This window comes from Hakea prostrata, chromosome 7 (genome assembly GCF_041222555.1).
Source record: "Hakea prostrata isolate BN-2017 chromosome 7, UWA_Hpros_2, whole genome shotgun sequence".
NCBI classification, from domain to species: Eukaryota; Viridiplantae; Streptophyta; class Magnoliopsida; order Proteales; family Proteaceae; genus Hakea; species Hakea prostrata.
Genome location: NC_142606.1, coordinates 7,151,477 through 7,260,519, shown reverse-complemented (window position 1 = coordinate 7,260,519; position 109,043 = coordinate 7,151,477). Strand labels below are relative to the sequence as shown.

At 37.6% G+C, this 109,043-nt stretch overlaps 9 protein-coding genes and 2 pseudogenes across 13 annotated transcripts in view; 4 read left to right on the top strand and 7 right to left on the bottom strand.

Moving 5' to 3' along the window:
• The first annotated feature begins 1,771 nt into the window (after positions 1-1,771).
• Positions 1,772-19,598, top strand: RFC3 (replication factor C subunit 3). The gene is made up of 10 exons (XM_089163769.1): positions 1,772-2,087; positions 2,175-2,391; positions 6,460-6,539; positions 6,633-6,792; positions 8,486-8,567; positions 14,888-15,017; positions 15,261-15,324; positions 15,426-15,494; positions 19,072-19,185; positions 19,290-19,598. The coding sequence occupies exons 1-9, from the start codon at positions 1,913-1,915 to the stop codon at positions 19,166-19,168; spliced, it is 1,074 nt and encodes a 357-aa protein (XP_089019895.1). The 5' UTR covers positions 1,772-1,912; the 3' UTR covers positions 19,169-19,185; positions 19,290-19,598.
• A 2,011-nt stretch (positions 19,599-21,609) lies between these two features.
• On the top strand, positions 21,610-65,336 carry LOC149009354 (P-loop containing nucleoside triphosphate hydrolases superfamily protein). Its single transcript, XM_089160749.1, has 26 exons — positions 21,610-22,105; positions 22,205-22,302; positions 24,435-24,524; positions 26,343-26,395; positions 27,225-27,290; positions 27,392-27,445; positions 28,540-28,599; positions 30,582-30,660; positions 31,954-32,021; positions 32,896-32,958; positions 33,159-33,263; positions 37,403-37,507; positions 37,657-37,764; positions 37,848-38,003; positions 39,265-39,447; positions 39,668-39,838; positions 45,907-46,143; positions 49,362-49,502; positions 49,595-49,720; positions 58,779-58,829; positions 58,947-58,994; positions 59,083-59,373; positions 59,498-60,235; positions 60,659-60,748; positions 63,869-63,938; positions 65,138-65,336. Exons 1-25 carry the CDS (start codon positions 21,837-21,839, stop codon positions 63,887-63,889), a joined length of 3,471 nt encoding a protein of 1,156 aa, XP_089016875.1. The 5' UTR covers positions 21,610-21,836; the 3' UTR covers positions 63,890-63,938; positions 65,138-65,336.
• A 102-nt stretch (positions 65,337-65,438) lies between these two features.
• On the bottom strand, positions 65,439-68,465 carry LOC149009353 (aspartic proteinase Asp1-like). Of its 3 annotated transcripts, XM_089160754.1 has the most exons (10): positions 68,186-68,465; positions 67,812-68,071; positions 67,228-67,345; positions 66,907-67,127; positions 66,557-66,790; positions 66,276-66,414; positions 65,998-66,183; positions 65,838-65,910; positions 65,668-65,755; positions 65,439-65,528 (listed from the first exon to the last, which is right to left on the bottom strand). In XM_089160754.1, exons 2-10 carry the CDS (start codon positions 67,973-67,975, stop codon positions 65,468-65,470), a joined length of 1,284 nt encoding a protein of 427 aa, XP_089016880.1. In that variant the 5' UTR covers positions 67,976-68,071; positions 68,186-68,465; the 3' UTR covers positions 65,439-65,467. The 3 variants fall into 3 exon arrangements, with proteins under 3 accessions (XP_089016880.1, XP_089016879.1, XP_089016881.1); XM_089160753.1 differs by having other exon boundaries at positions 67,812-68,465; XM_089160755.1 differs by having other exon boundaries at positions 65,444-65,528; positions 65,630-65,755; positions 67,812-68,465.
• Positions 68,466-72,123: 3,658 nt separating this feature from the next.
• LOC149009352 (7-deoxyloganetin glucosyltransferase-like) lies at positions 72,124-74,187 on the top strand (annotated as a pseudogene). Its single transcript, XR_016174331.1, has 2 exons — positions 72,124-72,822; positions 72,914-74,187. The product of XR_016174331.1 is annotated as a 7-deoxyloganetin glucosyltransferase-like (transcript).
• A 217-nt stretch (positions 74,188-74,404) lies between these two features.
• Positions 74,405-76,306, bottom strand: LOC149009351 (7-deoxyloganetin glucosyltransferase-like). 2 transcript variants are annotated; one of them, XM_089160750.1, is made up of 2 exons: positions 75,628-76,306; positions 74,405-75,369 (listed from the first exon to the last, which is right to left on the bottom strand). In XM_089160750.1, the coding sequence occupies exons 1-2, from the start codon at positions 76,142-76,144 to the stop codon at positions 74,411-74,413; spliced, it is 1,476 nt and encodes a 491-aa protein (XP_089016876.1). In that variant the 5' UTR covers positions 76,145-76,306; the 3' UTR covers positions 74,405-74,410. The 2 variants fall into 2 exon arrangements, with proteins under 2 accessions (XP_089016876.1, XP_089016877.1); XM_089160751.1 differs by having other exon boundaries at positions 74,405-75,363.
• A 2,136-nt stretch (positions 76,307-78,442) lies between these two features.
• On the bottom strand, positions 78,443-80,332 carry LOC149009350 (7-deoxyloganetin glucosyltransferase-like). Its single transcript, XM_089162969.1, has 2 exons — positions 79,767-80,332; positions 78,443-79,547 (listed from the first exon to the last, which is right to left on the bottom strand). Exons 1-2 carry the CDS (start codon positions 80,296-80,298, stop codon positions 78,622-78,624), a joined length of 1,458 nt encoding a protein of 485 aa, XP_089019095.1. The 5' UTR covers positions 80,299-80,332; the 3' UTR covers positions 78,443-78,621.
• A 3,428-nt stretch (positions 80,333-83,760) lies between these two features.
• Positions 83,761-85,718, bottom strand: LOC149009349 (7-deoxyloganetin glucosyltransferase-like). The gene is made up of 2 exons (XM_089162971.1): positions 85,086-85,718; positions 83,761-84,864 (listed from the first exon to the last, which is right to left on the bottom strand). Exons 1-2 carry the CDS (start codon positions 85,603-85,605, stop codon positions 83,939-83,941), a joined length of 1,446 nt encoding a protein of 481 aa, XP_089019097.1. The 5' UTR covers positions 85,606-85,718; the 3' UTR covers positions 83,761-83,938.
• Positions 85,719-89,047: 3,329 nt separating this feature from the next.
• On the bottom strand, positions 89,048-91,132 carry LOC149009348 (7-deoxyloganetin glucosyltransferase pseudogene; annotated as a pseudogene).
• Positions 91,133-91,891: 759 nt separating this feature from the next.
• Positions 91,892-93,294, top strand: LOC149009347 (uncharacterized). Its single transcript, XM_089161097.1, has 3 exons — positions 91,892-92,089; positions 92,230-92,741; positions 92,847-93,294. Exons 1-3 carry the CDS (start codon positions 91,892-91,894, stop codon positions 93,292-93,294), a joined length of 1,158 nt encoding a protein of 385 aa, XP_089017223.1.
• Positions 93,295-94,824: 1,530 nt separating this feature from the next.
• ALDH3H1 (aldehyde dehydrogenase 3H1) lies at positions 94,825-101,645 on the bottom strand. The gene is made up of 10 exons (XM_089162038.1): positions 101,256-101,645; positions 99,513-99,581; positions 99,303-99,399; positions 97,799-98,005; positions 96,932-97,047; positions 96,702-96,806; positions 96,443-96,615; positions 95,877-95,967; positions 95,630-95,779; positions 94,825-95,242 (listed from the first exon to the last, which is right to left on the bottom strand). The coding sequence occupies exons 1-10, from the start codon at positions 101,481-101,483 to the stop codon at positions 95,003-95,005; spliced, it is 1,476 nt and encodes a 491-aa protein (XP_089018164.1). The 5' UTR covers positions 101,484-101,645; the 3' UTR covers positions 94,825-95,002.
• Positions 101,646-107,976: 6,331 nt separating this feature from the next.
• LOC149009345 (large ribosomal subunit protein P2B-like) overlaps positions 107,977-109,043 on the bottom strand; it is a 3,322-nt gene continuing 2,255 nt past the window's right edge. The window contains exons 4-5 of the mRNA XM_089163610.1: positions 108,693-108,928; positions 107,977-108,263 (exon numbers count right to left, since the gene is read on the bottom strand). Of these exons, the coding sequence (XP_089019736.1) occupies positions 108,237-108,263; positions 108,693-108,928 (263 nt within the window). The 3' untranslated portion in view covers positions 107,977-108,236. The remainder of the gene's footprint in view (positions 108,264-108,692; positions 108,929-109,043) is intronic.

Here is a 109,043-nt window from a genome sequence, read left to right as displayed (position 1 = left end):
TGGACCATCCATTCCATTTCTTTGTAGATGTGTAACATGTGTCTTAACATCACATTAAATGGTTAAAATCCATTTATAAATCGCATCAAAGAGTTAATTGATGTAATTTATCAAGTTAATTGATGTAATTTATAAATAGATTTTAACCATTTAATGTGATGTTGTGACACATGTCACACATCTTCAAGGAAATAATGGTCTATTTCCTTGTTAGAAATGGACTAGATATGAGTCCAACTTATGCACGTGTTGTTCATTATGAATGATCCAATTTTATTTATTTATTTAGGTTCATCGAAGCTATTATTGTACATTCATCTCGATTACATTCTCGAATTGCTTTTATGTATAATTTAAATAAATCATCAAGAAAATATACCCATTATCTCATCACTAAGAAGTGATGATCATTGTCAACTGAATAACTTGGAACTATTATATATACTATTAGGAGAGTTGAACCTATTATCTCATCACTCTGAGAGATGATGGTTATAACCAACAATTCAAGACTATTACGGGGAGTCGAGCCCATGATTTCTTCACTAAGATGTGCAAATCATTACCAAAAAAATCCTTTGATGATAAAAATTAAAATATATTTTGGTGGATAAATGGAGAAATTGCTTGGGTCATGCGCATTAAATGCACATAACCGTCAAGCTGAGATTTTGAACCGTCAAATCCAAAATCTCGGTTGAAATTGAATCTCAATTGTTAAATTTTAATGGTCAAAATTTTGATCTGACAGCCCGTGGTGTTTGGCTTGACGGTACCCAAGCAAAGTCCGATAAATAGCAGGGTTGGAAGAGTGGTAAGATCTAAGGGTGTCAATTATGTACCGAAATTGTTAAACCGTACCGAACCGCGCCATCAAAAACCACATTGTACTGTTCAAAATTGGTACGGTACGTACCGAAACCAAATTTCTTCGGTACAGTTTCGGTTTTAGGTACTCATATCGTTGGTATGTACCGAAACCGTACCGAATTGGTACTCTACCAAATTAAGAGATATAAAATTTAATTTTACAATTAAAACACTTTACCTTTATCATATTCTTAATTCTCTATTTCAATTTTTCATTTCATCATTTACTCATCTTCTTAGATTTACTTGTTTTATCTTTATTAATTAAATTTATTTGTTTTATCTCTATAAATTTCAAAATTTTATTGATTGGTTTATCACAATTTCATCAAGATCTTATTTAAATAGTGTCATAAGTTCATTTGTACCAAAATTGTACTGCACTAGATACCGTATTTAAACCATTTTCCAATACCGATTTAATACCGAAACCGTACCGAACCATTTTTTTAAAATACCGAAACCGTACCATACCGTTTAAATTCGGTACGGTATGGTTTTGGTTTTCGGTATTCAAAGTTTGTACTGAAACCGTACCAATTGACACCCTACTAAGATCCATACTTCTTAGTGGAGAGGTCATGGGTTCGACCCTTGCGGACGACAAGCATCCCCCTGAGGATGTAATCAAGGTGCGCGCAAACTGGCTTTGATGAATCTTAGGTACCCAAAAAAAAAAAAAAAGTCCGATAAATAGCCAATGGAGGGGTAGTAGATGGTTAGAAACCTGACTTCTCAGTGGAGAAGTCGTGGTATATATAAAAGTGTCTTTGTTCCAAAAAATAAAAAAATAAAAAAAATCCCGATAAATAGGGCCAATGGGAATACAGATTAGAGCATCAACTTGAAATGATCATTTTATCCCTAGTGAACTGCGCGGTGGGCATGAGAAATCCTTTGCCGTTACAAATTTATGTCTTGAATCGCATGCGGTGGTATTTACAGAACTAACCAGTGTTTCCCGCCAGAATGCAGCATTTTCATCGCTGAGAAGTGAGAACGATTCGGGCGCTCGAAGGGCAGAACTCAGTGTTAGGGAGAGATGGCGGAGACGATAGCACCTATGGATATCGATGGCGCCGATGGGTCACCGAAGCCCGACAAGGGCAAGAACGTCGTCGTCGCCTCATCGAACGGCAAAGCCACACCGTGGGTCGAGAAGTACCGCCCTCAATCCCTAGCAGACGTTGCCGCTCACAGAGACATCGTTGACACGAGTAAGTACCTTCAGATACTCTCCTTTACCCTAGGGTTTTCTTCACTTATATTCATTTGAAGTGGTTTCGACTTGGTTTTCGCTAAAGTCGACAGGCTTACGAACGAGAACAGATTGCCGCATCTTCTGCTTTACGGTCCTCCCGGAACCGGCAAGACGTCAACGATTCTTGCTGTTGCTCGGAAGCTTTATGGATCACAGTTCCACAATATGATATTGGAGCTGAATGCGTCCGATGACAGGGGTATCGACGTCGTAAGACAGCAGATTCAAGATTTCGCCAGTACTCAGAGCTTTTCCCTTAGGTAATCGCTCATTTTACGCTTTAAAAATGTTACTGGGTGAGCAATGATACTTTAAAAGAATTTACTCGCATTACAAATGTGTTAGCTTCGAAAAAACTGAGACATTCTTGTTTATTATTAAAAAAAACCTAGTTATTATTGTTGTCAACCTTTGAAGCACCTTATCTCTTTTTAATATTACTAGTTCCAGTAGTAGTGCTTATGCACGATAACTAGAATTTTTTTTCGTTCACAATATGGGAGAATGTGATATACTCTAATGTCCCTTAGGTTTGAAGTTAGAAGTTATAATCTTCCACCAAAAGGATCCGGGAAGCTCAGGCTTGGGGGAAGTTATGAGATCAGCCTGCTGTATCATTGTAAGGATTTATTCAGGTCCCATAGGTTTTGGGAAACTTGAAGAGCAGAACTTACCTTCCATCTGGTGGTTTGGATTGGAGGTTGATGCCCGAAGGAGTGGTCATCACAGCAAAAGGAGACTCAATGGATATCAATGCTTAGTTTGCTTTAATGAAGATGGCCACATTTAATGTAGTCTTATATTGGTGGAGACCAACTAGGCACCAATATTCTGGATTTGGGATGCGTTCAGCTCGGATAGGTCAAACTAGGGTTAGGGTCTGGTAGAACTTAGGATTTGAGTGTAGGGTTTCATCAAGCAAGTTCAGGAAAATCCAACCTTGTCAAGTGAGTGTACGGAACTCTAACACTGAAGGTCTGGTGGTGTCTTGTTGGTGGAATGTTGTAGAGACTGAAGTAATAACAAATTAAGGTTTGGTTTATGGGTTTTGTGAAAGATGAAGATGAAGGAATCTAGGGTTTCTAATGGTCAAATGGGACGCAGCCTGGACTGACTTCTCCTAGTGCTATGATGGTGCTTTAATCCAAATATGGTAGTATTCTAATGGTTGAAATGTTCAAAGTTTTAGGCTCTGTGGATGATTTACAAAGATGGAGGAAAATCTAGGGTTTGTGCTTTAGAGGATTGGAGGAAGAAGAATTGAGTTGGGGATGATGAGTCTACTTATTGTTCTTGAAGATCTTCTTGAACAGCAGCCTGAATGGTTGAAGATGTCCTTTGGAGGGTGAAACGAAACGAAAAATATTCAGATTTGAGATAGCATTACTCAACTACACCAAAACTCCTAGAGAAAAACTTATATTATATATTCAGAGCATCTACAACTAAGGTTCTAGAAATATCATTCCTATGTACCAACTGTTTGGCAACCATCGTCCATATGGTTGGCCCATTTGGGCTGTACCTCTTATGGCACAAGGAGCCATGACACGTGTGACCAATGTATCATGACTATACTGAACACCTAATTTCTTCATGACTTACCTTTGACCCAATGTGAAGTTGGATTTGATGGGTTGTTCTCATGAGAGAGGGGGGGCTAATGTAGCAACATGTTGGCAATTTCAATATGCTTTCGTGATAAGATACCTTATATAAAAAATCTCAATGATATGTCAGGAGAATAATGCCAACACCAATATGTAGGACAATATGGTTTTTGGTATGGGGATAGACCATAGTTGTCACGACGACGAGGCGATGCGAGGCGGTTTTTGCTAGTTGGGGCGATGAGTCGACGATGCGCACTCCAAGACGCTTTTGAGGCGGTCAAGGCGTTTTAAGTGAAATTTTTACTTTTTAGTGTACATCTCATACACTAATTCATTATAAACATAGCTTATATATAATAAAAAATAAAAAAAAACTAATATTAGCCATTTAGCCTACCTCAAGTCATCCAACATACTACAAAACCACACATAGTAGGTCCTAAATAAATTTCAAGTATCAAACTATCATTAACAAGAATTAAGATACGATAAAATGTAACTAAATAGTAAACACATAGATGCATGAGCAAAACAAATAAACACTAGACAACATACCTTCATTAAATGTCACCAACACTAGATGAAACAGAGATGGAACAAATTCAACGAATAAGAATCGTTACAAATAAAATAAAAAAAATGCGGAGAACTTCTAGATAGCAGCTCTGAACTATGCAATCAGGTGCAATTTGCAAGTCATAGACTCACAAAAATGGTGAACAAAGCTACGGATGACATATAACTAGTTTAACTATATAAGTATATAACATAGCTACAACGTAGGGAAAAAAAAAATTTTTCGGCGACTTACCATCACCTGAGATGGTGACCAGAGTGACCGGAAGCTACTGCAACTTGGTCGCTGACTCGTTGCAAGGCTGCAATCGCAACAGTTGCAAAATGGATTTAGGAAAAAAATTAATGATCAGTTGCAGAAGGGGGGAAGAGAGCATTCCGACGACTTACCGTCGCCTGAGATGGTGACCAGAGTGACCGGAAGCTGCTACAACTTGGTCACTGACTTGCTGCAAGCTTGCAACTGAGATACAGTGGAGTTTTGGTTGATGAAAAACAAAAATCAGAGTCCAACTGAGAAGAGGGTTCTGGGGTTTGTCTTGTTTTACTCAAGCTCTAGAGAAATAACGAAGCAGGGCCGTAGTAAGCATCAGCTTCAAGCTACATAAATTGGGTCGATTTGATTTAGACTTCAGGAGCTTGCTGGGATGATGAGATGAGCATGTCAAGGTTCATCAAGCGTGTTACAGTTGGAGATGGAGCTGTAGGGAAGACCTGGCTGTCGCCGGTGTCACTGGTGGTTGGTGTCGGAGTCGGAGATGAAGAGAATAGCAGAGACCAGAGAGGTTAGGGGTTGAGTATGCTCGAATGCTCGATTCGATTGAGTATGCTCGAATGCTCGATTCGATCGAGTATCTCGTTTTTTCATTTTAAAAAAAAATTAATTTAATGTTACAATGATAATATGTAACACCTATATAACAATTCACCCCTTAGATTCTTTCCGATTGGAATCTACTTTTCAAATGATTTTTTACCTTTGATCTGGAATAAAATAAATTACAATTTTTAAAATTTAAAAAGTTGGTCGCCTAGTGTAATATTGCGTCCGAGTCGTCTAAGGCGACGACTTGGAAACGCCTCAAAGCCGAGTCGAGTGCCTTATTGAGTAAGCCTGAGGCGACACTCGCCTCAGGCCCTTCATTTCCGCCTGGACGCCAAGGTGTCGCCTAGGCGACGCCTTGACAACTATGGGATAGACCCAGGTACATTGAATTGATCTGGAATCCTAAATGTTAAGATTTTTAGGTACTAGGGTTTCAGCTTTTGTAGAAAATTATGGTGGGGAATGGAAGCTTATCCCTCTGGAAAGTGACGAGACTGAATGAGAAAATGAAGATATTACATTGGCTGTCAAACTTGGTTTCTAAGCATCATACAATTGAAATTCAAAACTAAGAAACAGTGTTAATGGCAAAATTTTCCATTCATAATCTGATGATAATCAAACCCATTCGAAAACTTCCAAAGAAGAAATCTGAAATAAAAGTATTCTAGAATTCCTAGTCATCTGGAAGCTGGTATAAGCTCTTTCCTGTTTAGGAGACTGGACTTGTCCTAATTAATCTAGTCCAAATTTATATTAAATGAATGGTCCAAAGTGATTAATTCATGTATGAGGAAAATGAGAAGCCTTATATTAGATGGTTATAGATATTATCCAAAATTGTAGAGCTTGAGGAGATATTCAGTTGACAAGTCAGTTTCATTGATGGATGTGTATGTTTGAGAAAATGTGCAGTTCATTAAATTGTGAAAGAGAATCGTTTAGGTGAGTATGAATCACCAGCTGTTGGTGACAAGACTGGTCAAACTTATCTACAGATGATTTCCCCCTCCCCCCTTTCCTGTAGATATATTAGTAGCCACCTGGTGAACTAAAAATGAAGTCTCTTTCACTTTTATAGTATCATCATAGGGTATGATATATTAATTATACACCTGTGTTCCTGCTTCTGAAATAACTGCACACAAAATGTTGCAAATGGTTGGTTTGATGCCATGACTATGCACCACCTGAAATAAAGTTTTTATGCAAGTCCTCAATTTTACCTGCTTAGTTTGTTGGTTGACAATATGTGAGAGGTCTCTAGTAGTTGTTGATGTATTTAGTTAATTTGATTACACTTTTTTATTCAGTGGAAAGCCATTTATTAAGTTGGTTCTACTGGACGAGGCAGATGCCATGACAAAGGATGCACAATTTGCCTTGCGTAGAGGTCTACCCCTTTAACTTCATGTTTTTCTTCCTAATACAAGTCCTTTGTTTGTTCTTTACATACTTATGTGTACTCATGTATTTTGTACTGTAGTGATTGAAAAATACACCAGGAACACCAGATTTTCCCTTATCTGTAATCATGTCAACAAAATTATTCCAGCCCTACAGTCCAGGTGCACCCGTTTCCGGTTTGCTCCCCTCGATGCTTCATATGTCAGGGAACGTCTTAAATATGTGATGGAAGCTGAAAGGTATGTTCAATAGTTTGTCATGAATAATAATTCTTGTGTTTAATTCATTTGGTAATAGACTTAGCTTGCAGAGTACTTTCAGATTTGTAGTTCTTTCTTTCTTCTTCTTCGTCGTATTTTTTTGGGTGGGTTGATGTCCCAAAATTTGTTGACTTTTTAGCTTATAAGTTCATTGTTATATAGCATCACGTGAGTGGTGGTAATTTGAAAATCACTACAAGAATCTGAATGGTAGAAATCATTTTGATGTAGCCTTTGGATGGGAAGGATCAACTAGGGGTCCATTACATATGATCTTGTATGAAACAGCTAAGTTTGAATAGGTCAGAAAAGAGTGTGGGGCCCTGTTGAGGGCCAGGGTCAGTACTTATGGTGGATATATCTCAAGTTGGTCTAGAGGAAAATGTATATTGAAAATTTGGGGGGTAAAAAATATACGGATATACCCTAAAATCGTGGACCATATAGGCCTGGCCAGAACCTAGATTTCAAAACACTAAACTATAAAATTCAGTTCTGAAATTTCAATTCCAGCAAGATGTAAGGCTTGAAACCCTAAAACCCTAGACCTATAGGCCTGGCCAGAACCTATTCTAACCCTAACCTAACCCTAGCTCCTGTCTACTGTTGCAAGAGCCCTATACCAAAGGTACTTTCAGCCCTAGAAGACTGTTGATTCTCAGGGAAGAGGATCCTGGAGTGTGCTTGGTTCTAGGGCAATATTCAATCAATTAAACCCTAGATCCTGGTTCACATCAGCCATCCTACTTGCTTCTACTTCTTGTTCAATTATTTCAAGGAATAAGTTGTTCAAAATCAGTCTTCTTGGTTGCCTTCACAAGTTTGATATATTTGGAGAGCAAGGACCAATGTTTTGACCTTCTCCAGTTGTTTTTATTGCAACTCCTCTCTGGTTGCTGAAGTCTCAGCTATTCATTACGTTTTCTTCAATCTTCCAGTACTGGTGGCCAGAAGATTGTTGACTGTCTAGATTTGATCTACCACACCAACTCAAAACCATTTCTTACCTGGAGATTGAAGCTATATGCCAGGATATCTTGTGCTTGAAAATCTCCTTTGTCTCTTCTGTTTTCTGTTGATATCTTGTGCTTGAAATTCTCCTGTCTCTTCTATTTTCTGTTATGTTCCAAGGTTCTCGATTGCAGTGGTGGATTGGTTGTCCTTGTTGGCCCTTTTGGTTGAGCTCTTGACTGTTTGGCCGTTGACCAGTCCTTGGCCTTTGGAGCTTTGTGAATCAGATACCAATGCTTATAATATCTCTTCTTCTTAATGAATTCACCTCTTATCAGTGAGTGGAAAAATAAAAATTGTTCGGTTATTGGAAACCTGGAGCATACATGTTGGGTAGCCTGCTTTTTAGCAATGGTGCTGGAGCCATTGAAAGGCACATGCATGGATCGTCTTGTAGCATTCTCCTCTTTACTCCAACACAAAAGGGTCTCTGTCGGTCACCATGACAGATGCAGATGGCTAATAGAACTGCCTACCTGCAACTTCTTGTTGTAACCTGGCTGTGTTCCTCATTCTTCCCTTATTCTTTTTTGCTTTATTGGGTAGGGGTGGGGGTCTTACTAAATTTTTTATTTTTTTATTTTTCATTGTTTCCGTGTATGTTTGTTGGCTTCTCTGTTTCGGGGTTGGATCTTATATTATCTTCTGTGTCTTGAACTAGGCTTGATGTGACTGAGGATGGCTTAGCTGCCCTTGTACGGTTGAGCAATGGTGACATGAGAAAAGCTTTGAACATCTTGCAGGTTCCGGTTTCTTTATTTTGTTGGTGTTTTGTTTTTTCAACGTTGTTGTTTGTGTTCTCATCTGGTTAATTAGCACAGTTGCAACAACTGCTTTTTTCTATTATTATTATTTTTTCTTTTCAAACAAACTTGCTTTTAAGTTTTCTCCTTGCTATCTCCAAATTTTTTTTTGTTGTCTGCCATGAAAGTTGCTTTTTCAAAAGGTGCAGCAAGCTGGACTTGTAACAGTTTTAGGAAAAAATGGTTTGAGTAAAGGACTAGTTTATCTTTCTCAAAGAGGAGCGAAAAATGGAAGTGGTAGGGTTGGTTTATCCCTAGAAGGAAACAAATGTATTAAGAAGAGCCAAAATGGTGTGTTTTGTGAGTGTGTTGCAAATTTGTCTTTCAACTGCTGTCTCATCTCCATTCTTCATTATATTTTTAAACTAAGGGTGATATAATAATTAAAATGTTCAAAATATACAATAAAGATTTGCTGATTTGCATGAAGTACAGAAACTTGAAATTTGGGATGAAATGTTAAATCCTTTGTGGTTGAGTATAGTACACATACATGTAAAGGATGATATAATTAATGCAGCCTTGTAATGGTGTCCAAGCTAGGTAGCAACAATCCAGATCCTGCAAAACAGAACCAGTTCTTGTAATTCAGCCAAGGCTGTAGACCTTATGTGGAGTTTTTTTTTTTGGGTTGGGGGTGGGGGGAAGCGATGTATTTGGGATGTGGATTAGGGGTAGACTTGGAAAAGTATATGCTAGGACTCACTGCGATTTGCGAGTGTTTGGAGAACTAAAAGTTTTGAGTTTATTGGAGAACTTAGGAGTCTTAAGGTCAATGGCCTTCTAGGGTTCAGACAGGATTGAGGTTTGGATTGACTTATTGGTTTTGGTTGCTGAGGGTTAGGTTTCCTCCAAAAGTCAATGAACTCTAGTGGTGGGAAGTGGGGTTTTTAGTAGGACAGCTCTTTGGGGAAGATGAAGTAATGGCTGTCAGAGTAAAGCGGGAGAATGGGTCCCAGATCTAATGGTGGTTTCCTGCTTAAGGACTCTCCTATGGAATGCTTGCTTGGCCAACACAAGTGAGAACTGCGTATCAGTGTTCTAGGTCCCACACCTGATGCGTTAACGGAGTCCAACTTCCGGTCAGATTACTCTTGATGTAAACCCAAAATCTAGTGTTTAGTAATTGTTATAAACCCGAAATAAGGTTTATCCTTGGGGATCTTATTCACGTGAACCATTATAAATTCTAGGGTTTCAATACCCTATGGCTGTAGGGTTAGGCTGAATAGGGTGGTTCTAGGGTTGGGAATAGAGTCTATAGGGTTTGGGTAGGGCTAAGGTTCTAGGGTTTGATGATTTCCAGATCTGAACCTTACTGTGAATTGAAATTCAGAACTGAATCTCAGATTTAGAGTTTAGGACATTAAGGGTTTATTCAAAACTAGGGTTTCTGGTATACTTGGGTTTATGGGGAATGGCTAGGGGGCTAGGGCTAGGGATAAAGGCCAAGCTGGGTTTGGGGAGGATGATACTAAAAGGAATTAGGGTTTGGATGAAGGGTTTAGAAGTTAGGAGTGAAAGAGGATTAGGGTTTCTATAGTTTGGTGAAAAAGATGAAGTTTGGATTTCCTAGGTTTTAACTTTTAAATGAAGGGAAGGGGATGTAATTTGGATAAAAAGGTAAGGAGAATGGAGAGGTATTGGATTCCTAACAAGGGTGGAAGTTAGATGAATGATTTGGGAGATCTCCGGTTATAGGTTTGGGAAAAGGGTAGGGAAAATGCAGGTTTAGGTTTTCTGGAAAATCCAATGCTGCGTCAAGAGAGAAGAGAAAAGGGGGGGGGGGGGGAGAAGAAACAGAAATAGAGGGAGGGCTGTCATGAGGGAAGGGGCTGGGTTTAGTGAATTAGAGTTTTGGGGATTTTTACTTTTCGGGGGGGGGAGGGGAAGGTTGGTGCAATGGTGGGGAAGAAGAAGAGATGATAGGGCAGGGATAGGGGACTGTATGAACTTACTTGTGGTTGACTGAGGTTGAAGAAATCTCAGCAAACAGCAATGCACTAGCAGCCACAGGCTTCCTCCATGGAACCCTGCGACTCCCCCAAGTTCTCCTCAAACTCAATTTTATTTATCAAATACAATCTGCCTTCTTTACAAGCTAATGGCTTTATTTGTAGCTTTACATGAGTACTAACACTAGGACTCAGAATAAGGTGATTCAAACTTGGACTCTCATTCTAACAAGGACCATCATTGTCAAGGCAGCAAGGCGACCAAAGTGGTTGGGGCTTTGCCTAGGTGATTAGGCGGCAATAAGATGACCAAAGCAGTTGGGTCAAAAATTTTTAATACAACTACTTTCTATAATGAGCTAAACAAACATTCAATAATCTCATTCATCCAAAAAAAATAAAAATTTAATGATTCATTAGACTTATCCGTGTTGTCCTCCAATCCTCCTACCTTTACTGGTGTGGTATTTTCTCCCTTCCCAAATCCATCATCCACTCTTTGGAGTCTTTATTCTGTGCCTTCCTCTGGAAAGGACATGAAGTTTCCCGTTTCCTGCACCTTATCTGTTGGAAGGACATTTGCCGTCCAAAATCTGAAGGAGGTCTTGGAATTCGCCGTATTCGTGACATGAATTTGGCCTGTCTCATGAAACTCATCTGGAAGATTGCCTCCAAGCATGACTCTATTTGGGTTTCTTGGGTCTATTCCTATCTCCTTAAGTCTGATTCTCTCTAGACTGTCCCGCCCCCCTCTAACCCCTCATGGATCTGAAGGAAGCTTCTTCTCCTCCGTGGTCGTGCTTTGTATCTGCTATTTCTGTCCACGTTTCCACTGGCTCCACTACTTCCTTTTGGCTCGATCCCTGGCATCCAATGGGTATATTGTTCTCCCTCCTTGGCCCTAGAACTGTTTATGATACCCGCATCCCTAAATCCACTCCCCTCTCGACCTTTATCTCTGTTGGCTCTTGGTCTCCTTGCCCACACCCAGGTCTCACATAGGTTTGGAATCCCTCTCCCCCTTTCATCCACCGATGCCGATTGCATCACTTGGCTTCACCCTTCTACCACTTCCTTCACCACTGCCTCAGCTTGGAATCTCTTTCGAACCCCATCCCCCCGTCCTTTGGACCCCCCTTGTTTGGTTCAAAGGTCATATCCCCCTCCACTCCCTCACCCTTTGGAGAGCCCTCAATCTTGCTCTCCCTACCCAAGCATTTCTCATTAGCCGTCATATACCTGCTAACCCCAATTGTACCCTATGTTGGAATAATTCAGAGGACCTTGACCACCTTTTTTTTTTTTTTTTTTTTTTTTTGTTGCCCACTTTCCCGCTTAGTTTGGACCCTTGCTATGGCTTCCATTTGGCCCAGATCACGACATTCTCTTGGTTTTGCCTGAGATTGGAATTGGATCCTGCGCTGTTTTGCCAAGAACTCTATATGCGACCTAGTGAGTAAGCTTGTCTTTGCCGCCACTGTCCATCATCTTTGGTGGGAGCGTAACTTGCGAAGATGGACTTCCAAATCCAGATCTCGAGATAGAATTTGGAATGCCATCTATTTTGACGTTTCTTCTAGACTGTTATCTATCCCCCACCCCCCTGTTGTTGACTCTCCAAGAAATAGGTTTATTGTTAGTTCTTGGAGTCTCACTTCTTCTTTTCAGCCCCTCTGATTGGGCTTTCCCTTTGAACATGTGCTTTCAGTTATTTATTTTATTATTCATCCAAAAAAAAAAAAAAGTATTAAATTTATATATCACTTTGTAGAACAAATTTTGATTTAAAAAAAAATAGGGATAATTACTGTTATCCCCATGTATTATAGCTTTATTACTAAAAAAATCATGCTCTTTTATGAAATTACTGTTGCCCCCCTTAGTTCTAACAGTGTTAAAAGACCGGTAAGGTTGAATGTTTAATGTCTATTTTGCCCTTTATAATTAAGAAAGCCAAAGCTAATATTATCCTCATTTAGAAAAAAATTCATTTGAAATAATTTTACATGTGTATTTTTATCATTTTGGGTTCAAAAAAAAGAAGAAGCACTCTATTGGTAGTAGGAACTTCTTAAAATTGTTAGTGTCAAATTAGACAATAAATAAATAACAATCTATTGGAAGTAGAAACTTCTTAAAATTGATAACATTAAACTGGAAAGTAAATAACAAAATTAAAAATAACATTAAAAATTAGGATTTACTATTTTTTTGTTACCGAATTGAAAAGTACATATATAAATTTGAAATTGAGTTTCCTTTTCTTTTTCTCTTTCTTTTGACTAGAAAAGAAGATTCTTTAATTAGGTTTTAGTTTTCCCTAATTATTGAGGATAATAATGTAATTACAATATAAAGTGTAAATAAGTAATATAAAACTGTAGGGTTAATTTGGGATTTTTAAATAAATAAAATATGCCATGTCATTGTTATCATTTAACTAACGGAGCTTAACAGTAGTGGGCAATGGTAATTACAATCAAAGTTGAAGGTTGAATTACTAATTTCAAAAAGTATAGGGGATAAAGTAGTAATTAAGCTATAGTACAGGGGGCAATAGTAATTATCCCAAAAAAATATTATGTGCAAAATGTAAAAAAAGGCTGCTCTAATGTCTAGGCGGCAATAAGGCGACAAAAGAGTAGTGCCTAAGCAAAAAAACAGTAAAAAAACTGCATGTCAATTAAACGGTTCAAAACAAAGCGATTAAAAACCGCCTTGCCGCCTAGGCAGACGCTTTGACAATCATGACAAGGACTCTGTCATGACTCATCCTAGGATAATCCAAATTACAAAACAAGAGTAGATCTAGCCTCCTTTGTAGAAATTGGACTGCAACTAAGGGAATCTCTTTCTAATTGAGACTCCTAACTTAGCTGGGTCTCTTCAATAACTAAACCAAAGCAAAAGTAAAGCTGGAATCCTACTAAGCTATTGGCTCCCAGAAACTCTAATTTGACAACTAACTAGAACAATGTAAAATTACCAAAATACCCATGTTTATGCACATTCCTCGATAGAGTGTGGGGCCGCCACCCCAGGCCCTGTTTTAGCCCTTAGAGTGGCCTTGAATCTGGTTCACATCAACTTTCCTAGAGAGGAAGCGGTAGAATGGTGCGTGTCAAATGCATGAGAAATTACCTTACAATAATTACTAACAGATTTTGTAGCAATGGCAATAAGGGTCAAATCCACAGAGAATGGTCAATTAATCCAAGTTAAATGTGCTGAAGACAAGAAGGGGAGGGTTTGTTAAAAAATAACTAGTGAAATAATTGAAATAGATCAAAATAAAAAAGCAATCAGGTAAGAATTTTAGTTCTTTGTTCAGTTTCTACCTTCTCTCGAATAGCAAAATTAATTTGTAATGCGATTCCTACTCTCATCTGAAATTATTAACCATAGGTAACAATAAGCTCTATTATCCCAATTTTTCGTAGTGTATCTAATCAAAATAAGCTTAATGTAACAATAAGCTCTATTTTACCAACAGGCTGATCCAACCAACTAGCACAAAAGACTTAAGGTATGACCTAAAAGAACTAAGTGTTAAAGGCTTAAAATAAGACCTAAAAGAATTAAGTATGGGAAGTTTTTTTACTCAGCCCATGTACGCTTGTTTTAGGTCCTTGAATTTGGCCGATTAAAAAGTAAACCCAACTAATGAGTGGCCAACCCATTCGTATACCAGTGCTAGGTTTTTTCCTGCCAGATCTGTGTAAATAATAGGTTGAAAACCCAAAAGATTATGAAGTGAAACATTTTTCAAACTAAAATTGGCTGTAACGGTATTTGCACATGCTTAGACACATGCATGGATGATTGTGTTACTCAACTAGCATGTAATTCATAAAATTCCATGTTTTCATGATTGTATCACTATTACTTTCACTGAAACAGTTCTGTAAAGATATTCCATGCTCTCACTGATTTTGTTTCACCAATAAAATCATTTTTCTTAACAACCAAAGAAAAAGATTTGTTATTTTTTCTCAGACAGACTTAGCACCCAAAAAAAAAAAAACAATTGGGTTTATGCGGTTGCCATCACATCATGTCTATGCATCTGATGTGAAATTACTAGTGGTGTATTCAACTTTCTTCCTGTCAAAATTCTCATATCATTGTCAATGTCTCAGGAAAAGAAAAGTTGAGATGCTTAGCATGATCTATTCCCTACTGTTTAGGAAATCCTTTAGCAAGTAAAAGTGTTACGATGCAACAACTCCATTTTTTCTGCTGGCTTATTTCATTGTGCGTGAATTCTTGGAAACATGTTCTAATTCATTTTGTTGATGCATGCAGTCAACACATATGGCTTCTCAGCATATAACGGAAGAAGCAGTTTACCTTTGCACTGGAAATCCAATGCCGAAAGACATTGAGCAGATATGCTACTGGCTTCTAAATGAATCATTTACCACAAGTTTTAATCGTATCCAACAACTTTAGTGCGTACCTTGTTTTTGTGTTTGGAACAAGAGTAAAGTGTTTCTGAGCCTCAGGCATTTCCTATGCCGTATAAAATTGTTCACTTTTTTTCCTGAAAAAAATGAAGAAAAAATTACTTGTGAGAAGGCATAGAAAATGGCATATGTTCAGAGATCCCTTTCTCTTGGGATAATTATCGGATATGATAAAAAATGTGGTTTCTTTTGTTCCCTTAGCTTTTCTTAAGGGATATCTGAAATCAAGACAAGGAAAGGGTTGGCCTTGGTTGACATTGTAAGAGAGGTCACTGTGTAAGTAATATGTGGTTTAGCTTGACACTAACTTATTTCTTTTTATTTACTGAGAGGACTTACTTTTGCTTTATAGTAATGTTGTATATATGTGTTCACAGGTTCATTTTCAGAATCAAAATGCCATCAGACGTCCGAGCCCATTTGATTAGTGACTTGGCTGATATTGAGTACGTTTCTATCTTGCTGCTCATCTACATAACTTACCTGGTTCATAATGTTACATACAATGATAGGGACGACATTATTGTTGCTAATCTTGGTGGTGCGACTTAAGAAGAGGATAGGTGACACCTACAACAAGAGAAATATATTGATAATGAGGAAGAAATGAAACTAGAGCAACTCCTCCTATTCAAAGTTGAAACTGCGAAACCCCTGACGAGACCACCAAAACCCCAAAATTTCGCCGACATTTTGGCGAAATTTGGGAACGTTTCAGTGGAAGTTTCGCCCCCTAATTTCGGGGGGTATTTGAGGTCATTTTTGGTGTCTAGCCTAATTTGAGGCTAATAAACACACTATGAGTGTTATTTTGGCCTAAAACCTAACCTAAAGTGGTGTCCTTGATCCGCACATGCCCGATTATATGTGAGAGGAACTAGAAGTTTGGAACATGAATTTAAATGAATGTAAATATGCAAATGGTGCAAGAGAATTAGAGAATGCAAAGATCTTTATTAAATTGCAAGAGGAAGACGACTAAAATTCTTTATACAATTAACTATACTAGTAGTCAAGTATATATCATGTACAACAAGTACAACTATACAGGTGTACAATATGAAAGAATAATAACCTAAGCTATGCTGTTAATGTGCTATGGTGGCTCCACCTGCATCATCTTAATACCAGGTATTGTTCCTCGGTGGATCCATCCCCTCTTTGGGGACCAATTGTGTCGCTATTATGAATTCCTCCAATAGATTACATAGTCATCCCATGCTCTGCTGATGGTTGTCAAGGTAGTCACAAAACTACAACTTTCTAGCCCGTGTCATCCATAAGTGCAAGACAAGTCCGATCAAGAGGGAAATGATAATAGGGATACGGAAGAGGCTCTACTGGGTGTGGTGGGGCTGGTCATATGGTGGTGGTAGGCCCCATCCAAAGGACTCCATAATTTCGAATATCTTGAGGCTGAGCCCGTCACTGAAGCCGCCATTGGATACTGATACTATAATGTCCATGACCGGGAGGGACACCATAAGGCCCATAACCATAAGCCCCATAAGTAGACGTGGAGCCTCTAGAGTCATTCAAGCTCATGGATCTATCACCATGCCCATGGTGTGAACTCCTGGAAGACATACTTGTACCATCATGTCCATGAGCGGGAGGGACATCATAAGGTCCACAAGCCCCATAAGTAGATGTGGAGCCTACAAACTCATACAAGCTCATGGTTTCCGTCGCTCTTACCAAGCTGTCTGCCATATCTACAAGACTGTACCATTCGTACGGTTGGGTGTCATCACCATAACGATATCTATGCTGCTTCCCCTAGTCCTTCCCCTTCTGGCTGTGGGTCGTAGTACGACCACTAGCCCTCACCACCATAATCTTGATCTTGGGTGGCATGAGTGAAGCATCTATGTCTCTGGTAATGGTACAAATAAACGCTTTTGAAGTCCTCCACCATAACCATTGTCATCATCCCCATCACCTCCTGTCTGATGATCCTCATCATCACCATCATCATCATCAGTGCCTAGAATCAACCCTGTGTGCTTAGGGTCCCGTATTGCCTCATCAAGTGCTCTATCCACTCTCCTCTTCTCCTCTTTCTTCTTCCCTGTCCCTCTCTCTATCTTCCTGACTCCCTTCACTACGTCTGCATTGGCCTCAATGCATGTGGCCACATCCTTTGAACTCCTAGTGATGTATGCCTTGAACTTGGTGATGCCACTTGAACTTAACTTCTTACCACAGAAATTGCATTGTATTTTGTTGTTTCCATCAATGGCCACACAATACTGCATATTTTCTTTCTTTTTCCCTCGAATGACCATCTAAGGGGTTTTTTTATTTTTATAACTAATAAATTTCGGGGGCTTAAATTTGGTATATTACCTGTTTTAGGCCTTGTAGACAGGACAATACTATTAGATATATGTCTAAATTAGACATTGATTTTTGATATTAGGTTGTAACTGCTGTGAGGAATTAGAAGTCTAAAATACCATATTCGGCACATATCTTAGTCATAGAAAGTTATCAAATCATTTATTTCATGTGAAAGGATGTGCTTGGAAGCAGGGACGGACCCATGGATTCAATAGTGGGGGGGGGTGAAGAATGAAAACCAGATAACCTTCTTGTTGGGGAAGAACTAATGGTTTTTTACCACACATTTTGTGGGCCCTTATAAGACCCATTGAGGGTCCCACCTCTAAATTATTTTATTATATTAAGGAATAGGCCCACATATTTTGTAAGGAGCACACATATTTGAAAAAACAAAAGTTAAATTATTGATAATGATTTTTTTTCCGACAAAATATAGGTAAATTAAAGCAACAATACAAAAAAAAAATTATATACTCATGACTTCAACCCTAAAAAGTTAGATGCAAGCCCAAATTTTCTTTGGCAGGAGATGTAAATCAAAATTTTTTTTTATTTTTTTAAAGAGATGCAAACCAGTGATAGTTAGTTACCTTACTAACTATAAACATTTTATTCACAAATCACAATACAAAATTAAATAACAAAAATTGCAGAAGAAATAAAGAAACAAAGAATATAAAATCAAATAAAAAAAAATAACAAAAAAAGGAGAAAGAGAGAAACGATAAATAAATTGAAAAAGAGAAAGAGTACCTAATTGTGGAGTATATTTTTTTCCAAATTTTCTTAACCCACGCTTATAGAAAAGGAAGAGAATAAATAGGAAGAAAAGGAGAGAGGAGAGAGGAGAGAGGAGAGAGGAAAGAGGAGATGGGAGAGAATAAATAGGGATTGAGTAGTTAACTTTAATTAGTAATGAAATTTTGAATACCTAATAAGAATTTTTTTCCAAAAATTTCCTTAACCCATGATTTATAGAGAGAGAAGAGAATAAATAGAAAGAAAAGATGAGAGAGAAGAGATGAGAGAATAAAGAGAAGGTAGTTTTTAATTAGGAATGACATTTATACCCATTAGTTTACCTTTGAAAATTGTTCTCAATATTTTGGGGGGGGGCAAATAGTGACATTTCACATGTGAGAAGAGAAAAAACTGGAAAAATTACGGAAATTTATATAAAAACTGTATAAAAAAAAAGAAAATAGTATTATTTTTATAACATCCGGGGGCCGGCCCCTTCATAGTTCCGCCCCTGCTTGGAAGTAGGTTTGATTGGATGTAAGCTAGATGTAGTAGTAATCATCTGCAAGGGGCAATTCTGACAAATTTTATGATCAACATTGAGTAAAATATTGAAGAGCTGAACAGCAGTAAAATGCAGAAACTTGAGCTAGTAGGTTTTGAAGTATCTCGTCTCTATCGAGTTCTGACTTCTGAGTTCTTTTATGTGTCAAGGTGGTTGGAATCTAGTTGAACCAAGTTGAGTTCTTGGGTTGATTGAGATATCATGCGAGTTGGGTAGTTCTTTAATTTGTCATTGATCTTGTCTCGCCTTTCAAATTCGCGAGATATTTCAATCTATGGGTGTATCTCATTTTTTGTTTTAGGGTTAATCTTAATGTGACTATTTGAAGAAAGTTGAATATCCAAGACTGTCTTGTTGGTTCGTGTGAGCAGGTACAGGTTGAGTTTTGGGTGTAATGACAAGTTGCAGCTTGGATCACTTATTGCCTCTTGTACACGCACACGGTCTTCTATGGTTGCCGCAGCATGATTATGTTTTCTATCTGGGTATGTTGCTTATGTTCATTCTGTTACTTTGCATGTGAATTGCAGTTGCCTAAGCTATAAGCAAGTAGCCAGGGTCTCATTTTTTGTCATTTGTCTGGTTTCAGCCTTAAGACTGCCAGATGTTGTTGGCCGGCCCAGCTCAGAAATACAAAGGTTTAAACTTATACTTTTCTGCATTTATGCTTGTTAGTTGAGCTTGTGCAAAACATAATACTTGTCCTTCTGCGTTGCTACATGGGCATTTGACTGTCCGCAGTTGTCTATTTGGTTTTTTCTGTATACAGTGCAAAGCTATGTATCACAGTTTGGGATACAAGAATGATAAGAGTATTGGTTCCTTCTTTTCTGTTTTATTGTTGTTTTATTGAACTATATAACATAACATAATTTTGCGTGGAGTTTTGAGGGCTCTGGATAGGGAATTTTCTTGCTAGTGACCATTACGGTGCAGTCATATCTCTGGCATGGATGCTAGGTAAGTGTCTATGATCTACAAGAATCCCGTCCCCTCCGTGGGGATTGGGGTTTGAGCACCGCCTGCAATTTTGTTGCTGTTGATGCCTGTCACCCTGCTGGGGCTTCCTTCTTGGGCTAGCGTCTCTAACAGGTGGTGCGAATTTGGTTCTTAGGTTTGTCACATCTGGTGCATGTTATTTATGAGAGAAGTGCACGAGCCGCTCCAAATGAATCGTTAGGGGATGATATTGTCATAAAAGGGACCTCTTTATTCTTGGATCGTAAGGGAGACTGGCCCGTTTGTATGAAACTGCACGCGGAGAATGCGGGGAGTCCTCACAGTTTTTCCAGAAAAAATTTACCCAAAAAAGAATTGTTTACTGAAAATGGGAAAGGGAATCCTCTCTTTTTTGCCATAATAAAAAGGGAAATTGGAAGAGAGAATGCGACTGTGTGTACATCCGTGCCCAGACATAAACTGCTTTGAACTTGCAAAAAAATACCTCAAAATAAGAGTCTGGATCAGCTACCCATCGGGGTAGCACTCTGTGCTCCTAGACGGCTTTATCACCATAAATACAGGGGACCCAGGGGTTGGGTGATGAGAATTTTTTAATATATATGATTATTTTTACCTGTGGGTCCCACTGAATTTGTGGTAGTAAAGCAGTTGGCGAGCACATAGTGCTCCCCTAACGGGGTGATGATCCGGATTCCAAAATAATATGAGTAAACTATAGACATTTAAAAACTAAATTATGATCCAAAATTGGGAAGGTGGTGGCTAAATGGCTGAGGTACAGCCAACTGTCTTAAAAGTCTTACCATTAAATTTTGTAGAATTAAATCTGGTTCGTCTATCATAAATGGTTAGATTTAATTCAATATATTTAATGGTATGATATATTTACTTAGCCGTTTAGATATATTTATGCCTTCAAGGTTTTATAATTCTTAAATTGTCTTTAATCTCTCAGGACTTTATAATGTTGACCTTTGTAAAATAAAATCTTAAGCTATTTTTTCTTCTTTCTTTTCTTCCTCATCTTCTATTTTTCATCTTATTTTATAAGATATAGATTAATACAACTAAAGTTATACTTTTGGTTTTCTTTAATCAACTAATAATTCTAATGAAAAAGTGGGTTATTGTAAATTTGGCATAGTTTGGAACTGTCTTTATTTTTTTACCAATTATCCTAAGATATCCTTAAAATTTTTCCAAAAAAATAAAGCTTACATGTCAATGGTCTTCTTTTGGGTTTATCATGGTTTTTTTTCTCATGATGAAAAATCATAAGCAAATTTCATATGATTGGTCACGCACTTGAAAGCTAAATGTGGATCACCTCTCCTTTATTAGGTAGGAACTTGCCTGATTTATGATGGGGAATTCTCCTCCCTCTCTCTCTAGGGACAGAAATTTTAAACAACTTAAATGGTACCATCTCGTTCGCTGTGCCCACTCATTTCATCGTTTGAAAAATGAATTTATCTTTCCCCTGAACAAGGGCCCCATATAAACAAGAAAATATATAATCCTTGTCCTATTAAGGGTCCCAACTTATAAAAGATTTAATTTAAATTTCCTTTTCTTCGTAAAGTTTTTCGTCTTGTAGAAAATTTCCTTTGCCCCATAACAGGAAATAAAAAAAGTTACTGAAATTTTTGTTTTAAAAGGTTGGAAAAGTTTCAGACTGAACGTGACTTTGTTTTTACTTTCAAAAGCGATCTGCCCAAGCTGATCGATTCTCTGCGAAAGGTCTCTGTCTCATACATTTCCCGCCACTGAAAGGTACGATAAATTTAAACCAATATTATAAATACCAATCTGACAGAACCCTATAGGCTATAACTGGAGATGGGTTGGAATGGACATTTTCGTCATTTCACATACAAACGTTTCAACTTTCAAGAACAGCAAAACAAAAAAAAAAAAAAAAAAAAGTTTCAAGAACAAGAACAAGACCGAGCAGAGGAAAGAAAGGCATATTTGTTGGAGGGACCAACGCGAATGCGGCAGAGATCGTCATGTGACTGAACACTTGTCTTCTTCAATTCCTCCTTGATTCTCTTTTCTCTGCTTTTTTATTTTTATTTTCTTTCTCTTGTTTTCCATTTGTTCGTTTCGGCTCCACAATTTGTTCTTCTGCTGCACAAGAGCTCACTTGACCATTTCAAACTCTGTCACTACAATGTCTGCAACAAGTTCGAGAACTCAGAGATCGAAGAACAGTATATCGCCGCAACGCTCTCGGAAGTCACCTGTGGTATCGTCTCCGGCGCCGCCTTTGTCTAAAAACGGAGCTCGTCCGAAGTCTCCATCGGTGTCTCGACCTCCTTCCTCGAAGCATCAGGTGTCACCCGCGAGCTCCATTAGTCCGTCTACGGCAAGCTTGGTCCCAACTGATCTCAGTAAGGCCAAGGAGAATGTCACTGTTACCGTCAGATTTCGTCCTCTCAGGTAGTTTCATAGTTAGCCTTTTTGTTGTTTTCTGTTTCTCTGCATTTTTGGCTCCGTTTTGTAGTTTTGAAGTTGGTTTATTCGTTTCGACTTGGGCAGCGGTCGGGAGATTAATAATGGGGATGAGATAGCTTGGTATGCTGATGGAGACGGCACTGTTCGAAACGAGTTTAATCCGTCGGTTTCTTATGGTTTTGGTATGTTACGACTTACGAGCTCCGTCTCTTTTCTGTTTTGTTGGTGTTGGTCTTCTTTTTTATTGGGTTCAATTTTGTGGTATATTGTTATTTTTTTTTGAAGCTATCGATTACCGAGTATGATATGGTATCAATTTATCATCAACATGTTAGGGAAGAAATGAATTTACCTCTTTCTAAGAATGTTTTCAAATAAGAGATTGAATGCTGCCGTTGGTTTCTCTCTGAATGTACCAATAACGTGTGGAAACCCTTTTTTTCTTTTCGGTCAAACATCATTTTTTCAAATGAGTGATTTAAAACCCCAGAATCCTTGTTACAGAGATCAAGAATCCAAGGGTGGTTTACAGACCACTGGGTTATACACTCTAATGACCGAGCTTTACCTGCTAGGCTATCAGCAAAATAGCTGAATCGCCTAGAAACAAAGAGCATCGACTATATACATAAGACTGAAGATGCCTGATATCCTCAACAATCGGTTTAACCACCACTGCAAACCCATTTGACCACCACAATTTATGAAGTAGAACCAAAGTTAGGGTGCATCACTCCTTTACAATCGAGTTAATGCATTTTGAGATTTGGTTAAGAATGACATCCTAGCTTTGTTCTTCTGGAAGAAAAGCTTTCCAAGAAGATGAAAAAGAAAATAAAATCCAAGATGCATAAATCTGATTTGTACTGAAAGAGTTATGTTCTCATCAAATTGAATTTGGTATGCATTAATCTTGTTTAAAATCATTTTGAATGAAAGTGTCAAAATGAATAAATGTTTTACCACAATTTTGGTTTTAGTAATATTTGTATTTTAGATGAATGGTTTTATTAATGTTTTACTATATATAAGATAATGAAACTTTTATAATTGGGAAAAACCCTACCATTAGAAAGTTGATAAATGTAACCTGTAGTCAAAAATCCAGCTCTCATTATTAAATTGGGAGACCTTTTATCCTTGTAGAGTTTAATTTTTTATAATATTTTTATCGGATTCAATTAGAGGGTAATTTTTTTATATAATTTATGAATAGTATGTTAAGTAAACAAAAATAATTTTTGGTAACAAAAAGATTTTGTTGGAGAAGTGACAATTTTATAGTGCCTATCTTGGTTGCCAACCAAGTTTTCACAAGTTTCACGGGAAAAGGGTGTTGTTGGTTGACACTTTTGTAGGTTTTGAGGTGAAAATTCCAAAGATTGTTAGGGCATGTTGAAATTGCTCGAGTTGGGTTGAAACATGTGACTTTCTAAACCATTTGTATATCTCATCTCAGTTTCTTGTGAAACCAAGATATCTTGGTGTTCTCGAGTAGTTTCGACCAAGTTTTTGCTCCTTGCTTAAGAGTGTGGTATACAATGTTTAGGGAAAATTTTGCAAAATCAACCAAAATATATTGGTGTAACGGGTTGCCGAAACAAAATACTTTGCAATATTGAAGAATCGCAATGTTTTGCTGGAAATTTCAACCTTGTTTTGGATTTCAGTTTTTTCAGTTCGTAAGTCTTTGTATCAAATGCATGGTTTCATTTGAAATTTTGATCATGTTTCGATTTTTGGTATTGTTTCACTAATTTCGAGTCCAGTGAGTGAAACTTCCTAGAAAACTTTTTGTTGTTTTTGGTCAAGTCACTCCCATACCTTATTTGTAATGAAGCCATTTATAATATTTGATAATTATGAAATGTTTCAAATTTACGTTTGTTCTTTGATAAAGCATATTTAGTTATTTAAATTCAATTATGCATGTTTTAGTTCTATGTTTTGTGTATACAATACCGTAGAGCATTCTGTATACACCACCAACCAAAGTTCCTAAGTCATACCAACATTTGTATGGTGTTTTACAACCTAAGGGCTTCACTATGTTTACATGAAATTGTGTTTCCTAGGATAATTTTGGCATTTGGGTGTCAAAACCATGAACTGTAACTTTCCAGGTTTAAATGAAGTTCTGCACCAGGCTTGAAACAAAAAACCACGAGCCTTGCTTAAGAGTGATTCTCCCCCACCCCCTCCCCTTCCAAAACATCCCTTTCTGTTCAGCCTAGATTTAATGTTTCTTTGCTCTAAATCTAGAATTGATTGTTTCATTTATTAAAATGTCAATTATTAAATTTTGTTTTTGCAGATAAAGTATTTGGGCCTGCAACAACCACACGCCATGTTTATGATGTTGCTGCTCAACATGTTGTAAGTGGTGCTATGGAAGGAATTAATGGTAACTCCATTTCTTTACTGAGAATATTCTTTTTTAATCCTAACTAAGAGAGCCTTAAATGGTATCAGGTTTACATGTATATTTCCATGACATTGTCAAGAATGCTTTGGCTCATGCTGTATGTTCTTTTATAGACTTTAGAAAATCTTCTGATTTTCTGTATGGTAGTTTAGATGATTTGAAGGATATAAAAGGAACTGTAAGCTAATTTTCTTTTGTGATCTAGACGAGAAGGCCTTCATTTCAACTTATTAAATTTAGATGAGCAAGCAATATTACTATAAATTTCAATTAAAGATCACCATATGATTGTGTATTATGTTGTATGACGACAACAACAACAACAACAACAAAGAGAAAAACTACAATGCGAACACGACAACATTGCCCTATTCCAACTAAATGGGGTTTGACCATGGGGATCTTAACTCTCCAAATTGCTCAATTCAAAGTCATAAATGATATAGGGCCTAAACTAAGCTTGTCTTTCCTCAACTCTTCACCTATGCTAATTTTTTAGCTTGCCCTTCTTTCAATTAAAATCAAATGACTTCATTGTGTTTTGGCATCTAAAAGTCTTCGTTGAAGATGTCTATGCCACCTCAAATGATTCTAAAAGGTATACATAGGGCACAAGGCTCCTGCCACTACAGGGTTCAGTAGGGTCATAATGTGCATAGCCTTACCCGTGATTTCAACAAAGAGGCTCTTTCCAAAACTTGAACTTGTGACCACTTGGTCGCATACTCACAATTGAGCAACCAATGCTATTGCAATTAAAACCCTCCTCAAACAAATCCATTGAAGCTTATCCTTGATCAGAGTTACTGCAGTGCAGCTCTAATATGTTCATCCCTTAGTTTATTCTTCGAAGTTTTTCCACACATCCATCTCAACATCCTCATCTCTTGCTCTTTGCTAAACTTAATTTATTCATGTAGCATTTTGTAACATAGTTCTTACACTAGTCATCATACCATATATTTAATAATGTTGTATTGATATACATGACAGTCTTCTCTTCTCCTATATATTCTAGATTGACTCTATAGGGGCTGTATCACAGGCTTTTTCTAGGTTAATAAAGTCCTTATGGATATTTCTTTTGCTCTCTTTGTATCTTTCCATGACTTATATAGGTAAGGGAAATAGATCCATTGTGGATCTTCCTGGCATATAACCAAATTGGTTGTTGTAATGGTAGTTCCATATGGAGGCATACAAAAACAAATCAGTTAAATGATTCTTTTTTGGGTTGGAGAATCATTAGGTTTCTCAAATCCTCACAATGTTGATTTTTTTATGCAAAGTGGATTTTATTTTTTATTTTTAAGTGTGGATGGGCGTGGAAATAATATATTTACATTTGTTAAAATTCAAGTTCTAGACTTACAGTTTCCCCCGCTTATAGTCGGGCATGTGCCAATCAAGAACACCACTTTGGTTAGGTTTTAGGCAAAAGTAATAGTCTCATTGTGTTTATTGGCCTCAAATTAGGCTGGTCACAAAAAACTAGGCCAAAATAACCCCAAAAGCCCACCAAAACGTTCAATCGAAATTTAAAAAAAATCCAAAATTTTGCTGAAATTTCTCCATCTTGCTAAAGGGCGAGATGGCAAGATGTAGCGAAATTTTGAACTGTGAGCAGAATTGGTAGATTTAGATTATATTGCTATTGCCTTTTTGCCTGATGAAATTCAATCTTTTATTTACTGCAAGAATCTATTATCCGTTGGTTTTTTCTCTTTTTTCTCGTGCTATGCATTATTTTCTCTTTGATAGATGATGACCTTGTTAGTTTTGTTCTGATTTTGGTAGGCACTGTATTTGCTTATGGTGTAACTAGTAGTGGAAAGACTCACACAATGCATGTAAGTAATTCATTTTGTTATTTGTCTAACCAGCCACTTACAGTCAGGTGTGTTAGTTGCTTGGATACATTTGTTTGATATGATTGTAAAAATTCGTCAACAATCTTCATTTATATGGGTAGTTTTGAGACCCTTTTGCTCTTAGTTACCACTGGACCTAGCTTCTAATCTGGTCAAGCATATTCATCTTGTGATGCTTAAAGGAAATTGGTCTAAGAGAACTAGTCGATTTGTCTTTGATGCTTTAAAATTTGTATTGTTGGTATGCAGTGGAGCATCTTACTTTTTCTTTCTGTTCTTTGTATATTCTTTTATATCATCTGAAAAATAAAAAGGAAATCTGGACTCAGTTGTACTCTTGCACAATAAAAATTTCATTGGAAGCTAGCTAATCCTTACCAGGAAGGCAGGAACTACTCCGTTAGTTCCCCAGCCAGAGTATTGAACCTTGTATCCTGGGTTTTGGCAGCAACTGTCTCTGACAGTATCTCTTTATTCAGTTAAACTGAAGATTAACCAGTTCATTAGGTGGTTTTGATAGGTTGTCTGTATCTATTGCCACTTCTGTATGGTCTTGCTGCCTGTTTTCAAACTTTAAACATGTGTGGGCCAAAACTTTAGCTTGGCATAGGCTCACTTGTCATTGATTGTGCACTTTCTTGATGGTTGCGTTTAATCGCTGTTGTTGTGCATTACATATTTTATGAATTCGATGTCAGCGTACTCTTTAAAATTGCCTTTGTAGAGATTAATATTTATTTATTGTCTAAAAGTTGATGCTTGAAAGTTGCTCATGTCTCAAGTTAATTATTGTTTGATTGTCTTGTAGGGAGAGCAAAAGTCACCTGGGATTATTCCATTGGCTGTGAAAGATGTGTTTAGCATCATTCAAGAGGTTAGGGGATATCTTTCTATTTTATTTTATTTTATTTTATTTTATTTTTTGGTCATGCACATATCCTATTCTGAGTTAACATTTCTAAACATATGCTGTAGACACCCGGACGGGAATTTCTGCTTCGTGTATCATATTTGGAAATATATAATGAGGTCAGTACATCTTGCATGCTTTACACTATTTGAATTGGCAATTATGATACTTAATTGAATGCCTTTCTTGAGAGTGGTTCAGTGTTCTATAAAAAACCTAAAGGGTAAAAAACATCCCCATGCAGGCTACTCTGATTTTGGGTACATGATTATCAAATGCAAACATTATAAACTGTTTCATATGGGAGCTATTTTGTTGCAATGCCAGAATGAATATGGTTCCTCTTATTATTGTTATTGGAGAGTGCGATTCCAACTATGACTTGGCATTGGCAAGTATTCTGGGTTTGAGGTACTTGGCAGTTTAAAGTTAAATGAATTGGACATGTTGCCCACTGAAGTAGTTGTGTTAAATGAGTCCAATCTGACTTCGCACGTGTAAATATCATGCTTAGAAAATTGTTTGCAAAGTCAATTTGGTCAAAAAACAAGGACTGCCATGGAAAAAAGTGAAAAGTCTCTGTACACGGAATGTTACCAAGTTGTGTTACATCCTGACTTTCTGCTGTAGCTAATGGTTAATTATCCCGCCTGGGAAGTAAGTTCACTAGAATGACTAAATGTTGTTGATGAGGGACTGCACAAGTGAAAATGACCATAAGGCATTACTTACTATAATTTTTTAACAAGTAACGATTTGTTACAAGACAAAGATAACAAGGAACTTTCAGAAAGATAAACCAGAGTTAATATACATGGCATACATCTTTATTCTCATATTCTTTTGGATAAATGGCAGAATGATAAGTGCCAACATTTTTACTTCTAGCGAAGCTTTTAAAATGTTGGAATAACTTTTTTAGGTATCCAATATCTGAATTTCAAGGGGGGGGGGGGTGGTCTTGATTTAGGCTTCTATTCTGCTTAGTGATGAATAAAGGTAATAGCTGATCCAGTATAGAGGGTACTATACTACATGGCATGCTGTATGTTCTTCCCAACATCTTCGATGGAAGAACATAGTTCAAATAATAACTGTGTGTACTTTATTTTTACTGATGTTCTCGCAAAAGCTAAAGAACTTGTTTCTTTTTCTTCTTTGAGATTATTTTCTGGTGCATTGTTTTCAATCTTCTAGCTTCCTCTTTCTCCAGGTTATTAACGACTTGCTTGATCCGACAGGGCAGAACCTAAGAATACGAGAAGATGCTCAGGTAATTAGGTTAATAATGAAGCAGAGAACATGAATGCATTTTCTCTTTTAAGTTTAATAACTCTGATTTGGAAGAAGTCTTTCATTTTCTGTAATTAGTGCCAATATTTTTGAGGTTGGATTTTTTGTCCACTTGGGATCAGGGGGAGACTAACTATTTGAATGAAACCAGGTGTATTTTAGTGGCAATTATAACAGTAGCATTTGAAAAGTGATGATAATTTGTTTCTCTGTTAAGTTACCACCATGATCAACAGTTCAACACAAGAAGTGCAAAAGTTCGATCAGCATATGCAGCACAAATAATATGGGATTACCAATGTTGTAAAAGAAGCCTCTAGGAGGACAGTTAATTTTTCTTTTTGGGTTACCTAGAAGGCTAGAATGTTGAAAAAGGTCTCTCTCTCTCTCTCTCTCTCTCTCTCTCTCTCTCTATATATATATATATATATATATATATATATATATATATATACACACACAAACACACACAATATTATTGAGGCAATCATAGTTGCCAAGGTGACAAGGCACCATAGGGGTGAGTAGGGTGACCAAATCTAGGCTACTAACCTCTGGGCAACTAATTACTATTTTTTGTTTCTACTCTTCTACGTTATTATTTATGATAAAATATACAACTTATATCATAAAATATCAACATTAAGGAAAGTCAAGTCATCATATATACTATATATTAACATCAAGCTACATCAGATCATCAAAAATCAATATTAAGCATCACAAAATCATCAAAAGTCATCATAGAAAGAACTAGAAGGCAACATAACTGAACAAACAGCCCATTGGAGGTTTGAAACAATTAAAAAAACGTTTTATTTGTTTTTGGATTTGGTCATTGTCATGATATGCCTAGTCTTAGAATTGTTTATACCTATGATTTTATCTATAGGTAAGTAAATTGCTCTCAATTTACATAAATCTTTGTGTTCTCTTAGAAGTTTGACTGATCAAATGATTTTATTTTACATGAGACTTTTTGCATTGGGTTGAATACAAGCTTTCTTAGATCTGATTTATATTTGAAGCAGTTCTATTTTGGTCAAATTTTATTTGGTGTGCGTGAATGTTATCAACGTTGCTATGAATGAAAAAATATTTTTTGGATATAAATAAAAATAATTTTACAGCACTTTTGGTTTTAATAATGTTTTACCATATTAAGATTTATACAATTTTCAGATCTGACAAAATCCTATCACTACAAAGTTAGAAGTTTCACCTACTGCCAAAAATCCAGTTTGAATCAGCGGCTGACTTTTTATCATTTTTTCAAATTCAAAATCCGTGGTGCCTAGGTGACGCCACAAATTTCTCATTTTGCATGGGTCTATATCATTTTTCCAACAAAGACCATGATTTCAAGGCCCCTTAATTTTTGCATCTTTGAATTCTCTAGAAATAGAAACAGGTTCTGACATGTATTGATCAATAACCAGCTCAACTTATCTCAATTGAGACTATTCCTAACTAGATGGAGTCTACTATTCAATTTCTGTTCATGTAATCAATGTAATTAGAATCCCATAATCATGGCATGTAAGAAGAACATCAGAAGTAGCTATCAGTCTATTCTGGGGGTGGTGAGGCCTAAAATGCCAAAAAAGGAAGCTAGGGTCTAGAGTAGGAAATGACTTTCAACTCATTTACTGGTAGAACTGTAAAAGATATAACATGATGGTTTATTGTAATCGTAAACATGTCTCGGTTTGGCAGTTCGTTATAGATACCATTGGTAGTCTATTGAGCAACTCTCGTCTACTCTCCCCTGAGTAACCTTCTGGAGAATCATGTTTGACTTTGAATTTTCCTGTGTATGTATGGAACTCATTCGTTGACTCCTATCCACCCTTTTCATTTTGCCACATGGAGCTATTAGCATTCCTTCTTTTTTTTTTCCCCTCCTGAATATATTATTTTCCTTCTTGTTATTTGAATGTGTCTAGTGTTTTTGGTTGGCAGGGAACCTATGTTGAGGGAATTAAAGAGGAGGTTGTTCTGTCACCCGCTCATGCCCTTTCTTTGATAGCATCTGGGGAAGGTACATAATTTTGATTCTGCTAATGCAATTATGGAACATCGCATACTATCCATTGGAAGATATCTTTTTCTTACTCAGAAAGACTCCCTCATCATTAATTTGTTAAGACAGTTGTATTTCTGCTTCATTACTCGAGCATGGGCATGCTGAGCGAGTCTACTTTTAAAGGGCCAAAACATGTCCTGAGAGTAAAAAAACTGGAGGATAAATCTTCTTCCATCCCTTATCTGGGTTGGGTATTTGGGTAGTGTAAGGTGCAGCTGTAGGTGCTTGTGCTGTGATTGGTGATGGTGGTAGTGTTTTGAGAAGTAAGGTGGCATTGCTGGGGTTGTGGAGATTTGGGTAATTGAGTGTCATATGTATTTTGTCATTTCCTCTTTTTCCGCCTTGGCTTCTTGTTTCCTCCTTTAACTTTTTCCTTTTGTTGAATATTTTCACAAACTTCAAAGTAATGAACCTTTTAAGTGAAGAAATTGTAGTTTCTTGAGTCTTACTGTTCAAACTTCGAAGTGTAAAGTTTTTTTTTTTTTTTTCTTTCTTGTTTTGGGGGTGTGTGTGTGTGTTGGTGCTTCTGCCCAATTGCCTTTCTGTTGCCAGCTTGGCAAATCTTGCACTATAAATCTGAATTGATGAGGCCATACATTATTGAGCTAACAGTATGCTTATCTGTATCTTCTTTTGTACGGGTTTCTTCAGCCTGCTTGGTTATACAGGCTGGGGATGCTTATCTCTGGCTGTTTATAATCAGACAGGTTTCAGAAGCTTTCTCTTGGTCTAATCTGGTTCAATTAGTACGTGGGCTTTTATTGATTTTGTCCTGCTTGCCAGATTGTTAGATGTGCCGGGCTTTTTGCATGGTCCTTGATCCTAAGGGCTGGCAAACTCTGCAGCCCAAATGCCTTTCAATGGTCGGCTTGACACGTCTTGCACTATAATCCTGGACTGATGAGGCCATACATTATTAAGCTAATATTATGCTTATCTGTATCCTCTTTTGTACGGGTTTCTTCGACCTGCTTGGTTTTGCAGGCTCAGGATGCTTGTCTCTGTCCGTTTCTAATCAGACAGGTTTGAGCCAGGAATACTGTTTGAAAGTTGAAACACCTGATATCAACCTACTTGGACACACCTAACGGAGACCTGTTTGCTTTCTTTCTTTATGTATTATCTTGATAATTGATGCTTCTTCTACCATTTCTTTCACTTCTCAGTTTCCCTTCCTTAAACTTTATGCTGTTATTTGTTGTTTTTGCATTTTAACTCTTATTGACATTTTCTTTAATGTTGTTGCAGAGCACAGACACGTGGGGTCTAATAATTTTAATTTACTTAGCAGTCGGAGCCATACTATTTTCACCTTGGTAACTGTCCTGATTTCCCTGTGATTTGGGTTCGAAATATTTCCTTGTGTATCAATGCTTGATTATGATGGGGCCTTGATTTCTTATATCCATATTAACTGGTTCTGTATTTCCTTACAAGTTCGTATGGATTTCATATGTGTCTTCTGAATGTCACAATGTTGATTAAGAATTGTCACAATGATATCAAAGAGCCGAAGCAAAGGTTTTGCCTGCAACTCTGTGTCAATTATTTCAATTGATTACATGAAGCAATCCAGTAGAAACTTCGATGATCATCACCATAATTGCTTCATGAAAAGCTTGATTGATCCTCTATGATGTCCTATCATGTCCCTCTACGTAAAAAGCATTATCACCTCCAAAGACCATGTTGACTTTTATCCTGTTAGAACAACTGGATATCTGATGCAGCATCAACAGGCAAATGGGCTGTTGATTTGGTTATAATCTACTTTTAGGTGAATGTTTATTTTTGGCTTCTGCTGGAAAAGGATCTTTCTTCTTAGTTCAAATGTGAGTCATTTCTTGTCATTATTTCCCCATTTGGGCCTGAAATTTCCCGGCTCCAATGCCATCCCGATGCCTGATGACACCCAATTCCAGATGAATGGAATTTCCTGATGTACACTGGATCTTGGATGAGTCCATACTGTTGGGTGTTTAATTCGACAAATTGGACTTACCAAATGTGGACTGTATTATAGTATGCCTTTGTTTATTCAATGCTGACAAAAAGACACTAGACTACATTCTCTAGTTAATTATCTGTTCCTATAGTATTCCATATGTTCTATTTTAATTAAGTTCGATTCCTGTTTATTGGTTTTTTCTGACAGTTTTATATTACAAATATATATATTTTTTGTATTAGACTATTGAAGGCAGCTCACGTACTGACAATCAAGGGGAAGAGGATGTGACCTTGTCCCAATTGGTAAATCTCTCTTATATCAGTCAATTAATCTTCTGTATTTTTTTTTTATTGTTTCTTTATCTAATTGCTATTTTTAGTTTTGCATATGGCTGTCTAAAATATTGTAAACATGTTATGAAGTTATGGTAGATGATAGTATGATACCCTCAAGCTAAATTTTTCTTATTTGAATTTCTGTTTAACTCATATTTCCTTTGCAGAACTTGATTGATCTGGCAGGCTCTGAAAGTTCTAAAACTGAAACAAGTGGTTTACGAAGAAAAGAAGGTTCATACATTAACAAAAGCTTACTTACTCTGGGGACTGTAAGATATTGCTCCTTCTGTTTCTTGGCATTCAGTTCTCTGCTTTTCACGGGCAATTTGCCTTTGGAATAATCTATTGATAAGGAAATTTGTTTAATTGTTATACATTCATTGAATTCACATCCATGTGAACATCCTCCTTCCCAACCCACACCCCCCAACCTGCCTTCCCTCCTAAAGAGGAAATAAAAGAACACCAACTTTGGTACTCTTGGCCACGAGTAATTCTGTTTCGTTTGTCATGAGATTCATTCCATTGTCTTCTGTATTCTATTCTTTGAGATTCTTTGTTACATGTAAAAGAAAGAAGCATTCTTTTTCACCAATGTTCTCTAAGTTAATATTTTTATTTCTTACAATTTGTCTATCGTTAGCTTGATTAAGGTACAAAATTACAAATACAGCCACATAACTGCAACAGAAAAAACTCAGCTATATACCAGTACATGGGACCAGCTACATGGATCCTTTCAAAACAAAGGGAAGTGATGAATAAAACTCAAAAAATGAGTTGAGCGACAACTGAATCCCCCTTTTATTTAAAATAATAAAAACTTTATTTAACAGGAAGGGTAATTTGATCAAACTAAATCTTATTTTAACATTTTCTTATCTTAAGTCAATAGCATGGGTGTTTTTTTTAGCTTTTTGAAACCAAGGAACAACTTTCGGTCGAAGCCTGAATTTCGACCCAAGAAAAGGCCTAAACTTTCAGGTTTCAACTGAAATTTCAGTCAAAATATGACTTTTTCTTGAGGTTTCAAACTTTAGTTTCAAGCCTTATATGGTCTCAAAATGATCTAGACTCTGGACTCCTACGTATTTCAAGCATAATAAACATAACCGACCTACTAGTTTATAAAAAAAAAAAAAAAAAAAAAAAAAAAAAAAAAAAAAAACCCCATTGAAAAGTTAACATTCAAGTATATAGTACTATATGAGAACAATTGAGAATATTACAAACTACAGGCCTGTGTTAAAACCCTAATAATATTTCCCAAATTCATACAAGAATGCAAGAAATAACAAGATACCGGTCTATGGTGCGCACCCCCACACCTCCGGGTGTCCCACAACTCTCTAAACTTCCATTCCTCTCCTCCTTGTCCCCCTTTTTGCATTCGTTCCTCATATTAATTAATCTCCCATTCGATGACTCTTTAGTCGATTGACTCTTCTCTATTTAGTAACTGTATGGCTCTTCTTTGCTCGTTTCCTTCCCGTTTGGTTTGTTTCCTTGTGGTGTGCTCGTGATCTGGGCCTTCTCTCCCCTGTTCTTGTCCTCGGGTGATCTTCTCTTCTGCGGGTTTTGGGTGGGCTTGCCCGGGGTTTCTTTGGGGGTCTGGGCCGTCTTTGTGTTGGGTTTGTTTGGGCCTTGTTTGAGACCTCGTTGGCCCTCTCTTTGGCTCTGGGGATTGGTCCCGCGCCGGTTTGGGTGCCGCCACCCCCTTCTCCTCGTCTTCTTCCTTTGCGTGTTTCGGCCGCCGCTTGCCGTCGATTGTCCTTTCTATGTTCTTCACTTTCGCATCTCGTTTTATGCGTTTGCTCCTCCACTCGTCCGGTGGTATCTTCCTCATCCTATCTTCATCTTTTGCTCCTGTTTGGTGATGCTTGATTTCCGTGCGGCGGTGCTTCATCCTTCATTCGTTTCTACCTGGTTGTTGTCTATCTCCAATCGTGTCGGTTGTCTCCTGTCGCTCTCACCCTCGGGCTTCTTTGAATCCCATCCGTGCCGTCCATTCTTGTGATAGATCCGGTCGTGCCTCTCCTTCAGTGTTGGATCGCCACCCCCCCGCTCTTTCCGTCGGTTCTCCCGAGGAGACCTCTAAAATCCATCTCAACTCCTCCTTCACCGGAACGGTGTGCCATCCCTCCCGGGTCGTGTGCTCGTCCTTGTTAACCCTATATTTTCCCATTCATACAGAATGCGAATACGATCCTGGTTTCTATGGTGCGTCCCCCCCCTCCGGTGGTGTCCCCACTCTCTACTTCCTTCCTCTCTACTCACTTGTCCCCCTATTTATGCATTCGTTCCTCATATTAATTCGAATCATCCCATTCGATGGACTCTTTAGTAACTGTGTTTGACTCTTCATCTAATCTTGTACCGAATACTGGACTCTTCAATTTGCCATCGTTTCCTTCCTAGAATTTGGTTTGCTTTCCTTGTCGGTGTAGCTCGTGTCTGGGCCTTCGCCTCTCATCTAAGTTGATTTGAGGCATAAACAAAACAAAAATAAAAAAATGGAGAACTTTATTAACTCACCTTGTTTGATTCTCAAAAACCCAACATGGAGGAGCAAGAGTTGAGTCGGAATGGAAAGTAGTTGTTAAAATCAGCTCAAATGAGGTAGAAACCAAAAGAAATCAGAGAAAAAGTGTGAAGGGGTCGAAACTTGGTGTGGCGGAACTAACTGAGGATGTAACATTTCGGTCAAGTACTGAAATATCATATCGTTTCGAACAAAATTTCGTTCCGTTTCGGTCGAAACATATGACTTTCTCAAAATATTTGAAATTTCGTCTCATTTTCAAAAATGCAGCAATTTTGACTGTTTCAGTCAAAATTTATACCATGTTTGAAACCTTTGGAATTGCCTTTGCAATTTTCCAAAATTGAGGCACGCTTTTTGTATTTTGATAAATGTCAGGAGATGCAAGTGAAAATTACCAAAAAATTAGAAAAGGAAAAAAAGAGGATCCATGCACAACAGAATAAATGCAGTGCTGGCTGCCAACCAGCGCCTGCTTTAAGTGGATAGGTATATAGTAAACAAGAATGTACAAAAGGTACTTATTGCGTGAAAAGACACATGGTTTCAAAGTCATCTATTCATACAGGTAAGATATTGGGGATAGTAAAACAGCCAAGGTTGTCAAGGCGACCAAAGCGATTGGGCCTCTGTCTAGGTGATTAGGCGACAAAGTGGCGCCTAGGTGGCAATAAGACAACCAAAGCGGTTGGGTCAAAATTTTTCAATACAACTACGTTTAAACTACTTTTTGATACAACTATTTCTATAATAAGCTAAACAAACATTCAATAATTACATTCATCAAAAAAAGAAAGCATTCAAGAATCATAATTATGAAAATTTATCTAAAACAAGAACACAAACATTAGTTCATCTCATCAAGCATCATAAAAATGACTATGTACTAATAGGGCCAACACGATAAATTAATAGATCTCATTATTTCGATTTTCAAGTCATTGTCCATTTAATGATTTATTGATTCTTGATGTTGAGTATGGCTTATGCTTCACATTCTATTGCTGACGGGAACAGGGTCCTATGGCACTTTTGGACCTTGGAAGTTCCTTGGCAATTTGGGCCTCAATTTCGAAATGACTAAGCTATTAAATTTATATACGGTTTTGTTGAATAAATTTTGATTAAAAAAAAAATTAAGAAAATAATATTATGTACAAAATGTCAAAAAAGTGGCTGGTTTAGTATCTAGGTGGTAATAAGGCGCACAAGTGGTAGTGTCTAAGAGAAAAAAGCGACAAAAAAAGCACATCAATCAAGTGGTTCAAGGTGGTTGAAAAACCGCCTTGCCACCTAGGTGAACGCTTTGACAACACTAATAACAGCACACAGAAGTAAACACAACAGTGCTTAAAAGTAGACAATAATGAAGGTAAAGTAAAGCATAGGTTCAAACCTCAAACTAAAGTCAAGTTTGCACAATTATATTCTACATAAAACGATAGCATAATAATATTGAGATGAACATAGTAGCTCACTTGGAAGTGGAAACTACATATTATTTACAGGATTCTGCTGCTACGGGTAATCATGTTTGGTATCTCCTCACCTACTATTACCACTACCAACATAGTTCCTCTTCATAATGGCTGTTATAATGCTATGGTAAGTTCTGATTCTGACAGATCTTGACCTTGGTTTTAGAGTTAATGACAATAACGAAATAATTTTGACTTCTCAGTAGCACTAGCTTCCAATTTATATACAGTAGCTACACTGTCATCATTATGTGTTGTTTGTGTATGGCAGGTTTTTTTACTGTTCAAAGAGACTTAATTGGCTATAAACCTGCTTGGTGATTAGATAGCATTTGAGCCATTTTTCTAGCATAAAATGTAGTGATCAAATGAAACGACCTCCTTTCAGGTTATTTCCAAACTAACAGATGGCAAAGCTACACATGTTCCTTATCGAGATTCAAAACTCACACGTTTACTGCAATCTTCTCTTAGTGGTCATGGACAAATTTCTGTGAGTTCCTTGTCATCATTTTTTTCTTCGTAAGATCATTTCTTTATTTGCCATGGGCAAGTGGAAGCTTGGGAGCAGATTGGTGTCAGCAATGTAGTATTGTCACTTTTCTTTGGCTGAATCTTTCTTCTGTGAACTCTCATCTGCAGCTTATCTGTACAGTGACTCCTGCATCTAGCAGTAGTGAAGAGACTCATAATACACTAAAGTTTGCGCATCGGAGCAAGCGTGTTGAAATTAAAGCTTCTCAGAATAAGGTAGATTTTCTTTAGTTTGTGGCATATGTGAATTTCGACATTGACCACTGAATGAATTAATTCTCCTACACTGCACTTTTTAGATCTTGGATGAGAAATCTATCATAAAAAAGTATCAGAGGGAAATTTCCAACCTGAAAGAAGAGCTTCAGCAATTAAAGCGTGGCATGATGGAGAAACCATATCTCATCGCATCTAGTGAGACCAGCCAAGATGATCTTGTTAATTTGAAACTTCAGGTTTGTGCTAATAAAGATTCAGGATGTGATGTTTTCCTGCACTTATTACTGAGTTTTGAGTTTTTGGTTTCCTGATTTTGTCATCTAAAGCTACTTTTAATTGTTATTATGCTTCATATTATCTGATCTTGTGACATACAAGAGGAACCAAATTTGAAATCCCTTTTAGATTAGCGAAAAATTATTCTGTTGGATAGAATAGCCAAAACTAGCACAGTTTGAAATTACCTCCTCCTATAAGTGCAGGTCCCCTGCTCAAAAAAGACAAATGAGTAAACTCAACTGATAGCAAAATTTCCTTGTAATTGTATAAGAGAAAGAACAAGCCTTCAAAATCCCTAAATTTCTTACTAGTCCAGGGATTGTATCTGGTTGTAGCCTCTGCAGAAGCTGGAGGTTTTGGTGAATGCTTTCATATATGTTATAGCTAGGTTATAATATCGAACTGTTCACATTCTGGCAGTTTAATGTGCTTACAAGTATAGTGAGGTTGGCAGATCAAACACTTTTAATGAAAATTTGTACTTAGGCAGGGATTTTAAGCCAGACATCCTGGTACAAGAATGATCTTTTGGGAGAAAATAAACTCAACTTGTTAAGTCATGATTCTGCTACATTTGGCATCACAATGTGCAAGTTTTGTTCTAATTGTTCTGTGGCATCCTGAAAAAGAGGTTTGGTTTTCAGTGTTTTGGTTTATACTCAGATTTTCATTTTCTTTTATTAATGAAGAACTCGGTCATCGAATCTTACTTGGCTTTCCTTTTTGTTACTCTAATCAGCTGGAAATATAATGATGTTTTAATAATTTCTTCTGTATGTTGACTTTGAATTATATGTTGGTTATGCTTTTGCAACGCAACTACGGTATGAACTTATATATTTTGGAGCATTAGTCATATTCAAGCTTAAGCTTTATATTATATTATCACTTGATTGCTTGCTTATTTTCATGTGCACTTCTTGTTTGACAACCTTGATTGTTTCACTGGTCCCTCTTAGGATAATTTCTGGATCTAGTTTTTTCAGTAATTGTGTGGCATTTTATGCTTTTTAGTTGGCTTGGATGGTCTGTACCAAATGTCCTTAGATAATCTGGTTATTTTTATTCTATTTACTTCTCAGAAATTAAATCTTCCTGACACTATGATATTTGCAGGTTTGAGACCTCAGTTCAATTGTTTCGCGTAGTGCACTTCAACAATGATTTATCTGTGTCTTGATTACTATATTTTAAAAATTCATTCTTTTGGTTTTGCAGCTGGAAGCTGGTCAAGTTAAATTGCAGTCAAGATTGGAAGAGGAGGAACAGGCTAAGGCTGCTTTGATGGGAAGAATTCAACGATTGACAAAGCTAATCTTGGTTTCCACAAAGAATTCAATATCATCAGGTGTTCCTGAAAAGGCTGGTCATAGACGAAGACACTCATTTGCAGAAGATGAGGTGCTTAATTATCTGAATTCTGAAACTATATGAAATGATTTCTTTCTGTATAAGATCCATAATCTTTTAAGAAGTTCACTTATGAGTATCATATTTCCTATCTTTTTCAAACCAAATTGCATTCCCTTCCCCCCCCCCCCCCCCCCCCAAAAAAAAAAAAAAAAAAAGAGGAAAAAGAAGAACTGTTTTTATAATCTACTAAGGTGCATTATTGATGCAGCTAGCATATTTGCCAGATAGAAAACGAGAATACATGCTGGATGATGACACTGTTAGTCTCGATTCAGAATTTTCTGCAGAAGGAAGATGTGATTTCAATAATTTAGAGGAGTTGGCTAAAGAAGATAGAAAAATAAGAAGGCGTGGAATGCTTGGCTGGTTTAAACTGAGGGTAATTTTTTTATCTGCATTCAACTAGCTTTCCCACCTTTTGGGGCATTTTTCTTGTCAATGAAATTTATTAGCATTCCCCCACATTTCTCTCTCTTCTTCTTTGTCTCCATGTATAATCTATTTATCTCTCAGTAGAATTTTTAAGCATGTTCAATTTCTTGATGCGCTTCAAAGGTGTCCATAGCCAAATGTCTTGGTAAATACACAAGCTGGTTTTTGAAATTAAAGAAAATTTGGTGGCATGAGCTTGTATTTAAGTAAAATCTACAAATTCTGTTGGATTGGATTAAATGCTCTTGAATTGGCAGAGATGTATTTGAAGGATAAGTTTACTTTTTTCATAATTGATTTAACAGCATCTGTAGCGCATTGAAGACTAAAGTCAAAGCTGAGCACATTTATTTTCTTTACTTGATTTCATTAGCATTTTTTGGACTTTTTTTAGGGAGATAATTACTATTGCTTCCCTGTAATTTGGTTTTATTATTACTTTATCCTGTGTACTTTTTAAAAGTACTAATTCAACCTTTAACTTTGTCTACGATTACTAATGCCCCCTACCGTTAAGCTCCATTGGTTTACTAATGATGTGGCATCTCTATATTTTTTTTTCAAAAAATCCAAAATAACCTTTGAGTTTTCTCTTTACTTATTTACCCTTTTGTCAAGTTACAATACTACCCTCAATTAACTATGAGAAAAAAATTAGCCATAAATCCGTTTTCTTCTCTAAAAATAAATAGTTGATCAAAGGAAAGGAATAATTGAATAAAACTCAAAATAAAGACTGAAGATGAGGTAAATAAATCCAATTTCTTCTTTGGAAAGAAATAGTTGAATAAAGCAAAGAAGTGATTGAATAAAACTTAAAATAGAAACTAAAGACGAAGGAAATAAATCCCTTTTCTTCTCTAAAAAGAAACAGTCAAATAAAGGAAAGAAGTGATTGAGTAAAACTCAAAATAGAAACTAAAGAGGAGGGAAATAAATCCCTTTTCTTCTCTAAAAAGAAACGGTTGAATAAAGGAAAGAAGTGATTGAGTAAAACTCAAAATAGAAATTGAAGATGAGGGAAATAAATCCTATTTCTTCTCTAAAAAGAAACGGTTGAATAAAGGAAAGAAGTGATTGATAAAAACTCAACATAGAAACTAAAGATGAGGGGAATAAATCCCTTTTCTTATATTGCTTAAACAGATAGTTGCACAATTTGGTTTGGGTTTCAAAATCATAGACCACAGAATTGCTGAAATTAACATTGAAAAAGTGGAAAGATTACTTTTGAAAAGCATAGTAGGTAAAGGGGAAGAAAAAACATGATGCGGTTCCTTCGATGATGATGAATACTTAATTTATTTATTTTTTGGTAAAGAAGATGAATACTTAATTTAGTTAACTAATTTTTTTCTTCTACGGGGAAGTTTTATAGAGAAATTTATAGAAGAATATTTTAAACATTGGAATCAATTAAAAGAATTGAATGACAAAAGTGTTATCAGGAAAGGAAAAAAAATCAAAAGAAGGTAGAAAGAAGAAGGAAAAAAACCCCTTGCTTCAAGGATTTGAGGTATCTGTCAGTGTAAAAGTGTTTGTGGTTGCGATTTATCATTGTCAAATTTACTGTTGCTGGGTCACTTAACAGAAGCTAGCGTGGCTATTAAGAAGAAGAAGGCACATTGAATGATAAGAACTTTTTGGGAGAAGATTTGAGGTTTTGTAGGGACTAGGGACTAAGGAGCAAGGATTTGAGGTTTTGTAGGAAATAACGTACATGGCCTTGATTCATCGTCGTCAATGGATGGGGAGAGAGAGAACGAAGTATGAATGGAGTGGCTTTTTTTTTTTGAAGGTCAAAATGAATGGAGTTTGAAAATAAGGGTAAAATTGGTATTTACTCTAGTTTTTATAAATAAGGTTAGTATGGTCTTTGATTTTTTAGTTTTAATGAAGGGCAAAATAGACATTACATCCAAACTTAACAGCTACTTAACACCATTATAAGGGGGGGGGCAATAATAATTTTGTAAAGAACGAGGTTTGATTAGCAATAAAACCAAAGTATAGCAGAGCAACAATAATTTTCCCTTTTTTTTATTTGGTGTAAGTTTAATTTGTTGGTATTAGAAAGATTTAGTTCTAGTATCCCTTTAATTTGTTAGGTTTTGGATGGCTTAAGTAGTATCTTTTACAATGTGAAAAATACATAGAAAAAATTAAAGACTAAAATTGCTAAACTTTAATTGGTCCCTCATAGCAAAGTCTGTTTAATGCCAAATTTAGGAGGTACTTATTGGTCCTAATGATAAAAAAGAAAAGGAGGGATAAAAAAGGTGGCTAAAGATGTCCTAGGTGAATCAAAAGCAAAGCTCCATTCTTATAGAGAGACATGATGGTGAGATAGTGAGGTTCAAGCAGCCATTAAGAATAAGAAAGCTAGTCTTAAGACATGGCAAATGACTAAGGATGTTGATGATCTTCAAAGGTATAGGTTGGCCATAAATGAAGCTAAGAAAATTGCAGGAAAAGCAAGGGAGAAGAAGTATAAAGAGCTATATAATAAGTTGGGCAATAAGGAAGGGAAAAAAATCTATTTATAAGATAGCTAAAATAAAGGATAGGAAGAGTAGAGATCTTGACCATCTTAGATGTTTTAAAAGTTGAGATGGTAAAGTACTAATTAGTGATGAGAAATTTATTTCTCTAGCCTACTAAATGAGCACACTTCAAGTATTTGTGTGTCGAATGATAACACCAAGGCACCAAGTTTCGAACATATGTACAGAGAATTTCGATGTTTGAAATAAAAGAAACACTAAGGAGGATGAAACTAGGCAAGACACAAGGCGCTGATGATATCCCAATAAAAGTATAGAAGAGCTTAAGAACCCACAGGCTAGCTTGGTTGACTAAGCTATTTAATAAGAATATGAGCTCAAGGAAAATGCCACATGAATGGAAGAGAAGCATTGTTGTTCCAATTTACAAAAATAAAGGAGATATTCAAAGTTGTAATAACTATAGAGGTATTAAACTGATGAGCCATACTATGAAATTATGGGAGAGAGTAATTGAAATCCGTTTAAGTCACTTAGGGGTTGTATGGCAATGATTCTGTGCCAATTTTCCCAATTCAGCACAGAATGAACTTTTTATGTTTCTGTGCCGAATTGGGCAAATTGGGCACAAAATCAGTACCCAAATCTTGTATGGTTGGGCACAGATGGGCACATTTCTGTAGCAAAATGAACACATAATCTTGTAGAGAGAGGGCTTCGGCTTTGGTTGTAGAGACACAGCGAGAGTGAAGGCCGCAGAGTGCAGAGAGGCGAATCTTCGCTCGCTTAGGGCTTGAGAGAGACGAGAGAGATGACAAAGACGAGTGAGTCAAGAGAGTCGAGATAAACGCAATGTTTTAGGGCTTTTGAAAATAAGATGGGAAAATGACATTGATACCCCAATTCACCGTCATCTTCCCTCTTGTGCCCACATTTTCTACTAGAAGTGCTTCTGTGCCCAAGAAGCACATAAATTGTGTGCCAAACACCCGGTTCAACACCAACACAGTATTTTTAAACCGGTTTAATATACATGATTTTTGCGAATTCTGTGCCAAATTGGGCAAATTGCACAGAATTAGTGTGCCATAATCATTACCATACAATCCCTTAACCTTAATTACAGAGAACCGATTTTGGTTTATGCCAGAAAGATCTACGATAGAGGCTATTTACCTAATTAGAAGACTTATGAAAAAGGTATATAGACTAGAGAGTGCAGGAAATACCTTCATATGATATTCATTGACCTAAAAAAAGTGTATGATAGAGTTTCTAGAGCATTAATTTGGCAATACTAAAGAAAAGAAGGGTTGCAAGTAAATATGTGGACATAGTTAAGGATATATATGATGGTTCAGTGACAAGTGTAAGAACAGTGAGGGACAAAGTAATGAATTCCCAATTACAGTTGGATTACATCAAGGATCAATTGTATGCCCATATCTATATGCAATTATGAATGGACGAATTAATCAAAGACATTCAAGACGAGGTTCCTTGGTGTATGTTTTTTGCTGATGACATTGTGTTGATAGATGAGACTCGAGTAAGGATTAATACCAAATTAGAATCAGAGAGCACCTTTGGAATCAAGAGGCTTTAAACTAAGTAGAACAAAAACAAAATATCTAGTTTGTAACATTAGTCATGATCGGGAAGAAAATGAGGTGGTGAAACTTGACGATAAGAGGATTCCGCAGAGTGATTGTTTTAAGTACCTTGGTTCAATTATAATAATAGAGGTGATATAGAGGATAATGTTTCCCAAAGAATCAAAATAGGGTGGATGAAGTGGAGAAGTGCGTTTGGGGTCTTGTGTGATTGATGTTTTCCGTTGAAGCTTAAAAGAAATTCTATAGGACCGTTGTTCGACCAGCTATGATGTACAATGCAGAGTGTTGGGTTGTTAAAAGAATCATGTAGATAAATTCAGTGTAGTAGAAATGAGGATGCTATGATGGATGAGTGGCAAACTAGGAAGGATAAGATAAGGAATGATCATAAGAGTTAGTCTGGGAGTTGCTCCCATTAGTGATAGGCTATGAGAAAGTCGTTTGAGGTGGCACGGCCACGTTTAACACAGGCATAAAAATGCCCCATGTACGGAGAAGTGATATAATCCAAATTGAAGGAACTAGGAAAGCTAAGGGCAGACCTAAGATAACCTTAAGAGCAGTGGTGAGAAAGGATATGCATGGCTTAGGCTTTGTATTTAGCATGGCCTCAAACAAAACTTATTAGAGGGCAAGAATCCATGTAGCCGACCCCATTTAGTTGGGAAAAGGCGTGTTGTTGTTGTTTGTTGTAGTTGGTCCTAATGGTTAGACGGTCTTGGGACCAGTAAAGTATCAAGAACTAAGGTTGAGAAGGTGTTGAGAGGTTGAGGCTTATGAAGATGGAAGAAGGAGAGGAGAGAAGAAAAGGGAAGCAATAAAAGAGTTCAATTCAATGGGCAAGAGTGACTCTCGCCTATATTCATTACTTGAAATACTGGGGAAATTACATCGACCTCCCTAGGGAGGTTAAAGCGAAGAAATAGAAACCAGAAATTACGGCTGTTACAGATAAACACAAGGCTAAAGTACCCCTATTACATAGGCTCCACCAAAAATTTGGTTTACTTTTGGATCAAAATGAGCGAGCTCAAGTTCAGCTTGGGTGCAATTTTGTACAAAATTTATCAATTCATAGACCAGCCCCATGTCTCTTGCAGCTATGCCCACTCTACTTGGTAGAAACCGACAAACATAAACTAGGAGTGTCACAACTTTCCCCATAAGAATCTCCTAAACGCATGCACCAATTGATGGGATGAAGGACTCTCTTGCATGACTGACCATCTAGGTATTCTAGGAATTGCTCATGACACATTGGGAACTTCCTAACTGTATAACACCTTGAATATTTTACAGGTGTAGAATGAAGTCAAGTTGTTTTTTTTCCTTCTTCCCCTGAACAAGTTAAATTAAAATAGAAAGAAAAGTTGCATCCCCACTAGGAAATTGGTTCGTAGTCTTCCAATGCTACAATAAACACTCTCCTATAACATCGTGGAAGGTCCAAAGCACAGTCACTGCTTTACATCCCCTTGTTTAACCAAGATACCCTGACTGCAGTAGTCATTGTGGGTCTCTATTATGACAAGGAGCTAACTGAGATGGTAATTGTATGATATCTGCTGTAGTTCTGATATGTTTCACAGTGTGGGAAAGTACCCATGGCCCATTCTCTTGTTCCTTATCCACCTGCTTGATTCTAGAGAAGTCTCTTTGTTTGGGAATTTGGTTTCTTTTGTATTCTTTGAGTTTAACCATTTGACATCATATTTTGGTAATTAGTTTATCCCCCTTACATTGTTTCTAATAAATCATGCTTATCAAGCCTCATTTCCTTCCATCTCCCAACTGTTGTGTCTTACTTATTGGGTTTGTTCAGTCTGTGTCAGAGTTGATATGTCATCCATAACTGATCGAGACTCTTGAATACTTAACTTGTACTTTTTGTGCAGAAGCCTGAGCACCTTAGTGGATTATCACCTAGAGCTGGTAGTGAGACCTCTGCCAGTGGATCACCTGCGTCTCCACAACCATTGCAACAAAAGTTTCCACAAAATGACTTGAAGGGAGGGAGGCGAAAGTCAGTGAGTAGAAGGGGTGATGAACATCTAATTGTTGACCCATTTCCAGAAAAAACCCAAGCAGGTGAACTGTTTAGTGCAACTGCCAGAGGGTGTCTACTGCCACCGGTGAGTGTAAACAACTCATTGCTAGTTTACTTTTTCTCCTCTTAATTTACCTGGTAGTCTGGTACTGATAAATAAGAATAGGGAAGACCAATATGCCTCATTTTCTATTCTGTTTGCTTTTGAGAATATCTGCTAGAGTGTTTCCAGATTCCTGTATTTTGATCTTCCATACAATTTCTCATACATTCGTCCATGGATTTCCTTTTTCTTTTTTTTGGGGGGTGGGGGGGGGGGGGTTTGGGGGTTGTTGCATTCTGGTCACTGAATATATTTGGAAACACAAACTAATCTAGTTCTGGAAATATATTGTCAAATACTCCACTACTTCCTACATGAATAAGGAAGAATAATAAATCGACACCATTAAGAAGCATCATATAGAAAAACTCATTATAGCAGAGACGAGGATGTATAAGTGGCAGCACCAGAAAGGAGAAAGGTAAGAAATGATCATATTAGAGCTGGTCTAGGAGTATCTCTTGTCAATAATAAGCTATGAGAAAGTTGATTGAGGTGGCATGGCCACATTTTATGGAGGCCTTTAAATGACCCTCTATAGAGAAGTTATTTAATCCATATTGAAGGAATTAGAAGAGTTTGGGGCAGACCAAAGATAACCTTAGGAGAAAAGATGAGAAAGGATATGTATAGCTTATACCTTGTATCTAGTATGACCTCAAGTAAAGCTGATTGGAAGGCAAGGGTCCATGTAGCTGAACTTGTTGTAATAAATCTACACTATTAGAGCTTTGAACCTTTCCATTAAATTCTTTTGTGTTGGTTTTATTTTTACAAAGTGTTGGACATGAATTATAAACTCCCAATCAGTTACCCTTTGCAGGTTCTTGAAATTTTCTTAACAATCTTGATGTAACCCAGGTTCTAGGGTTTGGAGAGTTGATATTAATCCCAAAAATTTGGGTTCACTTAGGATCCTCTTTTTATGAACCAGCTAACAAACAATTAATTTTTGGGAGATTTTCTTGGTTATGGGAACCCTCAAAGGATGGAAATTGAGTAGAATAGGATTAGAAAAATTAGGGATTTCACTACCCAAAAGATACCCAAGGTGGGGTGGGATAGGGAAATGAATGTTTCAATCAAGTAAGATGGGAATCATGGGATAGATTTTTGGAAGGATTAGGGTTTTAACAATTTAGGAAAAGTTATGGTAAGGGTTTTGGGATTGAAGTTGGGAAAGTTCAGGTTTACAAAAGCCAAGATGGGTTGTAGAAAGGGTTTTAGGGTTTTGGGAGAGACTTGGGGTGGCTTGTGGTTAGGATTGGGGTAGGTTTAGGCTTTCTTGAATCAATTTTGCTTGATCTTGACTTCTTGATTCTCTTTCTTTTCTCTTTTTCTTTTCGTGGCTTCTTAAGCTCCTGTAAGATCAAGAAAGGGGCAAGAAGAGGGAAAGAGGAGGGGAATGGGCTGGGGAAGGCCTACTGGTGGGAGAGAAGAAGGGGGAGGGGAGAGATGCTGCTGCCGCAAGGGAAAGAAAGGGGTGGGGATGATTTGCGCAAGGGTAGGAAAGGGAATGGCAGTGGCGGACAGGCTGGGGTTCACTTACTTGGGGGAGTGGACTGGTTCACTCTAGCTGCTGTAGGGAAGAAATCTAAGCTGTCACAGGATCTTGGAGTTGGAGAAGAAGGAAGAGAAATTTGGAAAACTCAACACTCAGTTGTGGGAATCCTCCTTGGAACCCACAATTCCAATTCTCCTTCAATGCTTGCAATTTTGTTAATCCAGTCTGGATTTCAATGGTGGGTATGGGGCCTTTAAATGACCTCTCACATAGAAGGAATGACAGTTGGAGCCAAACTAATTAGCTAATTTGGACTCTTAACTAATTAACAAACTTGTACTCTAGTTTGGGAATCCCTTTACAACTAAAGTACTCAACAACTAACTCTTAACTTGGATAACTAAATACAATATCCAGTTACTCCTGGACAGAACCTTTGGGGGGGGGGGGGGCCCCGGCAAAATAAAGTCAGTAGCAATTATCCAGAAGGAATTTTAACAGACACAATTACTAGATATATGAGCCGTTGCTGAAATGGTTTCTAACACTTCCGGTTTTCTGATTTTGACTCATCTTCCATGAGTATCAAAGCATACTGACTTAGTGACTTTGTGTTTTTTACCAACTAAGCATTTTGGGATGGTCAGTAACTGACTGGGCTATGAGTAGACAATTGTTGTTGTGGTGCAGCTAGTTGATTGTGTTGCTATTTTATCTTGTCAACCAAATTATTTGCATTGGATAAATATCCTGTATATTCTTAAAGGGAAGTGGTTCTCTGTGTGGGAACACCAATAGCCCTGTGTTTATCTCTCTCTACCCCAAAACAAGAGGCAAAGGTCTTTTCACAAGGTGGAGGAGAGAGAGAGGGAGAAACATGGAAGCGCTGGCTTAGGCCATTTCCTGGACTGGATTCTTTTGTCCATTGTTTGGTTGTTTTGGTGTCACATGTTTGTAACATTACTTAAGATAGTAAATTAATTTATACTCTTATGGTGTCATATGTACATGTCAGTGAAATAAAATAAGTTTTATTGAAGCTATGGCATTGTGAGATACTGAATTGAGGTGAACAATTTGTGATTTTCTCCACCTGACTTTGGCTAGCAATACTTTTGTTAGTTTACATTCTTTTTGTGCCCCCCCCCCCCCCGCTCAAAAAAAAAAAAAAAGCACAGGCCCCCCCTCCTTTGTGGTAGGGACATTTTATGTTTTATCATTGGTATCTGTATGTGACAGCCCAATTTTTTACCAAAGAACAAGCTTCACAAATATTTTTGGTGTCCATTTGTTGTTCCCTTGGCATTCACTGACTGACCCACCACCTTCGATGTTGACTAGTTGCTTTCAAAACCTTTTTCTTCCTCATTGAAAGATATGACACTGATGGTGCCTGTTGTTCAGGGGTAAGTATTATCCCAATGGTTCTCTTGTGACAGTTTCATAGTAGATTGGTTGGCACTGAATGACTACCCCGAGTGCATATTTTTGTTTGGTCATTTTGTTTCTTCATGGCATCAATGTACACGGTGTCTCTGTCATTTGCATTTGTATTTGCGATTAAATCAGCTTTCTTAGCGTTTGCAAATCAGGTTATATGATAATTTGAAACTTGTATAAAGTAGATCATTACTTATCCATGTTCGTCTACCAATTCATATATGGTACCCTGATACATTGAGTGGCATTTTCACAGACTGGGTGCACTATAACAGACCAAATGGATCTACTCCGCGAGCAGGTAAAAATGTTGGCTGGAGAGGTTGCCTTTTGCACAAGTTCTTTGAAGAGACTCTCAGAGCAGGCAGCCAGCAACCCTGAAGATTTGAATCTTCAGGTGCTACAGCTATCTAGTTGAATTTTTTGGCTAAAGGGACCATGTGACAAGTTTGAGAATTTGATATTTATTGATTATCTTATTGCTTCCAGGAACATATGCTTAAGCTGAAGGATGAAATCAGTGAAAAGAAACTTCAAATGCGCATACTTGAACAGAGGATGATCAGTTCAATCGAAGCAACTCCTAATGCGTTAAATAGTGTTGAAATGTCCCAGGTGACTGTCTTCTATTGAGTATACAGCCCCAACTGCTTTGTTCTAAAGAATTGCAAAGTAGTGCTATATTCCATAAAAAATACAGAGCTAACAACATGGATGACAATAATTGCATGGATTGGTCCCTTTGAGCCAAATTTTAGTCTCTGCAAGCCTTGCATCCTGTTATATCTATACCAAGTATGTTGTTAATCAGGCACCATGCAGATCTGGTCCATATTTATTCTGTGGCTTCTTAATATTGACGTCATTGAATTTAAAATTAAAACCCAGGCCAGGCATCAGACCGTTCTGGCAAAAATGTCAGCGGTTCAGCAGCCCTAATGATTTTTGAGTTTTTTTTTTTTTTTTTGGGTGAAGATTTTTGAGTTTTGAATATATAAAAAGCATGATCTTGTATATTGTTTTAGTTTTGGATGGTGGGTCTTTTGTCTTTGTGATGAAATACAGCTGTATTTACTGGATTTGCATCTCTTAATTGGAAAATCATTATGTAACCAAAATTGGTGCAAAAGCCGTGACCTTACCTTTTCCCAACATAGAATCAATAAAAGTAGATCTCTGTCTTTTCACATGTGAACTCAAAAACCAAGCAAGATAATGACAACTTTTGATGATGACATAATGTTAAGTCACTTTTATATTATTTTTGAAACCCTGCCTTAAGTAGGCAACAAAAGAAAGTTAGGAGCATGGACCTAAATTTAGTTCTCACAGCTGACTGGGAAGTTGAAGGGGGAGTTAAATTGTAATGTTCTTATCTAAATACCTTTTTTAACTCAATTGTCCTCACTGAAACTTGCCCTGAAACCAGGATAGGAACTTATTTATGCCAAAAGTCCTTTAAGTAAATATTTTTATTTCATTTACTTATGTTCAAGAATAAGAAAATCCCTTGATTACAATAAAAGTAGTTGAGGAAATACTTATCGCTCACCTGCTACATGACCAAATGCCAACCTTCCCTTCTTAGCTTGTGAATGATTAATACCTTCCTTGCTTTTCATAAAAAATACTCATTTCGTGAACAAAAAACTGTTAGATGATGACGTCATTGTTAACATTTTCATCTAAACCCCAAAATGCCTCATCCCTAACCTTTTTTTTTTGGATGAATAAATAATAATATTAAAGAAAAACAAACAAGAGAACAAGGTCCTTTAGCAGAAGACCGGAAAGAGAAACTAAGACCTCAGGAGACAACAATAAGCCTGTTCCTTGGGGTATCATCAACAGGGGGGGTGGGGAATAGCTACTAGTCTCGAAAAACATCAAAATAGATGGCATTCCAAATCTTGTCTATAGAGCGAGATTTGGAAGTCCATCTTCGAAGATTGCGTTCCCACCAAAGGTAGTTGATCGTGTCGCTAACCAATAAATAATAAAATCCTATACTAATCTAGCTAGTAGAAAGTATAGGGTCGAACTATGGGGAACTAAAAGGCTAAGTTTCTAAGATTGAATTCAACAAAACTAAATTTAAATTATATCTGTTAATTAATGCAAAAACTTTAACTATGAATACGTGAAGATCTTTGGGATTTCAAATCCCCAATGATTTTCACTAACCAATATAACTCTACACTTCAAAGCAAATTAGGGATGGTCTTCCTAAGTATGCCCTATCTTCGCAAGACTATTGTCCTTCGCCAAAGCTTGGCACGCTTATAGTTTGCTGAGCTAAAGAACATCTTTGGCCAGACTCAAACACAATCAACTATAAGATATAGAACAATCAAATTAATGAAATAAGCATGGTTCATCTACATCCCAAAGAAAAGGAACTAGCTACTCATTATAACAAAGTTCATAAAACAAGTTGAAATTTAGAAAGAGAGAGAGATGTGGTATTCTTCTTGAGCAATGAGAGAGATGAGAGCCAAGATCCGTGTTCACCATCTTCCCTTCTTCTCTATGGCTGACTTCTCTTTTATGTTTCCCACACACAATAAATTCCTTCTCTTTATTGGTCAATTCGACCTTTATTCGTCCGGATTTTGGAAAAACTCAAAACTAGAAAGTTAGAGATCTTTTCGTTATCTTTCCATGCTCCATAGCATCTTGAATCACCAAAATCCGAGTTTATACGAGAGAAATATGTCCAAAATACTCATGGTGGGTTTGTTTACCAAATTTTCAGATCTTATTACCAATTTTGTTCCTTGGACCTCCACTTGTTTCCAATTTGGCTAAGATTCATGCTCTCCTTGCATAAATTAAGTTGGATCTTAGCATTCATAATTTCTTGGGCAGCAAGATTGAATCCCATGATGTAAAATCCTCCAATATCTAATATATTTGCCAACTTTGCTCCACATTATCTCTAATAACCAAAATCACCTTATTTTTGAAAAATACACAAAAATAATCAATTAGCTCTCTTTTAATTAACTAAGTATGGGAAATTAAATCAAATAAATAATGATAAATGCATGCTTATCAGTGGTGGACCAAGGCACAGAACACTAACTTACCAATCCTATCGCAGATGGAAGAACTTGAAAAAGTTTCTCAAAATCCAGGACCAATCTCGACCAAACCCGAATGAATGCCTCGAACAGGGGCTATATGGAGGTAAAGGCTTCTCCCTAGATGGATCTATAGAAAGGGCAAGAAAAGAATAGGTGCTCAAGGTTTTCCACACCGGACTAGCAATGGATGCAGTTTGGGTTAACAGGGATATGGCGGCCAGAAAGGAAAGATTGGGTGGGGAGGGCAAGGTTTAGAGCTCTCCAAGGGGTAAGGGAGTGGTGGGGAATGTAGCCTTTGAACCAAACCAATGGGGGCCAGGGGTTTGGGGTTGTGGGATTTGAGGAGGTTCCAAGCCGATGAGGTGGTGAAGGATTTGGTGGGGGAGGGGAGCTAGATGGGAAGGTCACAAGAGGAGTTAGAGAGAGGGGGGAGAGATTCCCAAACCTAAGATAGAATGGGCAAGGGTGAAGGGATCCATGAACCATAAGAGATGAAGGCCGACAAGGGGGTGGATTTGGGAATGTGGGTATCATAGATAGTGCGGGGACCAAAATGGTTATAAAGAATGCCTATCGGATGCCACGGGTCTAACCAAAAGGAGGTGGAGGAGCTAGTAGAGATGGAGATAGAGATGGCACGGGGACGGAGTGATAGGATTTTCCTCCAGACTCAGGAATGGTTGGCAGGCATAGGAACAGTCCAGAAGGAATCTGATCGGAGAAGGGAATAATAGACCCACCTAACCCAAATAGAGTCACGCTTTGAGGCAATCTTCCAGATAAGTTTGAGAAGGCAGACCAAGTTAACATAAGAGATCTGGCGGATTCCCAAGCCACCCTCGGAGGTAGGGCGACATATGGAAGACCAACTAACGGGTGGATGAAGCGTGAGGCTTCCTGCCCTTTCCAAAGGAAGGCACAAAATAAGGATTCCATCACCTGGATGGTGGATTTGGGAAGGAGAAGATTCTGCATCAATAGAGATAGGTGGAGAATAGAGTGGATGAGAACGACTCGATCGGCAAAAGATAGAAGCTTACCCTTCCAAAGCTGCAATTTCTTACGAATATTGTCAAGCATTGGGAGGCAATGGTGACGAGTGAGCCGATTGGGAATGAGTGGGAGACCTAGATAAACCAATGGGAAGAAGCTGAGCGAGAAACCCGAGAGCTGAAGGAGAGAGGCCCGAAGCCGATTAGGGATACCGGAGAGGAAGATGGTATATTTATCTAGATTGACCCGAAGACTAGAGAGAGATTCAAATTGCGAAAGAGTCGAGATGATAGAGGAGATGGAGAGGTGGTCCGCTTTAGAGAAGATCATAAGATTGTCAGCAAAAGTAAGATGGGTGAGGTTAAGGGATTTGCCCTTGGGGATGGGGGAAATGAGGAGCTGGTCAGTTTTGGATTAAAGGATACGGGAGACTGGGAGAGGACTTCCAAGGCAAAAGAGAAGAGATAAGGGGAAAGGGGACAACCTTGATGGATGCCAACACGGGAGGGGAAGAAACCCGCCGGAGATCCATTGGCGATGACGAAGAAACGGGGGGTGGAGATACAGATATCGATCCAGTGGATGAAAGGGAGAGGGAAACCCATGCAATGGAGGACCTCACTGATGAAATCCCATTGCATGGAGTCTAAGGCTTTGTGAAGATCAGCCTTAAGGAGAGCAGTCGGGGAGTGGGAAGATCTATCAAAGCCGCAGACAATCTCCTCGCAAAGGAGAATGTTATCCACAATGCTACGACTCGAGATAAAAGCCGATTGATTCGAACTCACAAGAGAAGGGAGAGCCACTTTAAGCCTATTCACAAGGATTTTAGAGATGAATTTGTGATCATTACAGAGGGAGATAATACAGAAGTCAAAGAGGGAAGAGGCTCCTTGCTTCTTGGGGATGAGACAGAGGAATGCGTGATTAATGGAAGAGAGCTGGGAGGGGTTAAAGAAGAAGCTGCAGATGGCATGAATAAGATTATTTTTAATGAAATCCCAAGAGGCAAGGAAGAAACCCATACTAAAGCCATCAGGCTCTGGGGCCTTATTGGCCTTGTGGGAGCGAATGACAATAAGGATTTCTTCCGTGGAAGGGATATAGCGCTAAGAGAGGAGATAAAAGAAGGATCAATGACTTTATTAATGAGGTTGGGGGGAATGGGGATGCGGGGAGAAAGGGAGGGGGGAGAGAGAAGATTGGAAAAGAAGGAGATGATCTCAACCTTGATGCTAGCTGGATCGGAAATGTATGTACCATTGTTGGTGATGAGGGATGGGATGGAGTTGAAATTATTTCGGGCTTTGAGAGAACGGTGGAAATAGGCTGAATTGGAATCTTTGAGGTCAAGCCATTTGATTCTGGCTTTCTGACGGAGGAAACTTTCTTCAACTGTGAGGAGGAAAGAGAGCTCAGAGGAAAAGGCTTTCTTATTCTCAGCTAGGGTGGGGTTGGCAGGGTCATTTTGGAGAAGGGATTGAATGATATGAAGGTTAGATCTACAGGAGGTGACCCTAGAGGTAATGTTGCCGCAGGAGGAGGAGTTCCAAGATTTAAGGGCTTCCTTAGTGTTGCGAAGCTTGCAGGCAAAGGCTATAAGAGGGAGAGACTGGCAGTGGACCGGCTTGGATTGGCTTCTTTAACGGTGGGAATAAAAGAAGGGTCAATAGTCCACATATCAAAGAATTTGAACAGCTTAGGGCCAAAGGAGGTGGGATGCAAAAACTGGATGAAGCAAGGAGAGTGATCAGAAAGATTGGAGTTAGAGAAAGAAGAATGGGAGAAGGGGAAGGAGGAAAGCCAAGAAGGATTCGCTAGGAACCGATCCAACTTTGAGATAATTCTGGCCGGACCAGAGCGATGATTATGCCAGGAAAGGGGATGTCCCGACCAACGAAGGTCGGTAATTCCCAAGTCATCAATGCAGGCTTTGAAGTCGTCCATTGCTTCAAGATTCAGAGAGGAGCCCCTGACACGCTCATGGGAGAATCTAATGATGTTAAAATCCCCACCAATACCCCAAGGAGATCAAGGGAGGAAGAAGAGATGGCTCTAATATCATCCCAAAGGGAGGTGCGGTTGGCGATGCGATTGAAACCATAGATTACGGTGAGAAGGAAGGGAGAGGAGAGGAGAGTTTGTCTAGGATACTAAGTTGCATAAGTTAGGAGAGGACCTAAGGAGGGATATTTGGAATCTTGAGGGGTCCCAAAGAATCCAGATACGACCATTGATAAAAGGGGAGGAGTTAGAGATGAAGGACCAAGAGGGGGCAATAGACCAAGCAATCCAATGGGCATTATCCATTTGGACATGAGTTTCATGAAGGGCACAAAAGGAAACCTTAGGTATTTTGATTGTGTATCTAACATCTGCTCATTTTGTAAGGGAGTTTAGGCCCCTGACATTCCAAATAAAGAAATCATACATTATAAACACAAGGGGGGGCATCATATTCGCTATTGGGGATAGGGATAGGGGGAGAGGCAAGGAGAGGTAATCTCACACAGGGGGGAGTTGAGAGGTGAAGGGGTTTCAAAGATATCAGGGTCTATGGATGAGTTGGAGGAAGGGGATAAGGGGTCAAGGGGGGCAAAGTAGCTTTGGTTTTGAGGGGAAATGGTGCCAGGAGAGGTGAGATGGACTGTTTTGAAAGTGGAGATGTTGGCTAAAGGGGTGTCGGGGACTGGGTTGATAGAAGTAACACTAGTGGAGGGGATGATTTTATGGGTGTTGGGTTGGGCTTTGGAGTGACGGGTGTGGAAAGAGATGGGGTCGGGGAGGGGGTTTGGGCCCTTTGGGGTGTCAATTTCACAAGCCGTGGGGAGCACATCAAGGCCGCAGGCAGTGTTATGGGCTTTTGAGGAGATGTTAAGTTGTTTGAGGTGTTTTGTTGGTTTTGAAGGCCCAATAGGTGTGGTAGTAGGAGGCCCATAGATGGTGTGAGGTTTTAACCCAATGGAAATGGGCTTGGGGTTGGTGATGGGAGATGGTTTATGAGAACTGGGCTTGGGCTTACAGAAAGGTTCATTTGGTAATGGGTTAGAGGATAAGTGAAGGGGGGGGGGGTTAAGGTGGTAATATTAATAGAAGGGTGATGAGATAAAAAGAGGTCGGTGACAGTGGGTTTTGCAGGGATCAGCGAGAGAGTTTTCGGTGGTCCTTACTAAGGCATTTGATGAGGATTTGGAATCGAGAATGGCAAGGACCATGGTCGTGGTTTCAGTTCTTACCATTTCCAGTGATCGAACAGAGGCTATCGTGTCATCAGATACTTTGGAAGCGGCAATTGCATTGGAGGAAGCTTTTGATTCGTCGGCGGTAGCAAAGACAACTTTCTGAAATGCAGGCAACAGGTTTGAGCAGATAGAGTTGCAGGGGGCAGCAGCTTTCAAAATACTTTTCAAGATTTGGGAGGAAGCGCATGTCACCGGCGTTAGAAGAATCGGTTTTCTTCTCCGATAGGTGTTCTCTAGTGACATCTTCTGAGCTTTAGGTTTGTCGGAAGTGTTGGTGATGACGGCAGCAGCAAGAGGGGGACTTTTCAGCACAATAGTCTTTTCAAGGAAGTTAATTGTTCTTTGAGGGGGTATGTCTACTAGGGCCATTTTCTCGATTGTGGAAGTAGCGTTGTTGGGGAGAGTTGCAGAGAATGACCGAATGATGTTACTCTGTTTTTGAATATTAGACCTTGCAAGAGTTAAGCATATGTTGAATAGGTAGCTTCTTCATGGCCAAAAGTTGAGTAGAGGTTGCAGTGAAGAGGAACCCAGTCATAGGCTATGACTTGCTCGTATTGCAGACCATTGTCATCGGCAATTGAGACAATCACAGATAGAGGTCTTGAAGTAGGGAAGTCCACACAAAGTCGAGCATAAGATAGTTTTTCCATTTTGAGGGTTTGCGAGGTGTTACGAAGGGGAATGCCAAGAGCAGAACCTATTTGGCTTAGGCAGTCAAAATTCAAGAGGAAGTCTTGGGAGATTGAACCACAAGGGAAGGGAGTTGACATTGACCTTGCGGAGAGAAGAGGGGGACCAAGGTTTGATGAAGATTTGGGATTTGCCCACAGACCAGGGAGAGCCATCTAGAGCTCGGGATTGGCAACTTTGAGAGGTAAAGTTGAACAAGAAAATTCCAAGCTCCAGCAGGTAAGTATCCATGGTTCTAGTAGGTTTCCATTGTTTAGCCAGTGAAGATTTGATTATGTTGAGGGGGGAATTGGGCCAAGGAATTGACCTATGATGGCAGATTTCCATCGATCAATACCAAATGCAGTGGAGGTAGATGGGCAATGAGCAATAGGGGAAGGGTTATTTGAAGAGGGAGGGACAAAGGAGAGGTTTAGTTCTTCAACAAAGGGTTTTTTTTTTTTTTTTTTTTTGTAGAAAAGGGAATTCCAAGGTTTTTGGGGAGGATTAGGGAGGTCAGTGGAGGGGGGAGAGGGAACAGGGGGTTCTAGCGACTAGGAAGACATGGGTCTCAGGTCTCCGGCGACATGGGATTTCGGGAGGTAAAGGAAGTTGGGTGTGAGAGCTTCTCTCTCCTCACTACGATATTAGTTATGTCATCTCTTCCCTAACCTTAGAGGTGGGGTGAGAATGGCTTCTTCATTCAACTGCTTCAAACTCGAAGATACTCCATCTTTTTCTCTAGGTTCTACAATTCATGGCTTGGAGTAGCAGCCCTTGCCTTGCAACAAAACCCTCCAGAAAAAAACACCTTTGTTAACTAGGCCATGCACTCATAGTTGCCAAGTGTAGCATCTAGGTGCCTTGGTTGACCTGAGTGCCTTGGCAAAAGTACCAGATTCCGACTGAGATAAGTTGAAACTGAATCTAGGTTCCTTGCTGGTCGAAATTACTTTCGATACCAAGGTATAGAACATTGACTACAAGCTACTACTTCGATTTTACCCCTTTGGTTATGATAGTTGCACCCTCTAGTAAGATACATGGCTGTAAGAATCTAAGTAGGTAAAACGTATGACTGTTTTTCCATCCATTGATCTCTTTTCATCTTCTCTTTCCGTCAGTTTTGTTGATTTAAAAATCAGTGGCTTTTGCAATGGTGGTTTTTCTATCTGCTACTGGTGCATGATATGCGTCAAGAAGTGCACGGTAACCACTTTGTGTGGGTTCACCTGAATAGTGGTCTTATTGTTACAATATGCTTACATTACCTGGCTCTTTTGGTACACATTTATGTTTTAAGGATAATAATTATTAAATATGACACAATTGTCCTGGCATCATAACTGCGAGTGGGTTGTTGGGTGATGGTGTTTCCTCCAGTGGGTTTTGCAAATATCTTGAGTTTAAACCTGCTGATACCTGTAAATTTCAAAGAAAGTGTATTTAAGAATAATACTCAGCTTCCACCTTTTGTGACACTCCTAGTAGTTTGAATGGCTTTTGACTGTCAGAATGGGATAGTTCAGTGGCATTTGAACATTTCTTGAGAAAGTCCAGTCTTAAGTGCTGTGAGACCATCAGGTTCTTACAAACAGCTGATTGACGACATATTCTATTGTAGTTTGTCAATTCTAACTGCTGTTGCCTGTTTTTAATGATTGAATTTATCTTATGTAGGCTCTCTCCAAGCTTACTACTCAGCTTAATGAGAATCTTTTTGAGCTTGAGGTTGGTTAATTGTATTTTGTTCATTGCTTCTAATGTAATGATCAAATCCGAAGTTCTGATTATATTTATATCATGCTGTTGTATCTTGTTTGGTTTGCTAATCTGTGGGAATTGAAGATTAAGTCGGCAGATAATAGAATTCTTCAGGAGCAGTTGCGGATGAAGGTTAGATTCATTACTGCCTGTTTCCTTCCCTTTCTTATTTTGGTTTGTAATAACATTATAATGACAAGCTTTTTGCAATCTGTACCAGAACTCTGAGAAAGCTGAGATGCAGGAAACGATCCTTTCATTAAGGGAACAACTTAATTCTTTGTTAAATAAAGGACCATGCCATGGAAAACAAATTTCAGATAGTGAGGCTACTACTGCTCATGGAAATTGTTCAGTGGAGTCATCTCACAATGATGGGTTTGGTTCACATGAAGAAACAGTTGATGAAAAGTCACCTGCAGGTACTGCAAGCTCAAATGGCATGTCATTCCAAGAAGATTCCAGACGGTGCAAAAGAGACATGTCTTTGGATGCTCAAGTTCTTGTGCAGGTTAGTTGCTTCGTCTTATATGTTGGCATGCTTTTGTCTTTCATTTAACTACTTGCTGTCCTTCTGGTATGCAATATCTCATCAATTCTGTGGATTGACAGTGATCTTATTCTGTATGATTTAGGCTGCTGAGATAGAGAACCTAAAACAAGAGCACGTAATACTGAATGAAGAGAAGGATGGTCTCAAAATTCACTGCGAAAAGCTAGCAGAGGAAGCTTTGTATGCAAAGGAGTTGGCGGCAGCTGCAGCTGTGGAGCTTAAAAATTTGGCTGAAGAAGTAACCAGAATTTCATACCAAAATGCAAAGTTGACCGAGGACTTGGCTGCAGCAAAAGATGCTTGTTGCAGATCTAGTGGATGTGATAGACACAAGCCACAAGATCCCAATAATGGTACCCAACTTGAATCATGTCTACGAAAACCAGATCATGGAGTTATGGTTGAGAAGTTGCAAAAAGAGCTTTTTGAAAAAGGCCAGAGGGAAGCTCTTCTGGAGTCTGAATTATCTGAAAGAGAGTATAGAGAAAATAAGCTGCAAAAAAGACTGGAAGAAGCAAGAAGGCATGAAGAAGATTTGGAAAATGAGCTTGCAAATATGTGGGTGCTTGTTGCAAAGATGAAGAAGAGTGGTAGTCATTCTGAGGAAACCTCAGCTGAGGGGGCACATGCATCTGATATATCACATTCAACAATGGACAATGGGTGTCGTTTATCTAATGGTCACTCAGGTAAAATGTTTAAATCAGTTGAAACTTGTAGGGACAAGGATGAATCGAATGCTTTGGAGGGGTTAAGAATTGGCTATGAGAGGGAGAAGAAAAGGTGCAGAGAACTGGAAAGCATTATTTCCAGATTGAAGGTAAGCACTCTGTAAGCCGCACACAACGTCCTGTGTTATGCTTTCCCGGTATTTGATATAGTGTTGTATCCTTCTCATATCTCATTTTTAGTTGGTTAGAAATGTCTTTTTGGGTTCCATTGTTGGGTGATCTCTTTTTCTTTTGTATTTCTCCCTCTTCTGGGTTTTGTGGGTTTACGGTGCATGACAGAACATGCAATCTGTAATGAATCAATGTTGAGGTAAATTTTTCATTTTCTTGGTGAGTGCTTAACACATGGAGTCAGCTAGGCCTGATATTTCTTTCTTTTCTTTTGATGCGAAGTGGGAATGGATCATCCATGTTTTTACTGTAAAAATCAAAGCTAGTGTAACAGAGATGGATGAAAACATTCACAAGAAAAGGAAAGTCAACATTTTTACTCACATTCATATTTGTTCCAGAGTGAAGATCTTGTTGGTCTGGATACCAATGCTCTTGAAGAACTGCAGAACTTTCATGTGGAAGCAATTACTAAGATATGCCATGCAAAGGTATTTTTTCTTTTAGAGTGACAATAGCATTTGTTCCTATCTTGTATTGTTGTATTTGGTTCTCTCCTAACCTTTTATTATAATTATAATTTTTAACTTGATGGGATTCAACTTCAGTAAAATTCTGTGGTTAGAAAGTTTTCTGGAGTCACTGATGTGTATTAAACCTCTTGCTGGAATTTATCTGATGCAATTCACTTTAAAAAGCTTCTCATGCTACACGAGTTTCAAAAATATTAAATTGCTTACTTTCAGACAGGCTAGTTAGACAGAGATCAAATATGAGGTGATGCATGTTTCAGTGTCAATCATGCTGATGAGAACCAAATGGAAATTGTAATGCCGGTGAAGCATGATTCTTTTTCAATCATGCTGGTGAACACCAAATGAAAACCATAATGCATAGGCATTTCAATGTCACCAATTACAGCCTTGTGGTTAATGTCAACCAATTTGACCACTGGATGGATGTATGGTACCCTGGTAAAGAGTCATCAAACTTTATCACCTTTAATTTTGTAATGGCTTTTTTAGTCTGTGGACCTTGGTGCAATGGTAAGGTTGCTCCATTGCAACTGCTGATGATGGCTTCAATTAGGGAAATAGGCTCTCAATGACTCAGGGGTAAGGCTGCTATACTATTACCCTCTGCAGACCTCACAGAAGAGCCTCAAGCACTACACACTATTTTCGTAATAATGCTTCTCTTTATGATTTTAAAAATTTTTCTAGGGTTTGGCTGATCAGAATTCCTTCAAACCTAAATTTTTTTTGAGGGTATGGGGAATAGTCTGTCGGATTTGTAGAGAAATCTGACTGTTTTTCTGTTCTGGGTGAAATTTAGGGCTTCTTGGGAGCACTCAAGATGGGGTTTGCTAGTATTTTAATATATAGAATAGGATTGAGCTTTGGAATGGATCTTCAATGAGGTAGAGAGTATGAGTTTGGATTTCATGGCTGGCTGGATAGATCTGGACATGGTTTGAGTATGAGGGAAATTGAAAACAAGAGGGGGAAGGTTAGGGATTGGACCTGTAGAGAATTGTAGTGTCCAGATGGAAATATGGATGTTGTAAACTCACCTTGTGGAAGAGGACCTTGGCATCAGCTTTTTTAATTGAGAAATTGGAACAAAAATCAAATCTTGGTCAACAACTTGAAGGAGATTTACTAAGATTTTGAAATTCAATCTGAATCCTGGGGCTCTACACTGTTGAGGAGTCAAATTTAATTAATGTGAATTTCACAAATGAACCGCCCAAGCTTCACATTGCAAGTTGGCAATTGGATCAAGCACCAATCCCACCAGCCTTGATCAAAACACAAGACAATATTCATCAGAGAGAGAGAGAGAGAGTTTGTGATTGCAGGGGTCTGGCTATAGTCACAAGGGCTTTTTAGTCCTTACTTTGTCATTGTTATTTTGGGGTTGTTTTGTTATTTTCTGTGACGTTGTTCTGCTGTAATTAGTAAAGGGAAGAATAGACCTTTATTTGAGTTCAACCAATAATAAATAGGACCTGCAATTTTGAGAGAAATCATTCTCAATTTCTCTCCTAATAGAGTGCTTCTTCTCTTGCTTGCAACATTGCTCCTCTTTTTCTCTCTCAGTTTCTTCATTCTTCTCAGCTGTGTGGTTAGTTACAGCGATCTGGGATTTTAACAGAGAGGAGCAGCATAAAGCTTTTCATTAATAAAAATTTCTTTTCTGATAGTTGCCTGCCCTCATTACGACTTTATATAGAATCACAATTTCACAATTAGACTCCACAAATAATGAAATGTCCAACCCAATCCTCAACCTATTAGGTAGTTCAAACTGGCTAGGATTTTGAAATTGAGTTGAAAAGAAATCCTTATCCAGCCCCAATAAACCTCAGAAAGGAATATTCCTTAGACAAAAAGAAACTATCGAATAACAATTTAAATTCATCACTGGTTCAAGAAAAAAAGGTGGGGGGAGTGATCAATTTTAAACACAAACAATAAGCTAAGTATAGAAAGTAAAACTACTAATCCTTTTTGCAGCCTCATTATCCACTAGGCCCTTTAAAATGACCTATTACAGTAAAAACCCTTGGGATCAAGAGTTCAACATTTAGAATCCAACCTATACTTGTTCCTGATAATACATGCCTATTTGAGTGAATCTACATCAATCAGATGGAAGGCCAAAACTGCTGGAACAGATATCATCATCTGTCTATTTTATTGAGAAGAGAGGATTTAAAATGCAGCTAACAGCTACTCACTTTTAGCTTTGTACACCATAATGTCGATCCAAACTCTTTAAGATTCAGAAATTTTTGCATCTTGCATGAACTCATCATCCCAGAAAAATACACTTACACGAAAAATTCTCCTGATGTCATGCGTATCTAGTAAACAAACCAGATTTGGATGTGGTTTTTATTTTCATCATGCAAAAGTTGATTTCTGAGAACTGTATTGGATTCAGTGAGGGTTTCTCTTCTCCAACTGAGAAGAAATCCCTCACATGAGCTGATTTAGCTTTTATGAGTTGACAGAGTAGACAAAGGGGATAGTCTTATGGTTATTGTTGTTGTGGTAGATAAGGTTCTGATTATGAGTTAAGAAAATTCACTTGGGGCCAAAACATGGGCGAATTTAGCTTTCAGCTTCTTCTATCCCCTCTGGCATCCACATTCAGTAGATGCAAACTGATTAAGAATCCTAATTCTCTTCTGTTCCAGTCTGCTAGACACGGTAGGCAAAATCGAGTTGTTAACAAGTTCCTGATTAAGCAACTAGGTTATGCTTTCATCTTTGTTGGTTAGTTTTTTATTCCAAACACTGAAGGCTGGTGGAAAAGCCATGCCAGTGGAGAAATGAGCTACCATTATTTTTCTTTGGAATCAATCAATTTAATGTACACCATTAGAGAAGTTTGTTTTACCCATGGCAATTATTTAGTTGGAAGATTTAGCTCTAATGACAACAGAGTTTCATTCTAAAATATGAATCATTTTCTGTTTTGGGGAACTCTCCTATTTCGTATACTTTTATGTAGAATGAAAATATTTCAGCTATTGGAATGTTTGGCTCTTATGATCTTTCTGTTGCTGAGTATGTTAACCATTTAGTCTTTTGTTTTTATAGTTTGCAGATCATGTCTTGTAGTTTGTCGTGGTTATCTCATCATTGGAGTACTACATTAGTAGACTATGAGGTAATGTCAGCTGAAGTTTTATATACTTTCCGCAGATTGTTATTTTGTACTCTTTTTATTTTCTGAGGGATGAGAACATGATTTAAATCTTCGTGAGCACTATATCTGTACCTGAAGTTCTATTTAGAGTGGTGCAGTATCATTAGAAAACAATATTATGTTAGGTTTTTTTCATAGAGTGCATCACATGCGTTTGTTTTCTTTCCTATCTGACATGTAGTCCATTCTCACCTATTAAAACCTGACTATTTTTTAGCAGCAGTTCTGGGAGAATTCAATTTCTATAGCCATGTGTGTAAATGATGGGGGAAAAGAAGGAAAAAGTAAAAACACACGCACATAAAAACATGTGCCTTAATGGAGGATAACTGGAGAAGTAGAAATCATTAGAGTCTGCCCTTCTCTTATTATCAACTTGGTTTGATAAGAGGAAACCTTAATAGGGAAAATAGTTGGGTGATTCTCATATGTGAGGATTCTCGGATAAATAGACAGCATATATCCCATGCTCTTAGGATAACTAAGAATAATAAAGACAATTTTAATTGAAATTTTGAGTTCTAGAGGAGTTTTCTTTTTTTAAACTTTTGAAAGGTTCTTTGCTTAAATTATTTTTACTAGGAAAAGCTGGGCACACACCGCCAGGTTTCCAGACTGGCTCTCTCTCTCTCTTCCCCACCAGTGCGTCCCTGTTCATTTGTTTTTTATTAGTCAACCTGCTAGTCAACGCCCACCATCCCAACCAGAAACCGTAGCTGCATCCTTGGTGAGTGTTTCTTCATTGTGGCGATGGAAGTCTTGATGTGTTTGAGATAGTTGATTTATTTGTTACCCACCAGTAGTAAGAGCCAAAAGCTGTAGTATGATGGACAGCTGGAATGCTGATTTTGGATAAGCAATCATCTAATTTAGGTAAAATGCTACAGATTGCTGCACATTCCGAATGAAATTCATTTCCCTGTGCAATAATTCTGCCAAATGAAAATTATGATTCAGCCCACCCTTAGGTAGGGACAAGATCAAATAATTCAATTAAGCTTTAGGTAGGGCATGTACATTTTATCTGTGCTTCAGTCTTGATGGCCATTTTCCATTAGGTGATGGAACCAGATAACATGAGACTTTAGTTTGTGCTTAAGTACCGTACGCACAGAAGCCATATAGTTTCTGAGACTTTAGAGATCCTTTTTGAATTACAGGTGAAGGATATTCATGATCTTCACACTGGTGAAATGCCTTTGTACAGTAACGCACATTGCAACGATTTGTTCATTGTCATCTCTAGAGGAAGATGCATGTCTAGTTTTTTGCATGTACAACCAGGAGCAGCAGATATTTTCAGGGGTGTGGGTTGCAGTTGGGATGGTTTTGTTGTTCCAAGGCAGCACAAGACAATTTTCTGTAACAGAACTCTATATTTTATTCATTGTAATACTTTCTGGTCCCTTTATAGAACATTCTAAATTCATGTAGCTTCCATATGTGAAAAAGGAGTGCTTCTATTCTATCAATTGTAACTTATTGGTCCTCTACAGTTCCTCTTTTTCTGGATAGGTCGGATAAAAAGCTTCCCCAACATCACGATCCATTCTGTTGAATAAATAAACAATTAATTAACTTAAAAAAAAAAAAAAAGAGGAGAAAAGAAAAAGAAAAAAGACATTTCCAGTGAGAATGCTTAGTTAAGCTACGTAGAAAGGAACAAAATCATTGAAGGCTGATTCCAGACTTGGGAAGATTATTGCAATCTGCAGAGATCCATCCAATTCTCTGTTTCTCATTGTCATAAATCATCATTTTATTCAGCATCGAATTATCTGCAAACAGCAATGAGTATTAGAGTCCCCTTGCAGGGAGATTTTTCATATGCAGGTTTTCTAACTCTTTTAAGTGAATTACCTCCAATAAGGTTGAGATCGTCCAGTCCTATTTGAGTTCCATTCAGAATTCCCAAACAAACGTTACCATCCGACTGAGGCAGATTGATATCTGGAGTCAGTTTTTGTAATCCTACTTTGAATGTTCTATAGTCGTAAAATGTACAAGCATGACTACTTACAGATATTATCAGGTAAGATTCAGGGGTGATTTCAAGCTTCGCTTTCTTGAAGCTTAGTGTTACAGAGCTGAAGTACTTCTTGACATCGGCTATGGATTTAAATTTTTTTTTACCCTTCCAGCACAGAGGGAGTGTTTGGTCCTCCGCTGCTTCTTTCAAAGGTTTTCCCGTCAAAACTTTCTTCACCTGAAAACACACATTGGCTTTGTTATAATCCTGCATTAACTGGAGACCCAAGAATACTTAGTATTTTCTTTAAATTTTCACTTTCAACTCACAGCAGAAATCAAAGCCTCGTATGCCATGGAATTGAAGTATGTGTAGGAGCTACCACTGTCGAAAATTGTTCGAAGACCTTTTGCAGCAGTTGGTTTTCCACCATAGCCAAGGTCAGCAGGACCAGGGGAGTAGTGTTTGCTGATGCAAACAACAATACAATTTAGTCCAGATTGAGAAGGTACTGCAATATGATTCCATGTATGTAAGAAATAATAGAGCATAAAAGAGCAAGGGAAGGTAGAGCTTTTTTTTTTTGGTAGTAGGGAAGGTAGAGCTTTACTCCAAAGTGGAAGGTGACATTGGTGTCCATATAACCCCTGAAGATGGCACAATATCATCACCAAAGAACAAGTATCCACCACCCTGCCCACTTAAACAATGGCCTATAACGTTATTTGTCAGTCCCTGAAGCTTGAGCTGAGATATGATGCTGCCTTTCCCATTGCCAAGACCCAGAACCCCATCAGTGGGACACACAGAATCCTTACATAAACCTTGCTGATTGTACCCACATCTATAGTTCACAGACAAAAAGAGCCAGAGAATCAATCAATCGATCCATCACTGAATATTCACAAATTGGTAATAAGTGATCATGGAAAGAGAGGTCTGGCAGGGAGAGAGAGATACCCAAAAGCCAAAGAAGGCGCAAGAACTGAACCATTGGTGAGACGGAGTTGGAAGATATCCCTGATAAGGACACCGAGAGACGAACCGTGATCTGCGTATTCAATGCTGTAGTCGCATTGCTCCTTTGGGTTGTTGCAGTCGGCTGAGTCAAGTGATGCACATATTTGATCCTCACAAAATACCAAGTTCTTCTTCTTGGGTTTATAAAGAGGGTGAGGCACCTGCCCAGAGAGAGAAAAAAAAAAGGGAGATCATTAGAGGGAAGTGATTGGTTGAAATGGCTGAATTGCTTGGTTGTATGAAGGTTCAAAGTTAATATACTTCGTTGCAGCTAGTACAGGGGGCATCGCATTGTAGCCATGTGAGGTCACTTCCTGTATCTAAATCAAGATAGTAAGCCTTGGGTGGAGTGCCCAAGTAGAAAGTCACATAGTACAACCTGCAACAAAACAAAAATTAGAACAAATTAAAGATCGAACACGCGATCGCTACAAATCCCTTGTATTGAATAAAACAGGTAAAATAAATTAATGCTAAGTGGTTTTCAAGAATTTCCTTCAACCATCCACAGATGGGAAAGGTAGGGAAGGGAAGGGAGTGAAATAGCTCACAAGAAATGGGTTTTGGACTTTTCTTGAATGTTTTAAAGAAAGCTTATACAGAAAGTTATGTCCATGATCGAATTTGAGACAAATCGAGGCAAGAATCTAAGTCAGGAGATCCCGTGACGAGATTAAGCGGAATCCAAATCAAATTTGTAAAATAAGAATCTGTAACTCTGGAATCTGAGAAAAGAAAGATAGAAATGTTGAATCAATTTTCAGTCTGAAACTAATCAATGCCCTAATCTCTGATTTCAGTCCAAGAATCGATTAACCATGCTTTTTCGCAAGTTAATGACGTACCCTTCGGGATAGACATTCCCTTCAACTCGAAAAATAGCAGAAGCTCCACCACCCTTTCCACTTGCTGTCGCCTTCTTGCTCAGCGACCAATCGGCTGCAGAGCAACGAGATAACGCTAGAGACAGAACGAAAACCAGTAACACCAACCAGAGCTTCTTCTCCATTGCTGTTGACTTCCCCTATATTTGCTATAAAGTCTATCCTTCCTACTGTGTAGATGGGTTCTGTCTTCTGGTTAAGTAAACAGAAACAGTCTTCTCCTGCATGCAAGAAAAGAACAAAACAAGATTGTCCAAGACTATATAGACTGAACCAGAAATGACAGACTACAGGTGTTCGAGGAAATGAGCAACAGAGAGTGTAAGTGTTTTAACTCAGTTACAAGGCCGCTTCCAGTCTCCGCCCTTGAAGGTCGTTCTGCGCTGTATTGTATATTGTCTTCGCTCTTCGATCTTCGATCTTTGAGTTGACCCTGGGTTACAAGAGACTAGAGAGGATCTAATTTGATCATAATCTACCTTCTAATATTTGAAGGTTCATGATTCCCATTTGAACAGGTCCCAAATGAAAATTTTCCTGAAGGTAAAACCAGCACTACAGATCTTTAGATGCTTCTGATCACAAGGCTAAGTAATGTTTTGAGTTGGCTTTCTTTTATATGATATTTGTGGGAGACTCTTTGTGGACTTTCTCATTAGTTAATTTACAAAAAAAGAAAATATCTGAAGGGTATTCTTACTTGCTGAATTTTAATCGTTTGCACTGTTTATTTTAATATTTTATTTATTTTTATTCAACAGCTGTGACATTATCTGCGTTTGAGTTTGGACTAGTTTGTTTTATTTGGATAAAAAAATATAATTTATTGAAAATAGATAAAGGGTTTAGATATGATAATGCATGATGTACAATAAGTTACAGCTTTATATTGAATGGAGATGAGAGCAGGTCCGGAGCCCTCGCTTTTTTTTTTTTTGGGCCCCCGGTGCGGCCCCCGGGTGGGGCTCCCGCCCCGGCCCCGCGCGGCCGCCCCTGCCCCCCGGGGGGCCCTCGCTATTGCTGCTCTTTTATTTCTTGACGGATCAAGATTTTCTAGGGTAGAGGATTATGTTCCTTTTACATTCTTTCGTTGTACGTATAATAGGAGATTCATATATAAACATTTATAGTACACTTTAATAATACTTAAAGATTGAATTTTTTTCTAAATATACAATTATGATGTTTGAGAAAAGCACAATCCATTAACGGTTAGGAATAAAAGATTCCAACCAAATGAAAAAAATATCTGATAAATATCATCTCACTCAAAAATGATTGAGAACTAGAAAAACGTTCAACGCATGGTTAAAAGTTTGTTTGGGGTAATATTAAATTGAAAAAAAAATTCTATCAGAATTGTTTTTTGTTATTTTTTTTGATAAATATTAAGGATAGTTATTTATTGCTGACACTTTCATGAATCTACTGAATTGCTTTCTTTTATTTATTTGAGTTGATGGGATGGATTACTTTCTGAACCGAAAACAAAGGTGAAAAGAAAATGTTCTTTGGCATTTAACCTGTGGAGGGGTCGACAATTAGATCATCAAAATCATTCTTTTCTCCTTTGTAATTCAGATGGTTGGACCATTTTTTACAGCATTACTGTCATCTGGTTTCTGAGATTGGCAGCAGACTTGGGGGTCCAAATTGAAGGCTTACTTACAGATATATGAGTCATGGGACTTCAAAGATGATTATACCTCAAAAGCTTAAGAACTTCAAAGATGATTATATCTATACCTCAAAATCCCTTTAAGCTTCAGTCCCTTTGTTTTTTTTTTTTTTCTTTCTCTTTTCTTTGTGAGAATCTGCTAAAGTTCTAGCTTTTGAAACCCCCCTTTAGGTTCTTTAGGAGATTAAAGAAGCAGCAAGCTTTTTAATTACAGAGTATCCACCAAAAAACAATATCAGAAACTGCCATAAAAAGTGCCTTTTACCTGTTGAAGCTTACCTTCTTCACTAGGTATTCAATCTTACTTGATCTGTACTTTTAGTACTCTATTGTGGAGAATCTGCTAAATTCTACCTGTTAAACCCTCCTTTAGGTTCTTTAGGAGATTAAAGAAGCAGCAAAATTTTTATTACAGATTATCCACCAACAAACAATATCAGAAACTGCCATAAAAAGTGCCTTTACCTTGAAGTTTACCTTCTTCACTGGGTTTCCAATTTTCCTTGATCTGTACTTTTTACTCCATTGTGGAGGAGGAAATGGGCACCCCAAATAAAAAAAAATTCCATCTCTGTTTTTCCATGTCAAAATGCAAACACAATTTAGTAATCCATCAATCTTATTGTAGACAAGCAGTGATCTGTGATATGAATCATCATATACTAATTTCTTGTCAATCATGCATGTTGATTACAGCCTCACTTGTGTGGCATCCACACACTAATGGTTAGATAGCCTTGGCATGCTTCTCCTGAGGGTGACACATCTTGAAGGTCATTTTTGCATTGTATTGTATGTTGTATTTGCTCTTTGCTGTTTCTTTAGGTGGATTTTCTCATTAGTTAATATTTGAAGGGAATTCAGACTTGCCGAGTTTTAATCGTTTGATTTGTTTATTTTATTTGTTTATTGGGTTTTTCACACAGAGACTATTTTAATAGACCATAAACTAATATTGAGTCTCTTAAGAGTAATATATTACGGTTGGGTTTCAATAGACGGTGTCACTTATCCTTTAAGTGTTTTCAAATTTCAAACCTAGAGGGACCAAAATACCCCCATTGCATGACGTATAAGTATATATCTACAGAGTGAGAAAAGGTTACACCCTTCAATACCATTCAAGGGCATTTGTTTCTTCTAATCATGCTCCCTCATTCTTGATAGAAGGGATGAAAGTGTTGAATTTGGGTTGTATTTTACGGTTACATATAATTATATTTGAGTTGTATTTGTAATTGGAACAGGGTTTTGGTTCAATTGCTTGTACAAAATTAAAATTGTAATTATATGGGGATTAAAATTTTAGGTTTCTCTATAAATAATCTCTTGTGTGATAATTTAGGTGAATTAATCCTTGTAAGGGATTAAGGAACCCATCCCGAAAAATAACGATTGAAGGCAAACAAATGGTAGTACTTTGTAAGGTGTAAGAATAGTGTGAGGTTTTCTGAAATAATGAAATATATTTTCTCTCTGGTGGATGTAGGCGGTTTTGTCGAACCACATTAAATATCTTCGTGTATATTTGTTTGTATTTTTTTCATATTCGTGCATCTATATCTCCAACAGAAAGAGCTTCAAACTAAGTTTGGATCTTCTATTTTAATAGGTAGAGGATTGTGTTTTTCTTACTCTTTCACGATACATTTAAGAGATGATCCACTTTTGAACATCATGATCTACTTTATTAACGCTCTAAAGTAAGTTTTCCTCCTAAATATGTAGTGAATGAACATGAAAAAATATAATTCTCTAGTCCATTGGGTTGAAGATTCTAACTCAAAATACCCTTGTAAGTATAGTTGAATTCAAATGACTGAGAACCCAGAAAACCTTTCACTGCATGATTAAAATAATTTGCTTGCACTTTTTCTTTTCTCTTTTCTTTTCTTTTTTTTTTTTTTTTAGTTAAATTAAATTGGATTGCTTTCTTTATTTATCTGACTGGATAAAATTCAAAAATGACTTAAATTAAAAAGGAAAGGTGAAAATAAAGGACTAAGATCCTTTGCATCAAGGCAGAATGTGCATCCATACATCTGATTGTTGGATACCTTATCTGTGGTATCATGCAATTGATCTAGGTACTCCGGGCAAGGCATCCGACGACCAAACTCCCGAACATAGAGGATCTTGGTGCGAAAATAAAAAGTAGATTTTACCTATGGGGAGGTCAACAATAAGATGATCAAAACCATCAATTTAACTTTAAGAAGTTCGGGGTGGTTGGACCATTTAGACAACGTCACTTTCATCTTGTCTCATCTCGTCAGGGGAGACGATTCGGACTCCACATGGGTGACCCGTTCAAGCTTATCTTTTTCAGCACAAATGTGGATCATCTACCTTGACGTTTATGCTCCCCTGACCGATGGCGTTACAACCACAAATTATGTTAGGCCTACAAATAAAAAATAATAAAATATTAAAAAAATAAACATCATCATCCTAATCCTGTGGACCCCATGTAATTGTGGTCAATAGCAGTCGGGGAACATAGACTCCCGGGGAGACAAATCCAGACTCCTTCAGCACAAGTCGATGTTGTTTGGCATTTTGGTTTCATTTATTTTAAAAAACCCAACACCTCTTCGTTCGTTATTATAGGACTATCGATTTGAGGTGTGTGATTGTGGAATATGCTGTGAAGGATGTATCCTTGAACCTTCTACATTCATTTTAATATCTGAAAGTTTGGCCAGTGTTGAATCTGCAACTTGTTCTTGGTGGTAGGATTGTATATATAAACCCTGGAGAGGAAGAGTGTTAGAGAGAGAGAGAAGAGAGGAGAAGAGAAGATGAAGAAGCCCCATGTCGTTTGTGTCCCATTCCCATCCCAAGGTCACATAAACGCCATGCTCAAGTTAGCAAAGCTTCTTCATTGCAAAGGCTTCCATGTCACTTTCGTCAACACAGAATTCAACAACAGACGCTTGGTCAAATCAAGAGGGCCTGATTCTGTAAAGGGGTTACCTGGCTTTCACTTCCGCACCATTCCTGATGGTCTCCCATCTTCTGATATTGATGCTACCCAACCCATTCCAGCCCTATGTGATTCCGTCCGGAAGACTTGCTTAGCTCCCTTCAGAAACCTCCTTTCTCAACTCAACTGCGATGTCAACATCCCAAAAGTCACAGGCATAGTTTCTGATGGTTGCATGAGTGTCACTGTTGAAGCTGCAAATGAGCTCGGAATCCCCCAAGTTTTCTTTTGGGCTCACAGCGCGTCTGGCTTCTTTGCCTACATGAACTATCACCTCCTCAAGGAAAAGGGCCTCATACCTCTCAAAGGTAAATCTTACAAAACCTCCTTTATTTATTAGATCACTATTTAAACTGCTAATCTTCATGCTTCTTGATCTGTTCTCTCTCTGATGTGTAGATGAAAGCTACCTCACAAATGGGTATCTAGACACGCCAATTGATTGCATACCAGGAATGAAGAACATGAGATTGAGAGATCTCCCTAATTCTGCTCGAACTACGGATCCCAATGACTTGATGCTTGACTTTATCATGGGAGAAACAAGGAGATCCCAGAAAGCAGAGGCAGTCATTCTAAACACCTTTGAACACCTCGATTCGGACATTATAGATGCACTCTCCACTATGTTACCTCGTGTTTACACCATTGGTCCTCTACCGTTGCTGCTGAATCAGTTTCAGGATGATGAGGATGATGATATGATGTCTATAGGTTCAAATCTATGGAGAGAAGAAGCAGAGTGTCTTGAGTGGCTCAATTCCAAAGAACCCAGTTCAGTGGTTTATGTGAACTTTGGAAGCATCACAGTAATGACCCCTCAACAACTTTGTGAATTCGCTTGGGGACTTGTTAGCAGTGAGCAGACATTCCTATGGATCATATGACCCAATCTTGTGGTGGGTGAATCGGCCGTGTTTCCACCGGAGCTCATGATTCAAACCAAAGACAGAGCTATGTTTGCAGGTTGGTGCCCACAAGAGCAAGTCCTAAGGCACCCAGCCATTGGAGGTTTTTTAACTCACAGTGGTTGGAACTCTACACTGGAGAGTATATGTGGTGGTGTGCCTATGATATGTTGGCCTTTCTTCTCAGAGCAACCCACCAACTGCAGGTATTGTTGTGTTAATTGGGGAATAGGTGATGAAATTAACAAAGATGTGAAGAGGGAAGAAGTAGAGAAGCTTGTGAGGGACTTGATGATAGGAGATAAAGGTAAGGAGATGAAGAAAAAAGCCATGGAATTGAAGAAGAAAGCTGAGGAGGCAGTTACTCCTGGTGGCTCCTCCCATGTCAATTTTGATAATCTGGTGAATGACATTCTACTCTCCAAACATTACTGAATCATCCAACTTTTTCTTGGTTTCATGAGGAACAGTGATATTATAGAAAAATAAAACAGCAGGGCATCCTGGACAGAGAGAAAAGTGATTTCTCTTTGGCTTTCTTTGTTTACCCAGACAGATTAATATCTCTATCACTTTCACATCTGGAACTTTCCTCTTTCTCTCAAGCTTGGGAGCCCACTACTCTCTGCAACATCCAGAGAAGTTACGGATTCCATGGGTTCTGTTTTAAGTTTGTTGTCTTAATGTGTATCCTTATTTAATAATAAGTAAATATTTTTATTTGCCAACATCAGTGATGTTTCTTGAGGCATCCCATGTTTAAAGTATCAAGTAGTGAACTAGTGATTCCTCATGATCCAATGTTAATTATGAAAGTGCCAACTCCCACTCATGTGTCTTCTTAATTTATAAGAAAAAAATACAAAATTTTTACTGCAAATCCAATGACTGGATCAAAAGAAAAATGATTCATTAGGTTAAGAATTTAACATTAAATATTTCCGAACTCCAAATTATTAAAGAAAATGAAAGACACAAACTGTCAAAATTATTTAACATTGCTTGAAGAGGTAAGCATCTTCACCAAGTTATCAAAATTGACATAGGAAGAGCCACCAGGAGTAATTGCTTCCTCAGCTTTCTTCTTCAATTCCATGGCTTTTTTCTTCATCTCTTTGCCTTTATCTCCTACCAGCAAGTCTCTTACAAGCTTCTCTACTTCTTCCCTCTTCACATCTTTGTTAATTTCATCACCAATTCCCCAATTAACACAACAATACCTGCAGTTGGTGGGTTGCTCAGAGAAGAAAGGCCAACATATCATAGGCACTCCACCACATATACTATCCAATGTAGAGTTCCAACCACTGTGAGTTAAAAAACCCCCAATCGCTGGGTGCCTTAGGACTTGCTCTTGAGGGCACCAACTTGCCAACTTACCTCTCTCTTTGGTTTGAATCATGAGCTCCGGTGGAAACACGGCCGAATTTCCAACCACAAGGTCGGCCTGGTCAGGTCTTATGATCCATAGGAATGATTGTTCGCTATTGACGAGCCCCCACGCGAACTCAATGAGATGCTGAATGGTCATTACCGTGACACTACCGAAATTCACGTAAACCACCGATCCGGGTTCTTTAGAATCAAGCCATTCAAGACAACCCGGTTCTTCCTTCCATAGGTTGGAACCTATAGACTTCAACTCATCATTATCTTGCAATTGGTTTATCAATAATTGTAGAGGACCAATGGTGTTAACATGAGGCACCATGGTGGAAAGTGCATCTAGGATTTCCTGATCAAGCCCATCAAAGGTGTTTAAAATGACTGTTCCAGCTTTCTTGGTTCTCTTTATTTCTTCCTTGAGGTAGCCTAGAATCAAGTCATGAGAATCAGTTGTCCGGATTGAACTGGGAAGATCTCTCAACCTCATATTCTTCAATCCTGGAATGAAATCAATGGGAGTGTCCAGATACAGGTTTGCCTCATTTGCCGAGTCCTCTGTTCCTACGAACAAAAGCTTCAAAGATCAACAGATGATTTAAGAAATAAACTGGGTTTACATAAGAAACTCTAAAATTGGATTTTTTTTTTATTTTTTTTTTTGGGTATGGTGTGAAGGTGACTTGTTATTAGAGGATTGAACAGTGGTTTAAGTCCCAGAACAGCTTCTTGAGAAACAGGGGAAAAGAGAAAATCAATAGATGGGAATGAATGTAAAGCAAATTTGCATCTATTTAGGAATAGGGTTTTGTTCAGATTCACCTTTGAGTGGTATAAAGCCTTTATCGATGAGGATTTGCGTATTCATGTAGGCGAAGAAGCCACAAGCGCTGTGGGTCCAAAAGAAAACTTGAGGGACTCTGAGTTCATCAGCAACTTGAAGAGTGAAACCCATGCATCCATCGGAGATTATTCCGGTGACTGGAGGGCGGTTGAGATCAGCGTTGAGTTGGTGGAGGAGGTTGCGAAAGGGAACTGAAAAATTGTTGATGATGGCATGAGACAGGGAACGGAGGTCCTGGGTTGCATCCATGTTTGAAGGTGGGAGACCATCAGGGATGGTGTGGAATTGAAAACCAGGTAAGCCCTTTAGAGAATCAGGGCCTCTTGCTTTGAGTAAGCGTTTGTGATTGAATTCGGTGTTGATGAAGCTGATGTGGAAACCTCTATGATGAAGAAGCTTTGCTAGCTTAATCATGGCGTTTATATGGGCTTGTGCTGGGAATGGGATACATACGACATGGGGCTTCTTCTTCTCCTTCTCTGCAACAGAGCCCATCTCTCTCTCTCTCTCTGGAGCTTTCCTGAGTCTTCAGGGTTTATAGAACTATATCTATATATGGCCAAGTAGGAAGAAACTGTGGTTCAGCTTTCTGAAACGTCAGATTTTTATCCTTTTGTCAAAAAGAAAAAAGAAAAAAAAAAAGGAAGAAATGCTGGCTAGGCTCTTGACTGTGATGACTGATCACTGATGTTTTTTTCTGTCCTTTTCTTCTTCTTTTTTATAGTTTTTTATTTTTGATTTGCAAAAAAAAAAATTAGGTGCCCGTATAGTGTGGAACTGTGGATCATCTCTCGTGACGGCTTCATAACCACAAATTAGGTGGAATCCACAAGTAAAAAAAATAGAACTTTTAAAAAAATAAAAAAATTCATCACCTAACTCTGTGGGCCCCCTATAATTTGTAATCAATAAGCGTCAAGGGTGATGATTTAGACTAAACTCCTATGACCAGCCAAAAACTTCCCATAGAGTCATATTTCTTATTAGTTATACCCATGGAACGTAATTTCGGCGAACGATATTTCGGCCAGTTCGATGAAGAGCGAATTAAAAAGAGGAGCGATATCGAAATTACAACTTTTCACCGGAAAAATACAACTTTTTCCGGCGAAATATCAACTATTCGCCGGAAAATCGCCGATTTTCTGGCGAAACATCAACCTTTCGCCGGAAACAACCTTTCGCCGGAAATTGCTTGGACAGAACGACCTACTCACCTACCCATTACCCTGAACAGCGTCATCTTCACCTCCGATCTTCTTCAACCTGAAACAGCAAAGGGAAACAACAACCTTTCGCCGGAAATTGCCTGACATTGCTTGGACAGAACGACTTACCTACCCATTACCCTGAACAGCGTCATCTTCACCTCCGATCTTCTTCAACCTGAAACAGCAAAGGGTTTTCAGGTCAGACAGCAAAGGATTTTCAGAAAAAAAAAAAAAAAAAAAAAAAAAAGAAGAAGAAGAAGAAGAAAAGGGAAACAGAGAAAGTCATCTTCAACCTCCGATCTTCTTCAACCTGTGTTATCTTCTTCAACCTGAAACACGTTTCAGAACAAGTAAATCTGAAGAAAAAGAAACACATAGACCAGAGGAGGGTTTTTAATAGAATATCTGGGGAAAGTGAGACTGTGAGAAGAGCAGGGTGTAAACTTCTAATTTTATCTCATTTTGGACGAACTTTCGGCGACACTCCGGCGAAATTTCGCCATATCGCCATTCGCTGGGCAGCGAACCTGGCGATATCAGCGAACTTTCGTTCCGTGGTTATACCAATAACTAATGAAGAAAATGACTGGTGGAAAATTTGGATCCCCTAAACACTTTTTAGGTTTAGGGTATACAATTCCAATATGTGACAAAGTTCGGATTATTAATCCATCAGGACAAAGGATCGTGCTCCTTTAATACTTTTATAACACACATTAGGAGAAATTCATATCAACATATTAATAAAATAGACAACACATGAGCCCCTCTTCTAAACATATGGTAATCTCATCGAGTTAATGACTATCTTGCGTGTTCCCATGGAGTTTATGTTTGCTACCCACTTTGTTTTTGTAGAAATTTTTGCTCCCCACAAGAATACCGAATGAGATAAATATAAACAGATAAACCTTTTATAGGATACAAATCTCATAACTCAAAAGTGAATCTCATTGTATTTCCTTACTCATAGTTGATCTAGACCTGTTGCAATTGTGATGAGAGTGTTTTTTAGTCATGACAATTGTATGACTGACACCACATGCACGTTCATTCTTCCTCTTATCATATACACTTAAGTAGAGAACTTCAATCCGATCATATCAGATATCATACAGCTAAAAATTTCCTTTGAGTGTATTTACTTCATTTTTTTTTCAAGAAACTTCAACTTTGTGGCAAAATCCTTATCAGAGGTTGCGGTTTTGACCAAGGGTTTGGCAGAACATTAATACTTGGCTTTAAAATTTATTTAATTCATATGCTTTGAAATTTGAAGAAAAAAATTCTTTGTCTAAAAGCACAATACTGGTGAATTGTACATTTTTATCATACATTAATAATAAAAAATTCCAGTTTTTAAATTTGAATAAAAAAATAAAAAATAAACAAACTCTGGTGAATATTTTCTTTGATGTGATGAAATAGTCTGAAAATCGAGATTCATTAAACTCACATATAAAAAATAGATCTGAGTCCAGTAAGTTATTGGATCGATACTCCATGCATGAGTGCTCCAAACTCGCCATTTAAAAATGTCCTAATTTCCAGATCAAATCTTTATAAAAGATAAGCTGGCGTATGAACGGATAGCGATTTAATTATTATTATAATAAAAGCATATAATATGTTGTTTTCAAAAATTGTGGTACAGTAAGTTGACTTTGAACCATGAGCAACGCACTACAAGTCTACACCACAAAGAAACAACAAACCAAAGAAAGGAAAGCAAATTGTATTACATCAATAATCGCCCAAAACTTAGCAAAGTAAATTAACCAAATTATCAAAATTGAGGTGTGAGGAACCACCAGGAGCAGTGGCCTCTTCAGCTTTCTTTTTCCATTCCATGGCTTTCTTCTTCCATTTCTTACCTTTATCTCTTACCATCAGGTCCCTCACGAGTCTCTCTACGTCTTCCTTCTTCACGTCATTATCAATCTCGTCACCAATTTCCCAATGAACACACGAATACCTGCAGTTGGTTTGTTGCTCAGCAAAGAAAGGCCAACATATCACCGGCACACCCCCACTTAGAGTTTCAAGCATTGAATTCCACCCACAATGTGTTAAGAAACCACCGATGGCCGAGTGGTTCAGAACTTCCTCTTGGGGGCACCAACTCGCTAACATACCCCTTTCTTTGGTACAATCCTCGAACTCGGGTGGCAATATCGCCGAGTCACCTCTCACCAGATCAGGTCTTATGATCCACAAGAAAGTCTGCTCGCTATTGGCCAGTCCCCAAGCAAACTCAACCAATTGATGGGCTGTCATAACCGTGATGCTTCCGAAGTTCACGTAAACCACCGAACCGGGTTCTTTCGAATCGAGCCAGCCAAGACACTCCAGCTCTTCTCTCCATAGATTGGATCCAATTGACTTTAAACCATCATCCTCCACTTGGTTCAATAGTAAATGTAGAGGACCGATGCTGTAAACCTTAGTAGGTTGCAACAATGAAGTGAGAGTAGTGAGGACATCTTCTTCAAGGTCATCAAAGGAGTTTATAATGACTGCTGTAGCTCTTTCACTTCTTGCTGTTTCTCTCTTGGCAAAGTTGAGCATGATGTCATTGGGATCGGTTGTTCGAATGAAACTCGGAATATCTCTCAAGCGGATATCTTTCATTCCTGGAATACAATCTAACTCCGTGTCCAAATGCCCATTTGTCAAGTAGCTCATATCTGTTAAACAGAACACACGCAAAAGCAATAAAGAACACTAATTAGCATTTTCTATGCAAATTTATTAAGTAATTGACCAATGCACCGAAAGTCTCGAAGCTGATGGAATATACTGCATCAAGCCCTTCAACACCCATTCCATACTTAAAACTGATTCAATCTAGTGCCTATACACCGCCAACAAATTAAATGAAGAAATGGTTTAACCTACGTAAGTACCTTTGAGAGGTGCGAGGCCTCTTTCTATGAGGAGGTAATAGTGGTAGTAAGCCAAGACACCACAAGCACTAGGAGTCCAGAATAGAACTATTGGGATTCCAAGTTGTTCAGCAGCATCAAGAGTGAAGCTCATGGAAGCATCGGAGATTATGGAGGTGACCGGAGGAATGCCATGATCAGTGGTGTTGATTTGGGAGACAAGGTTGAGCAAGGGTACTAAACAAGTCTTGGAAGTGGATTCACAAAGGGCAGGGATGTCCTGGGTGGCATCTAGATCTGGTGGTGGGAGACCATCAGGAATGGAGTAGAAGCGAAACCCAGGTAAGCCCTTTAGAGAATCAGGGCCTCTTGACTTGAGCAAGCGTCCGTGATTATACTCAGTGTTCACAAAGGAAACATGAAAGCCTCTATGATAGAGAAGCTTTGCCACCTTGAGCATTGGATTTATATGGCCTTGTGCTGGGTATGGGATGCAAACCACATGAGGCTTCTGCCCTTTCGTCTCTGCAACATCACCAGATTCAGAATCCATCTCTCTCTCTCTCTCTCTCTCTCTCTCTCTCTCTCTCTCTTCACTTCTGTCTGTGTCTGGGGTAGTGGTAAGTAAGAATTCCTGGCTTCTCTGAAAGGGTTTTATAGATAAAATAGATTAGTCGAAGTTGACAAGGCAATAATGGAATAATACTTTTTAGATTCCCTGGTGGCCAACTTTGGAAGATGATGATGGAGATAGCGTTAGAAGAAGGGTAAGTGACCCTTCGTTAGGTCAACTGTTATACGCAGCAAAGACCTCTATGCCTTTACTGTTCTGAATGAAAAAAAATTAAGGGTTTAAGCTCAGTGGATGCCTGTATGGTGCGGCGGTGCCCATTAATCATTTCTGAAATGTATCCTCAACTTCTGCTCTGAGAGCCCATCCCTAGTGTATATGATGGTTGTTGTGCACTGTATTAAGTGTTCTGACCCGGGTCACCTGTCACATGTTAGTGAAATTTTGAACTCAGTCAACAACAAGATTTACTGATATTGGCTCGTGCTAATGTTTCTGATTGATCAGAAAAATAATACAATGAGGTGAGATGAACTTCAAATTGATTGGTTCTTTCTTCTTTGTCTATCATTTTGCTCTGAAATTGTTCTGAATTCCATTGATGTGGCATTGGCTCATATTTCAGGCACAAAGCTTGTTAAAAGTGAGTTTGATTTGATATTCCGTGAGTAAGATTCCATGATTTCGAACTATGGAACAAATGGAGAAAAGAACTTATAATAAGAGTAGTTATCAAGCTTAAGCTGAAGCTCTTCTCCTTGGTATATGAAATGGTCCAGTGCCCAGTTCGTCTGGGAGAGTTCATCGAACCTGGACAACCAATGAAATTAAGGTATTATCGACCGTGCACCCTCTGCATTTGTTAATGCTTTCATCTCGCTTGGGGAAGACAACTAAAGCGGCTCGTAGTATATGCTTTGATTTGTATGTTTGACTTCATACGTACCTATTAGAAGCTCTAGCACTCAACCTTGAAATGTTTCTCTAATGGCAGGTTTCTTATCATGTTTTGAAGTTGTACTTCTGACCCAACGAGAAGGTGGGTCGCACGCAGAGATTTGCATTACTTCTCCCAGTGATTTCCAGCTGCCGGTGGCAAGTGTCTTCCCATGGGCAAGGATACGAAGAAGATGGGTGAAGCCCCTCCACCCATTGAATAATGAGTTAAAATAGGGGTTAAGGCATTTAGGATCATTTGGCGAATCAATTTAGTGTTTAAAGAATATTTATATTTTTGAGACCCATTCTCCCCAACATCAATTTATAAATTTCCTAGATTTTCTAATTTGCCCCCCCGGGACATTTTAGTGTTTAAAGAATATTTATATTTGGGTAATTTACATTTTAAATTTTCAATAAATTAAATAGAAATAAAGGCATTTAAGTCATTTTATCCATTACATAATAGAAAATTTTAGCTGCATATAATTTGTAATTTTGACCGTAATTACAATATTTTTTTTTTTATTTTTTTTGACCAAATACAAAAAAATAAAAATAAAAATTCATTCAAATAAATAAGTCTGGAGAAATCCTCTCAGCAAGAACAAAGTTCAAATGAGCAGTCCCCTTGATGACTACATTTACCATACTTTAAACATATCCAAACAATGGACCTTTCTAGCTAGCAATTCGACAAAAACATTGTTAACTCTAGAAATATGTAATACAACAATACTATCAAAACCCAACAACAAGTTTTTAATTAGCTGAATTAAATTTGAACAATTCCAATCGAGAACACTAGAATCACCATGTAAACTGGAGACCATGGGCTTACAATCAAAAAAGAGTTTGATATTCTTTATCCATATAGTGCAAGCAATTTGAAAGAAGACATAAATTGCTTTTAACTCCACTTGTGATGCGAAAGAGCCTAACCTGTTTTTTATTCGAATAGTTATAAAGAACCAAAGGATTTCTTGATGACCATTCCACGACCACCACGACAAGTTGTTGAATCCCATGAACCATCCAAGAAAACATGAAAAAAAGAGATGTAATCAACTTTCATTGATCATTGATGTAAATCATTGAATAATACACCTGATGAAGCAATCGACATAAATGATACAATCACTCCAGTTGCAACCAATGGGGAATCTGTCTCAAAAACAGAGACCAATCCAAGAACTCTTGTGGGATGAAGAATCCCCAAGAACGCTCTATTTTGAAGGTTCCTTGCGGCTATGGAGTTTTGACAGAGAATGGTTGTTGAAGCAAATGGGAGATTAAATCCTGAGTGGGTAAGGTTTTTTTCTTTTCGCCGTTTATATATAGATAAGTGGGCATGAGTGTTTCAGGCATTTGTAAATATGGGGTTGAATCGGATAAAAATGGAATAAAATCCCAAATCCGTGTCTTCAATCTTTCTGTTGTCCATCAAGCTTCTCTGGAACGGCTCCTCGATCTTCCCAGCGAAGAACACTCCTACTGTGTCTAATCATGCATGGTTGTCTCGAATCTCGATTATCTTGTGCTGTAAAAACCCTCGTCATCAATTTCTTGGGAATTTCTCAAAACTGAGAAAAAGAAACACGGGCAGTGAGAGAGAGAGCAGTGAAAGAAAATTACGTTGGTTCTTCTGAACCTCAGGAACCATAATCGACTTTTTCCACCCTCAGTAACAATTCCATGCTACTTCACCAAAGCTTAACCCAGATGGAGAAAATGGGTTGCAGAGAGAAGGGCAGCTTGGGGTATTTTGATAATTTCACTTACTGGAGGGTATTTACTTAATTTGACTTTAAATTTTGAATCATTAAAATCACAATAAGTATAATAGTGTCATTTATTGAATCAAAATGGGTACATTATTGTCATTTTCCTATACAGAGGGCATTTAGGTAATTTAAAATATAAATTTTAAGGTTAAAGGATTTAAATAGAAATAAAGGTATTTTGGGTAATTTTATAAAATTTAACTATAGGTAACTTGTAATTATGCATGTGAGTGCTATATAACTTATGAGACAATAGTAAGTGCTGTGTAATTTGCTCATTTACAAAAAATTAATTTGACTATTAAATAATACAAGTACAAAATTTAATAGCATTGAAATCAAATTGGCTAGTAAATAATGCAACAAGTGATTTATCATTTACCAAGAAAAAAATACTTGGCTTTTCGAATTTATGTAATTCAAATATCAATGTGTCTACCAGCTCAAATTCTCAATGAATATATTTCTTACTAAGGAAAAAAAATAAATTAGAGAACCTCATGATTTATGTAAAGTGGGAAAGCATCTACAACCTTAATACTTCTTCATCTGTTTTTTCAGGTCAAGTCCTCCAAAGTCCAACCTGGTGATTTAAAAATCCTCAAGGGTTTTTTTTTTTTTTTGTGATTTTTTTAATGCTAACAACCAACAAAAACTGGCGATTGTCCTAATTTCTAGATCGAATCTTTATAAAAAAAAAAAAAAAAAAAGCTGCCATATGAACTGATAGCGATTTAATATTATAATAAAAGCATATGATATGTTTTTTTGGAAAATTGTGATACATTAAAATGACTTTAAACCATGTGCAAGGCACTACAAGTCCGTACCATAAAGAAACAACAAACCAAAGAAAGGAAAGCAAAAAGTGGGTGGTTTCACTATTCATCGCCCAGAAATTAGCGAAGTAGATTCACCAAATTATCAAAATTGAGGTGTGAGGAACCACCAGGAGCAGTGGCCTCTTCAGCCTTCTTTTTCCATTCCACGGCTTTCTTCTTCCATTTCTTACCTTTATCTCCAACCATCAGGTCCCTCACAAGCCTCTCTACGTCTTCCTTCTTCACATCGTTATCAATTTCGTCACCAATCTCCCAATGAACACACGAATACCTGCAGTTGGTTTGTTGCTCTGCAAAGAAAGGCCAACATATCACCGGCACACCCCCACATAGAGTTTCAAGCATTGAATTCCACCCGCAATGTGTTAAGAAACCACCGACGGCCGAGTGGTTCAGAACTTCCTCTTGGGGGCACCAACTCGCTAACATACCCCTTTCTTTGGTACAATCCTCAAACTTGGGTGGTAATATCGCCGAGTCACCTCTCACCAAATCAGGTCTTATAATCCACAAGAATGTTTGCTTGCTATTGGCCAATCCCCAAGCAAACTCAACCAATTGGTGGGTTGTCATAACCGTGATGCTTCCAAAGTTCACGTAAACCACCGAACCGGGTTCTTTCGAATCGAGCCAGCCAAGACACTCCGGTTCTTCTCTCCATAGATTGGATCCAATCGACTTTAAACCATCATCCTCCACCTGGTTCAATAGTAAATGTAGAGGACCGATGCTGTAAACCTTAGTAGGTTGCAACAATGAAGAGAGAGTAGTGAGGACATCTTCTTCAAGGTCATCAAAGGAGTTTATAATGACTGCTGTAGCTCTTCCACTTCTTCCCGATTCTCTCTTGAGAAAGTTGAGCATGATATCGTTGGGATCGGTTGTTCGAATGAAACTCGGAATATCTCTCAAGCGGATATCTTTCATTCCTGGAATACAATTGATCTCCGTGTCCAAATACCCATTTGTCAAGTAGCTCATATCTGTTACACAAAATACACACATAAGAAATTTAAGCACACTAATTAGCATTTTCTATACAAACTTATTACGTACTTGACCAGTGCACCAAAAGCCTCCGAAGCTGAAGAAATACATTGCACCAAGCCCTTCAACTCATCCCATATTTAAAACTGTAGATTCAATCTAGCGCCTAAACACCGCATACAAATTAAGAAATTAATGGTTTAACCCACGAACGTACCTTTGAGAGGGGTGAGGCCTCTTTCCATGAGAAGGTAATAGTGGAAGTAAGCCAAGACGCCACAAGCACTAGGAGTCCAGAACAGAACTATTGGGATTTCAAGTTGTTCAGCAGCATCAAGAGTGAAGCTCATGCAAGCATCGGAGATTATGGAGGTGACCGGAGGAATGCCATGACCAGTGGTGTTGATTTGGGAGAGAAGGTTGAGAAAGGGTACTAAACAAGTCTTGGAAGTGGATTCAGAGAGGGCAGGGATGTCCTGGGTGGCATCTAGATCTGGTGGTGGGAGACCATCAGGAATGGAGTAGAAGTGAAACCCAGGTAAGCCCTTCAGAGAATCAGGGCCTCTTGACTTGAGCAAGCGTCCGTGATTATACTCAGTGTTGACAAAGGAAACATGAAAGCCTCTATGATAGAGAAGCTTTGCCACCTTGAACATTGGGTTTATATGGCCTTGTGCAGGGTATGGGATGCAAACCACATGAGGCTTTTGCCCTTTCGCCTCTAACTCAGAACCCATCTCTCTCAGCTGTCTCTGTCTGGGGTAGTGGTAGAAATCCTGGCTTCTCTGAAAGGGTTTTATAGATAAAAATAGAGAAGTCGAAGTTGTCCAGGCAATAATGTAGTAATAATTTTTTGGATTTGCATCTGCAATTGGAAACCTGGTCGCCAACTTTGAAAGATGAAGGTCGAGAAAGCGTTAGAAGAAGGGAAAGTGACCCTTCGTTTGGTCAATTTTCATACACGGCAAAGATACGTGGATGAATCTGAGACCTCCATGCATGCCTTTACTGTTCTGAATAAAAAAAATTAAGGGATTGATATGGTGCCCATTAAGCATTTCTGAAATTTATCGTGAACTCTTGCTCTGAAAGCGCATCTCTTTAGTGTATCTGATGGTGTGGATTGACCAAGAACTAATAAATATGGTGTGGATTATACTGAGCTTCTAGTGAGATTATGCTCAGGCGGGCAGTACTTCTGCGTGTAGTTTATCAGACTCATGCTTCGTTGGCAGCGTGCTAAGTTTCGGTAAAATTCGCTCAAGTTTTTGGGCGAAATATTGGTTAGTTTCGGTCAGATTTGGACCCCGGCCCAAATTTGAAGGTATTTTAGGCCATTTTTTTGCATAAATTTGGTGTCTAGTTAGTTTGATCATAACAAACATATTGGAATTGTTGGTTTTGCATAAAGCCTCATCTAAATTAGTGTTCAGATAAAAAATTCCACAAAACATCTAGATCAGTGCGAAATCTCAATTGATCGTCACAAACATTATTATATCCATAAAAAATGAAGCGAGATCTACTGTAATATGTGGAAGATTGAAGAAAAATATGACAAGAATACAAGAAGTAAGAGATAAAAGCTATAGAGAAGAAAGAAATTCATGAAAAATATGTTGAAAATTTGTCCAAAATTGGGCCATTTTTTTTGTTTATATCGCCCAAATTCGATGATATTTTGCGAATCGGCAATTTTTTTCAAGATATTGCCGATATCTCACCGAAACATTGATGGTTTCGATTTCGATTCGATTCAAGAAAAAAATTTCTTCAAAACTACTGAAATTCGACAATATGTTTTTACCATGTTCATAGGTCAAATTTAAAAATCCAAATAATGCATAACGAGAGCGCAAAGTCGCTAGTAGCAACTACTATATCCCTCTTTTAATTATTATTAAGAGAGAGAGAGAGAGAGTATATGACCTTGTTGGGTGATCTAGTGAAGAGAGGGCTTTTGACCTAGGGTAAAACATCTTTCATCGATGCATCCAACAGTTGTTGGGTTGTGTGCATGCGAGAAACAACATCAAACAATAGGTGATATCGGACCTTGCTTTGATCAATGTGCAGGACTATCATGCAGTGCATCTCGGTCCGTCGGATTGAGATAGAAATCTTGACCAAAATTTTGGATCCAACAGTCCAAAATTTTACTTGAGTGTCCTACACATTATCAATGAAGAAATTTAGATACCAAATGACCAAAGGAGCTATCTTATGCACCTGTCACATGTTAGTCAAATTCTGAACGGAATCAACAAGAAGATGGGATCGATCTAATATTTAAATTACTTGAAGATAAAAATTAAAATAAATAAATAAATAAAAAGCCATCTTTCCATCTGACTGATCAGCAATAATGACTGTAATAGAGTAAGATATAATATTGTTCTTTCCAGCCAATAATCGTTGTCAAGCCTATTTTTTATAATTACTGAAAGATTATTGGTTTAAGCCAAATCCCAAATAATAAAAAAAAAAAAAAAAGGACGATTAGTAATTAATTAAACTGTGAGAGTAAATTATTTTTTTAATATAGTCATTTTTTTTTATAAGAATCATAATCATCTTTTTACTAAAGAAAATAGAGTAAATTATAGTGAAAGCTTTAATGAGGCATAAACTCTAGGTTACAAGCTTTAATCATCTTCTCACATGAAACTCTCCTCTCCTTTCACCTCTGCAACATCACCTGCAGATTCAGAACGACCCATCTTTCTCTCTCTTCACTTCTATCTGTGTCTAGGGTAGCTAGTGGTAAGAATTCCTGGTTTCTCCGAGAGGAGTTTTTTTTTGTTTTTAATTGAATTTATTAGGAAAGTGAAGGAAAACTTTAAAATTAAATCAGATTTGGAGATATTAGTCGAGTTTTACAATAGTGTGGGTTTCAAATTGAGTAAAAAATGAATTATTTTACAATAAGCTAATAGATTGAAATCAGACACTGACATTCTTTGAGAGTTCACTGGGCACTCTATGAGCAAAATGCTCCTTTGATAGAATTCCAACCCCATTCGAAAAGGGCCTACTTTTTAAATTTTAACAAGGAAAAACAAAAAAATAAATTCTACTGAAATATTGGTTAGTTTCAGTCAAATTTCAACCCCCAAACTTGGAGGTATTTTAGGTCAATTTTTGCCTAAATTTGGTGTCTAGTCTAGTTTGATGATAACAAACATATTGGATTTGTTGGTTTTGCGTAAAGCCTCATCTAAATTAGTGTTCTGATGAAAAATACTACAAAACATCTAGATCAATGTGAAATCTCGATTGATCATCACAAAGAATATTATATCCATCAAGAATGAAGCTAGATCTATTGTTATATGTGGAAAATTGAAAAAAAAATATATGATAAGAATGCAAGAAGTAAGAGAGAAAATCTCTAGAGAAGAAAGAAATTCATGAAAAATATGTTGAGAATTTGTCCAAAAATTGTGGAAGACATTAAAGACCAGCTTCTTTCAACGTTTTTGTCTTTTTGTTTGTCCTCGTTTTCAACAACTTTTTTTTTTTCTTTTTGAAAATTTTCTGAAAGAAGTGGCTCTGCGATTTCAAGTTTTCAACATCGTCTTCTTCTTCTTCAGTTGAGTTTTATTTGAACTCCAATGAAAGAGAAGGAGCGATTTCAACATTATAGTCTTCTTCTTTGTTTTTTTCAATTGAATTTATTAGGAAAATAGAGGGAAACTTGGAAATTAAATCGGATTTGGAGATATTAGTCAAGTTTACAGAGTAGTGTGGGTTTCAAGTTGGATAAAAATGAACTATTTTACCATAGCCTTTAGATTGGAATCAGGCACTGGTAATCTATGAGGGCTCAGTGAACACTCTATGAACAATATCCTCCATAGATAAGATCCCAACCCCATTAAAAAAGGCCTTTCTTTATTTTGAGAGGAAAATAATGAATCTCTAAGCACAAATCTCTAATATAGAAAAAAACCATTTGAGTCCGGCTCCTCTCACGGAAAACATCCTCTACGTTGAAGCAATTAAACTATAGCTTTTTGAATTTTTTTAATTTGAACAATCAATTGAACTTTGAAGTTTGAACCAAGTGCAACATTGCAACGCACTACACCACAAAGAAACAATAAACCAAAGAAAGGAAAACGAATTGGGTTTCATTAATCATCTTTCAAAAATTAGTAAAGTCTAAGCACCAAATACTCAAAATTGAAGTCTAAGCACCAAATCCTCAAAATCGATGTGTGAGGAACCACCAGGAGCAGTGGCCTCTTCAGCCTTCTTTTTCCATTCCATGGCTTTCTTCTTCCATTTCTTACCTTTATCTCCTACCATCAGGTCCCTCATAAGCCTCTCTACATCTTCTTTCTTCACATCATTATCAATCTCGTCACCAATCCCCCAATAAACACACGAATACCTGCAGTTAATTTGTTGATCGGCAAAGAAAGGCCAACATAACACCGGCACACCCGCACTTAGAGTTTCAAGTATTGAATTCCACCCACAATGCGTTAAGAAACCATCGATGGCCGAGTGGTTCAGAACTTCCTCTTGGGGGCACCAACTCGCTAACATACCCCTTTCTTTGGTACAATCCTCAAACTCGGGTGGCAATATCGCCGTGTCACCTCTCACCAAATCAGGTCTTATGATCCAAAAGAACGCTTGCTCGCTATTGGCCAGTCCCCAAGCAAACTCAACCAGTTGGTGGGCTGTCATAACCGTGATGCTTCCGAAGTTCACGTAAACCACCGAACCGGATTCTTTCGAATCGAGTCAGCCTAGACACTCCGGTTCTTCTCTCCGTAGATTGGATCCAATAGACTTTAAACCATCATCGTCCACCTGTTTCAACAATAAACATAGAGGACCAATGGTTTTTAAGTCCAAAAATATCCAAATATGGAGAGATACCATTGAGGGCATCATTTTCAAGGTCATCAAAAGGTGTTTATCATGATTGCTATAGCTCTTTCACTTCTTGCTGTTTCTCTCTTGAGAAAGTTGAGCATGATGTCATTTGGATCGGTCGTTCGAATGAAACTCGGAATATCTCTCAAGCGGATATCGATATCAATTGTTCCTCGAATACAATCAATCTCCGTGTCTAAATACCCATTTGTCAAGTAGCTTATATCTATTACACAAAACACACAACAAAAGCAATTTAAGCACACTAATTAGCATTTTCTATGCAAATCTATTAAGTAGTTGACCAATGCGCCAAAAGCCCTAAAACTGATAGAATATATTGCATCGAGCTTAAAACTGATTCAATCTAGCGCCTATATTCCGCGAACAAATTAAATTAAGAAATGATTTAACCTACGTACGTACGTACCTTTGGGAGGTGTGAGACCTAAATCTATGAGGAGGTCATAGTGGAAGTAAGCCAAGACGCTACAAGCACTAGGAGGTCCAGAGCCGAAATATTTGGATTTCAAGTTGTTCAGCAGCATCAAGAGTGAAGCTCATCCAACCATCGGAGATTATGGAGGTGACCGGAGCAATGCCATGACCAGTGGTGTTGATTTGGGAGAGAAGGTTGAGAAAGGGTACTAAACAAGTCTTGGAAGTGGATTCACAGAGGGCACGGGGTGTCTGGGTGGTGGCATCTAGATCTGTTGGTGGGAGACCATCAGGAATGGAGTAAAAGTGAAACCCAGGTAAGCCCTTTAAATAACCAACTACTGTGATTTGTTTGGTTTGAAATCATCTTCTTCTTTTTTCTCATTTAATGTTAATTTTGTAAGATTTTTTTAATAAAAAATATTAATTAAAATTAAAAAGTATTTTATAAGATATTTATTTGTTAGCTATCCTGTTTTAATTTTTTTTATAAATAATTTAATTATATTTTTGTACGGTTAAAAATATCATTATTAATAATTACTTATTTTTTTAATAAATGAGGGACATGTTTAAACATAATAATATAATTTAAATGTTAGATCTTTATTGGGTCCACATGAGCCCATACAATATGTGTTGAAAAAGCATTAGTGCTCTCCTAATGGGGTGATAATCCAAACTTTCATTATCCGGCTCCCCCAAGATTGAATCTTGGCTCTGCCCCTACTGACAAGAAGGGGAGGGCTAGAAGGAAAAAAAAAAAAAAAGAAAAACAAGTGTATATGATGATGTAGGGTGATCTAGTGGAGACAGGGCTTTCACTTACAATAGAACACGTTTTATCATCCACATCCGATGGTTGTCAAGTTGTGTGCATGCGAGCAACAGGATCAAACAATGGGTGATACTAACAGATGAAAGATCCCATTTCATGCACTTGGCTTAACGGCCGTGTAAACAGCTTTGTTGAACTGTCCTAAAAATCTTACCAATGAATTTAGTAGAATTAAATCTTAATAGTTCATCATAAACAGTTCAGATTTAATTCAATAAATTTAATGGTAGGATTTATTTCATAGTCACTTCACCTATATTTCATAGTCACTTGAGACAAGCTCTACAAAGATGTAGATGGATCTTCTTGCAAGAACCAGGAGCAAAGCTACTACCCAACAGTCCCATGTTGGAGGAACTATGTTTGCGCAGAATTACATTTACACTTTTGGAATTTATTCTCGAGTCATACCCAAAAAAAAAATTCTCAAGATAGGAAGAAGGGTTAGGATCTTCTACCTATTAATATAGAGGTTATGCTTCTCTCACACTTCTTTTATCATATTAAGAGGAGGACCCATCTAGGACCCCTGTGGAAGGTTCTTAATGTGTGGCGAAACATATGAGAACAGCACACAAACCCCTATAATGAGGGATAGAGGATAAAAGAGAAGGACCTTTCCATACCCTCCAAACGGTTTTTGCCTAATTAAAACCCTAACAATACGCTTTATCTTTCCTTTTTTCTTCTTTCAAATTTAGTAATGACAGTAACTGATCTCCATTTTCACATTCTTCTCCCCTACCTCTATTCTCTTCACCTCCTTCCTTCTTCTTTTGCGTCTCCTTTCTCCTTTTTACATCTTTCTTCTAATTAATTTATCTCTGAATCTCTGAATCTCTTCTTTTCTCTCCTTCATGGGAGAACATAATACACGTTCACCAGCAGATTCCCACAACATCCTTGGTGTCCCCAAAAGTGCATCCATTAAAGATGTCTGCAAGGCCTATAAATCCCTCGTCACAAGATGGTATCCTGATAAGAACTCTACTTCTAATTACAAAACTGATCAAGAAGATGCAAGGTTAAAAGCCCTCAATGAAGCCTACTTTGAGGTCAGCATTATTCATATATCTCCATCACCTTCAAATCACCCATTTTAGCAGATCCATTGATCATCATGATCACAATTGGGTCCTTGTTTGGCTTGTGTATGCTTAATTCTTTTATATACATTTCCTCCTCTGTTTTTCAGGCCATCACCAAGAAACAAGAGAATGGGGTAGGAGTGGATCCTCTGTTTAACCAGTTGAACAGGAGCGTGGACGATCAGTTCTACACACCATCGTTCATCTCCAGAGCAGCAAGCCGGAGATGTCAAACCCCATCGTCGGCTTCAAGCCCACTTTCAGGAACGAGTTCTGGCACCACCCCAAGCAGCAGCCCTAGTGAACCATCTTTCTTCAGATGCCCAAGCCGTGGCAGCCCAATTCCCAACAGCCCAAATGAAGCACCACCGCCCATGACCAGAAGCAAAAGCAGCACGAGCAGAAGGAACACAAACCACATCCCAATCCCACCTAAGGAACCACCATTGTTGAGGAGCATAAGCAAAAAGAGCAATAGCACACCCATTATGTTTTCCTTCTCAAATTCCAGGATTAAGCCCCTGCCAATTGAGAAGCAGCTAGCTTGTACTCTTGAGGAATTGTTGAATGGGTGCACCAAGAAGATCAAGATCACAAGAGATGTTATAACTAATACTGGGTTAGTCAAATTCTGTTTTCCATTTATCCATTTTCATTGATTTTTTTAATGGGTTTGCCAAATATTCATTCAGAATGATTTTTCATTGATTTTTTGATGTTGCAGAATGATTGTTCAAGAAGAGGAGATGCTGAGAATAAAAATAAAACCTGGATGGAAGAAAGGAACAAAGATTACATTTGAAGGAATGGGAGATGAAAAACCAGGATTTCTACCTGCAGATATCATCTTCTTGATTGCAGAGAAACGCCATTCAATATTCAAGAGAGAAGAAAATGACTTGGTCTTGGCAATAGAGCTTCCATTAGTGAAGGCCCTCAGTGGTTGCACCCTCTCTATTCCTCTGTTAGGTGGTGGGAAGATGGGTTTGACACTTGATGAGATAGTGCATCCTGGCTACATAAAGACAATCTCAGGCCAAGGCATGCCTGATCCAAAACATGGAAAAAGAGGAGATCTGCGACTCAAATTCCGCATCACTTTCCCAACACAGTTGAGCGATGAACAACGCTCTGAAGTTGTTGATGTTCTTCAAGATTGCGATTGTGATTGAAATCAAAGTTATTTCCCTTTTAACATTTCTCTCAAGAAATTTTCTCTTGGCATTAACTTTCACTGCCAATACTCAAAAATCTTGTACTAGGTTACCAAAAAACATCTTGTACTAGAATATACCATGTAAAGTTAGAAGCTTAATACAGTCATCCATATGAATTTACACGCCCAGCATTCATTTCCGGAACGGTTCTGGTATCATGTTCAGACCATAAGATGAAGGCCCTAAAAATAATTAAATGGAACAACTACTCTGTTTCGTTCACAAGAAAACCATTTTTAATCCATCAATTCTGGATAGAACTTTCCCCACTCAACTGGGAGGTATACGTGATGCGAATAACAATTTCCTTTCTCTATAAAATGCAATTTTTCAGGAAAGCAGAGCAGAGAGAGGTAAAGAAAGAAAGGGAAAAATTGCCACGAGAAAACTTGAGCACTTGAACCCTTCTTGATTGTGAATCATTTGTTTTAAATATGTTTAAAACTTTATATTTATTATTTTATACTTTTATATAAACATATGTTTTAATCATGTATTTTATTGTATCATTTTTATAACCTTCTCTCGGGCTAAAAGAAGCTGATTATTATTTCGTTTATATATGATAAGAACCTATATAATATTACTTTGGGATTAAGGATCGAACCTGTGCAACGTGAATCAAGCATAAACCCCTGTTGTTGTGACCCATCCATGGTTAGATAAATATATATTAATTAATATTAGGGTAATGATTCTATATGACTTGGGATTTGGATTGTGGGTCCCATTTTGTCATGGCCTCTCCCTAGAAATCAGCTGGATAGATACCTTTTTATAGAGAGTTGATATCCTCACAAAGAGAAGTGACCTTACCTTTTTATCCACAGCCTTTGGCACTCTTCGTCCAATTTTTCTCTCTTTCTCTCCATGTTGTCATTCTCTTAATTAAGCAGTGAACGTAACCTAATTACACCTTGAACACTTGAACCCTTCTTGCTTGTGAATCATTAGAACAACCTCTACACATTGTTGTTTTCGGCTGCAGAGCTATAACTTATGGTTCAGATTGCTGTTGTAGCAGCTTTTTTGTCATAAGATTTAGGGCACCCGTTGGGAAATTTGGGTTTTTTTCCCCTACGAGGAATGATCGATTCATTTTGGGTTCTTAATGTAAATTTAAAAAGTTTAAAAACGAAAGTAAAAAATACTACACATATCGCCATTTAGCATGAAGACAAATCTACGACATAGAACAAAAATGGCAAACAGGTTTCGGAAGTGAATGCAAACAAGTAGAGCCCAAAAGGCCACCATGTTGAAGTGTAACATCTGGGCAGGACTAAAATAGAACCAACGAATATAATAAGAGAGGCTAGGTTTCATTTATGTGTGCTCAGTCCATCTTTCCCAAGGCAACAGGTTTAAGTGTTTAACCATTTGGTAATCAACATGTTTTAAAATAATCATATCTTGCAACTAATTGATGCTGATTCCCCCAGAACTGAGCTCATTAACAGACCCAACATTTGATTTAAGAATCCCTCAAAACACAGACCAATTTTAACCCATTGAACATTGAAAAACTAAACACCAAGATCAAATGTATTACAAATGATAAACATCATTTCTTCGTATATATTGAAACAATTAACACAACTTACAAACGAGTTGGTAAACTATAGAGTAATACAAGAAAAATGATGCAAATTTACATGATCAATCAAATCCTAGGCCATCCGATTATAGCACGAATCACTCCAATTATATCACCCTCTAGCATAGCCTTGAGCAATCTTTGGTTTTTAGGGGTGTATGGAGGGTATCTCATGGGTGCATCCCCAGCAAAACTTCGGTGCAGAACTGCCTTCTTGTGACTAAAAGCATCAAATGAAAATTTTCCATGGTAGGAACCGGTACCACTTTCTCCAACTCCTCCAAATGGTAAGGAGGGAAGCGCAAGCTGCACCATCAGATTCAAAATACATTAAAGGATTCCCATGCCAACTCAAAATGCATGTCCATTGTTTGCCAATTATTGAGATGCCCTGATAACAGTTCTTCCAGAACAAGTGACAGGTACAGGGGAGGCAAAAGTCACAGTACCCACAGAGTATGAAAAATTAATAAGAACCCCAAGGTCCCCAACCCCATTCTAATTTCTGGACAAGTGAATATGTTGCACCTTAGCGCTTAGCATTTTTCATGATAATTGAACAGGTCATCAACCCCAAAAACCAAAATGCAAGCATTTATTGTCATTCTATAGGGGTTCTGGGTTCTCAAATCTCGTTTTTGTATAAGCTTTAATATGGATAGACTGTTCAAGGTGTAGTTCTAGTATACTCACGTGGACAATTGTGTCATTGATCAGCATCCCTCCCGCAGAGACTGATCTCACAAATTCCTCCTCAAGCTTTTTACTATTGCTGAAGAGATATGCAGCCAGAGGCTTTGACCTTGAGTTGATTACGTCAAAGCTCTCTTCCAACCTGTCAACCTTTTCCATAACAGATTGAAAAAATAAATAAAAGTCAATGTTGACATCTAGTGCTCAACATACATGCAAATATATTGAAGCAGAAAAGACAATATACCGTGACAATGGGAAGTAAGGGCCCAAAGATTTCTTCATTCATGATCTTGGCGTCTTCTGGAACATCCAATAAGATGGTGGGGGAAATATAACTGCAAGTAGTAAAAAGAAGCACTGATGGTCAAAATCGTTTGTTCCCTACATTAGCTAGCAAACCAGAAGGAAAGGATGATAAGAGTGAAAATAACAGCAACAATAACCAATTACGTTGACAGCACCAATAACCAATAACCAGTGGCAGTGGTGATTTTGGCTCAGAAGGATACCATTCCTTGGTTCATAAAGCAAAGGTGGTGGGGTCTTAAACCATATCTTGAGGGTCTTCAGTGAAAGGTGAAACACACTATAGGGAAATGAATGCAGTAGCAGATTTTTTAGCAACCTCTACGGCAAGAGAACAGGTATGAAGTCTTTTGTATCACAGTTTGATACAATGCAGATGGAACTACACAGGGATGCAATGGGTCTACCATGATTTAGATTCTTTAAGTCTTGTTTTTTATTGAGTAGCTGTTTTTGACCTTTAGTGGGGGGAAAAAAGAAAAAGAAAAAGACAGCAAAACTCACAGTCGTTTCTCATCCGTTTGACCTCCATGGATTATCTTATCTGAAACCTTATCCTCTTCTAAGAGCTGTGTCAAGCGTGCAAAATGGTTGGAGTTCACAATGCGGGACATATCTTTTGACTCCTTTGGATCCTTCCCAAAAAATTGCTCCAACGTATTCTTCAAAGCATTTATCTGATGAAAAGAATATTGGCATCAATTGAAGAATCATAAAGCAAGACTTGGCTTTTAATTGTTCCTTCAAGTGCAAGATTCTCTACCAATGTAGGAGCATAAGTCTTTGTGGTTATAAGGTAATCTGGAGAGACACATGTTTGTCCACTATTGGTTCCCCACTTTCCTGCTGCTATCCTTCTAGCCGCAACCTTCAAATCTCAAGGACAATTCCAGATCAGCACACCAAAAATCACCGGAACTATACTAATGAGAAGAAAAAGAAAAAAATGATTATGGCATTATATCAAAGTAAAGTAAAAGGCAAGTCTTATACCTCCAAGTTTACATTTGGATCAACAATCAGAGGACATTTTCCTCCAAGCTCCAAAACAACAGGTGTGAGGTGCTTCGCAGCAGCAGTCATAATAATACGTCCCACCTTTCCATTACCTGCTTATTTGATGATTTTGTTAATTGCGATAATGCCCAAGTATAAAGAAAAGCCAACTAAAATGCACCCAACATCCAACCAACAACTTGAGATATCACTAGAAGGATCGTACCATTTTTATTTTTTGAATATATTTTTTTAACAGATTACAGGAGCTAGAAAAGCATGGTGCAGTCTAAACTAACCTGAAGAGGAGTTGAAAAAAATAATTAAAATAAAAAAAGATAAAAGATGGTTACAGCTTAGTCAAAAAACTGTGAGACTAAACAGAGTTGAATGACCAATTATTCCCCAATATTAATAAAACCCCCTGTGGTGTATACTTCTCCATATTGATTAAGTCAAGCACAAGAAAGCTTGGCACCTTCTATTGTGCCTCTTCCATTATTTACCCAAGTTACACCTATGCTAGAATACTTCCACCAAGCTTAAATTTTGAGTGTGTATGGCTTTAGAAACGAAATTTCTCTATTTCATAATTTAATCAAATAAGATCAACAATAATACCACAAAACAAATTAGAGGAGAACCAAATAAACACAATGTATATTTGAATATAACTATGGTCATTTTTAACTCATTTATGGTTTTCAACAGTAATCTTTGACCTTCTGCTCTCTGGAAAAAGTGATAGATTAAGAAAAAAACAACTTTGATATGTAGTCCAGACAATACCAAACCACCAATTAATTTTTCTATCTATGACAACTTAATATGAAAGGAAATCCTAAAGAAGTAATGGAAACAAACCTGTATAGAATATTTTATCCCACTTCTGCTCCAGCAAGGCAGTTGTTTCGTTAACAGCCCCCTCAACAACTCTAATGGCAGATCTGTCTACATACTCTTCTAAATACTTCACGAAAAATGCGGATGTTGCTGGAGAGATTTCTGATGGTTTTAAGACCACAGCATTGCCAGCAGCAATAGCACCTATGACTGGATCAATAGCTAACACTGGAAGGAAAAATGCATATTAGTTTTTTCAGATAAAGGGACAACATGAGTTTAAGAGCCTACTCTACTTCAAACGCTTTATTTCTCTACAAAAAGGAGGAATCCTTATATCAAACAATTACCTCTACAAGATTCAAAATAGAAAATTGATTTCAAAATACTGGGTATAAATCATTGTATTCAACAGGAAAAGGACAAGGCCAGCTCATAGTTTTCACCATGACTAATGAGTCAGTGAATTACGTAGTTCAAAAGCTTCATAAAATCTCACAGAAACTTAGAATTTGAGAATTTGATGGCGTCTTCAGTCGAGTCTACGTAGTAGACAAAAATGCACTATTCTGGCAGACATTTCGGCAATTTTGACTGTTCCCGCCGCCCCCAAAAAAAAACGCTAAATGGATGAAACGGCTGGATCTATGTTAATTTTACAACAAGTGTTCATGGAAGAGAACAAAGAACCTGTTAAAGGCCGGGGGAGGGATTTGGATGCATTCTATTGGCCATGCATCTGGGTCTTCAAAGGTTGGCCTCCAAGAGGACTAAATGTGTATATACTTCTTTCTTTTTTTTGGATGAATGACAGAATTCATTAACCAAAGGGGAAAGGAAGGGGGCGGGGATATATGAAAAGGGCAGAGCCCAACAAAGCCAAAAGGCCCAAAAGCAAAGCAACACAGGGAGAGAACTGCAAGTCTCAGTACTGAGTCATCATCATCTCCCAGCCCCCCTAAAATGTCCACCATGGCTTGAAAATTGAAATGCATCCTTTTCCTACTTAAACCAGGGTGGCAAACTGGATTTCATTCAGAAAACTACTACCCTTGGGCTGCATTTTTGCAGAGCCTCAGAACACATTTAGGAAGAGAGAATGGACAAACTTGTCAGGATTGATGCATATAAATCCACTTAAGTTCTAGAGCATAGATGCTAGATAAATCAAGTTATCATTATTTCATTTGGTTGCTTCTCAAGAAGTGTAAAGAAATCCAAAGTACTTCCTTCCACATCTGGCATGCATTTCATGGCAACCCTCTGGAACCCTTTGGTGAATTTCTAATACTGTCAAGTATTACATTATCAATCTAAAAAGAAAGGTTAGAAAAAAATTATGCTGGAAAAAGAAAAACAAAGAAAACTTATATAGGTTGTTGGAAGCTGAAAGGAAAAGAAAATGCAACATACACTCTTTCAGGTTGAAGTATGAGAGTGACAATTAAGATTTGATTCCGTGGTTTGAAGACCAAATACAATCAATGAATTTAAAAACAATCTAAGGAACCAGACCGAAACATACAGAAAGGATAGTTCCAAGGTGAAATGACCAACGCAACACCAAGTGGTTCTGGCACAATCTCTGCAGATGATGGGAATGTTAAGATTGAACTCTTGACCTGCACAAATTTTAAACCATTGCAATTGATGGTTACATTTTACAAATGGCAAGGACTAAACAGAATAACAAACGGAAATTTGTTTTCCATGAGAGAATGGTCCAATAAATTACCTTTTCTGGCTTCATCCATTGTTTTAAGCTCTTAAGTGAATGACAACATGCAGACTTCACCATTGAAATCTGTTCAGTAAGCGATGAGTCAAATATAGAGAATAAAAGAGTAAAGAAACAACATAAAAATCATAAGGATATTTAGACAGTGCAGCACAGGTACGTACATTATGGATGTCTGGTATAAAGAGAGTCAAAAAGAAAAGGTTCAAAACACAAAAGAGATATATCAATTCCAACACCTCTTGTTTCTTCCCAACCCCAGAAATTAAAAAAAATAATAAGGGGACATCAATATATTGAGACTAAAAATTGGTCAGATGCTTCAGAATATTCAATACACAAAACGAGTATTCATATAAACATGTATGCTGGTTGGTTATACCATTCTAAGAAGACGATGCTTAAGAGTTTGATATGAACCCCATATCCTAAAACATATCTCTGTCAGCCCCCCCCCCCAACTTCTATTCAGATTCCTTTATTGAGAACTTTAACCATTATTTGCCCTTTCTGTAGGCAAATCAGTTATCATTCTTGAACTGGAAAACTTTCCTAACCAAAATATATATAATCACAAAGACACAACTCTACATGGTTTGATGTCCACGAAATCCTGGAAGCCCTGTATCCTTTACATGTAAGATCTGTATGCGTTAGGACGAGCATCTAATTTCCATCCCATATTTTCTTTGGGTTCCACCTCATCCCAAACGACAACATGGAGCCCAACCATATAACACCACCCATACCAAAAGACCACTATCGGCAAAATGGAGGAGCTTTATTATCATGAACTAAAACACTGGAAGGGGGTAAAACTAGGAAAGTCACATCCATTTTCACTAGGACTCCAACTGCTACTAATAAAAAGAGAGGTTCCGCACCTGTTGGTCAAGATAGCGTCAGTTTCTTCCCTCTACAAATTAACACAATTAAGCAATGCATTCTGATAACGATAGAACAACAGAAAATAATTTTGCTACATTTTTTATACGTGACATCACAGAACTAGGTAAAAGATCCAGGTTGTAAAAGAAAAGTTTTCAAATGTTTATTATTATTTTCAACAGACAGCATTTGGAGCACTCAAAACATAGAGGCAATTAACTGTTGGATCCTCAAACTGCTTTCAGCTAGGAATTACGGCACCTTTCATAAACATAACGGCACCCCACAATAACCAATCCTCTGAGATAATAAATCATGTCTCAAGTGGCAGTCAAGGTAGATAAAATTGATACAGATATAAACAGCAACAATTATTTGATAATATTTTCTACAAAACATTCCTGGATCGATTCTTACCCATGTTGAAGATTTCCGAATTTCTAATTCGTAGTACTAACCAATCTTTACAAAATAAACATCAAAATTCCGAACAACCTACATCTGAATCATTTGAACCTTTTCCGACCTTATTGGATAGTATATTGATTTCCTACATAAAACCCGTTTTCACTTTATAGCAGAGCAATGTCTTCGCTAAACTTCAACAGGAGTAGTTTCATAAGTAGGTTCTTATTTCGTTGTTCTCGCAATCCATTGCTCTTAAACACGTTAAACTAGTACTTGTAATCCAAAATAAGTAAAAACCTTTACACATTTATAACCAGAGCAATCCCGCATAACGTTGACTATTGTTTTAAAAAGCCGATCCGTATCGAATTGCAAAAAGTAGAAAAACAGAGATCTGGAAAAGATAAGATAGACAGAGAGAGAGAGAGAGAATGAAGAAAGGACCTCGGTAACATGGGCTTCAGTTTCCGGCTTGGAAAGATCATCATAGAGGGCTTGGACGAGTTCCTTCTCCTTTTCAGAAACTAACTTGGCGATTCCCTTTATCTGCGCTACTCTCCATTCATAACTCTTCGTCTTGCCTGATACAAAGGTGCTCCTAAGCTGTTTCACGAGAGAAGCGGCGGCAGCGCTATCGAATCTCTGTTTCTTGAGGTCATTCTCATCCGCCATGATCACAAAAAGAGAGAGAGATTAGAGATTAGAGATTTGAGGTTGAAGCGGTGAAGGGAAAAAGGGTAGAAGGAGACGAATCGATAATCGAGATTCTTGAGGGAGAGCAGACAAGAAAGACACAGAAGGCCGTGTTCGGTGTTACTTTATAGTTAATGTTTTTCGTCATGGAGTCGTGAAGTCGTTTAGCCTTTAGCGCCACCATTTCCTCTTTTTTGGGTGGAAGCTCGATTGCTTCCTTCTTTTTCAAAACAGAGCGGGGCTGCCTACGTGGCACACTGGCCCCACCTTTCCGTTAGCCAAATGGCTCACGGTGTCACGGGTTCGTTATTCACATTATTAGTCGACACCGGCCGACACCAGCATCTCTCTTATCCAGTTATCCTTTGCTGGATGTACGCATAGTCAACTGCTGACAGCCTCTTATATAGAGACAGTAAATTCAAGGAGATCATAAATTTGAATCTGCATTCATTCTACCCCTATCTCTTTCTCTCTGGGCTTGTGCAACCCCAATCTCTAAGGTGGTGATTGAACAGTCGTGTAAATTGTTTGGCTGAACGGTTGTAAAATCCTACCATTAAATTTAGTAGGATTAAATCTGAATCATCCATCATAAACGGTTCAGATTTAATTCAATATATTTAATGATATGATTTATTTACACAGTCGTTCAGCCATATTTATGTCAAAAAGTAATATCATCGTTTCTTCAATCAAGGGCATGATTGTAATTTACTCTCAAAGGCCAATCCAATCCTCCAGAAAACCTGGAACCATCCAAGCCAATTGGGAGGAGCGGCTCAAGCCCAACCGTTTTGTTTGCTGAAATAAAGGTGGAGAGGAAAAAAAATTTGAAGAAACAGATTGAAAAGTTTGGTTATTGGGGTGGAAAAGTTAGAAAATTATGTGGCATGCTAATTTTCTTACTCAATACCTTTTCAAAATTCTACAAAATATGTGGGATTTTGTGGAAAACGTTTAGAAAACTAAAAATTGAGACTCACATTTAACATTTTTCTACAAAATTCCTTCTGTTTTTATTTATTTTCCTTCGCCCCATTACATATAGGGTACACATATTCTTTTTTTTACACCCCTACTATTGCAAACAAACGCAGCCTAAAAGTTTTATTCCTTTGAGTGCATGAGCAAATGTTCTGTCTTATATTTAAATTATTTATAAAAAAATTTTAAAAAAAATAAAAAACCTATTCCAAAAGAGATAGTCAAATTGTGCATTATTTGACCCAAACCACCGTAGTTGTAAAGGAAACAAAAATTCATACTTTCCAAGGAGAAAACAATGCTTTAGTGGAATTCTCATCAAAAATATAAATTGAATGAGAAGATATGAAAAGAAATCGCCAGTCCAACTTGTGGGAATAACATGTCATTTCAGAAGTAGACATTTATATATAACTTAAAGAGTAAGAAAATGGAATTTGAGTTCATTGGATAAAGAATTAGTTTGTTTGATGAGAAAGTATTAGCATGGAAGTAGTTGCCACTGGCTTTTAGATATAAAAGAAAGCCATAACCCTCATTGGTCATAAGACTCATAATCTTATAGTTTTTCTCTACACTCAATCATTAATTAAACTATAATCAGACCATTAGATAGGGTGGTAGGCTTTATCAATCCATCTCGATAGTTCGAGAATACTTTAATGTCTCTTTCACAACACATTCAGGAATAATTCACCTTGTTAATGGGTTTCATTCTTAAATATATAATAAATAAAAATATCATAGACTTTACAGTCAAATTATCTTCTACACTCAAAGATATAAGAACTGGGATTCATAAGCACACAAAATGAGAATGTTAAAATTAAAAAAAGACAAAATTTGAACCTGAGATTTTCTTTGTCTTACTGCTTTTATATAAAAGATTCTTACCAAAATACCAAAAGCTCATAGTTAAAATTTCTGCTGTGGGTACATGCTTTTGTTTCAAATAAATAAACTTGAAATGCAAAATACCAAACGGGTCAATACAAATTTGACTTTTGGGAACTGACAAAAACAATAATTCAAAGAATATCTAAAAGGGTTGATAATTTCAAAAAATAAGTGATTGCTGGCGACAGATTTTCAAAAAACTTGAAGAAGAATCAATGGTCAATTTTATAAAGCTATGAGGGTGTCAAAATTTGAATGACTTGTGAGAAAGAGAGCTGTGAAAGGTTGAAAATGGAAGAGTTCTTCTAGATGTGTAAAGTCTGACCGAGCCAAATAATAGTATGTTAAGCAAGTTCCTGGAGAATCAAGTTAAGTTTGGTGGATTATAAATTTCTGACTTCTTTTAGTTTCGATGCATACAAAGCTAGAGATTAATTTTCCACAGTTTCCACATGATATTACTTAATTCAATTCAAGTTTTTTTTTTTCTCTATCAACATCATGTCCTAATTTTTTTTTCTTCATTTTTTGATGGTGATAATCAAGTTAGAAGAATGAATTACTTTACAAGTCATCTCTAGTTAGAAATTCGAGAGAGATACTTTTTCTCAATGTTGATTTTTAGGGTTTAAATTGGTTTGAATTGATCTCTGAATTCAATTTCGAGTTTATTGAGCCTTAGATGATAATAGTAACACAACATTGATATATCTAATCCAAATTGCATTCATTTTATAGAAATAGCCCAATGATGTCTTGGATTCGAACCCCATAATGATAGAATTAGGGTTTGAAATTGATATATATCTATTCCAAATTGCATTCAATCTATAGGAATAGCTTTGTGACCTATCTACATGATAAAATGAATAATTAAGAAAAAAGTCTTGACACAATAAATGATTGAATTAAAGGTTGTGTTCTTGCAAAATGAATAGTTGTATGATTTATCCACGTAACAAAATCACAATAGCTTTGCTCAAAGGTTAGGTGACCCGATATACGTTTCCTCCATGCATAATCTAAGGTATGGTTTACCTACCATCACAATCTCTTAGGGTCCTAAAAAACCTTCCACAATTAAAGAATAATGTTTACCCAAAAAAAAAAAAAACAAAAGAACTAAAAGATAGCTAGAAATCTATCTTCCCTTGTTAAGTAAGTTTTTTTAAGCAATAAATGATTACCCGATGCCCATTTAATGTGAATTATCATTATATACGTGAAAAACTCATTTATGATTATGAGATGTCCATTTAGTGCTATTTTCGCTTTGATACCATATGAGAATACAATTTGTAATTGTGTTGCATTAATTAGAATATCAAGACAAATACGTCATAGACACATGACTATCTGACGGCTTTCCTCACAATATAACCAAATTATAAACATAAAAAATTTACATTTAAATTTCTATGACCCATGATCTAGAAAATTAATAAGTGAGTACGAACTAATGCAATATAGGGATATGAGGGACATATAATAATTATCATTGCTTTCAATAATTTCTACCTTGTAATTAAACTATCTTTCCTTAAAAAATAAAATTCTAAATTGTAATTAAGGTGGGGTTGAAAAATTTTCGTCCTTTGTTTATATATTAATTTTATTTCCTACTTAAACTATCAAGTGGTTGAAAAATAAGATGTACTAAAGGTCGTGTATTTAATATGTTGGTCAACAAAAAAAAATGGCACTTCCATGATTTTATTAATAAAATAAAATAGTTAAGAGATGTGTGGAAAACGTCGACAGTTAAATATGACTTATTTTATTTTGATTTTTTTAAGTATAATTTTAATCAAAGATTACTATTTCTCCATTGGAATCATCATCCACCCCAAGATTGTCAATGGAAAAATGAGACCGGAGTTGAGAATAAACATTTTGAAGATACGAAAAAGTCTCACTACACTATCAAAGATTCATGAGTCAAAATCGGCTTACTCATGAGGGTGGAATATTATACTATCTAATATTTTTTTATTATAAATTTTAGATGAAAGTTTATCTCTAAGCATTGATAAGGTAGACGAGAGTTATCAATCAAGATAGAAAATTATACTCCCTTACATCCTTCCATTATACATTTAGAAAGTGGGTCCATCTCTAGATCACCTCATCAGTGTTTAGAAGTAAACCTCGCCCCACCTAAATGTGAGTTGGGATCATCTACTCATCAGGGTGGAGGTGCATGCTCCCCTCACACCTCATCTTCACTACACATTAGGAAGAGGGCCCATGGGAGGTCCATTAGAAGGTCTCAGCTCCGATTCATTTTATCAGAACTCAGAGGGCTGTTCTTACTTTTGCTCTTCTTTCTTCTCATCTAAGCAGTTATTTCGGTTCAAAGGCTGATCATCTTTTTCTAATATGTAGGGGAAAGTTATGAGGGAAATACACACTACTAACTTAAAAGATAGAAGATCTAAACTCTCTAAGGACCTGTTCGGTTACATGAATTCTGAAATTTCAAATATCTAGATTCATGAATGCGAGATTTATACCCGTTTGGCTGAGAAAATCCTTCGATTCATGAAATCTAAAGATTCATCTTTTTACTTTAACAACATGAATCTATAGATTTATGGGTATGAGGATGACCTACTATAAAAATTCTAAATATTTGTACATTCATAAAAATCACAAATGAATCCACAGACTCAAATTAATCAAGTTAATTTTATGAATTATGACTATAAATTTAAAATCTCTAGATATTTGAAATCTCCAGACTCATGTAATCAAACAAGCGCTGAATATGCAATAGAATTTGAGAAAAATATAATCTTTCCCCCAAACTCAAGATACAGAAACCCCAATAATGGTGAGCCTTGTAGAAGCAAGTTTTGGTATTGTTTGGAGAAGAAGAATGTAAAAACCATCTAAAAAGTTGGTAAACAACATTGGAAATCAAGCAGGCACAGGTCCAGTAGTAAGCCAACGCAGGCAACTACAAGTCTGTGGTTGGTGGGGTTCGTGGGTCAGTAGTTGGATCCATATGGGAAGCTCTGATCTTACTTGATAATCAAGCTAAACAGGTGTGAAAAATCTATATGCTTGGCTCTGGTTTTCTTGAATCTGGGCGTTCTTCACGGCTCAGAACCAGCTTTTCTTCTCTTTATTAATATTAATGTAATTAAATGATGAAGATTTGATAAAGATTTTCAAATTAGATTACAAGCATATGGGATTATTGGTCTGACCAAAGATAAAAATAAAAAACTAGATAACGTTATACATCCTTGACTTTTTTCGCGAATGCAAATGCAATGCCATAAAAATATATATCATCATCAAAAAGTCGAATCATTCACAGAATCAAGCAAAACTAAACAAGAATTAGATGACGATAGCAAACCACCCAAATCCTAACTTTATAGGATGTGACATGTAAACAAATTATTATCCAACAAAATTGGTTCCAGATAAGAGAGAAATCTTGCAAGGTGGGAAAAGAGATCTGTTTAAAACAAATTTATGATTTTCCATCTCCCATGATGATCATCTTGCTGGAAGAAAGTTGTACAGATGGCTTGAGCCCAAGTATATGGCATATGAAGATCATGAAGATGTAATATATAGTCTGACTTGCATGCCACAGTTCCATAACGGAATTTGGAATTTCCATGCTGTTGCATTATTTTTATTGAGTATGGCTCATGCTTTATATTGTGATGCCGACGAATACTGGGTCGAGACCACCCCAATTGGGGTATGGAAAATTTATCAGGTCCATTTCTGATTGGGCCGAGACCGCCCAACTGGCGTATGGGAAATTTATCAAGTCCATTTCTTTGTCAGAAATGGACCATTTGTTTTCTTATAGATGTGAGACTTGTGTCTTAACATCACATCAAACAGTTGAAATCCAATTATAAGTCACATCAAACAGTTGATTGATGTGACCTATAAATGGATTTTCACCATTTGAGCCTAATATTAGTCCAGCACAGGGTGGGATAGCATCCCCGGAGCCTGTTGAGAATCCATGTTTCTTTGAACCTCAGAGTTTCTTCGCAGATTGGGCTTGAGCCCATGTATATATATATATATATTCTCTTGTAACAGAGCATTTGATATAGTTATTTTGAAAGGAATATAGTGAAAAACCTAATGTTAAACATAGCCATACATTGACATGAACCAAGGTAAAACCCATGTCTCTTTCTTTCTTATTTTCTATTCGATTGTGTGTGACTGATCACCCTAATCCTAACAATTCTATTACGTGCCAATGTAATTGATCACTCTAATCCTAACAGAACAATTCTGACATGTGCCAATGAAACAATTAGCATATAACACAGCTATGCCAAATGTTGATATTGGTTACAAAAGCAAACATGTTGCTTGTTAATGAACTCCTAACTAAAATATAGAATGGTGGATAAACTGATCCACTACCTCACAAAACCTTTGCATCTCTCACCTCTTTGACAACCATCTCTCCTATACATACTGGATTATACTTCAGAAATATAATCAAGAAAACGAAAAAGTTCAGCACGGTAATCAGCGGATGAATTTGTAATAAAAAGCGTACATTTCTCAACAGCTTAGGTTCCTACTCATAAATAGAGAAAGGAAGAATAATTTCGGATAATGAAATTCATTTTTGAATTGATCCAACTACAATAAGACAATGATTACCAAAAATGAAAAAACTACAATAAGACAATTATATTTGCGTCTTATAGCATCACGAGAAAATAAAGGAATAAAAATTCTAACAAAAGTCACAGTTACGTCTACTCTGTAAACCCAAAATTTTCTAGAATTCACCAGTAGCTGAACAGAGAATGAAAAGGTTTCACCACATAAATACCAGCAGAGAACCCCTCAGTCGAAAAGGCTGAAGCCCATGTCCTGCAGCAATTAAACAATAAAAATAATTAGAGAGGAACAAATATGTATGCAGGTCAAGTCACTTATTGACATTATAAAGCCTGTGCAGGAGATTCACAGCAATTGGTTTTTTAATTTAGGTGAGAGGAAAAAATAAATAAATAACACTTGAGTGGGTCGCAAGTGATCAAAGCACAGAGGGTTTTCTTTGTAATAGGCTAGCACCTCCATGTATAAGAAATAGAGAAAGAAGAAACAAGGTATTTACTTTATTAAGTTGGAGGCACAAGTATGCATCATATGGTGGTTACTCAAAAAAGAAAAGAAGTATGCATCATATGTCGAATTGCTAAAAGTCATAAAAAATTTGATGGTAAATCTGGTGCTGCACCAGGGAAGTGGATATTGAAGAAAATTTTGGTTTTGAATGGATCTTATGCAAATACTTACATCATCAGACTCCTCTTTCTCTTCAACCTTCTCTTCCTTCTTTGGTTCTTCTGCAGCGGCTGCAGGACCAGCACCGGCACCAGCACCAGCACCAGCAGCTACAGCAATTGCACCACCTCCACCAGCAGGAACTGAAGCCAACTTCTCCCTTCCAGATGCAATAAGCTCTGTAATGTCTTTTCCCTCAACTTGAGAGAGGAGTAATTCAATTTTGTCATCATCAGCATCAGCACCAACTGCAAATCCAATTAACATTTAGCACCATTACAACCAAAGGAAAATGTTCTCTCTGAAGGAAGAAAAATGCCACACCAAGTATTCAAAACAAGATAATATACAAACTGACATTGA

Excerpts from the sequence above, each read along its gene's own strand:
- RFC3 (XM_089163769.1), top strand. The coding sequence starts at position 1,913 with ATGGCGGAGACGATAGCACCTATGGATATCGATGGCGCCGATGGGTCA. Across the intron at positions 2,392-6,459 it reads ACTCAGAGCTTTTCCCTTAG|TGGAAAGCCATTTATTAAGT; the intron begins GTAATCGCTCAT and ends TTTTTTATTCAG. Across the intron at positions 8,568-14,887 it reads AAGCTTTGAACATCTTGCAG|TCAACACATATGGCTTCTCA; the intron begins GTTCCGGTTTCT and ends TGATGCATGCAG.
- LOC149009354 (XM_089160749.1), top strand. The coding sequence starts at position 21,837 with ATGTCTGCAACAAGTTCGAGAACTCAGAGATCGAAGAACAGTATATCG. Across the intron at positions 32,959-33,158 it reads ATGTGACCTTGTCCCAATTG|AACTTGATTGATCTGGCAGG; the intron begins GTAAATCTCTCT and ends TTTCCTTTGCAG. Across the intron at positions 59,374-59,497 it reads ATGCTCAAGTTCTTGTGCAG|GCTGCTGAGATAGAGAACCT; the intron begins GTTAGTTGCTTC and ends TGTATGATTTAG.
- LOC149009353 (XM_089160753.1), bottom strand. The coding sequence starts at position 67,975 with ATGGAGAAGAAGCTCTGGTTGGTGTTACTGGTTTTCGTTCTGTCTCTA. Across the intron at positions 66,415-66,556 it reads ATGTCACCTTCCACTTTGGA|CAAACACTACTCCCCTGGTC; the intron begins GTAAAGCTCTAC and ends TGTTTGCATCAG. Across the intron at positions 65,911-65,997 it reads AATCTTACCTGATAATATCT|TCGGATGGTAACGTTTGTTT; the intron begins GTAAGTAGTCAT and ends AATCTGCCTCAG.
- LOC149009351 (XM_089160750.1), bottom strand. The coding sequence starts at position 76,144 with ATGGGCTCTGTTGCAGAGAAGGAGAAGAAGAAGCCCCATGTCGTATGT. Across the intron at positions 75,370-75,627 it reads AGGCTTTATACCACTCAAAG|GAACAGAGGACTCGGCAAAT; the intron begins GTGAATCTGAAC and ends TTTTGTTCGTAG.
- LOC149009350 (XM_089162969.1), bottom strand. The coding sequence starts at position 80,298 with ATGGATTCTGAATCTGGTGATGTTGCAGAGACGAAAGGGCAGAAGCCT. Across the intron at positions 79,548-79,766 it reads AGGCCTCGCACCTCTCAAAG|ATATGAGCTACTTGACAAAT; the intron begins GTACTTACGTAG and ends TCTGTTTAACAG.
- LOC149009349 (XM_089162971.1), bottom strand. The coding sequence starts at position 85,605 with ATGGGTTCTGAGTTAGAGGCGAAAGGGCAAAAGCCTCATGTGGTTTGC. Across the intron at positions 84,865-85,085 it reads AGGCCTCACCCCTCTCAAAG|ATATGAGCTACTTGACAAAT; the intron begins GTACGTTCGTGG and ends TTTGTGTAACAG.
- LOC149009347 (XM_089161097.1), top strand. The coding sequence starts at position 91,892 with ATGGGAGAACATAATACACGTTCACCAGCAGATTCCCACAACATCCTT. Across the intron at positions 92,090-92,229 it reads TCAATGAAGCCTACTTTGAG|GCCATCACCAAGAAACAAGA; the intron begins GTCAGCATTATT and ends TCTGTTTTTCAG. Across the intron at positions 92,742-92,846 it reads GATGTTATAACTAATACTGG|AATGATTGTTCAAGAAGAGG; the intron begins GTTAGTCAAATT and ends TTGATGTTGCAG.
- ALDH3H1 (XM_089162038.1), bottom strand. The coding sequence starts at position 101,483 with ATGGCGGATGAGAATGACCTCAAGAAACAGAGATTCGATAGCGCTGCC. Across the intron at positions 99,582-101,255 it reads CTGAAGCCCATGTTACCGAG|ATTTCAATGGTGAAGTCTGC; the intron begins GTCCTTTCTTCA and ends CTTACTGAACAG. Across the intron at positions 99,400-99,512 it reads AATGGATGAAGCCAGAAAAG|GTCAAGAGTTCAATCTTAAC; the intron begins GTAATTTATTGG and ends AAATTTGTGCAG.